Genomic DNA, 129,467 nt, shown 5'->3' with positions numbered 1-129,467 from the left:
AGCTGCCGTGTCACAAATCACTTCATAAATAATTAATATTAAGAAAAGGATCATTGGTAAATACAAATCTAAATATTCTTGAATAAATTTACAAATTAAAGAAAACATAACAAAAGGAAGGTCTTGGGAACGACTGCAGTACAAAAACATCCCAGTAGGTGTGAGAGTGTGTGTGTGTGAAGGAGTGTGGGGGGAGGGGGGTGAACGTGTGCGTGTGTGTGTGTGTGTGTGTGTGTGTGTGTGTGTGTGTGTGTGTGTTTGTGTGTGTGAAGGAGTGTGGGGGGGGGGGGGGGGGGTGAACGTGTGTACAGTATGTTGACTGCATTAAAATGTAATCAACATGTTTTGTATTGCATATAGACCTATCCTATTGATTTATATTTGATATTTTAGTACATTTTATTGTTTTTTACTTTTTAACTGTCTTTTTACATATCTTTGGTGTAACATTAATTGCCCATTCAGGACTTGAATAAAGTTGAATGTGAATCATATCCTGTTCCAGGAAGCATAATGGGTCACATTTAAAACAACATAGAAAGAAATCACCAATTTCTAGTCAAAGATTTGACCTCTTTGTGAACCTAACACATCAGCTACCACACATATAAAAGCCATAAAGTCCTGGTGTTAAGAAGAAAACAAATTTTTGAGACAGAGTGAAGTCATGATGAGGAAGTAACGCCTCACAAACCACAAAGATCCTCATATTTCACCTCTTGCCTCTTTACACTCTCAGTCATTTCTGATTGTCTGCAAGAGAGATAGAGAGGAGCAATGATCACTGCTAGAGAGAAACAAACATCTTTATTTGTAACGCTGATGCTTCACTTAACAGGTAAGAATATTAAAAATCTAAATAACAAAAATGATGTAAAGCTACCTCAAACTAAATATGTTTTGTTAAATAGTACAGTTATTTGTTGTGACTTGGCAGAAACTGATTTTTTAAGTACAGATGTTTAAAATGATCCTCACACTAACAGGAAGCAGAAGAGTGATTTTTTTCTGTCTCTGTCTCTCAGCTACAGCAGCTGAACAAGATCTGTTCTCGACAGTCAGAGTTGGTGATGAAGTCACTTTGCCTTGTGGAAATGTGACCTGCACTAAGAATCAATGTGACAGCATCACCTGGATGTTCAGTGGTAAAGGAACAATAACACTGTTTGAAAAAGGACAGATTCATGAAGCTGCAGCAGCTAAATCAGACAGACTGAGCGTTACATCAGACTGTTCTCTGGTTATAAAGAACGTCTCAGTGGAGGATGTTGGTCTTTACACTTACAGACGGTATGTAAACGGACAGCAAGAGTCAGACGTCTACATTTATCTGTCTGTTATTCACAGTAAGTATTAACATTATCATGTTTACTTCAACAGTCTAAAACATAACCACAAAAATGATGAAAGTATTTTTTTTCTTTTCCTACTTTTGTCTGATGTCCATCTTCATCAGTGGTTCAACAGAAGCAGAAAGATCAAATCATCCTAACCTGCTCTGTGATGGATTATAACGACTGCAGACACACAGTGAAGTGGCTGAATGAAGGTAGAGAGGAAATGTCGTCAGACATGGAGGAATCGGATCAGTCCTGCTCTGCTACTGTAACGATTCCAGCATCTGACAGAAACTGGAAGGTAAACTCTGAAAACTTAAAATGTAAAGTTACACATAAATACACTGACAACATGCAGCTGGTTCCCTACTGGATTCAGTCGTCTGGGAAAACAGGTGAGAACTCAATCTGAAAATAAAAAATGAAGGATTTGGATTGAAGTAAACAGTTCTGAGTTATAGTTCATCTAATAGTGAAAGATAGGACATTTATTTTCTTTTTTTTCTTCAGATAAAGAGTCAGCAGCTAAAATGACATCACCGACAAAAACAACGACCACAACAGAAGACTCAAACAAATGGAGGACGAGGGAAATTAATTCATCTGTAAATGTCAATTTATCAAAACCTCCAGGTAGAAACTGAATGTTTTATCCTTTATGTTAATCAGTGATTGTAACTATAATAATTCTTCTACCAGGATGGGTTTGGTCGCTCGTTATCTGTCCTGTGTGTTTGGCAGCGATGATAGTAACTGTTCTGGTGATCATCAGATGGACGAAAACTAAAGGTGAAAACTTATTTTCTTAATTGCAAATTCATCTTGATGGTGTAAATGTTTGATTGAAAAGAAAAAACTAACTGAATAATCATGTCAAGAGAGTTATTTAATATAAACCGTTCGACACAGGTTATTATTCTGAACATGATGATCCTTAGAAAATAGAGGAAAGAAGTTTTCACAGTGTAAAAACTGAACCTAAATGTTCTGCTTCTTTTCAGGAAAAGAAGAAAGTGAAATGAGTAATTGATTAAATTACTATGTTGTTATTTTTCATCCATTTCTGGTTCGATGTGGTGAAAAAAAGGAAAATGTGTCACACAGCCTGATCTCTTTTTGTCATTTTTCAAGATGAGAAAGACTAGAGAACATGCCAATCAAGTAATGCTGATCATTATTGATCCTTACAGGTAAAAAAACAACCTAAACAATGATTCTACTAAATGTAGCTTCATCTACATACAGAATAATATTTACAAATTGTTTTAAAAGTACTGATGTGATAGACGAGGCTCCATTCACAGTGAACCAAATAATCTACAATGTTTACAGTTAAAGAGTGATACCTTTCTCATTTAAATTGTATTGAAGTTTTTAACAGTCAAGTAGGAAAAGAACCCAGATACAAGTAGGAGGCAGGTGAAACTAGAAACATTTTAACTTAAGGAAACTGAGAAAAACAAACTTTCAGCAGGACAGCTGATCACTGAACAAGAAGTTGGGGTCTTCCCTCAACAGCTGTGAGGAAAGACAAGTAACTGAGGTAAATGTGCAAAATAAGTTTATGTGAGACAGGATTTGTTACAATTTTGATTTATTTTAATCATATTTGTCTGTATTTTTGCTGTATTTTCTGAGATTCCTGGCTTAACACAGACTTCGGCATCAGTCCACTCATGTGTAACTGGATGCTCGACTTCCTGACCAGTCGACCTCAACATGTCCGGCTGGACAACCACTTCTCATCCACCATCATCATAAACACCGGAGTGCCACAAGGCTGTGTGATGAGTCCCTTCCTCTACTCCCTCTTCACCTACGACTGCAGACCTGTCCACGGCTCTAACGCCATCATCAAGTTTGCAGACGACACCACGGTGATCGGCCTCACCAGAGATAATGACGAGGCCACTTACAGGGAGGAGGTAGACCGTCTGAGTGGTGCGACAAAAACAACCTGCAGCTGAACACCGAGAAGACCAAGGAGCTTATCGTGGACTTCAGGAGGAACGCTGACCCACATCCACCCATCCACATTAAGGGGACAGTGGTGGAGCGTGTGGACACCTTTAAGTTCCTGGGAGTCCACATCTCCGAGGACCTGACTTGGACGACCAGCTGCTCCAAACTCATTAAGAAGGCGCATCAGCGCCTCTTCTTCATGAGGACCCTGAGGAAGAACCACCTGTCCTCAGAGATCCTCACGAACTTCTACCGCTGCACCATTGAGAGCATCCTCACCAACTGTATTACAGCTTGGTACGGGAACTGCACATGGACACATGGACTATCTTCACACACACACACATCATGGACTGTTTTCTTCACACACACACATACAACCTGTAAATTTTATCTGCCATTATTTATCTTGTATTATATTATATACATATATAATCCATTCCCGAACATTCTTGTATAATCTGTATATACTGTATAATCTGTGCATATAGCTCCCATATTTATATTTATACACAATATCTATATCTCTTTGCTATAACCCCTTATAGTCCACACATACATAGTCTTGTACATCTGTAAATAAATATTTATATCTCGTAGAGCACTTCTGGATAGATGCAAACTGCATCTCGTTTGTACTTGTGACAGTGAAATGACAATAAAGTTGAATTCTATTCTATTCTTGACGGAAAGCACTGTGAATCCAGATGGCCTCTACTGTAATCTTAGTAAATAAGTGATATCAGATGTTGTTTAATAAGTCAAATAAATTATTTTATGCTGAGAAAAGAGGCATGAAAACCCCTTTAACCCAGATAAATCTAAATGGAAACAGATTTCTTTCCAGATAATCCATTTGAACCGTCACTGCTCACTAGAGCCCTCTAGTGGACAAAAGCATAAAGACTCATTGTGTATGTTGTGCACTGTTTTATTAATTAAATATAACTAAATAAAATATTCTTAAATAAAATTGAAGGTTTAATCACCATATCTGTAAATGTTTTATTTAAGAGGATATCTTTGAACACTTATGGTTTCACACATTGAGAAGAAAACGGCTGCTGAGTTTCCATAACGTCAGACATGTTGAAGTTTATATCCTAAAATAAAAAGAGTCCACCAGAGCAAACCTGCTGCTGCTAATGTTGAAACACTTAGATCAGCTCTGATAGAGACAAAAATTAACACCTCCAACAACATCCTGTATCTCATGACGTTTAAAGTCAAATTTATCCTGATGTGTGAGGCAGAAAAAACGTTGCAACAGTTTTTGTTCATAGATTTGGCTGCTTAGTGAAACTAACACTTCACTGACCACAGATAAAGTCATATAGTTGTTTATGAGATATATTAGTTTGTATGAGAAAAACCCAAAGCTGGACAGCAAAACTTGCAAATATAACCAAGAGATGACTGCAGTCTTTTTTTATTTTTATATTTTTTGCAGAGATAAAAACAAAAACAAAAAGAACAAAGTTCAGATGTTGGAACAGAGTGAAGTCATGATGAGGAAGTAACGCCTCACAAACCACAAAGATCCTCATATTTCACCTCTTGCCTCTTTAGACTCTCAGTCATTTCTGATTGTCTGCAAGAGAGACAGAGAGGAGCAATGATCACTGCTAGAGAGAAACAAACATCTTTATTTGTAACGCTGATGCTTTACTTAACAGGTAAGAATATTATAAGCAATTTTAAAAATAATTTAAAACAGTTTTATAATTAACTAAAACTAAATATGTTTCCTTATGTGAGACACTCATGTTTATTGAAACTTGGCAGCTGATCTTTGAATGATACACTGTATAATGGATCTAAAATGATTCTCAATAATAGGGAGCAGAAATAAAATATATTTATTTTTCCATTTTCTGATCTTTTTTTACTCCGCAGCTGCTGATGAAACTCAGTACTCAGCAGTCAGAGATGGTGATAAAGTCACTTTGCCTTGTAGAAATGTGATCAACATTAGGAATCAATGTAACAGCATCACCTGGATCTTCACTAAGAACAGAACATCAGCACTGTTTGAAAAAGGACAGATTCATAAAGATGCAGCAGCTAAATCAGACAGACTGAGCGTTACATCAGACTGTTCTGTGGTTATAAAGAAAGTCTCAGTGGAGGATGTTGGTCTTTACAACTGCAGACAGTTTATAAACAGACAACAAAGATCAGACTCTAACAATTTGCTGTCTGTTATTCAAAGTGAGTATTTATATCATGTTTGTCAGAACAAACTGTCCAACCACAAACTAAAACATAACCAGAAAAATCACTAATCTATATTTTTTCTTTTCAGTGGTTGAACAAAAACAGAAAGATCAAATCATCCTAACCTGCTCTGTGATGGATTATAACGACTGCAGACACACAGTGAAGTGGCTGAATGAAGGTAGAGAGGAAATGTTGTCAGACATGGAGGAATCAGATCAGTCCTGCTCTGCTACTGTAACGATTCCAGCATCTGACAGAAACTGGAAGTTAAACTCTGAAAACTTAAAGTGTAAAGTTACAAATAGTTTCAGTAACAAAGTGCAGCTGTTTAACTTCAGGATTCAGTCGTCTGGTGGAAAAACAGGTGAGAATATTTTTATGAACTCAGTTTGAAAACAATAATTTAAAGATTTGAAGTTACATTATAACACTGAATTGTTTCTTTATCTGTTTTTATTGTATCTTGTCAGATAAAAATTCAACATCCAAGACAACGACCACCACACGACCAGCTAGAACTACAACAAGAATGTCAACAACAACAAAGATAACAGCAACAAAATTACCTGCAACTTTATCAACAGTAACAGCAGAACCAAACAAATTGACGTCTATGGCAATAAATTCATCTACAAATGTTGATTTCTCAAAACATCCAGGTAGAAACTGAATCTCTTGACACTCAAACTTCAATATTTCATCAATATTTCATGGTTTATGTGAAACAATAATTCTTCTATCAGGATGGGTTTGGTCGCTCGTTATCCGTCCTGTGTGTTTGGCAGCGATGATAGTAACTGTTCTGGTGATCATCAGATGGACAAAAACTAAAGGTGAAAACTGATTTTCTTCATTGCAAATTCATCTTGATGGTGTAAATAATTGAACAATTGAAATAAAAAACAAAAGTAACAATCATGCTGTTATTTTACATAAACAAATCAACACGGTCATTATTCCTGTACATGATGATTATAAGAAAATGGAGGAATGAAGTTTTCAAAATGTTCTTCCTCTTTTCAGGAAATAAAACAATAGAAGAAGAAAGTAAAGTGAGTAGACGGCTGAATCACTACCTTATTATCTCAATAGAAAAGTCAGGATTTAATTGAAGAATGAAATATATCCTCAAACATATGTTTGAATGGATAAAATGTTAGTTATTGAAATAATGCATTATTATCTAACTAATAATTATAGTTATGTGCTCCATATTTACTGACACCACTGATGAAGACACTTAACTAGCTTCAGCTAATCTCTGAAAATTTTGGAAAAATAACATAAAATCCAGAGAACTTTATTCACATTTCTACTAGAATAATTTACTCATTTAAAGTACTCACTAAATTATCTGATGGTCTAAATTTAAGTGCAGCAAAAACTAATTTCATCCCAAAAGGTTGTAAAGACAAAGTTCAGACAAACACAGCAACAAGCCTAAAGCTACAAAAAGATTTAAACTAAACTAATTGTTGAATGTAATGCCCTGCTGTACAAAAATAGATCATCTTCAGAAGAGACAAGCTAACAAGCTAAGCTGAATTAAATGAAGTGCAGCCTGGGGAGTGTTAGTCCAACTAGAGCATCAGAGAAGTTATTTAGTTGTTTTCTGTGTGCAGACTGAGGATGAGGATGATCTCACACCAAAGAGGCCAAAAACACCCAGAAACAAACCAGAGTGAGTTCATCAGTTTATCGTTTCTTCACCTTATTATGTCACTGCTATCTGCTCCTTTATGCTTTTATCATGTAAAGTACTTTAAAATCTCTTGTTGCTGAAAATGTACCTTGCCTTGCTTAAACAGAACGTAGGATTATTCTTATTAATCATGGAACATATGCTGTTCTAGCTTTATTCAGGGTCTTTTATGCAACACAATGTCTGTTATAGAGCAACATGCAAGAGTTTAGTTTTCATTTGTTTCAGATATTTACCAGCTAAAATATTTACAGTCAATAAAGTTCAAGTTTAAAGCTATTCACTACATAAATTTTTCAATTTGTGAGCTTAGAGTAAATGTGCAAAAGAAATTGATGTGAGACAGGAAGTGCCATAATTTTGACTGATTTTAATCATATTTTCTGTATTTTCTTTGTAATGTTTTAGATCTCTGGCTTCTTCTGCTACCGTCAACCAAGACAGGCTCTACTGTAACATTAGTGAATAAGTGACATTAGATTGTTTAATAAATCAGATGAATTATTTTCAGGTTAAAGAAGAAACATGAAAACAGTTTTAATCCAGATTAATCTGACTGGTAGCAGATTATTTTTAAAGAGAATCAATTTGAATCATCGCTGCTCATGATTTTCTAGTGGAGAAAAGCATAAAACTCATTGTGTATGTGGTACAGTTTTATTAATTAAATATAACCTTTTTTGTAAAATATATTTGAATAAAATTAAAGGTTTATGAACTATTTTTGTATATTATTTATTGGAGATGATGTATGTTCTTCTCTGCTTGACCATTATGGTATGAATATCTCTGACCTTTTGTGGTTTCATGCTTTGAGAACAAAATGGCTGCTGAAATTTTCCATAACGTCACACATGTTAAAGTTTAACAATAATCTACCAGAGTAAAACCTGCTGCTGCTAAAGTTGCAACACTTAGATCAGCTCTGATAGAGACAGAAACTAACACCTCATAAAAACATCCTGTATCTCATGATCATTAATGTCTAAATTTATCCTGATATGTGTGACAAACAAAACGTCACCAGTTTCCCATTAACTCTCTAAATGTTTTCTTCCTAACATTTAGAGCTATATGTTGACATTTTGATCCAATGGAAAACTTTAGTCTAAAACTGTTTAAAAACAAGACTTATTATATATGCAAATGCTAAACTTTCATGTATTTTCTATCTCTGGAGGGATGATCTGATTGGCTCGTTTAAATTTAGAAGGCGGGGTTTTAAAGAGAGATGATTTTTTTCCATGTAGCTGCTGCTTTTTATGATGACTGGAAGTAAATAAACAGATTTTCTTGCTGTTCAGTCAGACTGGTGTCTTTTTCACCTCTCTGCCAAATCGAGCTACAACAGAAACAAGCAACAAACTGATGATCAGAAAATCTTAACTCTGATCTGCAGTAGCTCAGACAATTAAAGAAAATTATGGCTGCATTATGTAAAACTACTCAAAGATATTTTGGAAAAATATCTAAAAAAATAAGTTTTAATTCATAGTTTGTCATTTTCAAGACAAAAGGTTAAAACAAGAGAAAAAGAAAAAAACCCTCAAAGCATCATCTTCTATTCAAAGCTTTGTCTGCTTAGTGAAACTAACACCTCACTTACTACAGATACAAAAGCCAGAAAGTCTCAGAGTTGTTTTTAAACTATATTAATATTAATATGTATGCAAAAAAACATCAAACTAGAAAACTAAACATTTGCACGAATAATTGAGTGTTATGACTGAAGTGTTTTATGTTTTAGGGTGATTTGAAAAGAACAAACAAAGTTCAAACATGGAACAGAGTGAAGTCATGATGAGGAAGTAACGCCTCACAAACCACAAAGATCCTCATATTTCACCTCTTGCCTCTTTAGACTCTCAGTCATTTCTGATTGTCTGCAAGAGAGACAGAGAGGAGCAATGATCACTGCTAGAGAGAAACAAACATCTTTATTTGTAACGCTGATGCTTTACTTAACAGGTAAGAATATTATAAGCAATTTTAAAAATAATTTTAAAACCAGTTTTATAATTAACTAAAACTAAATATGGTTCCTTATGTGAGACACTCATGTTTATTGAGACTTGGCAGCTGATCTTTGAATGATACACTGTATAATGGATCTAAAATGATTCTCAATAATAGGGAGCAGAAATAAAATATATATATTTATTTTTCCATTTTCTGATCTTTTTTTTTACTCCGCAGCAGCTGATGGGCCTCATTACTCAGCAGTCAGAGATGGTGATAAAGTCACTTTGCCTTGTGGAAATGTGATCAACATTAGGAATCACTGTAACAGCATCACCTGGATCTTCACTAAGAACAGCAGAACATCAACACTGTTTGAAAAAGGACAGATTCATAAAGATGCAGCAGCTAAATCAGACAGACTGAGCGTTACATCAGACTGTTCTCTGGTCATAAAGAAAGTCTCAGTGGAGGATGTTGGTCTTTACAACTGCAGACAGTTTATAAACAGACAACAAAGATCAGACTCTAACAATTTGCTGTCTGTTATTCAAAGTGAGTATTTATATCATGTTTGTCAGAACAAACTGTCCAACCACAAACTAAAACATAACCAGAAAAATTACTAATCTATATTTTTTTCTTTTCAGTGGTTGAACAAAAACAGAAAGATCAAATCATCCTAACCTGCTCTGTGACGGATTATAACGACTGCAGACACACAGTGAAGTGGCTGAATGAAGGTAGAGAGGAAATGTTGTCAGACATGGAGGAATCAGATCAGTCCTGCTCTGCTACTGTAACGATTCCAGCATCTGACAGAAACTGGAAGTTAAACTCTGAAAACTTAAAGTGTAAAGTTACAAATAGTTTCAGTAACAAAGTGCAGCTGTTTGACTACAGGATTCAGTCGTCTGGTGGAAAAACAGGTGAGAATATTTTTATGAACTCAGTTTGAAAACAATAATTTAAAGATTTGAAGTTACATTATAACACTGAATTGTTTCTTTATTTGTTTTTATTGTATTTTCTCAGATACAAATTCAATAGCAAAGACAATGACCACCACACGACCAGCTAGAACTACAACAAGAATGTCAACACCAAAAATAACAGCAACAAAATTACCTGCAACTTTATCAACAACAACAGCAGAATCATTAAACAAATTGACGTCTATGGCAATAAATTCATCTACAAATGTCGATTTCTCAAAACATCCAGGTAGAAACTGAATCTCTTGACACTCAAACTTCAATATTTCATCAATATTTCATGGTTTATGTGAAACAATAATTCTTCTATCAGGATGGGTTTGGTCGCTCGTTATCCGTCCTGTGTGTTTGGCAGCGATGATAGTAACTGTTCTGGTGATCATCAGATGGACGAAAACTAAAGGTGAAAACTGATTTTCTTCATTGCAAATTCATCTTGATGGTGTAAATAATTGAACAATTGCAATAAAAAACAAAAGTAACAATCATGCTGTTATTTTACATAAACAAATCAACACAGGTCATTATTCCTGTACATGATGATTATAAGAAAATGGAGGAATGAAGTTTTCAAAATGTTCTTCCTCTTTTCAGGAAATAAAACAATAGAAGAAGAAAGTAAAGTGAGTAGACGGCTGAATCACTACCTTATTATCTCAATAGAAAAGTCAGGATTTAATTGAAGAATGAAATATATCCTCAAACATATGTTTAAATGGATAAAATGTTAGTTATTGAAATAATGCATTATTATCTAACTGATAATTAGTATAGTTATGTGCTCCATATTTACTGTCACCACTGATGAAGACACTTAAATATCTTCAGCTAATCTCTGAAAATTTTGGAAAAATAACATAAAATCCAGAGAACTTTATTCACATTTCTACTAGAATAATTTACTCATTTAAAGTACTCACTAAATTATCTGATGGTCTAAATTTAAGTGCAGCAAAAACTAATTTCATCCCAAAAGGTTGTAAAGACAAAGTTCAGACAAACACAGCAACAAGCCTAAAGCTACAAACAAGATTTAAACTAAACTAATTGTTGAATGTAATGCCCTGCTGTACAAAAATAGATCATCTTCAGAAGAGGCAAGCTGACAAGCTAAGCTGAATTAAATGAAGTGCAGCCTGGGGAGTGTTAGTCCAACTAGAGCATCAGAGAAGTTATTTAGTTGTTTTCTGTGTGCAGACTGAGGATGAGGATGATCTCACACCAAAGAGGCCAAAAACACCCAGAAACAAACCAGAGTGAGTTCATCAGTTTAACGTTTCTTCACCTTATTATGTCACTGCTATCTGCTCCTTTATGCTTTTATCATGTAAAGTACTTTAAAATCTCTTGTTGCTGAAAATGTACCTTGCCTTGCTTAAACAGAACGTAGGATTATTCTTATTAATCATGGAACATATGCTGTTCTAGCTTTATTCAGGGTCTTTTATGCAACACAATGTCTGTTATAGAGCAACATGCAAGAGTTTAGTTTTCATTTATGTTTCAGATATTTACCAGCTAAAATATTTACAGTGAAAAAAGTTCAAGTTTAAAGCTATTCACTACATAAATTTTTCAATTTGCAAACTTACAGTAAATGTGCAAAAGAAATTGATGTGAGAAAAGAAGGGCCATAACTTTGACTGATTTTAATCATATTTTCTGTATTTTCTTTGTAATGTTTTAGATCTCTGGCTTCTTCTGCTACCGTCAACCAAGACAGGCTCTACTGTAACATTAGTGAATAAGTGACATTAGATTGTTTAATAAATCAGATGAATTATTTTCAGGTTAAAGAAGAAACATGAAAACAGTTTTAATCCAGATTAATCTGACTGGTAGCAGATTATTTTTAAAGAGAATCAATTTGAATCATCGCTGCTCATGATTTTCTACTGGAGAAAAGCATAAAACTCATTGTGTATGTGGTACAGTTTTATTAATTAAATATAAACTTTTTTGTAAAATATATTTGAATAAAATTAAAGGTTTATGAACTATCTCTGTAAATTATTTATTGGAGATGTATGTTCTTCTATGCTTGGTATGAATATCTCTGAACTTTTGTGGTTTCACGCTGTGAGAACAAAATGGCTGCTGAAATTTTCCATAACGTCACACATGTTAAAGTTTAACAATAAACCACCAGAGTAAAACCTGCTGCTGCTAAAGTTGCAACACTTAGATCAGCTCTGATGGAGACAGAAACTAACACCTCATAAAAACATCCTGTATCTCATGATCATTAATGTCTAAATTTATCCTGATATGTGTGACAAACAAAACGTCACCAGTTTCCCATTAACTCTCTAAATGTTTTCTTCCTAACATTTAGAGCTATATGTTGACATTTTGATCCAATGGAAAACTTTAGTCTAAAACTGTTTAAAAACAAGACTTATTATATATGCAAATGCTAAACTTTCATGTATTTTCTGTCTCTGGAGGGATGATCTGATTGGCTCGTTTAAATTGAGAAGGCGGGGTTTTAAAGAGAGATGATTTTTTTTTTCCATGTAGCTGCTGCTTTTTATGATGACTGGAAGTAAATAAACAGATTTTCTTGCTGTTCAGTCAGACTGGTGTCTTTTTCACCTCTCTGCCAAATCGAGCTACAACAGAAACAAGCAACAAACTGATGATCAGAAAATCTTAACTCTGATCTGCAGTAGCTCAGACAATTAAAGAAAATTATGGCTGCATTTTGTAAAACTACTCACAGATATTTTGGAAAAATATCTAAAAAAAATAAGTTTTAATTCATAGTTTGTCATTTTCAAGACAAAAGGTTAAAACAAGAGAAAAAGAAAAACCCCCTCAAAACATCATCTTCTATTCAAAGCTTTGTCTGCTTAGTGAAACTAACACCTCACTTACTACAGATACAAAAGCAAGAAAGTCTCAGAGTTGTTTTTAAAATATATTAATATTAATATGTATGCAAAAAAACATAAAACTAGAAAACTAAATATTTGCATGAATAATTGAGTTTTATGACTGAAGTGTTTTATGTTTTAGGGTGATTTGAAAAGTTCAGATGTTGGAACAGAGTGAAGTCATGATGAGGAAGTAACGCCTCACAAACCACAAAGATCCTCATATTTCACCTCTTGCCTCTTTAGACTCTCAGTCATTTCTGATTGTCTGCAAGAGAGACAGAGAGGAGCAATGATCACTGCTAGAGAGAAACAAACATCTTTCTTTGTAACGCTGATGCTTCACTTAACAGGTAAGAATATTATAAGCAATTTCTTAAATAATTTAAAACAGTTTTATAATTAACTAAAACTAAATATGTTTCCTTATGTGAGACACTCATGTTTATTGAAACTTGGCAGCTGATCTTTGAATGATACACTGTATAATGGATCTAAAATGATTCTCAATAATAGGGAGCAGAAATAAAATAAATATATTTTTCCATTTTCTGATCTTTTTTTACTCAGCAGCAGCTGTTGAAACTCAGTACTCAGCAGTCAGAGTTGGTGATAAAGTCACTTTGCCTTGTAGAAATGTGATCAACATTAGGAATCACTGTAACAGCATCACCTGGATCTTCACTAAGAACAGCAGAACATCAACACTGTTTGAAAAAGGACAGATTCATAAAGATGCAGCAGCTAAATCAGACAGACTGAGCGTTACATCAGACTGTTCTCTGGTCATAAAGAAAGTCTCAGTGGAGGATGTTGGTCTTTACAACTGCAGACAGTTTATAAACGGACAACAAAGATCAGACTCTGACAATATTCTGTCTGTTATTCAAAGTGAGTATTTATATCATGTTTGTCAGAACAAACTGTCCAACCACAAACTAAAACATAACCAGAAAAATCACTAATCTATATTTTTTCTTTTCAGTGGTTGAACAAAAACAGAAAGATCAAATCATCCTAACCTGCTCTGTGATGGATTATAACGACTGCAGACACACAGTGAAGTGGCTGAATGAAGGTAGAGAGGAAATGTTGTCAGACATGGAGGAATCAGATCAGTCCTGCTCTGCTACTGTAACGATTCCAGCATCTGACAGAAACTGGAAGTTAAACTCTGAAAACTTAAAGTGTAAAGTTACAAATAGTTTCAGTAACAAAGTGCAGCTGTTTAACTTCAGGATTCAGTCGTCTGGTGGAAAAACAGGTGAGAATATTTTTATGAACTCAGTTTGAAAACAATAATTTAAAGATTTGAAGTTACATTATAACACTGAATTGTTTCTTTATCTGTTTTTATTATATCTTGTCAAATAAAAATTCAACAGCAAAGACAACGACCACCACACGACCAGCTAGAACTACAACAACAAGAATGTCAACAACAACAAAGATAACAGCAACAAAATTACCTGCAACTTTATCAACAGTAACAGCAGAACCAAACAAATTGACGTCTATGGCAATAAATTCATCTACAAATGTCAACAATTTCTCCAAAACTCCAGGTAGAAACTGAATCTTTTGAGTCATAAAGTTTAGTCTAATCTTACTTCCAGTTTTTTTTAGTCTTTTTATCAAACAATGATGGTGGATAAACTATTTTTTTCAGGTTGGTCTATGTTTTATATAATTGGTCCAGCAGTTACCATAGTAACTGTTCTGGTGATCATTGGATGGAAGAAAACCAGAGGTGAGGAAAACATTTTTGGTGCTTCGGTAAACTTTACATTTAAAATTTGTATCCAACAGAAATTGAATGAGTATGTTATTATTGTTATTTTTAAAAATAATCTTACACACATCACATTCAGTCTGTCCTCTACATGCTGACCATTAGAAAACAGACAGGAAATATGTTTTAGAGCAACAACTGAACCAAGTTACTGTTTTATTTTATTTTTTCAGAAAATAAAACAAAAAAGGAAAAAGAAAGAGAAGTAAGTAAATCATTGAATCTTTGTATTGTTATTTCAATATAAAAGAGTCATTTTAGTTATTTATTAACTTTAAACTGTTTTTGAAAAGATCATCTTGTTTGTATTGGTCAAAATTGTGTATTTTGAAGGAAAGAATTTTTAAAATATGAACTAATAGAATTGCAGTGGCCTCCACACTTACTGGCATTAATTATATTAAATAATATAAAAGCCTTTTAAAAAATTACGCACTTTTCAGTAGCAAAATCTATTTTTTAATCCAAGCTGTTTTGTGAATACATGAATTAGTAAATTAATTTACTGTCATTGCTTAATTGTACAACAAAATTAAAAGTGGTCTCAGCTGATATATGTATTCAGTGAGTAAAAAATATCTACAAATAGAAGCAACTTGCTGCTTATGCTAGCAGGTTGTTAAAAGCTAGAAGAATAGTGAGGTAACATGAATCTACAGGTTTGATTTTTCCTTCAGGATTTTAAATCCAGAAGAAACTCACTCTGAATGTCCAACTGTAAAAACCTAAAAAGCTGGTGATTTTGAGAAAATTATTTAGTTAAACCAAAATAAATGAATCCAATGTGTTGCTAATCTAAATACAATACAGCGTGTTATTTATTTTGTTTCATTCTGTGTACAGACGGATCCTGAGGACGACATCCACTACGCCAAAATCAGTCAGACCAAAAAAACCAAGAAAAAGCCAAGAGTAAGTTGTTTTCCTAAAAGCTTCCCTTAAGACTCAAGATGTGTTATAGAGTAATGTGCAATAGATTATGAAGAAACATGTGCTACTGATAATTACTAAAATATGCAGCATGTTGGTTTATGAAATAGTAAATGTACAAAGAATAATTAAACTTGTGATATTGATTTTTTCTAAACATGTATCTTTATTTTTGTGTTATTTTTTTCCAGGTCCCGGACACTGTGACATACAGCACAGTGAATACTTCTTCTTCTGCTCAGGCTACCGTCGATCTTGACCATCTCTACTCTACACTCAGTAAATAAGTGAGATTAGATGTTGTTTAATAAACCTTTATTTCCAACAACTTTAATCTACATAAAACTGAAACAGAATGTTTTCGAGATCAATGAGCGCTGAGGCCCTCTAGTGGAGAGAAGCAGGAAATGTAAACTCTGTAGAATTCACTTTTTTGTAAAATACCAGAAACATTGAAGGCTTGTGCATAATATCTGCTAATGGTTTGTTAGACATGATCTCCAAGGTCTATGTTCTTCTGTGCTTAAAAGTTCATAATGTTTGACTATTATGGTATAAATATCTGTGAACTTTTGTGGTTTCACACTTTGAGAGGAAAACAGATGCTGAATTTTTCCATAACGTCAGACATGTTGAAGTTTATGTCTTAAAAAAGAATCCACCAGACTAAAACCTTCTGCTGCTAATGTTGCAACACTTAGATCAGCTCAAAAGTAGACAGAAACTAACACCTCACCAACAATAGACACACCTACTCTACATCCTGTTGGTCATCTCTAGTGTCAAATTTATTCTTATACACATCAAAACTTTCCAGTTGTGCATCATCAGACAGGAAGATCTCTTTCTGCTACAAAAGCCTAACACCTTTTCTTTCTCATGTTTTCCCCATTCTTTTCTACATTTTTAAATGTTTTGTTCCAGATTTTGTGTCCTACATTTTGATACTAAGATAGCCTAGACATATGGTATGCAGCTTTTTGCTAAATGGAGAAAGAACAGATGATGGTAAGATTATTTAGAAAAGGCTCTTAAACCCAGAGTCAGTCACAGTAAATGATCACTAACACTGATCCTGGTTCTGATGGAGATTCCTTCCTGTTAACTCAGAGTCATTCCTTCCCTCTGGCGCCTCATGCTTGATCAGGAGGAGGGATTGCTGCAAAATGAATGCTGACCTGCCTTTTATTATTTAACCAATCAGCTTTATTGAGTGAATGTTACTGCTTTGTATTATAACCAGGACTGAACTGGAACGTATGTAATTGTAACAGTTATTTGATTATATGTTTCTGAAAATAAATTGGGGATTTCCTTATTGTGTAAAATGCCTTGAAGATATTTGCTGGAAATGATCACTGCTGCATAAAAAGCAAATAGATAATATTTATAATGTTTCTCATGAACTGATAGTGATAATGTAAATTATCTTTGATGAACATTCCTGAATAATTTTTCAAATGTTGATTAATCAAACTTTTTTGTCCTCTTTATGATTTTATGCTTAACAGTTAATTAACAATTAGACAGAAGCTGAATGTTTGTGTTCAGATTCCACTGATATGAATAGGATTTCTGCACAGAAAACATCTGAGTGAGAAAAAAAATCTTTCCTTTGGTGAAAAATGTGCAGTTAGTTACAAATCTGTACTGGGATTTAAAATAAAATATTGTTTTCATACTATGTGAAAAAAAAATACAAAAAGCTTCTTGATTCAGTTAAATATTTGTCTTAAAATGAAAAAGCAGCAGATCAAAATTGTTGCACCCTATTCAGTGCCCACTATTTACCATAAGAGGGCGCTAGAGATCCTTCATCATGTTTCTGCCGCATTTCTACATTTATCCTACTTAGAAAACAAAATACAAGTTTACCACTGCCGATATCTGATAATGAATCACATCCCTGCAAATAGTATATAATGCATAAATATTTATGTTTAAACATACACACATATGATGAAAGCAGATAACAGACTTCCAAAATACCCCAAAGTTATACTATCTTATTTTCTTTAAAAATAATTAAACAATTCTGGTATTTCTGTTGAATTGCATCACATTTTTATACTTTTACAATTCGGATCATTAGTAAATCAGAGTAAAGGATTCTTTAGCAACTAGCAGGAAAAAAGTAAAAGAGACGACACTAGAGGAGTTAATAGTAAAATAAATTGAAGAGAGATGTTTAAAAAAATGAAGTCAGGAGGAAAAATATATTAAAAAGCGTTTTATTGCATTAAACTGAAGAATCTTTTTCAAATAGGAGAGGAAATGCAAGAAATTTCCATCAAAGCTGTAGTTACACATACAGAGAAAAATGTAAAATCTTTTCTGAAATACAGTCAGTTTGTTTTCTTTCTGGTTTTACTAAGGATTCCAGACAGGCAGCAACTATTTTCATTTATTTTGGAGCAAATGTTTAATTTTAAGTTTTATTATTGTCATGAAGTTCTAGTTTTAACAAAGAAAAAGTGAAATTCAGGCTGGAAAAAAAACACGGCAAAATGTGTTTTCTTCCTTTAAGCTTTTTTTTCTCTGGTTCTTTAGAAAGCTAGCTGTGCTCGGTCTCTAACACGGACATATGCAGACATTTACCCACATTAATTAGTGTGTGTGCATCGGTGTGTGTGTGTGTGTATGAAGAGATTGTGTCTGGAGCTGTGCAGAATAGCGTTCAAGCAGTTCAGGACAATAGGCTGTCAAACAAAGTGATTCTGCCTGAGCGCCGACCCCCTGCAGGAAGCATTCCTCACACAACCAACGGTCCGACTCCTAAAGGCCACAAACGGATGAAAATGTCCAAATTCCTTAAAACAAACATGAATCAGTTTGTGTCTGATCTGATCTGATACAGATTTACATTCAGTAACACCCAAAAAACTGATCTGAGCTCAACGTTAACTGTAGTGTTTATTTTTCCCCACTAAATATTTTCTCCTATTGATCAAAGCAGAATTTGATATACAGATAAATCTGCTCCTTTTAAATGTAAATCTGTTTCGTGTTTCTAGAGTATATACACCCACGTGACTAATAAAAAGAGTAATTGCATCATTAAACAGACAAATGGGCTAATTCAATTTTTATTTTCTGCTGAAAGAACTTGACCCAATTTAACAGCCAATCACAGCTCAGTTAAAATCTCCTGAGCCAATGCGATGCTGGGCACTGCCCACATGTGTGCATAATAATAAGAGGCAGGATGATAAGTGTGTGGAGTAAACCTGGAAGAGTTGCAGCTTGCTCAGTGTGCTTTGGAGATAACTCTGTCCCCTGCAAACCTTCACCATGGTCGACGCCTTCTGTGCCACCTGGAAACTGGTCGAGAGCGAGAACTTTGATGAGTACATGAAAGCACTCGGTGAGTCAGATTCTTTCTTTTTTGATCCTTATCATGAGCAAATACAAAATAAATCTATGTTTTCAGGTTATTTTTGAATGCAAACTGCACATTTATACTTAAGAGGTTTAACAGAATCTCATACCTGTTTCTCTTGCTCAGGTGTGGGCTTTGCCACCAGGCAGGTTGGTAACGTGACCAAGCCGACCGTCATCATCAGCCAGGAGGGAGACAAGGTGATGATCCGCACCCAGAGCACCTTCAAAAACACCGAGATCAGCTTCACGCTGGGGGAGGAGTTCGACGAAACCACCGCCGACGACAGAAACTGCAAAGTAAGAGCCCAGAAAACAAAACACAAACTGCTGTAGTTCATTCTATTCAGTAAGTCTCAGTAACATGGAAATATATTCACTGTCTAAATATGAGCAACTGAAGCAAACAAAATATGTTTTAAGATCAAAAAACTATTTATGATTAATTTAAAGACACTAAGGATTTGAAAACAAGCGTAAAACTTTTCTGCAAACTAAAAAGTTGAATTTTTTTTATAACTGAGTGAAAATTAGTGTTAGTTTATCAGAAATTGTGTGATTTTTATAACTGTGCAATTACTTAACATCTTAAACTCTGCAGAAAACCCAGCAGCTTTATTCTGGTTTATTCGAGGATTCTTCACACTGTAACTCTTATTTTATTCCTTTTAGTCCACAGTGACTCTGGATGGGGACAAACTGGTCCACGTCCAGAAGTGGGACAGCAAAGAGACCAAGTTCGTCAGAGAGATCAAAGATGGCAAAATGATCATGGTAAAGACAACACATGCAGTTCATATGCATGTGGACTTTTATTTATTTTATCTACCAAAAAAAGCTTAACACGGAATTCTGTAAAAATGTTCATGTTCTTCTAAACATTGTGAATTGTTTTTCCATGAACAAACAACAGTTTATTAAATATTGGAAGTATGAATTAGGTTATGTGCACAAATTAATGACACTTAAGCACAAGTGGAGCAAAACAATTGGCAGCAAAGAATAACATTAAATATTATCAAACATTCTTCCTTAATGACTGCATCTAAAATTCATTTTTATGATTGTTTGTCTAAACAAAGCGTATTACAAACCAAAGTTTTTGCTAATAAAACTTTATCATTTTGTCTGTTTTGTGCAGAATTTGACCTTTGAAGACATCCATGCGGTGCGCACCTATGAGAAGGCATGAGAGCTCCAGCTGGCAGCACCACGAACCGGCCAACCCGCCTCCATTTTATAATTATTGTGGACTGTTTGCTCTTTGCACTTCATTCTCCTCCACATGTAAAAGATCTGCAAGCTGCACATGTTTTGTAAAATGTTTTTTTTATATGAATACATTTCTGTCATGACAAATGGAACGACTTTGCAACTCTGTGTAAGACACAAAATAAAGAAATGAAACGTCTTGTGTTTTCATGTGTGTATTGCTTAAAATGAATGATTTGATACAAAACGTTTACAATATTGCACATCATGTTTTCTCCATGAGGGGATAAAGTTAATCCAATAACAAAAACACAGATTTTTCTCATTGCAAAATAATATTAAGCTGTTTTTGTAGCACGTTTTGAAATTCTGAAATGTGAAGCACTCAGTTTAGAAAATGTCTAACGCCATTATCAGCCCCACCCTTTGACATAGGGAAGGGTGGGGCTGAGGATATTTTCTGGGATAATTAAACTTCATGAATTACATTTTAATTACGAACTTGGGGACATTTTGAATGAGTTTTGGCAGAAATGTTCCTCTGACTGGATTTATTCATGACTAAATGCTCTCCGTTTTTATTTCATTTAAATTTTACTATAAATCAAATTAATAATTTTAGTAGAATATGTTGTAATCCCAAACATAATCAGTGTTTAAATAAATTACATAGGTGACAAGAAGTTTTATTAGAATGAACAAGAAAACAGAAATGTATTTTTAACATAAGATCATGAATCTAGATCAGGGGTGTCAAACTCAATTTCACCAAGGGCCACTTCAGCATATTGGCCACCCTCAACGGGCCACATTGACAGTATAAATCAGGAATGCCCAAGTGCAGTCCTCCAGACTGCAACTTTTAGATGTGTCCCTGCTAAAACGTACCCCAGACAAAAGGTTGACTTCCCTCATTAGCAGCAACTCAGTTCTGTAGAGGCCTATGAATGAGTCAATGATCCAGGTGTGTTAGAGAAAGAACACATCTAAAGTTGCAGAGTGATGGTCTGGAAAACTAGACTTGGGCAACCCTAGCATAAATGTATGAAAATACAATGTTAAAAATAAATTAAACAACACCTCATATTGTTAAATAACTGATTTTATGTATTCAAGTTTTAAATATTACATTTGAGTTTGCATGGATGTAAAATTACTGCTCAGTTTAAAAATTACAATATTTTTAAACTGCTCAGCTAAACTTCGCTCTTTAGCTCGTTAGCTTGTCGATGTTTCAGTTTTATTCGCTGGGAAAATTATTCTTTGTCTGCTTTAAAGATAAGCAGACAAAGAATAAAAACAAGTTTTGATATCAACTCTCAACTTCATTCACAAAACCTTTTCCTTATTTATTACACAACGAACATGTATTTCACATAAGAACAAAACAATGAGGTGATGTTGCCTGTCCTTGAACACAACGCTGATCCCTCTTCACCCTGTCACCAACTCACACATCCTCATTGTGTTGTGTTCTGTAAATAAACACAAAACAAGCAAAATCAATAAACTATATTCATATTCCAGTATACTGAGCTTTGGTTTTACATTCATTCTATTTAAATTTAGTTTGTTCGTGCTTACCAATGTTTTCCCCTGGTCAGTTCGTCCATGTCCGGTTTTAGTTCTTGTGCTGAGGAAATCCGCAAAACGGCGCGTAGGTTTTCGTCAGTAATGCGCGATCTGGTCTTGGTCTTGTTTAAATCCATTATTGAAAACATCTGTTCGCACAGATAGGTGCCTCCAAACATGGACAAAACACGAGCTGCGTGGAGTCGAAGCTGTGGCATCAAATCAGGGGGCAGGAGACGGTAAAAATTCTCGATTGAAACATCACTGAACTTCGCTCTTTAGCTTGTTAGCTTGTCGACGTTTCACTTTTATTCGCTGGGAAAATTAATAATCAGCTTGAGGTGACTCTGCTGCACTCTAGTGGCGAGAAGCCGTAATGTTGGCTGGTAAGAATCGGAAGGCATTATGGGAGATGTAGTTTGTAGTCAATTCGTACTCAAAACTTATTTGAAGTCAATCAATGGGGCTGTAAAACGTTGGTAGGGGGGAGAGGGCCACATAAAATGACGTAGCGGGCCACATGTGACCCGCGGGCCTTGCGTTTGACACATGTGATCTAGATAAATCATCTTTGATGATCTAAATTAGATTAGTGTGACTTTAAAAAGCAAGAAACATAAAAATTGGTTCCGGTAGAAACTTTTTTAGTTATTATCCTTAAAGGTCTCTAATATCTGAAGCTAACATATGTTTATGTATTCACGAAATTAGAAATTATTATAATTTATTGACCCCCCCCCCCCCCCCCCCCCCCCCAAAAAAAAAATAAAAAGTACTTTGATAATTACAATCATAAAGAAATATGGTATAAAAGACAAATTACTGCCTGGTTTGTTGTCATTGCTGGAGTTGTAAACACAGTACGTGCTCCTATTTTACTCCTCCCCCTTCAGATCTAAACCAGTCAGCTGATCAGCTGATCGAACTACTTCCTGTTTACTTCAGAGAAGTGACCGGTTACTTTAGTTCAGCTACTGTACTTCATATAAAACCCATGTAAAATACTCGGTTTTGTTTCTGTCCTCTCATCATGGCTCAGGTTGTTCGTTTCTTTCTGCTGCTGCTCTGCGCAGCGGCTCCGTGCTCTGCTGCTCCGACCGGAAGCAGCTACCTGTCAGGAACAGGTGAGTGGAAAACTCACGTTTTTAATGACAACTGGAGTCTTTTGTCAATATGCAGAGAATCACGCAGATCTACGTGTGCAGGAGGGGTTAGCCTGTGGATATTAAAGTTTCTCTTTGAGGTTTTAAACGGTATGAAACGCAGAGTTGCTAGCTAAATGAGTAAAAGTGGATATCTATATAAATATAGCGATAATTGGCTCATTACTCACTTGCCGAATTGTTAGAAAGGCTCTAATAATGTGTACCAAAAGCTACAATCTGCTGTAGAAGGTGAATATTTTGTTCTAAAAGCAAATATGTAAGAATTGGGAGAGTTTTAAACGAAGTTCTGCCTGAGACGTCAGACTTCCACTTCTGCTGCCCTAGAAAACACAGTGATAAAGAATGATTTTTTTTTTCTGAGGTGACATAGCCATTGTAACTTTGACCAACCGTGTGTGTGTGTGGTGGGGGGCGTGTTTTAAGAAAATTAAAGGAGAAAACAACTCTTGGATAGTGTCTAACAAAACAGAAATTACATTTTTAAATTTTTTATTAAACTTAGAAAAGTGAAATAGAGAATATATTGCCAGTTGAAGGGTTTACAGATAAAACAATGGGTCAGTAGGAGGACGAAGGAGTCGTACATTTCAGGATTTCATCACTGTCACTGTCTGATTGTGATATCTCATTATTTCTATTAATATGATCCAGTGTCCTGTTTTTCCAGGCAGGTTCTGGCACATCACGGACCTCCACCTGGACCCCAGCTACCACCTGGCCCAGGACCCCACCAAGGTTTGCTTCTCCTCCAAAGGTGCCCCCGCCACCCAGGCCGGTCTGTACGGAGACTTCCTGTGCGATTCCCCCTACAGCCTGATCCAGTCGGCCTTCGCCAACATGGCGCCTCTCACACAGCCAGAGGACTTCATCATCTGGACCGGGTCAGTACAGATAGAAAGTGACTCCCAATGATGGAGGAAATATTGGTTTTGTGATTTCTTTTGTTATAGTTCTGTCCTTTAGTGAGTTTACCTGGAGGTAAAATTGTGCCGAACATTGATGATGTTGATGTTTGTCAGAAATAGAAGTAACCAGTTTACTAAAACAATCAGCAGTTTTACATTCTGTTTCTTTATTTCTGTTGTGGATCTCACATAAACTTCTTTAAAACAGATAAAAATGGTTCTGGGGTTCTGGGAATAAATGTGGTTTATTCTGAATGATTTAATTGCTTCAACATTTTCATGTAAATTACTGTGAATGAAGAGATTACAGGCTCAGTATTTAAGTTGTTTATTAGCCCATCAGTCATTGTAACTGCACCATAAACAGCCAGTTTTCAGTCAAATAAAACTGCAATGTCAGTTTTGCAATTAATAAACACACCTGGGAACTTTAACATCTGTAAAAGTAACAATTCACCCTCCAACATTGGGAAAGTAATTAAACTCTTGATCACTTCAGATCCGTTTCTCAGTTCATGTGTTAGTTGATCAGAAATGCTGCATGGCTAAATAGTTAAAGATTTGCTTTATCTTAGTTTTTTTCTGTACAGCAGTCTTTACTTTTATACTGAAAAGAAACACCAGAGAACATAAACATTTTTAAAAATCTACTTAACGTCGTTTTCACTAGGGAACTCTACTGATATAATAAGGAACAGAGAAAACTTTAATGTATGACTAAGCAGAAGTATCACTTCCTTCTGTATTGTCTGGATTGAGACAATAAAACCTCACAATGTCGTCCTTTTTATTTTATGAATGAGTTAATTTGTAACAAAACATTTAGTATTTATAAATAAACATTTATTATTCTGTTTATATGATAAAGAAAGATTAACTCATAATTTTTTCTCTCTACTAATGTTCTCGTGTTGCTTAGAAAGCTTAGCTCAGCATTTTTGTTTCGTTGTGCATTTCTGTAACAAAACTAAATGTACCATGAAGAGGAACTATCACTTCCTCTTTGCTGAAGATTAAATGACCTTTGATGTACTCTTTAGTGGTTTTTAATAAGGTTAATGATTTTAGTTTGAGCTATAAATCAGTTTAGATAAATTTCACAGGGTTTTTGACCCAAACGGTTAATGACTTAAGCAGATCTACCAGCTCAGTGAGCAGGTTTTCTTTGTCTCACAGGGACAGTCCGCCTCACGTCCCTCCAGATGAGCTGTCTACTGACTTGGTGATCCAGGTGATCAGTAACATGACGCAGACCATCACTCAGCACTTCCCCAACCTGACCGTCTTCCCTGCACTGGGAAACCACGACTACTGGCCACAGGTAACCACGACTACTGGCCACAGGTAACCATGGCGCCTCACAGAGAGGAAGGCTGAAGGATGACGGTGTAGCCCAGTCATCACCAGGCTGTGGATTCAGGTAGCCCTGAAGAAGGGGAAGTTTTTTTTCTAATTCGGAAATCGCCCCACTTAGCTAAGGTGTTCTCCAAGGTTGAGTTTTGGGCCCAGCTTTGTTTGCACTGCTGCCTTTGGGGTCATTTTTTCATGTCACAGCCTTTCACTTAACTGCTTTGCTGATGACTTACAGATTTATCTGCCCCTAAAATCTGGAAAAGACTAATTTGACTGCAGTTTTACTGCAATGTCTCATAGATGTCAAACAGTGGCTGTGCCTAAACTTTTTAAAACTGAATGACAATAAAATAGAGATTATCTTTTTTGGCAACTTTGTTACAGTTAATTAAATCTGTAACAGAGATTATATTAACATTGTTATTATTAACATAACCAACTTTAATTTTGGTTATGTATTTGTTTATTTTGTTTTAGAACCAAGCCAGATCAGATTAGGACGTATTTATTGTCACCATGGCTGTATGTACTTATTATGCAGGACCAGATGCCAGACTCGACTAACGACATCTACAAAGCAGCTGCTGCTCTGTGGAAACGCTGGCTGGAACCTGAAGCTCTCACCACTCTCTCACAAGGTGCGTAAAAACCTTCCACACCAACCAGGATGTTTTAAATGCAGCTGCAGCTGGGAAATGGACCAGGCTGTGAAACTGAGCTGCGCTTCTGCTTCATGTTTTTATTAGATCCAGTTCAGTTCAGTTTCACTTTAGAGCCAGAAACCAAAACAGATTTAATCTCAGAGTAAAGCAGTCGAACTGAAATAACTTTTGATCTCTTCAGATCAGTTTATCAGTTCAGGTTGATTAGAAATTCAGCGGTTAAATATTTGCTTTATCTTATTTTTATTTAGTAAAGTTGTCTTTACTTTTATATTAAAAATTTGACTTAAAAGTCAGAGGAAATCTGGCAACATTTGGTTCATTTCAATATGTTTTCATGCATTTGGAGAATATACTAATTAGTCCATTAAAGGATAAATCTGTTTAAAATGAGCAGTTTTTTAAAATGTCTTTATACTTTTTTAATATAAGTGCATTTTGGACAGCTGTGGTGCTTTGCAGACTTTAAATTAACCAAATTAAATTAAATGGTATAGTTTAGATTTTGCATTATTATGCAGGAAATCTGCATCACTTCATAAATGTTTTGGTATATTTAGCATGAATTAAGTTGTATTCTTATAGGCCTCAGAAGTAGCCAGGAAAGGTAATATGACTGTAAATATTAGAACATACAATGTTTGTATATTCTATTGGATGGTCATTTTGTGTTTTAATCCAAATGCACAATTTTTATTATGGTTTGAAATACCAATTAGTCATATTCAGATTTTTTTAACTTCTTGATGTTTTGCAAAAATCAGCAAAATTTTAGGACAGAAAATCAGCAAATCTTAAGTTTTGAGAATCAGCAGTAAACCTGGTATTAGTATTTGGTATCAGTGCACATGAAATCACATGAACATTTTGCAATTTATACTTCTTGCCATTTGAATTTATTGCTTGTTTATCACTGATAGAATCATTTTAAAGTTTTGTTTTCTTCTGTTGGTTGTTTTGTGATCTGGTTCGGTCCTGCAGGTGGTTTCTACTCCCAGCTGGTCAAACCAGGCCTGCGCCTGCTGAGCCTCAACACCATCCTGTACTACGGACCTGATAAAGCCACCATCAACATGACCGACCCAGCCGGGCAGTTTGAGTGGCTGGAGAAAACTCTGGAGAAATCTGCTCAGAGCAAAGAAAAGGTTTGAACTCTGACCTTACAGCCGGTGTGCTCAGTCAGTTTAATCCCTGCAGTTTAACGTTTTTGTCCTGTAGGTGTACGTCATCGCCCACGTCCCGGTGGGATACCTGCCCTTCGCCGGGAACACCACCGCCATCAGAGGGAGCCACAATGAGAGGCTGGTGGCCATCTTCAGGAAGTACAGCCATGTTGTTGCAGGGCAGTTTTATGGCCACACCCACAGAGACAGCATCATGGTGCTGCTGGATGAACAAGGCAAGAAAAACCAGCCGAGTGGACCTAAACACGCTGAACGTTACTTTAACTGACCTCACTGTTATTACTGCAGCCTGTAAGCTGTTTGATAACCAAACCTGCTGTCTAATTTTAATGGTTTACTTTAATATCCATCTCATTATGAAGTGCAACACATTGCATTAAGATACTGATGGTTAGTTCTGCTGTTTTGAGATCGTTAAAGCAACTCAGTTATTCCCTGAAGCTAATCTGTTTACTGTGATGCAGTATTACAGCCATTATCGATCAAATTAAATAATTATGTGGCCACAGAAGAGTAAATCTGTGACATTTGCATTAAATTGTGAATAACATATAAGTGAGTTAATATTTAAATGGATATTTATGGTGTTGTTGTGACAGTATACCTGGTTGTGTTTCTGCAGGACATCCTGTGAATTCTCTGTTTGTGTCGCCGGCTGTTACACCCATCAAAAACCTTTGGGAGCCGTATTCCAACAACCCAGGTTTCCGCATGTATCTGTACAACAATAAGGACTACAATGTCATGGTAAGACGCTTTTAACGAACTAAAAACTTGATTTTATTGTTTACTTTTATCTCATACAAATGGCACAGATTTAATAAGCATATAATAGTATTCACATCATTGTTTTGGAAAATGCTAAGTCTCCATATTGGGGGTGAAAAAGGATCTTTGATATCAAGATGAAGTTTCTGTATCAACTTTAAAGCCAGGCAGCGAAATGACTTGACTTTATTAAACCAAATGAATTTGGCAAAGAGTGAAGAGGACAAAAAATTATTTATTGTAACATAAACAGTTATAAGTCTGTTATTTCTGACTCCTAGTTCATGTATAAATCTGTTCTGCTGAGCCTGATGCATAAAGAACTTCATACTGATTGTTTTGTTATTTTAGCAAAGGAATTAAGGATTTATGACTTATTTTCTTTTGAGCAGGTATTCTAACCTATTTAAGCTAAACCTCTAATGACCCTTCATCTCTCTGTTTAAAGAGCGAAGCTAAATGTGATTTTATGATTAATCACGGTGCCAATCAAAACACAAAACCTGGTTCTGGCTTTCAAACTGGCTTTGCTTTCTTTCTTTGTCTCTCCTTCTATGCGGTTCTTTTCTGCCCCTCTGAAGGATATCTGGCAGTACTATCTGAATCTGACGGAAGCCAACGAGAAACAAAGGTCCGACTGGAGGCTGGAATACATCATGACCAAGGCTTTTGGACTGAGCGACCTGCAGCCGAAAAGCCTGCTTCAGCTGGGCCTGAGCTTCATGCTGCCGCAGAGCAAAGCCTTCGATAAATACTTCACCCACTTCATGGTCGACTACAGCAACAGCATCGTCTGTGATGGAAGCTGCAAGGTCCGCCAGGTGTGTGCCGTTCTCTACCTGGACCAGCAGTCGTACTCCAAATGTGCTTCCAGTGCAGACTGGTAGCAAGTTTATCCTCAGGAAACTAAAATCTTTAGCATGTTTTTGTATCTGCTGGAATCAAATAAAAGGGAAATGTTAAACTCTGCCTTCACTGAAACCATCAGGATTTTATCCAAACTGGTGTTTCAGTTTTATGTCACTTTATGCTTTACTTGATGGATGTGGAGAATCATATTTTTATGATCTGCATAAATGCTAATATAGTTTGGAAACATAAAATGAACAACTGATGGTTTCTATGGTTACTTTTTCTGTTTGACTTTTGGTCAAACTGATCATAAATAAATGCTGTTTATGTTTTACAAACTGATTATGTGATATGTTGAGCAACTACCTAATATATATGGAACTACCTAATATAATTATTTAATGATGAATTTTTACGTTTCATGACCAAAAACTGTTGTTGCATATTCTATAAAACCAGAAGATGTCATGATGTATATTTTAGTCAACATTCCTCAGTGCTTTTTAGAGAGGTTGGTTTTGTTTTATTGATTTAAAATGTGTCAAAGTGCAATTATAATCCCAAAATGTGTTGCTACTTTATGCTGGATTCCCACAGTTTCTGTTTCCATGGAAACTAAATCTAGTATTTAGAAATAATTTGGGTTAAGTACAAAACGTGTTTTCAAATTTAGAATTTTTCTGATATTCTGAAAATATCAGAAACTCAAACTTTCTATGGATAAGCTGAATATCTGAAATTGAAATTTTAATTAAAACTATTTAGCAGTCAATAAAGTTAGTTTAAATATTTCCCGAATAAATAATTAGCATTTTAAGAAAAATATATATATATATTTTATTTTAAAGTTTTTACTCGTTACTGGAAACATCGGTAAACCAAAAAAATATCTTGCTCAATTAATGAATCATTTTTTTTGATAGGTGATTGTAAGTGCTGCCTAAAGATAAACAGAATTATTTACAGATATAAATACATGATTTTCTGTTTTTGTGTGTGCTTTTGGTTAACCCTTTCTTGCACTTCATCATTACCATAAGAAATGCACAGTTTGTTTGTGTGTCATCAGGAATGTGTTTGTGGAGAATTGAGCCTGTATCCAGGATGGGAGTTCAGTTGATTCAGGATCATTTAATGGGAGCAAATCGTGTTGTTGTTTGACTAAATGTTTGTTTTACAGATGCCATGTCATAGTGAGATTTTTGTTATCTAAAACTAATTAAATGTGAATCAGGTCACATCTGTGTTTTAATACAAACAATGTTTATGAATTTCATTCATTTTCTGCTTCATCAAAACTAAACAGAAAATGTGTTGTTAGATGTTGCACAATAATGGATTTATTTTGTTTTCTGCATATTCTCTGAATAAAGAGAAACATTTTGTCTGAGCAACGTTGGTTTATTTATAGATTAATTATCCTTAAAGAATTATAAATAAAATTAAGTAAAAGAAATTTCCTCTAATTAACTATCACTTGGTGACCAGGCAGATTGGTGATTCTCACTCTTGCAGCACTTTTTTCTTGCAAGAATGAGAACAGAAAGTAGACATGTTCAGTGTCTGATCTGTTGTGACTAGACAGAGTTGCTACCTTCTTATACGAAACTTATCAACGTTTTTCACAGAGAGTCTGGGAACCAACGTTTCTGACTCAGGAACGACTGAAACCTTAGAAATCTTGAAAATGGAGGAAAATGGAGTCCCAGTAGGATGAAAATATGATAAGCCTCACATGAATAAAACCGTTACTGCATTGTTCCTCCGGTATACTTTGTGTTCAAATGAGTTATTTTGAAAAATTTCACTTAAAGACTGAGGAAATAACAGTTAAAAGTTACAAACAGAAGCAGCACGGACTAGTTTCCCCCTGCTGGAGACTCAAAGCAACAGCAGTCAACACCAGTTGACCGTCAACACTCAAGTTCATTCCCTCCCACCACCCGATCTTATTCTTCTCTTGTTCAAACTTTCTAGAAAATCCCCCGCGTTTCTCAGCCACCAACTGAAGAATTTGACCCTCACCTCCTTCCCATCACCCTCCCGACTCTTTTGTCCCCTTTGCCTCGCTCCTCTAACGTTGAGTGGACCTGAACCAAAGCACACTGCCTTTTTTGTGTGTTCAAATGCATCAGCTCAGATCACCAAAAGCTGGACGGAAAAAACACAAAAGTTTCCCCATCTTTCAAAATCACTTTCTAAAATTAATGTAATTCACTTTCTGATGGGACGTAGCAAAGGTTAGCTTTGCTGCAGCCATTTTTTATCCCTCAGTTTATTTTATCAATTAAGATCCATTTAAAATTTGAAATTTAGGTTTAGAACTTGAGTTAGTATTTGTTCAGATATCCTCGTGTTTAAAGAATGAACTGCTGGGTTTACTAGTAAATTAAACCCACAGGACTTTGGGAGAAGATTTTGTTTGGTCAGGTTTTTTATTAACCGTTCCTGAGCCTCAACTCTGTACTTGGAGAGTTTGCCAAACTCTTTCCCCTCATGTGCCCCTTTGCCTTTATTATTCCTGTCCATCCCCGGCCTCCCTGCGCTCAGTTCCTGTCCAAATGTAACCGTGGAGACTAAGACGGTGCTAGGAATGGCAATGCAGAGGACTCCATCACCACAGTAACAGGAGCAGAGCTTCCAATCATGTGGATCCATCGCTTCGCTCACTATTATTAGCAATCCTTTCAACTCCAGAGCAGTCACACTGATGAACTGTAAACCATGTGTGAGTAGATGAGATTTCTGCTGCAGATTATGATGGACTTTAAGCTTCATAAACTTATGAAATGTTTGCTGTTCTGTTCTTTCCAGTATTTTATGCACATTTTATGTAGCAGCCAAACTACCAAAACAGCATGTTTCTTTATTAATGTAGTGGAGACATAATTATTAATATTATTATTATTACTGAGCCTTTAAACACAAATGCAGCTAAAACTGTGACAGATCACTTGTTTTTGTTCAAAACTTTGTTTTTTGTTTGTTTGTTTGTTTGTTTGTTTTACCACAGTTCCAAACTTTTTTAAAGGTCTAATTAGTGTCAGTTTTGGTTGTGGTCAATATGGTTCACCACCCAGGGCATCATGTTGTCAGGGGAGGTTGCATGGATTTCAGTACCTGCGTTTCCATTACAAGTGTGAGCAAAACTTTGTCTATAGTCCACTAATGTTGAAAAAACACATTTTTACAATTGTGGTGTTTTCATTAAAGAAACAATTAAAATCACACCTGAATAAGTTTGTTCATGCAATAAGTCATAAAACAAAAATGCCATCATCCTCCAAATACTCCAATCGTGCAAATTTTTCTCTCAATCAAAATTGATTATTCACGGATTTCAGCTATTAGGCGGCTGTGGTTTCTAACCGCACCGAATACCGGAGAGCCACTGGATTTCTCTTTAAACTACATAAATTCATTCACATGCTAATTTAAGCTCAAACAGACAATATAAATATAAGGAGACGAGTATTTAAATACTTTCAGACGATTGCAGTTTTGAAAAGTCTTCATTGGTGCCAATACAGATCCTTTTCCAGAAACAGAAATAACTAAGAAAACAGTTTAATATTTCCAAGTATTGTTGCCGACACTTAGCAGTGCAAGAAATGACTGAATCCAGTTGTTGAAACATTGTTTTTGGTTGACAGACTGTCTGACTGGTTTGGTTTGGCTCACTGACCCACATGTTCAAGTTTGCATAGATTTCTGCTTTTGTTCTGGCCGACTGGTGGAGGCCCACACCAGTTAATCTGAGGATTACTGTCAGGACAGTATAACCGTCCAGCAGCCCTCTCCTGGGGAGCAGGAATCTGGGAGTCCACGCTCCACATCACCTTTGTCCAGCTAAGATAATCCCTTTCAGCATCTCTAGGTTTGAAGAACCATCTCTTTAAGAAGCTTCTGCATGAATATATATTTAATTTTATTATGTTTGTTAAAGGCACATTTGTTTTCTGCCTCTGAAATCTCTTCTTGTGAAATTGTATTGATTATATGGAATTAATTTCTTTTATTTCAATGGATATCTGTAGCACAAAAAAGTTAATTTCCTCTTGCTGAAAGATGAACTTGATCATTTACATTTTTCCTGGTTAGGAGCCCTATAAAGTTTATAAACTAGTTTAATTCATTAGTTGTGATTTGGGGGATTGTCTCTGTGTACTTTTTTTATGTACACATCACTCTTTACCGCAGAGCAATTAGTCTGAAATTGACATGACGCAACGCAGGCTCCGCCCCCAGGCGGAAGTAGAGCGAACCTACAAACAAACAACGTGAAGGCACAGGAAGTGAAACTCAACGCGTTACACACGACATTTTTGGGGTCAATTTTGCCTTATCAGCCAACACTGAGGCAATGACGAAAGACAAAAATATTCTCCAACGAGTTGTATATCAGGTCGTATTTGCGGGAAATGATGGAGAATCAACTTTAAACCAGAGAATGAATGAGGGTCACAACGTCTCGATGTGAATGTGGACGATGTTGCGTCAGACGCGTTTTGCGTACAAAGCAAGTGAGTAATGACTTAAATACTTCGAGCCTGTGAAAATCTGCCTTTGGGTAAATGCTTAACAATAATTGGCATAAAAAGGTGTTTAAATGTGAATATGCAGATACTGTTTTCATGCTGCCATAAAGCTAGCATAGGAATTTACACACATAAAATCAAGCATAACTGCATTCACTTATTGATCTTTGAATTGACTATCAATCAGTGTCATTAAAAATGGGATGTTTGCTTCCAGTTACCTTCTTACAGACGAACATGTCGAGGTTGCCGTTGATCAGTTTCTTTCAACCGGACATGGGGTCGAAGGCCTTGGTCCATTTCTTGCATTATTCCAGACGCCGTTTGGGTTTAAATGGATATTCCGTCCTATAAAGGCTCAGTGTGACGGCTGCCAGGATTACATGTTCCCCACTGACAACCTTTGACATTTATTTCATATTATTTTGCTCGAAATCTCTGTAACCGCAGCGCGTTACCAATGACAACCCCGGTGTCCTGACTTCCTGTGCTACCCGACAATCCGTCCTACCTTGTGGTAATGCGCATGCGCACGCTGACAAAAACCGCCTAGAATGATTGACAGGTGACGTCATGTCCATTGAGCATAAATAGCTATGCTTCAGGAAAAGTCCTTACTATTCCACTATTGAGAAATATAAAAATCTCCAGATATGCTGACTGATGATTTTATGATGTGATTTGATTATTCTGATGATGGCATTTGACAAAACATAATATTTATTGCTTTTTTCACAATTGGTGACTGTATGAGGTTTTTCTGATGTGAAGCATTTTGAGTTGTCTTGTTGCTGAAATGCGCTTTAAAAATAAACCTGAACTTGATAGAACAACGCAGGTTCCACACAGGTTGATATCTGAATTAAATCTCCTATAAATTAACTTAAATAAGCATTAACCTTTGGAGCAAGTTAATGCTGGGAGATAAATGTTAACTTTGTTGTTAAGACCTTTGTCTTAACCATAGAGATTCAAACACTGATAATCTGTTGCTTTTGCTTTTGGACTTGGTGTGATAATTATCACACAAAGTAAGACAACTGGCAAATTAGAAAAGAAAATGTCAAAGTATGGCCAAGCTATACTATAGGGGCTGATGCCTGCCCCGTTTGGAGTACAGACTGGTTCTGACCAGAACCAAGAAGGCAAAGAGAATGATTTCAAAAAGAAAATGTAACTTAAATTATCTTTATTTGAAATGTTATGTTTAGTTGTTGAGGATTAACTCTCCTCCCTTATATTTTTTTCAGATTTAATTTTGAATCTGTGAGATGCTTTGTAGTAACTTTTAATGCCAGATTTGCATGAACAAATCAACATTCATGCATGTTGAATGCTATTAGTCACAATATTAGATATTCTACCATTTATAATTTGACTAAATTAAAATAAAAAATAAAAATTTCCTTGTCGTTTCTTTAATCTTTACCACTCCATCTTTAAATATCTCTGACAAATCATGCCATGCCTGCTCTTTGAAGTGAAAACTCAACCTTTACTTCCAGGCTAAGTGATACAATAACAATGCAGTTTTTCATGACAAAACCTAACTGGCATTGCTCTGTTTCTGTTCAGGGCAGCTAAACATAAGACTCCTTTCATGGCCGGGGTGTCCTGCCTGATTTTCTGTCCCACAAGTCTCACACAGTCCATAATGGAGCGAGATGGAGACAGAAACACAGGGATGGGGGGTCTCTTTAGTCTCATGCTTCAGTAGTAATTTGTCACCGGCCATGAATGGCCGCCTTCATCAGTGAGGGAGACAAGGCAAGGAATTTCAGAGTAGTGTGTGTGTGTGTGTGTGTGTGTGTGTGTGTGTGTGTGTGTGTGTGTGTGTGTGTGTGTGTGTGTGTGTGTACACTAGAGGGGGTCAGCCATTAGGTTGAAGTTTGCTCTCAGCCCATTTGTAGCCCAGATCTGTGGGACCACCATAGGCAGGTCTCCAGGAGCCAATCAGACGCCTCAGAAGCCATTACCTCACTCTGGTGGCGACCGTCCCAACTTGGAGCAGGAGCCACCAAACAAAATGCTAATTTAAGAAAAAAAAAGAAAGTGAGTGTGGCAGAAATACACAAGTTGAGCCCTTCAATATTTCATTTATGCCTCATCTCTAAAGTCTAGGTTAGATATTTATATTCTGTTTTGACTAAAAAAAACATGTTTTCATTGACCATATAATTGTGGAATTTGACATTTTGAAAATAAATTTGCTTAATGGAAACACACCAATTGTGAAAAAACTCAGGTTTTTTGCTAAAAACATGTGGAGATAGTTTTGTGGCCTTATTGTAACTGCAATGAAAAAGTTTGATCAACAATCAGATGTTTCTAATAGAACAAACTATGATGACGGTGACAGGAAGTAGTTGAAGGATGATGGTGTCTTTATTGAATTATCGCGTGTACTAACCTATTCATGTGTGATTTTAAGTATGTTTCTTATCTAATGGAAACACCACAATTATGAAATAGTGTTTTTTGACATTAGATGAATAGAATATTGACACTTTGGCAAAAATTCATAATGAAAACACAGCTAATGTCTAATGTTTTATACGCTGTTGTGCAATATGCATCTATTTTCTAACATGTCAAGGCTTTTATTTATTTAGTAAGTTAATTTACTTGTTTACTGACTTTCTTCCCTTCTTACTTGTTTATCTATTTACCATTTGTCTTGTTTGATTTATGAGGTGATTATTTACTCTTAATTTGGTTTCCTGTTGGAGCCCATTTTGCCTGGGCAGACGGCACCAGAACCGTATATCACCACAGACAAAAACCCATTTCATGATTAGAGAGGAATAGACAGAAATACAGACAGCAACAATTCAGTTTGATTAAAAATTCTGACAGCATCCCACAAAAGATGTTCTAGAATGGTTTCTTGCTTCATCTTTTGGGAAGACATAGTTTAATCAAAGACAAACAGAAAACCCAGAATTTTAAAAGTTTTGCTTTCACAGACTGAAAGGAATCCTGGTCAAAATCATATTTAAACATAATTTTCTGGAGCGAAGCCAGCTACTGCCATCCCGACGACACGGTCACGTCTTCTATTGTCTCTAATTAAAATTTCACCCAGCAACACCAGTTGTTCATTTCCCACTGGAGTAAATCTTTTGAGTGGAAACACAAAGCTCTGATTGTTCCTGCATGGATGAATTTATGAATGGGCACAAAAGATGGTGGCCAATCAGAAAAAAGTGTGTCATTTCACTACAGTGGTGAGAAACTGAATGAGATGAAAACATGAAATGTAAATGTTTCCAAACAATCAAAACTGCCATGATTATTACGTTTTATTTCTCAAGATTATATATATTTTTCATGTTGCTGTGAGCTAAGCTGTTATGTGAACCGATATCTGAAAATGAGGAAAACAACAAAATAAACAAAATATGGATGTTTCTGCAACTCATAAAGCAAAAACGAAAGTTTTGTCTGCATGAAATAAAACTGATGAACATATTAATTAGCCAGAAATGCCATCCTGGAGCAATTCAGGACTCTTAGGAAGGGAAAATGTTTTGTTATAAGTGAAATAATCTACCAGTGGAACTAGTACTTTTCATGAATATTTAGGGATTATTGACTTAAAATAAACTCCTATTTCTTGCTGAAGAGTTGGTTGTGATTTAGTTTTGTCAAATTTCAAATGCATTAAAATATTTGTACTAGAAACTAGATGAAAATATTTGGTAAGATTTTTTTTCTTTTTGCAGTGTGTGACCAGGACTATATTCTGATTTATTGTCATGTGTTTGAGTTTTGTTAACCTTATTGTGTTTTTTAATGTGGTTTCACTCAGATGGCATTAAGTTTTAGGAGAAAAGCTTTTTTTTTCTACCTCTCCTCACCCCATCTTGTTCCTCCTTCTTTCCAGGAACCGTCCAGCCTCCTCCAGCCCCTGACCCCCCTGTCTGCTCTGCTTGCAGGGGTCAGTGAGTTTCCCCTCAACGAGGTTAGTTAGTGTTGGAGCAGAGGGTGTGGCATGTTGGCCTGCGTCTTTGATCGCTACACGGCTTACAATCCATTTTCTTCCACCTGATGAGCTCCGGGCTGACCTCGGGGTCCAACACACCTCATGTGGAGAAACATCTCCACAGAGAAATCACCCAATTTTCCCCAATTTTGTTCTTCTCTTTGATTTTTTGGCGGGAACGTTTTTTTTTTTTTAGCAATCTGTTGAAATCTTATTTCCCTTCATCTCATCTAGCAGCTTATTGTCACAAATCTGTTCCACCTTCAGTTTCAGTTTGTAAATATGATAAAAAGACTTAAATGCTGCAGCTAAAGACTGACCACAGTCTGCAAACCAAATATAATTAGGCTTAAAAAAAATTCACAATGATATTAAAACCCAATGTTAGAGTCCAGCACCTGTGGATTTAATCAGTTATATAATACTGACCCTATTAAACCTCCTGGTTTTAATTATATTAAAACCAGATTGACTGATGATAAAAATGAGGTTTTCACAGGATTGAACCGTAACAATGCTGCCACCTGCTGTTTATGCTGCTGTACTGTTTCTGCAGATTAAACCTCTCACTTCATGAATTTAAAGTCACATAAGTATTATGAGCTTAATGGGAAAGCTTGTGGCTTTTATTTCAGGATAATAGTGTTCAAACTATTGGACTTATTTAGGATTTATAACTCTGTAAAATGTTGGATTAGATTTTAAAGCTCAGTTTAGATAAGATTTATGACCTGAGTTATAGACGGATAGGAACGGAAATGTCCTTTATTAATTCAACATTAAAAAGGCAGATAAGGAGGCTTTTTGCAGGAAGTGGTTTAACACTGGACTGCATAAATTCCCAATAAAAATCTCAGACATCATCATTTTTAACAATTACATTTATTTCGTCCTGCCACAGAGTTACAAAGAAAAGTAAGAAAACTTTAGATTTATAAATCTAAATACATCTGTTACTTATTCACAGAATACAGAGCTATAACAGATAATAAAACATTTAATCGGTTTATTTGCCATATTACCTTAAAAAAAAAAGACGTGGCAGACAGAAAAGTCGAGTAAAGACGAACTGACCAGCAGATGGCAGTGTAGGATTATGGTTCTTGTTTCTGTGATTCAGAGAATGAAAAAAAGTAAATGACACAAGCAAGTAAAATTTCCACACTTCCTCACCTTTTCTATCAAACTTGTTCTTCTGCTAAACTTTCTATGAACTCACATGTTGGAAGTAGAACTGTGAGGAACCAGATTCTTCCGCTGTGATCTTTAGTGGTTTATCCTTCGTACACAAAACATCCAGAACTGTTTGACTTATAAATGTTTTTTCTAGACGCCACAACAAAACATTTCTGCTTTAAATTTTATTTTTATTTTGGTCTTAATTTTGTCTGAGAAACTCAATTTTGAGTTTTTATTAAATGTAAACAATAATCATCAAATTAAAAAAATAACTATTTAACTAACATCATGTGAATGAAGCCATGAGTTCCACATTTTAAATTCCTGAAATTAACTTTTTATGAATTACCAAAATCTCCTCTGTATTATAAATTAACTGGACGTCACTGAAACATTTTTCTGACATCATGTATGAAATATGATTTGAAACTTGATTTATTTTCTCCTGCAGTTTAAACATGTAGAAATTAGGTAGATTTTTTCATTTCTAATCAGACTTCAGAACAAAGCTTGAACATGCATTATAGATTTGTCTCTTTCTTCCCTGTGATTGTTCTGTATTAAATGGGTGAATTACTCTCCACCTCATGCAGGTAAAGATGGTAAAAATCCCACGACTTTGAATAGAAATAACATGGAAAATCAATGGAATAATGAATATGAAACTGAACTGATATTGACAGATTGAATAAAAATTAGACATTATCTTTTGTGCAGATCCTTGTTAACTTTGAATTTCTTGGATTGCAACTGTTGCTGTTTCATAGTAACTAAAAGCTTTGGAAATGGCCGCCACTCTTTGGCCTTTTCTGTGACTTGCCTTGAGAAAATGTGGCGCTGCTGCAGAGCTTCACTGCTTGTTTGAGTCAGTGCTGCTGTGAGTGGGAGGTCATTTCATTTGGATTTCACTCAGACAAATTTACTAAGAATTAATTTCTCATTTAACAGCTTGAAAACATTTCCACTGCTAACTGAGTCTGGATATTGGACACATTTCTTCCCTCATGCTGAATTCAGCGGTGAACAGAAACATTCAAGGGTCAAGGAACAAAAATCAGAGAGTAAACATTCAGTTCATAAAAATGGGCAACAATTTGCACTTCCTATCCAGGATTGGTTTTCTGCTGAGATCATCTTCTCTGGATAAACTCAGTCACATCATAGCTAAACTTCAAACAGGATTTATATGATGGTATTGATCTGACCATAAGTTCTGAATCTTTCCTCAGACCCCAAACAGCTTCAACTGTTTCCTTTAACTCCACTTTATCCAAAAAGGTGAATCAAGTTAGGCTTTGCAGGAAGTCATGTTCATATCTCTGTATTTTCAGGTTTTTTTTTCCATTGACCATGGATTCTCTTTGTGTTTTCTCAGTGTGTTTTGTGGCAAACTCTCTGAAAAAACCCAGAGATAATAAAACTTTTTCACTGAGGCGTTAGATTCACAAATATGCAAGAGGATCCAAAATCCTGAGACACAAGTGACTGCTGGAAACACAAGTTGAACTGGATTTAAATGGGTAATTAACAGGAGAATGTGTGGAAATCAGGAAGTATAAATAGCATCAGGATTGATTCCTGGATAGGTAACAGGTGTGCTGATTAGCTGATGGAAAACAGCTGAGAGGAGTGAAAAACGTGACAGAAACTATAAAACATAACAAATAAGTACAACTACAAGAAGAGGAAGAAAGTAAATGGATTGGGAATCCTCAATCATGGTATAATTAAACATTTATAAACTATATAAAGGACACAAAGTTAGCTGACAAAATTTGATTCTGTTTTTTAGTTTTACTAAATAAGGAAATTTGAAGATAGAATTTGTTGATTATTCACTAGCTGCCAATAAACTTTATAGAAGAACTTAAATCAAAATAATAATAAACACAAAATAAAAAACAACCTTTCATATCGTGAAAGGATAAATCAGGAAAAAAAAACACTTTCCAACTTTGACCTCAGCTTGAAAGATTTTCATATCTTTGATTTTTGAAAGACTCTTCATCTGCACTTTCTTCTCTATTTCTCTTTGTCGGTACATTTCTTGCCCTGCTGGTCAAGTAATGTTTTAAAGTTGCCCATATTCGTGTTTTAAAGCAGTTAAACAAACTTCAGTGCACAAACGTTCAAGATTTAACCCACTTCCTGACATCAAAGCATCAGAGGGAAAATCTTCCACCAGCTGAACGTTTGAAGTTCAAACTTATGGAAAAAACTCAGGAATACATTAATCAAACATCTACTGGTTCACATCTGTTGTGATCATTTAAAATTGTGTCATATCATACATGATGTATTTTTAGCTTTGGGCTCTATATGCTGGGATTGTAGCTAATCTTAAGGGGGAGAAATAAACGGCTCTGTTTAGAACAACGCAGCAGAGAGCTTCATTTAGACTTTATTTACTCCAGATTTGTCTGGACTGCTGATTTAACGGGCAGCAGTGAAGCTAACTGAGCTGAACGCTGCACCATTTGCACTGACACAGAAAGCCATGATGGGAGATAATCAGGCGGATACAAAAGAAATTAATTCAGCATTTTAAAGTCCAGCTGTCTGGTGGCTGCTGAGCAGGTGTCAGCTCCTCCCCCTTCCTCCTCCTCCTCTTCCTCACTCTGCCTTTCAGTCACACACCCCAAACCATCCGGCTTTCTATTGTTGCTGCACATCTTCATATTCATTACAAATGTTTTGCTTTATATATTTCATAGCAGAGCAACCTGCATATTTCAGGCTGCAAAAAGTGGCTCTTCCTCCCACATCCTTTGGTTCATTTTTGTGTTTTTCTCCATTCAAAAAAAGATTTTACTTGCACATAAAAGTGAAACCATTCAGGGACTCTTTCAAAAATTTAAACCCAAAATCATTTCGGTAAAAAAACAAAAGCTTTAAAATTCCCCAGAAAGACTCAATTTAATTAAGTTTTTGATTTTGCTTCTGAAAAATGATCAACGCCACGTCTTCCTCACACTCTTCACACTTTAACTAATGGAACTGATGCAAACTGAGAACAAATTATCCACAGGGAGACTGTTAACTAATTATGACATTGCAGAAGGTAAAAAAGGGTTGAACACAAATGCTGCACTTTTCAGAATTGTATTTGTAAATCTGTTGAACAATCCAATCTTTCCTCTAACGTGACATTTACCACATTAAATTGCAATAAATGCTTTGAATTGTGTAGATGTATGATGAAACATGGAAAAGTTCCAGTGCAGTGAATATAAGGCTGTAGTTAGCAGCACTTAGCAACTAATGAATTAATGTATTTTAAAAGATGAATACATAAAACTTTAAGCAGAAGAATATAAAGACTGAAACATGTTGAGAAAACTGGATCACAGAAAGATGAGAAAAGGCCACAAATTCTGACTAAAGTCCATTAATTTGAGCTTTATTTTACTTTCTAAATTATAATTTTTTTTATTCATTCTCCATCCTCCATCTAAGCTGTCTCTCCATCCTCGTCCTCTTTCTCCTTGCATCCCGTTTTGGCATCTCTCTCTCTCTCTCTCTCTCTCTCTCTCTCTCTCTCTCTCTCTCTCTCTCTCTCTCTCTCTCTCGTCTTTTCATCTCTCACTCCTCCCACCTCCTCCCTTCTCTTTCCACCCCCCCACCCCCCCCCCGGTGGTATCCACACACCGAGCAGAGACTCTCTGGATGTCAGTCACTTTCAGCGAACAGACGGTAATCCCCCACCTCATCCACCCCACCCCTCTCCAAACAGCAGCAACCGGAGGCAGGAGGGGGGCAAAACCACACGGGACACCTGTACACTGCCGGACGCCTCCCCTTCTGATTTCTTTCACTTTCACTCCCAGAATAAGCGGCGGATTTGCGCTTTAAACCGCGGATTCATCCCGCAGCAGCTCGCAGGAGGTCCGCGGATGGAGACGCGCTTTGAAGGCGGAGGTCTGCTGGTGTTCACGTAGCAGCGGCTGCAGGGTCGTGCCGCATTGTCCGGCCGCTTCGAGCGACGCTCGGGGAGACGGGGATGCTGCCGTCGTCAGTGAGTCACAGATCGGGAGAGAAAGCGCGGAGCGGCTTTGACATGGAGGCGAGCGGCTGTCGCTCAGGCCACCCGGATCAGCAGCAGGTTGGTGCAGCCTGAAGCTCCCGGCGGACGTCGCTTCATCATCTGCATGCTGGGAAATTATAATAAAGTTCAAATCTTGTTTTTTTTAAAAAAAATGATTGTGTGCGTAAAGTGAGTGGCCCATATGCAGAAAATGCATCACAGAATGAGAGCAGCGGCGGCGTCTGTGCCAGTTCAGGGTGGATTACGTGTTCAGAGCAGCAGGCCTCCATCTGAAGTCAGCCACTGATCACTAAACGCTCTCCGTCCACTTCCCTGCCCTGTTGCTAACCGATTCCTCAGCTGGTTCACCAGAACCCCCCACGGAGGGACAGCTGTTGCAAACAATGACTCACCTGCAGGCTGGCCTCTCTCCGGAGACCCTGGAGAAGGCCAAGGTGGAGCTGAAGGAAAACCCGGAGACTCTCCACCAGGACATCCAGGAGGTCCGGGACATGATCATCACCCGGCCGGACATCGGCTTCCTCAGGACAGACGACGCCTTCATCCTCAGATTCCTCAGAGCGAGGAAATTCAACCACTTTGAGGCGTTCCGGCTGCTGGCACAGTACTTCGAGTACAGGCAGCAGAACCTGGACATGTTCAAGAACCTGAAGGCCACCGACCCGGGCATCAAGCAGGCTCTGAAGGACGGCTTCCCGGGAGTCCTCTCCAATCTGGACAAATACGGCAGGAAGATCCTGGTCCTGTTTGCAGCCAACTGGGACCAGAGCAGGTGAGAATTTGTTTATGTTTTTATGTTTTTTTAAGAAATTAGGGCCGAAATTGTCGAAAAGACATCTGTGTTTGTGAAACCGTAGAAATGAATGAGTGAGGCTGGAGGAGCTGTCCGTTCAGCACCACTCAGTCACTAAGAAACACTGCAGCAACCTTCTCCAAACAGCTGTGAAATATTAAATATAGTCATTTTAAAACGGGTCATAAAATGGACTGATATGTTTGGACACTTTAACAGAGATGGACGAATCCGCAAAGATTTAACTCAAGGAAGAGAAGAAACATGTTTTTTACTCAACTAAAAGTAAAAATCATGCAAGAAATGACTGAAAAGAAGAGTTTTGTAAAAAGGCGACTCTTGTACTGAATAAGAAAGATTAAAACAATCATTTAATATTTACAAATTACGTAATCAGAAAACATGACGTTGTGTGGAAATATTGATATTTTAGAGATCAACATGAAAATAGTTCACATGAATAACATAATTACAAAATTACAAAAAAATTCATCATGTCCTTTCAAGGGCAGCACAGTGGAGCAGTTGGTAGCACTGTTGCCTTGCAGCAAGAAGGTCCTGGGTTCGATTCCCCGCCCATCTTTCTGCATGTTCTCCCTGTGGCTTCCTCCCACAGTCCAAAAACATGACTGTTAGGTTAATTGGTCTCTCTAAATTCTCCCTAGGTGTGAGTGTGTGTGTGTGTGTGTGTGTGTGTGTGTGTGTGTGTGTGTGGGTGTGTGTGTGTGTGTGCATGGTTGTGTGTCCTGTCCTGCGACAGACTGGCGACTTGTCCAGGTGACCCAGCCTCTCATTTCTACGTTAGCTGGAGATAGCCCCTCCTGACCCCACTGTTAGAAAATAGATGGATGCCAAATCTTTACAAATGTTTTGTGGTTTGATGAAAACAAACTGGAACCATAATTCTAAAAAAGGACAATTGACACAAGAAGCAGTAAAACATGGCAGCTTCATGCTCATCTTTAGATTAGACCGGGGGTTTTGTTTGTCATGACGGATGTCAGTTTTGATCGTAAAACCATCGGGTGTTTGGTAGAAAATTTTAAATTGTTGTTTTTCAGTTTCATATTGAGCCAAACTATTGAGTTTTAAAAAGGCCAAACCAGAAAATATGTTTTTTTGGCTGAAGAGAATCTAAGAAATTTGGAAAACCCTTTAAAGGTAGAATGCAGCAAGGTTGGTAAAAACAGAGTTAAATGTATCAGTTTAAGGTTGTTTATACTTTCCAACCAGTTTATAGAAACTTTGTTTTTATTTTTCATACTTATTTCTTGTTTTTTAGTGGAATTGCACAGCATTCATGTCACACGGAAGGAGCAAAAGGTCATGATTTCATCTTTCTTACATCCAAAACAATGACATTTTAATGATGCTTGCACTCTTCAAATCAATAGCTTTGCTAAAAATCTATTGATGCAAATAATTCTACATGTTGCACATATTTGCTTGTTAATTGGTTGAAAAAGCGGCGAGTTACAGCCAACAATCCTCTTTTTGCATGTCAGCATGTTTGCATCCTCAAAGCAGCGCTGGGCCTAATTGCAGTTTGACGGATCGACCGGCTGCTGGACTGAAGTCTCGTTAACTCATTACCCTTTGAGAAGAAGCAGGCTTGCTTTTACACACCATGATCACCTGCTTTGAGCTCGACGGCGAACCATAAATCACCTGAAGGCCCACTGGTTTCATCCATAAACTGATGACAGTAAAAATAATACTATGATTATGAATAACTAAAAAGTTCAACCATGTAGGTTTTTCTAAGGGTAAGAAAGCTGCTACTGTGGTTTTGCTTAATCAGCATTTATCTTAAGACCTGTATTGATGATTTTTATTGAATAAATTAGTTTTAAACTACATTGAATCAATCATTAATTTGCATAAATTTATCCTAATTTATAATTTACACAATATTGCTGTGTCATTCTCCTTCCTCTGCTTCTCATTTTTCCCCACATGTTCCCATAAATGCTCTGCCTGCACCGTGATTTGGTCCAGATTATCATCTAGGTTGAGGTTAAAGGTAAAAGTCGGGTCAGAACGTGATTTTGTTTGGCTTTAAAAAGAGATCAGCCCTGTTTAGTGTTTAAATAACCAGAGTTTTAGTCACATATTGACCTCTGTGTCAGTCTGCTTGGTGTTAAATATATGCACAAAAACAATAAAAGTGAACATTATTACTGTTAATTATGCAGATTATTTTTGCAAAAAACGGATTTAGATTCTGCACAATGATTTAGTTTCATGATGAAACCATGAGATGAAAGAGTAAGATGATGTCATGGTAACTGAGCAGCAGACAGGAGGCTGACGAATCTGAAGCATCAGCTGGATGAAAATCCTCAAGGATCCACTGAGGCACCAACTTATGTTGCTGATTTCTGCAGGAGCCTTCATTACTGGCAATTAAGGTCTTAGATCCAACATGATTGAAAAGCAAATAAAAGTGAGCAGAAGGCTAGCTGTGAATTTAGCTAACAAGGTCTCTGCAGCCTTAGAGCTTGAACATGTCCACATTTTGTGATGCTAAAAACATACATTTATGTGTGTCTTATTTGGTTTTAGTACACAAACTGATTAACCTTTGTGAAGTCAATTTACATGAGAGTAAGCTAACTAAAAATTGGAAAAATGTGACTATCAGCCCACAAATGTTGTTTTTGAGAAAGTAGCAAGAAAAATCAGAAAGACAGAGCATGAGGAAGATAATACTTTGGTGAGATGCTACTACATGTTAGCTCTCTAGCCTACAATCAGAATGCTGAGGAAGATGCAAATGCAAATCACCATAAAGTGAAACATGGTGGTGGCAGCATTATGCTGCGGATTCCATTACTGGATTTGGAGTGTTAGAAGCCAAGCAGTCCCGGTTGAAAACCTGGAAACAAATATCCAGAGCTACAATGAAAATGTATATCAAAGGTTTTTGAATGGCCTAATCAAAGTCCAGACCTAAATGTAATTAAGATTCAATGGTAAAACTTTGAAATTGATGTTCAGAGTCACTCTCCATGTAATCTGACCTGATTCTTTTGCAAAGAAGAAGAAAAACTTTCAGTTTCCAAACGTGCAAAGCTGGAGCTAAAATTGCAGTAAAATGTTTTTCTACAAACTATCGACTCATAAATGTTTGCCAGATTTTAGCTGGAAAACATTTAATACCACGCATCATTTTCCCTCATAAAACTGTTTTTGCACTTTTGTGTGTCTTACTGCATAACAACACAATAAAATACTGGAGATTTGTGTTGAACACAAACTGTGAATGGACTGTAACTGTGAAAACATCAGCACTCAACACCTAAGGGCAGTTTGCATTGGTCAATTGACCTGATACCACAAGCATGGAACCAGTGACCTTATAACTGAGAGGCAATAACCAAAGAACCATGAAACATGCAGGCAGATATTAAGCCTTACAGTCAGTTAAAGCGTTAGCTACAGAGAAAACAGGAATTATGGATCTGAAAGGCTGAACAGATGAAAACAAACTGAGTAATGTGTAGAAACATCCATGTTTTACTTCAAAGAAAAGAGAAAACCTTGTGATGTTTCCTTCAGATACACGTTTGTGGACATCCTGCGAGCCATCCTGCTGTCTCTGGAGTCCATGATCGAAGACCCGGAGCTGCAGGTGAACGGCTTCATCCTCATCATCGACTGGAGCAACTTCACCTTCAAGCAGGCCTCCAAGCTGACCCCCAGCATGCTGCGGCTGGCCATCGAGGGGCTGCAGGTAAGAAGCTGCATGACCAAACAGCGTCTGATTGAGCTATCCTATTTCTTCCTGAAAAGTTACTGATAAGTTAGTTTTGTTTTATTTCAAGTGTACTAAAATATTTGCCCTAGAAACTAGACACAAATACTTAATAAGATTTGATGTTTTTGCAGTGTGGCGACATCAAGTTAGACATTTTGGTTGCAGACTGTGGAGAATTCACAGTCCCAGTTTGTTTAGTTCATTTTTCAGATGGTTGACCACAGAACGTTAAAAATAGTTTGACCTTGTGAACCCAGAGTGTGATCTGGTTCATCTTCAAGCTGATCAGCCTTTTAGTTTCCAAAGAAAACTTTCAGGGTTTAAGTCGACAAGATCATATGAGATTGGATCAGCCGTCTTCATGGAGTCCCTCAGGGTTCTGGTTTAGTACCAATCCTTTTCTTACTTTAAATACACACATCCTGATAGAGAAATTATACATTAATATAACCTCTTATTGCACGAATGACATCCAGTTGTATTTACTGAAAGTATGAAAAGCAAATAAATCGTTGCTTTTATTTCTTCAGATTTAAATGACAGTAGCAGACTTAAGATTTTTTAATTAAGACATGCTTTTAGTTTAGTTTGCACTTTGTGATGCTTTACTTTTTCTGTAATTTTGTCTAACTTTGTGTATTGCTTTAATTTTTGTTCAATTTTAAATTATCCCACTTCAAAACAAATGTTGCTTTTCTTTAAATTCAGAGGCAGGAAACACTAAAAAGCTACATTTTTCTTTTGCAGCAGACTTCCAGCTTCACTTCCATTAGTCTGCTGTCAAAATCCGCCTCTTAGATTCAATTCTGCTTTTCAAATGTTGTTGCGCAACACCCCCCCCTCCTTTCTGTCTCTACTCTCTCACTCTCGTACTTCCTCTTCTGAGAGGGGAGATGTGCTACCAGCTCTCCATCTAACGGGTTAATTGAGTTTCCTAAATCTGCTGGGATTTACCCTGTCCAGAACTGAAGTAAACTCTGTTTAAGCTGGTTTCGAGAAACAATTCGCCTGGTTTCTGACGGCCAACATCCAGGTGTCCCACCCTTCTTCCCCCTGTGAATTAGCCAGACTGAGCAGCCTACAGCCAACTAGTTTCACAGAGCACACCTGTTAACGGTCGCTCGTTCTCTATTTTACAACTTGCATTTGTTATTGAACCAGGTAGGTTTTAGTGACTCGGGCGAGTCCCAAGGATGACGTTTTAAATTTGGGCTACCAGCAACCTAAAAACATTTTAAACTTTTTCCTCTCCAGAATCAAACATCACAGCTATTTTACAACCATCAAAGAACTTTAAGGTGACTCATTAACTGAATGTCCACAACATCTTTTAGATTTTCTTTATGCTAAATATTTTATTAGTAAGGCAGTTTTGCAAGGGTCAGTACAGCTTAATTCAGTAGCAGAAATAATCAAATAAGTAAAATCAATCATCTAGTCTATCTTTCCCTACTGCTGACACTGAGAACTAAAAAAGGAACCTTTGAGAGAGACGGACGGAGCCTGGCGCCTCGAACCCCAGACCTGGCACGACGACGAAGAAGGTGCTGCAGCAGGAGGAAGACGCCGATCGATGAAGGCCAGGATCTCCGCAGGTCTGATGATGAAGAAGGTGTTGCAGCAGGAGGAAGATGTTGATCGATGAAGGCCAGGATCTCCGCAGGTCTGATGATGAAGAAGGTGTTGCAGCAGGAGGAAGATGTTGATCGGCGAAGGCAGGAATCTCTGTAGGTCTGATGAGCTTCTTCTCCGCATGGATGGTGAGGTCACACAGGACTTGGTGCTGGCAGGAAGGAAGGCACCAGTTCTTCTTCTTTGTCTTTGCCTTTGTCTTCATCTTTGTCTTTGGGGTCTGAACCCAGCCGATGAGAGAAGTGCGATTTGAAGCCACAGGTTGTGGGGCTGACGGGTTGGTCCCCATGGCCGGACAGTCTTCGGCTCCGTGGCCCCGGCTCTTCTTCAGCTGCAGAGTTCTTTGTCCATCTCTTGGCTCGAAGCTGCCCGGAGGATCCAACGAACGGTTCCTCTTTTGCACTCACCTTTTATAGGGTTTCTTTGGCTAGCACTGTTGCTGGGCTTGTTTCATTGGCTGACTGCTCAGACAGATGATCTCATATCCATCACTGTCTTACAGACATTATGTCCTGATGTCTGTGCTAATGTCTCAGAGTTGCTCAACCTCCTGTCCATTGCCTGCACAACCTTTCACCTACTCTCTAAATAAGGCGTTGATCATCTCTGCTCTCCTGTTAGTTCCTTGCCTTTCACCTTTCACCTACTCTCTACCTCCAACATATCAGTGATGTTTAATTGCAGTTACACCTTTTACACCATTTCAAGTTCAATGTCAAAATCACATTTATATCACATTTATTTTCTTTAGCTTCTTTGATTTAGCATTCATTTATAATTTTATAACCATAACTTATATCACATTTATTTTCTTCAGCTTCTCTGATTTATCATTCATTTATGATTTTATAACCATAACTTATTAATTATACTTATTATAATCTTAATGTGAGTTATTACAGATGTTTTTCTGAAAAGAAACCAAGAATAATCCATGATTCTAATTATTTAATACTAAAGTTACAGTTACTTGTTTTTCTTGTAAGTGTTCCCACAAATGTTCGTGTAAATATTATTACAAGTAAACCAATATTAATATAAGTATTTTACTTTGAATCTTATCAAATTACCAAAATGTTTAGATTTCATTCTTTAAACTTTCATGATTTAAAATAAGGAATAGTCTCAGCTATTTTTATAAATCTGCAGGCTGGAACTTACTTCCTCTTTTTCCAGGAAACCTGCTTTTCCTGTTTAATGACTCTCTCTGACTGACTATGATTTCTTATGATTAGATAGAAAAAAGTAAAATTAAAGCAAAGTTTGCATGAGACAAAAACAACACACACAACCAGATTTATTTTATTGACACTTAAGTCTACTGTTGGGCCCTGATGTCACTTGAGTGATTCATTTTAAAGATAACTTTATTTATTATTACTGTTAAACTAAAATCTCCAGCATGGGGAAGTGGGATGAGCTCGGATTTTCTTGACACAAAAAGTACCAAAAGAACAACAGAATACCAGAAAAAAACATCCTTTTTTATTATTTTGCTTCAGAGTTGTGAAAACTAGGAAAACACAAAGGCACTCAATGCCCTCCTTGTTCTCCAGATCCCAGAAAAATCATTTGTCTTCTCGGTCTTCGGCTCACATTTAACATCATTATCGAAATGAGTTAGCGGAGGAAAGCGCTGGCGGCAGAGTTCAGCTGTCCTGTAGTCAGCAGCCAAACCTGGGAGGAAAACGTCTTTCTTCTCTCTGCGTGTGTGTGAGGTTTGATGTGCAGATGAGTGGAGTTCCTTATTGCTTTCACAACATGGCTGTGAATCATCTGCCAATTTGTTTTGGGCTCCATTAGTCAAAGTTAGATCCAACAGGGAGAGCGATTCTTTAGGGAAGAGAGAGACAAAGCGGTGTGTTGTGAGTGATTATCTGATGGGTTTGTGGTGGAAATCAAAGTCAGAGACTTTTAGCAGGAATTTCACCCAAAAACTGCTGAATGTGAAGAAAGAGAGCGGACAACCTTTGCAGTATTTGTGATTTAAATTAACAAATACTGCAAAATGTAAATGTGTCAAAATGTGGTGATGTAGTGAAACATTAATATTACGCATATTAATGTTTAATTTTTCTCTAATGTTTCCATAAGTGTCTTTTTCCTGCAGCCAACAGGCAAAAGGCTGAATCCACCATGGATATGAAACCAGGCCATTGCAGGGCTGCACACCAGACACTAACTTCTCGTTTTTTCCACTCTGCAACCAAAATAACCTCCAGAAAGTCAGAAACACACAAAGATCCTGAAACAACCGAAGGGAAAAGATCTAAATCAGACCCAACAAACAAATAACCGGCTACAGGCCTGCAACCTCTGGCTCATGGCTGCTACCCTTCATTACTATCAGCAATGAAAAAGGCATTTCTATAGATCTATTGCACCTTTCCCTTCAGGGGAAGTAAAACATGTTACATAAAATTGGATATATACTGCAGGTAATTCTCAGCCGGATTTTATTTGCTCTGTAACCTGAGGCACTTTACGGTGAGATTGATTCAAAACTCAGAGTCACTGCAGGCTGGACAGATTTTCCCTTCCACACTTTTAGACTGATTCTTTAAACTAACGTTCTGTTTTAAAACCTTTTTATCCATATTGAATTTTTAGAATAAACATTTGACACTCTGCATGTAAATTCTGCTTATTTATGCATTCATTTCCTTTATTACACTATTTATCTGTGGAAGGTTACAGAATTTGTGGATCTTTTTGTAAAGGCAGCTATTTGGACACCAATGAGTGCATTACCTACTCATCCAGTTGGCAAGCAAATACTTTTTATTAAGTCTCCAGAAAATATTCCCAAACTCCCACCTACCAGGTTCATAAATACTTATAATATATACCTGCTGTTAGAGGTTATGATGCCAGAACTGCTTAGTACTTCTAAAATATTTGCACTTTCTGTCTTCTATTTAAATCAAAGCATCTTGTATGATGTTGCATCATATCTGCTTGGAGTTCATTGAGTTGTTGAGCTGCAGATTTAAAGGGCCAGACACATTTAGGCTGATGGAGGAACTCAAGTGTCCAGATGAGACCAACGTGAGTTTTCATCACAGAAACACAGTTAAACATTTACAGTGTTTCTTCTGAAACTGGGATTCATTTTATGATTTCTTTCATTCTAAATGGTTTATCTGATTAAACCAGAATCAAATCATTTAAATCTCATCAAACTTTGGTCTATTTTATGTAGAAATGATTTTTTATTTGTTGTTGTTTACTAATCATGGACTTAATTTGATCTTATCTGGTTTCTATTGGGGTGAAAATTTACTGTAATTAAGTACAACGTGTTTGTACTTTTTACTTTAAGTTGCTCAGAAAACCTGAACTTTTAGTTTTAAAAGAAAGAAAGAATTACTTTATTCATCCCAGCAGGGAAATTATTTCGCAGTTACAGCAAGAATTTTTTTATACACAGATTAACACACACACGACAGGAGCTGCGTCTGCAGGCAGCCAGCTGCAGGCGCCATTTTTGAAGGAGGACATGCGGCAAAGGTCGTTGGGACTGGGAGTCGAACCCGCGACATCCGCGGGTCTAGGGCCTCCAAATGTGGGGCGTGCTAACCCCCTGCGCCACCACAGCACGCCCCAAACTCAAGTTTGTTTTGAGGAAAGTAATTTATTCAGTTACATATGAAATCTTATCCATTAATGAGTAAAACTAAAATAAAACCATTAGAAAAAACAGATTTGAACCTTTAACTGAGTTAGTATTAAAATCCCCTGGTGTTGAATCACTGAACAGGATGTTGTCATATGTCAGCATGTTTTATTTTATTTATTTATGAAGGTTCTCCTTTAATTAAAACAGTTTGAGACAAATACTGTCATTTTTATTGTGACATCCACGAGCAAAACTTTCTTCTGCTCATGAGGAACGTTTAATCTTTACTGCAACTTGTGTTTAAGTACATTTTTATCAAAGTAACTTTTAATTGAGTCCTTCATATTGTAATCTGTGAATCTTCTAGTTGGTCTATAAAATCAAAAACAGTTTAATTGACCAAACAAGAACTTGATATCGAGTAGACACTAATTAAAAGCTATGAAAACTATTTACAAAATTATTTCAACCGTATTTTCAGCAGAGAAAAAACTTATTGAGATGTTAGCTGTAGAAATGTAAAATAAAGTTATACCTAACAGTTTTCTTATGGAGCTCCAGACAGAGTATAAATTATTGATGATTTATTAGCTTTGCTATTCTAAAATAGCAAAGCTTTTTAGAATCAAATGGACTTAATGACTGAGATTCGTCCATTTAAACAAGATTTAATCCAAACTTCAGCGAATAAAAACTCCTCTGTGGCATCATCAGAGTTTTAACTCTGATTGTTCTTTCTGAATAAAAGAAGAGGAGTTATTAGAGCGAATGTTCAGCAGAGGAGAGGCTGCTAGTGGGGCGGTGAGAATGAGTCACTTCAGGTTGGAGAGTTTAAAGCAGCAGAATGGCAGCCATGCAGTTAATTCTGCAGCGCCGTTTAGTCGCATGATGGCAGCTTCACACCCGGCGCATCGTTCAATTAACTCCCACCTGAAACACCAACTTCAGCTCTGAAGCTGTGGATCGGGTTTGCTTCTGTTTCTGGAGGAATCGTCTGATTTCTGGACTCATAAATATCTCAAATATTAATAAATATCGATGAGAGAAGCTAACATGGGTATCAACAGTATCTTGTATTTATTTCTGCTTCCTCTTAAGTTTCTGAGAAGGGAAACTTGCATCATTATGCCATTATAATTGTAAAATGACAATATTCTAATTTATCGCAATTATTTTTGAGACGACTTATCATCCAGTAGAATTTGTTTTTGTGACTGCTGCAGTCTAGTCTGTATTTTCACATCAGAATCTGTCATAAATGTGCCAATCATTTAATTTTTAACCTGAGTTGTTGTAAAACAAACAAAATAACACCTGATGCTCGCTGTGCTTCGGTTCTCCTCATGTCATGCCGACCCTGATCCAGTTGCTTCTGAGCAAACACAGAGCCGCATGCAGACCACAACCCTCACAATCCAATTTGCAGCTCTGCATCGTGTGCAGAGCAGAGCCGAGTCTGAGTCGCCTCCTCAAGGCTTCTCATCTGCTCTGTAATTTTAGTTTTTCTCACAACTTTCTTCAGGGTCTGTTTGTGCCTCTGGGTGTAAAGTCTAGACAGACAGGAACCAGAGAAACAGGAAAGGTCACTGGATGTGCTTCCAGTCAGAAAACTGCAACTAAACAGGAGATTCAAAGAGATCAGATCCCAAAATGAGAGTTTTGATGCCAAAGATGATGGATGTCTAACAGCAGTCATGGTTAATGTTATCAATTATCTACATGTAATAAACAAATTTGATCAATTTAATGTAATTTAGCAAAAATTGGCCCTATTTCAAAGAAGACAAACACTGATTGTGTCACAACCTCAACCATCTGTGCTTTTGGTGTTTGGATGCATTTAATAATATTTAAATACTAATATGATCACCCATTTTCTGTTCACCCTTGTCCCTAATGGGGTCGGGAGGGTTGCTGGTGCCTCTCCAGCTACGTTCCGGGCGAGAGGCGGGGTCACCCTGGACAGGTCGCCAGTCTGTTGCAGGGCAACACAGAGACATACAGAACACACAACCATGCACACACACACACACACACCTATGGAGAATTTAGAGAGACCAATTAACCTGACAGTCATGTTTTTGGACTGTGGGAAGAAGCCGGAGTACCCGGAGAGAACCCACGCATGCACAGGGAGAACATGCAAACTCCATGCAGAAAGACCCTGGCTGGGAATCGAACCCAGGACCTTCTTGCTGCAAGGCAACAGTGCTACCAACTGCGCCACTGTGCAGCCTTAATATGATTACATGTTGTAATAATATTAGACAGTAAGAAAAACAACAGCAGTTTGATTGGATTTACATCAAAGTGCTACATTAAAATGATCAAAGATTTGACAACAGTCATTATTTTATTCATAACTTAAACTGGAATGTTGATTAATTCCCTCCCAGTGACTGGATCATTACTGGTTTTTTTGAGATGTTCATGACAATGGGCTGTAGTTTGACCACTGTCATTTTAAAAAGTCTATCTTTAATTTCTCTTGGTAATAAACTTGAATTAACAATCATAGTTTACCATCTGGTGTTTTACTATTGTGTAAAATTAGAAATATGTACAGAATTCTGAAATGATTTGCATAATCTTCCATTTTATTTGTGCTATTTGTGGTTTATGCCACCAGTAGGAGCATCACTGGAGAGCAAATGACATTTAGGGAAAGTTTTCAAGCCAAATTTGATGAATAAAATCATTTTGTGGATTATTTATTTGCACTGAAACACAAAAGCTGAGTTATGTGAGAGACAATCACACAGCAACCTTTGGAAAACAGCAAACATGTTTTCCTTACGTGTGCTTGGATCAGCCTTCACATGCATGTAAAGAATCATATGCATAGTGTAGTTTTGTCAGTCATTCATTCATTCATTCATTCATTCATTCATTCATTCATGCATTCATTTTTTCACTGTTTTTAATTTCAAACCAGTTGGATGTAAAAATGCAAACAAAAAGTACAAATAGTAACATAACGTGTGAGAAATCTCAAACAGAAACGCTCCAAAGAGAAGGTTTGTGTACTTTAACCTTTTTTTCCTATTTTTAATAAAATATTTTGTTAAGCATTAAGTTGTAACATGTCAACACAATTATGTAATAAGATATTAAGCTGCAGTAAAATGGTTTACTCTGTGAATAAGCAAATATAGAAATAATGTGGTCAAACTGGAGCGTTTAGCTGCATGGGTGAAAATATTTACAGGCAACATTTAAATAAATAACCAGCTGCTTTTTCTGCAGGCAGTTTCTTAAAATAGTTAAATACCATTTAAATACAGTAATTACATTTGCTTTATATCACAATAGAAGCACACCTCCACCTGCACTTCTTCACCTCCATAAAAGAGATTATGTTGAAGAGTCCAAGAAAACAGAGGAGGTGAAACACTGGATGATGGGATTCAAGCCCATCCAGTCATAATCCTGCAGGATTACAATTTCACTGAGGGATTAAAGTTCCAACTGTCCAGAATCTGCTATTCTCCTCAGGACAAGTTTGAAATGTGTGTTTTACATAAGTCAGTTTAGCATTTCGGATTGTTTTAAAACAATCAAAAAGAAAATGTTGCAATAAAACACCAACAGCTCAGGAACAGATCAGAATTATGACCGTAAGACATTTTGGCCATATTGAACATTTATTGGTGCATTTGTTTTCCAAACACTTGGATTACAATCTCTACTGTGTGGAAAAGCAATTATACCATAATTGCAAGATTCTTCAATAATTAATAATAATTTAGGTGATTTTTTAAGCAACTGAAGTGATTAAAAGCTAATTTATTCCGGTTAGAGCAGCAAATCAGAAAAATCCTCATGAATTATCTGTTAGCTTCCAGTCTGAATAAAACAGCTGCTTAAGAACATGCATGCAAATGACTAAAGTTAATGACTGCATTTTAGTGTGGCGTTGTTTTACTTCTCTGGTTTTGGATGCGATCCTGCAGCCTGTTAAAGGGCCAGCAGACCAGAACCGCCTCCCATGCCGGGAAGCCATGTTGTTCCAGAGGTCAAAGCTGCGGCTCCGGTTCTGAAAGTGATCCATCACAGTAATGAATGAGCCGTCTTCTCACTCCGACAGTTAACCAACCTCTTACCAGCTGCTGGGTCCATGGAAGGAAAACTCTGGAAGATGTGCAAATACAGCTGCTGTGTGTTTCCATGACGATGTGGCGTAAAGTACAAGGACTCAATCCGCTCATCACGTTTAGATCACGCTAACCGACAGCTCCGCTTGAAATCATTGAAGAGTTTTGGTAGATTTTAGAGTTATTTCTGAAACAAAAAATTATTCAGTTGGCACTTTCCATATTTCTGCAGTCAGATATTATAACTGCAGAAATAAATCATTTATTTCAGTTTATTTTAAATGAAATAAATGTATTTATTTCTATGTGTTTCATAGATGATCCCTAAAAATGTCAATAATTCCTGAATTAATAAAGCAATAATTACATATTTGTTTTAGCTCTTCTCAGTTCTGAACAATCCAGTACAGAAACGGAGAAAACAGTTTTAAAGTTTGATTGATCGGGTCCTTTCATGCCTCTAATTACATCTCATCATCTCACGAGTCAATAAAAAACTACAAAAATACATGTAAGCACATTTTATACATTAGTATAAAAAATTATTTTATGAGTTTTTAAGGCATAAATGCATACATTTTCCTCTAATACCAAATAAGCTGTATTATTTATTTATTCCTAACAATACTTCTACCTAAAGTAAGCTACTTTTAACATTTTTTAAAATTTATTCCCATCCTTTCTTTAATTTTTTTGCCTAACATGAGCCTTAGCCATGAATAAATACCTTGAAATGTTTGAACATATATTTAATCTGGTTTGGTGTTTAGGAAAGATCTATGAGATTCTTCTAAATACCAAACAACCTGAAATAAAAGTTGGCGTTGTGCAATAATCATTGTTTAAAAATACATAGGCTTTTACTTTCTATTAAAGTCAAATAAAAACATTTTTCCTGAAAACTTAGATTTAAATTCAGAAGAAATCATTTATTTTGATGTTTGTTGTTTTATATGTTTCCATGCAAAACTTTAACTGAGGCTCAGTGAGAAGAAATGAAACATTTTGTGAAGCGTCAAATTCTGTCACATCTAGTGTTTATGTTTTATTTTGTTGTTCGTCTTGCATGAAAGGTATAAAGTTTACAACAGAAGCATCCTTCCTCGTGGTGGCAGACTGTGAAGTCACCACCTTGGTATGGAGTTGGGTCCTGCAGGCCGAGTTAAGTGAACTTTGACCTGTATAGAAATCAGAGGCAGATCTGCAGTAAAAACATTTACTGCAGATAACGTGGCGGAAGCTGAGCGCTTGGTGTCACCTGTTACATGCCAATTAGAGCTGAAACATCAGCAAGTTCTGTCCTGATATTGATAAAATATCAATCACGCAGCATCTTATCAATAAGCTAAAAGCCCTTTAACTGAGCCCATTATTCGTGGGAACAGATCGATGTGGCCGCGCCTTCCAGCAGGAAACAACCTGCTGATGTTCAGTCGCTCCAACAATCAAACACATTTCTGTCACATCTGGGACTCATTTCAACGGGATTCTCATGTTTTCGTGCTGCTCAGATTAGAATGAGACAAAGTTTGGTAAAAAAAATGTTAGCCTTTGACCTTTTCAGTGAATAAATGAGAAATAAAACTCAGTAAATTGTGAAGCAAATGAAGCTGAACTGGAGAAAATATTCAGTTCCATGATCAGAAAAGGAGTTGATGTAGAAAGAAGTGAAGTAATCTTTTGTTCGCTCCTCCTCTCTGGCCTCCCACCTTTTACTTTCTGTGTTCCTGCCCCTCCCCCACCTCTTTCTTTAATAACATCATCGCCCTCCCGTTCCTCCTGTCTGCCTCACTTCAGCCACTCCATCCTTCTTTCAGCAGAGACAATAGTGGCAGAGCCTTTTGTCTGCGACGACCGCAGCGTTCAGCCACGTAGCTGTTGATTTAGTGGAAACATCAGTCAGTCTTCTGCACCAGAAATGCTCAGTTTTTCTGCTGAAATCAAAATCTGAGCGAATCGAAAACGTCTTCAGTTTTCTTCTCACTTTTCTCCTCAAACAAGCATCATCAGGCGGTTTCCAGCCTTCCTCTTAACCCCCCGCCTTTCTTCCTCTTCCTCTGTCTTCCAAGGCCCCCTCCTGCTTCATCCCACCCTTGCTTCGTTACCACGGCAACATGTCCTACTGCCTCGCTATCTGCTTTGCCCTCTCCTCCAGATGGGCTCCCTTTTGTTGTGTGTTGAGACAGAAAGCAGGCCGCTCCGTAATTCTCCGCTGTTTTCTTCCCCTCAGTAATCGCCAGCGAACGCGACGTGGGAGATTGTAAATGTACCGTGAGTCATGTAAATAGATGATTAGCTGGTAGCGCTGCTGGCAGAACAAAGGGAGAAACAGCGTGGGAATCTTTTTGGGGGTTGACCTTTTCCCATTTATTTTCCCATTTGTAGATCTGCATCAAGTACATCAAGTTTTGACAATTCATAATGAAAACAGAAGGAAAAAAAAACCTTTTGTTGTTTCTGTAATTAATAAATATAAATTTCCAGGTTGCTTTTCTGCTCTACTGGTGAAAATGTGAAAACAAAAACATTTTTATTGCAATTGCAAAATCTAATGAAAAAACTGAGGATAATCCAACTTTTAGTTTGAGTTAAATCGACAAAATTACTGTTGGAGCAGCTGCAGCTACCAGAGTTTTAATCATAGTAGGACTTTCCTCGTGAAATAAAGGTAAAAAATAAATAATGATACTTCCTTCTTACATATTCCTGTATATTATTTATGCAAACCTTACTTTCGTAGGTTGATCAGAGGATCTGGGAACATTTAGTTAAGGATTAACACATGACTTCTTGGCTCCATTGGGCATAATTCTGACGTGACACAGAGGTGAACGTCTCTTAGAAACCCATTAAAATGGAAAATACTGGAAATGAAGAAAGTGCATTGATATTCATAAAATCAAGAAATGGCGTAAAAAGAGAGATTAGTTTTCTAACTGCAGAAAATCTGCGTATTTATCTGTGTGTGTGTGCGCGCGGGTGTGTGTGTGTGTGTGTGTGTGTGTGTGTGTGTGTGTGTGTGTGTGTGTGTGTGTGTGAGAAAGGAATCTTTCATTTTAATTTTGCTGTCTTTTTATAAAGACCCAATGAAGGACTTGGTTTGCAAATTAGCCTCAAGCTAGAAAGCCTGCACAAAACAAAGATTGCTTTGCTTTTAACATGCCACATTGTTTACTGTGCTCTCCTTGGTTAAATAAATTTCAATTGAATTGAAAATATAACTTAATATGCATTAATACCACAACCGCTGAAGCTAACATGCAGGGTTATTGTCTTGGAGCGCAAAGAAAAAACACAAGGCGCTCCTGGATCGGCTGCAGCCAGTAGTGTGTGAAGTTGCAATGCTTCTGGTATTTCAGCTTCCTAGGCTGCATTTTATTTAAAATATTCGAGATATGCTCTCATAAAATTAGTGAATAGGCAAATTTTCTGGAGTTACATTCCACAGAAAACTCTGAATACCATGAATAGACAGCAGTACTCTGCATATCTGCAGTCAGAGAAATGCTTCAAGGGCTTAAGAATGCTAATTTTTTTCTTGCCCTCAATGAGAAAATAAATTTTGAATAAAAATATGCAAAAAGTGTTAAGTATACTTGATTTTAACTGAAATGCGAACATAAACCTAACATATGAAAACAGAGAAATTGTCCCACAGTAAAACCTAAATATCTGCAGCCTTGAACTCCCAGAGGAGTCTCTCTTCATTAGCATTGTTATGTAACACAGACCTCCAAAATAACTGGGACTCCTGTAAAAATGGTGCCAATAAGCCAGTAGAATATGCATGAAGAGAGGCGCGCTGCTTCCTGACACCTCGGAGGATTCGCTGCAGTCAGCAGAATTATTACACTTCTGTTTCAGATTCATATCAAATAAATTAAGGCAAAAGGAATCCTGAGATGTTGGATTTATTGAAGTCTGCTGAAATGAATGTGTGAAAACTTATTTTGAAATCATTAGAGGCTGAAATGCAAACTTGAAAGTTTATTATTGGTGTCAATAACCCAGAAATTGAGACTCACTGAAGTTTGATGTGAGTGAAGAAGCTGTTTACCAGGTTTGGCTTTGCAAACAGTGTCGTCTCGATTTAAACTCTCCATCCTGCCTGCTATCTGTTCGCTGCAGACGGGGACGCTCTGACCAAATGTTCCCCATCTCTGTATAATAAGCTTCTGAGAGTTTGGCTGATCTGAGGTTTTGAAGATGATTTCAAAGAGAAGCTGCCAATAGTTTGTGTTCTCAGCCAAAAATACAAGAAAGAAAAAAAACAAGAAATCACATCCAAGTGTCTGTAATTTGAATGTGGACCAGAAAACAACATTAGTTCTTTGTTCGTGCCCTTAAAATAGAGGGAGCGCTTCATATTTCCCAACCTTTAGTGATGCAATTAGTTAGTGTTTTCTGCAAGACTCTCCGACCTCATAAAATTATAATAATGTCACGTTTTCCCTCCATCATGAGACATAAGAAAGCCTTCATACGGTATTATTTACCTGCTAATCCTAAATAATACATTTTAATTGAGGACATTTATAACAGAAGTAACTGTAAAGCAGTTCAACGTGCTTTACATCTTGAAAACATAAAAACATCATCCAGGCTCCCATGTTTTCCCATTAAAACAGAAAAAACTTTCCCCATGTTTCTGCAGCTGCACAGCATCTCTACAGCTGCAGGTTTACAGAACGACACTCAGCAGTCAAACTTCCACTCACCAACACATTCATGCAAAAACACTCTGAGCTTTTAAACAAATTTACCAGAGTGGCATTGACTGTGGAGGACGACTCGTAAATATCGTCTGTCCCTGTCAAACCGGTGGCTGTTCAGAAAAAACACACATACAGACGATTCTAAGTTTTTCCTTTTGGTCTTATTTGTTGCTTTATGGGTCATTTGTTCAGTCAGGCAGAAATCAGCTGTTTTATTCCCAAAAGGCAGTACAAACTTCCAGTTTTCCAAAAGCAGCTTGAAAATGACAGATTTTTAAACATCTTTCTGTCACTTTGACTGGCAGTAAACAAAAATTAGCCTCCCGCAGCAAAACGTTGAGAAAGCTGCTGTTTTAAAATCCATGGCTGAGGCTAAAAGGTGATTTTAGATTATGTGTTTAAACTCAGCCGAGTCTCTGAACTGAACAAACAACCCAGCAGATTTATTGGATGCTTGAATATTCTCATGTCAGTTAGTGATGTGATGCAGAAACTTCCTCCTGTTCTTCACTTTTAAACAGAAAAGACTTTTAATCAGCTGAATATTTGTTACTAAATAATTATTAATCAATCTGACGTCATTTGTTCTGCAAAATGCTGCATGTAGTTTCAAAGCATGACTTTGGGGTAGCATGGTTTAGGCCATTTCATGTGTGTAAGTTACATGTAAGCAGGTCAGACGTGTTAATGCTCCTTATTCATCTTCAGCTGCGTTTGGTGTTGGAGTAGGACGCATGCTTGGATTTTTCCTTGTGATAAATGCAGTCCAGGTCTTCAGGGTTTGTAAACCTCGGGGGGTTTCTCTATCTGAAAGGAGGCTGAACATTTCTACAGATGTGATGGTTCTGTTCCCTGAAGCCAAGCTGAACCCAACTCTTTCATTTTTGGATGATTAGTTTGGTCCGTCATGTTCCTGGGGGCTCCAATCATTAAGCCTGGCCATTCAGCCAACTTTCAGCCCTGTGGAGAAATCTGGAGTTAATCACAGTTGTTGGCATGTTTCCCTTTCAACAGACCACAGATTTTTAAATTCACAGGTTTCATGAATTATGCTCAGGGTGTACCCTAAAAGCACTTTCACCCATTTACCACTTTTAAGGGGACCAAAGGTCTGATTATCAAGATTAAGATGATACTGCTGTTAGTTTACAGTATCCTTCATATGTTTTAACGCTAAAGCCTTTAAAGGTGACCTATTATGCTTTGTTGAACACATTAGGATGTGTCTTTGGGTGATACAAAACATGTTCATTAAATTTTTTGCATAAAATCCTTCTTAGATGATGACATTTTAGTCTCCTCAGTTCTGACTATTTTCATTTCCTTTTAGAATGAGATGTCTTAAGGCTACTGTCACTTTAAATCCAAATAAGCTGCTGCTGGCCACACCCCCAACTCAGTGTTTACACTCACATGTGAAAATATCTGGGGAAAAAATGCAGAATTACACAGCTATACGTCTTTGAAAAGCAGAAGTGTAGCCTCCTGGACAACCAACAAGAATGTAGAAGTGCCTCCTGATTTGTGACGTTACATTCCAGAAGTTTTTGAAACAGCTCATTTTCCAGACACCAACAATCTGTAACTCGTTACTGAAAGACAGTTGGGTGTTTTTTTGTTTGTTTTTTTGTCTTTTTTTTTTTTAAGTGGCTGGGTTGTTTTTAGAAGCGGTGGAAACCCAAATGGAAGAACAAAAACAAACAAAACATACAATTTGCATTGTGGGTCTCCTTTAATAAATCAAAGTTGCACAATTTTATTTAAAATTGCACATTCTGCTTGAAAAAATAACAATAACGACATAATTATTTGTGTGAGACAAAAGGATGTAACAGCAGCTCAGACCTATTAGCTGCTCCTCAGATAGCAGAAAGACAGGAGAACATGGCAGGGTGTGCAGCAGATGATGTTGATCTCCATATGTCAGGAAACCCCTAAACATGAACATAGAAAGTGTTTCAGGCGAGGCAGGACTGTTGTCACCACGCAGTGAGGCGGATGTTTAGTTACGTGCATCAGGTTACACCGCTGCAGTGAAAAATGAATTTCTCAGAGGGTTCGTTCAGACCTTCATCAGGGGTGCCGTTCAAGCAGACCACAGATTTCTGCAACCAGGTCAGTTAACAGTGTGGTGTAAAATCTTCAGAAGCTTCAGAAATAGCGACGCAGTGATGATCTCAGCATCTATGTCCAAAGCAGTTCTGTGTCGCTGCACCTTGTTCCCTCCTTCTGTTTGTTTGGCAGGACAACAAGATCCTTTGAGGCTCAGTGCGATCCGTACGCACAGGCAGGTCAACTGCCTCAAACACACCCAGGATGCAGGCCAGCAGGAAGACAACCAGCAGCATCATGATACGCTTATTAAACACAAGAAAGAAAAAAACCCCAAAGCTTCTTAATGATTCCTGAAGTAGCTCTTGAATGATGTCATTACCAGCCTGATTACCTCTCAGCACTCAGTGAAGCAATGAAGTGAAGAACCTGTGAATGTTAATGATGCTCGGCAGCTTGTTTGTTTTAGTAATTGCAGTAAAGGAGCCACTGTGCATGGAGGATGATTTAAAGGGCCAGTGTTATGTAAAATACGCTTTTCTGAGCTTTCCATCATGCTATAACGTTACTGCCTCAAAACAAACAAAAAAACAACTGGAGTGTTGCCATGATTCTGCCATGCATGTTTGAGAAATCCTCTAATCTTCATGGCAACCATTCAGAGCAGCCCTCTTCTGCAACTCCTCCACTCAGCTCCTTCAGACTAGCCAGCAGCAATTAGCAAACACCTGGTGGAACTGCACATCTGCTGAGCTCATTATAGGAGCTACTTCTCAGTGGAACGCTGGAAAAATCGTTGTTTTACCAGCGTTTAGAGGAGCCATGTTGTGATGACTTCCTGAAGGAGGAGTTTCAGAAAGAGCAGGAGTTTCTTAAAGGGGCAGACGCCCAATTTCAAGGCATTAAATTACAAAGTATACTCAGTTTTAAGCCCTATTTGATATTTATAACAACTGAAGTTAGCATAGTAACTTGATTGTGCTGTGGAGGTTGGATGAAGAGTTTGGCTTGTTTTGCAGCTGAAGGCTCTGGTCCCTGTGTTAAATATTATCTACAACAGAATAACTGACTGACAGGAGTGATCACGGTGTTGTAAGAGGACTCTGCAAACGATGAAGTTAGATATTTATAGAGGAAAAACATAAACACTATTAGAGCTACAGGGGGGAAAAAAGAGTGCAAAACTGTACAATGGGACGGATTGATCCCTTAAAACATGATATTTTCTAGATTCATTGAATAAAGATATTTAAACACTTCAGATTTCTTCAGGTTTTAAAAAGCACAATTAAATGACTGCAGGTGAAATAGATTTAGAAGTAACTCAGGTGAAATTAGATAATTTATGTCATCTTATTTTTCAGTTTATGCTTATATTATGAATAATTTATCACATCCAAGTTATACCACCTGTTTTATTGCTAAAAATATATTTTCCTGTAGCAACCTACACAATATGACTGATCTACATCAGAAAAACTCAATAACCTGTTTGAAACTTCTCAGAATCACTGATGAATACAGAGATCACCTCATCTGTTCTGGTTATTTCTTTATCTGTTTTTACTGGTTACTTTGTAATATAAAAAAAGTTCTACTCTGTAGCAGAACACAAACAAATGGGTCGAATGCTCCGAGCAGCAGAGCAGAGGTGAATTGGTCTGATTGGTTAAAAGATCTGAGAGTAAAAGCAGAGATGAACAAGAATTGACGAGATGAGAGGAAAACAGATTGAAGAAATCAGATGAGGATAGAGAAATCCTAAAGTCAGAAACACGCGCTTCTTCATCTCTAAAAGCAAATAGAAATAAAATCAAAGAAAAGGTTTTTTCTGTTGAAGCTGGTAAGAAGAGTTCAGGCCAAACTGAAGCAGCATAAATATGTCGGAGCGTCCCTGAAAGTCTCATCCTTGATTTCTCCCATTTTCCCCATTAAGTCCACTCTGTTTTCTCATAAAGGAGGTTTCTGAATGGAGCCGACCAGAAGCAAACAAAGTCATCACTGCAGGCTACACTTTGAAAAAAAGCCCTCACATGACCGCTGTCCCCTGTTTCGAACTGCATTTGTTCCTCCTTTGAGCACACGTTATTTTATTTAATGTGGATTAAAAGTGACAGAAGCAGAGCAGAACATGGAGGGAACTCATCAACCTGTGTTGTACCAAGCCTGAGAAAAAACACGATGGGGGATAAAAAGATTTATGAGCAGAAGTCGGGCACACGCGGAGCGTAGAAGACACGTCAGGTTTTATTACATCAGCTGCCTAACAGCAGCTGCTGATGGACTCACTGCCTGCTAAAACATTGATTTCATCTAAATATCTGATTCTGTTTCAGGTTTTTCTGCAGCAGGCGCAGAAGCTCAGCATGATGTTAAAGTTGAAAGGGAAAATAATCAGTTATTTAATCATTTTCTTGAAATATGTTTGCATCTATTTAACATAATTGCTTTAGAGTTGCATATAACAATCAGTGAGAACAAAAGCATGAATAGATTTAAGCCTGGACAGAAGCAGTGATCGGTTTTCATGCTGTAAAACGGGGTTTTGTTTAAGAGCAACATTTAAAATCAACATCAGCATCTAGCTAAAACAAAAAGCACATTAAAGCAATGGATTATGGGTGTTTTTTTTATTAATTATTTAAAGTTTTATTGTATCACTACAAAAAATCTGCCTCAGGCCTTTCTTCTTCTGTTATAGCTTTCGATTCTGCAAAACTAAATCATTTGCATTTCCATCCAATGTTTGATGTAATCAAGCAACAGAACTTAAGCAAAACAGTAAAAAACTTACTTTAGATCATAAATATTGATCCAAATGAAGCAGCTCGTTACTGCTGTAACCAGTTATCAGTTTTCCTATCGAGGGAAACAAATTTTTCCTATTTTATTTGAAAGAATTCCCATTTCTGTGGAAGAGAATCAGGCCCACAGCATCACAGATCCTCCACCATGCTGAATAGTTTGGATACACTCATGTTTTGTTTTACGCCAGATTTTACCAAGGTTTTTCTCCAGTGTTTGAGTTATCTTGCCATTACTCAGCTGTGCTGCCTGGACTTTGTATTTTCTAAGATTATTCATTAAATCCACAAACTCAACTTCTGCCTCTGGTCCACATTTCAACCACCAGTCATGACACTGAGCTACACAAATGCATTTAACCAAATTTAATGATCATTTAAAAATTCACCAATAACAGTTTTGGTGAGTTTTAACATAAATGGAATTTATCAAAACAACAATAAATGAACATTCATATCATTTTTAAATGTATCACAATGAATGATAATCAATATGATAAATGCCTACTACTACTTTATGTGGTAATAAATCAGAGATGTGTTTGATAGTTTTCAGAACATTCATGTCGATCAGACATGAACCAGAACTCTGCACCAGAAGAAACCAAACACGTAAATCTGGATGGAAACCATGACTGAAGTAAACGATGCCGACGCTTTAAACGTCTTTTTTCTTATCTCATTTTATGATCTTCTGACTCTTATTGTTAACTTTAAAACTGATCCATAGATTTTGACGCCGTTACGTATGTAAACAGCTGTGTTGCGTTTAGTGTCCATGTTTGTCCCTTTGGAGTCGTAAACTGTTCAGAGTTATCTGATCGCGCTCACATTTATCTGGTAGCACAAACGACCAAGAAACATTGGATTTCAGAAAAACATGTCTGAATTTTTTTTAAAGAAAAACAGCAGAAACAAATGGAAAATCTTTGTCCCCAACATGTTGTACCAACTCGTTGTAGCACTAATCTTTCCTCTCTCGTCACATTTCCACGCCTCCTCTGCAGCGTCACCAGGCTGCGTGTTTGTGTTATCGCTCCAGAGGCGACCTCTGATGCTCTCGCTGTGTCTGCGGCTGGACAGGTGCTGAGCGATAACTCAGGCAGCGATGCTGTGAATCTGTTCCCCATCATCTGACTCCATCTCGTCTCACCCTGCTGTCACAGCTCCGCTTGATAAACCGAATAATAAATGATCAGCCTGTCACTTCCAGGTTTCACTAGAAACTCATTTAAAGCTTCTAGGATCTGCTGATAAACAGATCAACCAGGATCCATCGCTGAAATGTTTTCCTTGTATTGTTATTCCGTTTTTGTCCCATTAGACAATCACAGGTTTTTCTCTCTGCTGGCCAGTTTGAACAGATCCATTTTATGTGTAATCAGTTGAGCCTAATTGGTTTTAATCTGTTCTATAAATAATTACTCGGGCTGTTTGGGCTTTACAGCCGATGCAGGGTTACAGCGTGTGTATAAATCTCTCCTGTTTGACTTTGTTGTAGCGTCCAGCCAGCGTCGGATGCTGACTCTGTCCTCTTGCTGCTGCCGCTGATGCTGGGTCCTCTGCCAGCTAATCAATACGCAACGTCTAAGGACTCTTCGCACAGAAGCATTTCAGTGTTGGAAAATAACTGCAAGAGCATTTACCATTAAAAACTGAAAATAATACGAGCCAGTGTATCACTCAAATTAGATTTTTTTTAATAGCACTGACAAAAACGTTGGTTAATGTTGCAGTGACTGCAGTTTGAGTTACGCAGGCGGCTGCATTCACTGTGCTGCTTCTGTAACCAGGAGCCATAAACTGTAACTCTGCTCTGCAAAAACATAAAATCTCACCAAGTATTTCAGTCTAGTTTCTAGTGCAAATATCTCAGTACAATTGAAATAAGACAAAACTATCTCAAAAGTAACTATATAAAGGAAAATAAGGATTTTCTGTGATTTCACTGCAAAAAACATAAAATGCAAATATCTTAATACACCTGAAATAAATGTTTCCAAAACGACTTACAAGTAACTTTTCAGCAAGATATTAGAGCTTGTTTTAAATAAATAAATATTTTATATTGGATGGAAAAGTACAAGTTCCACTTGCTGATTATTTCACTTACAGGAAAATATTTAGAAGTTAAAAAAAACATCCAGTGGAACTGATATTTATTTCCCAGTATTAAGGAAATATTGACCTAATTCTTGCAGAAAAGTTTCTTGTAAGTTAGTTTTGTCCTTATTTTAAGTACTAAGACATTTACGAATGAAACTAGACTAAAATACTTGGTGAGATTTTGTGTCTTTGCAGTGTTCGCTGCAGCATCATCTTCCTGTAGAAACACTTTCAGATCTTTTCCTGTTTCAAAAGCCGAAGTGGATTCATATACAGGAAATGATAAAACATTTTTAAAAAGTCCAGATTTCCTTTGACCTTTTAGAAACATCTATTCTGCCTTTTTTCACCACAGTCATAAACTGAAATACTTAAAACATTTCCAGTATTTAAAGAGAATATGATTATTCCCACCTGGATTATTTTGCCTGTGTTATGCTAACATGCCTCACTCCATTGTAGCATGTTTATTTATTTCTGATGCCTGAAACTTTGCCAGCCTGCTGGGCCTCAAACCAAACGTAATTACATCCAATCAGAGCAGCCTGCTGTCTCCCAAGCTCTCAGCCTTTCAAAACAATCTAACATTTTCATGACTGCTGTGAGTTCAGGAAAGGATCGTTCTACCCAAACACTGAAGCTGTGGAATCTGAAAAATGACGAATGCATAAATCAGAAAGGCTTCCTGCTGTGCGTCATGTTCAGGCTCTGCTCTGAAGCTCGTTTTAGACATTTACATCACTACGGTTGTTAAACCTTCTCCTGAACTGGAGCTCCCGTGATACGATCCCGACCCAAATCCTCTCAGTCACACTGCAACTCTGAAGGGTTTCCTGGAAATGTTTTCAGACTGAACCTAACATAAAGTAGATTCAGTGTTGCAGCTGCTCTTGAACGTTACATTTCATTTTTTAACAAGAAAATACAAACATGAACACTAAAATATTCCCCTGCAAATCATCATATGGCAGAAATTCTAGACAATTGTTCCATTTCTTTGTTAAAAATTAAGAAAATAATTTGAAATTTTTTTAGGGGATGCTGATATTTCTGGAAGCTGTTAGTTTCCAAACTAACAGCTAATATATTGCTGTTAAATTTCATATTATGTAGTGGAAATTTACAGCAATTATTCAATGAGACAAACAGAAACAGCTAAAACCTGCATTGTTTATTATGTTTTATTTTGGTTTCATGCTCCAGCTGATTTATTTCTTTAATTACCAATATTTTATTTTGAGTTTTTCAAACAACAAGTTAGAGTAGAGATCATTTTTATACTGGTTAAGACTTCTTTTTTTATTTTTTTAAGTGTCACAGAGAACAAAAATGCAGGCAAGCAGATCAAATTAAGAATCAAAAAGCAACGGAAAGGTCTGCAAAAAGAAAAGGAGAGCAAGAGAAACCAGGTAGTTTATGTAGCAGGAGGATGATTGCAGGATGGGAAGCAGGTGTGTGATTACTGCTGGGAGGAAAAGCAACTAGGAAGGACAAAATCAGAGAAACAGAACCTGACCCAGTACGTCATACGACTCAGAACGTAAAAATAACACAATCTTCAACCCCAGTCATTTTGTGATCAAATTAGAAAAGGTGCTAAACAGTTTGCAACAGTAAAATACAAAAGCAGGGGTTTCTAATGGGTGGTCCGAGGGCCATTTGCAGCTCTCTGAGCAATATTGGGTGGCCCTCACTCGCCTAAATTTGGTCTGGCAGCTCCAATAATAATAATTTTTAAAAGTTGGTTTGAAATTTTTACCAACAATAGCTTTCAAACAAATCAAATTCTTAAAATGGAAAATGTACATGCAACACAAAGTATCCTATCAGCCATTTTTAATCTAATTCAATCAGTGAAGTTTGTGCTTTACATCATAAACACATCAGAGTCAACAGAAAACCAGTAACAGACATCACATTTAATCAAATGTCATTGTTAAAATCATCAATTCAAATAAAATATGTTGATCAATTTAATATAAATGAAACTATAAACATCCAGCTACTGAAACGCAGACTAGAAGAGCGATTCATTTCCTGATCTTTTTGCTGAAAAGATCTAGAAAAACATAATCAACTTGAAGAATTGAAGAAATTATTTGTTGTTTGTTTTTTTTTCAAACCTGCAAGAATTATTTTATGTTTCGAATCTATAATGATTCACAGATCCATTTTCTACTGAAACTACACCACTTTGTCTGAATGTTTAGTTTATTGTGGGTATAAAACTGAAACAATAAAACCGTCGTTGCAATTTTACTACAATTGATTTCATTTGAGCAGCATCTCAGAGAGTCAGCAATAAATTTAAACCGTCGGTAAAAAAGCATCTTTAGCTCCTGTTTCTGTCAGTCTCCTGACGTGAAACGAATGCAGCCAAAATGTCAACGTTAATCCATTCCATCATGGTCGACAAGACAATGAAAATCATTACTGTAATTATTGCTGAAGGAAAAGAGCGCCGTCTGTAAGATTAGCAGATTTTACAAGCTGGTTGTGGCCTGGGGTCAGATTTGGAGGCAAATCTGCCAGAGTGCTTTATGTCATGAAGCAGGAAGTGGGAAGGTGCATTTCTTTAAGACCAAGTCAGGCTTTAGGGAGCAAATCATTTCTAATGTGTTTATCTTCCTCAGTGAAGCCACAGGCTCCAAGGAGGAGGAGGAGGAGGAGGAAGATGAGTCAGCATCAGAAAACAGAAATGTTGGAGTGAAAAGCATCAGATCAACATGCTGTCCAGTTGTAAACTGTCTCCTCTCAACCTCCTGTCGTTTTTTTTTGCCTCTTCAGCATTTTTTTCTGAAAATCATCCCCTCCCCTCAGAAAGTGACCTGCAGCAGGAAACCAGAAATAAAGTTCTCATTTCTGTAGGAACGACTTTAGCCTCAAAGGAAACGCTGAAGTGGATCTGACTCTTAATGCAGCTCTTCATGTTTAAGCTTCTTATTTGTCAACTAGTTCAGCTTCAAAATGTTGATTTTTAACCCCAGGATGAAAATAGCTATAATAATTCATATAAAGATTCAATTTGTTACAGTTTATTTTTGTTTTATTGTGTTTTGGTTACATTTTTGGGTGGCAGATTCTCTGTTTTTAACTTGCGTTTCAAACATTAACATATTTTACCTTATTGGACTTTCAGTTTTCCACTCGTGATAAACACCAGCAGAGTAATAGAAGTAAAATTAGATCTCAGTTCGGATTTCTTGCTGAAATCTGATGTTTTAATGTGATGTTTCATGCTGCTGCTGTTTTATGTGACTTCAACCAAACTTCTTTGTGATTTACGATCCCATGAAACCCGCATGCGCAGAACAAAAACTCTGTTTATGGATAAATAATGGCTTTTAAAGTTCATTCGGTGATGGAAGTCAAAAGGATTGTCCCAAAATCAGAGCAAGACGAAGGAAGCTGATAAAAGGACCACAAGTCATAGCAGCAATCTTTAGTCATTGATTTTAACTTCTGCAGAGAAGTTTGTCTGGATTTCAGTACCAACAGAGATGTGATGCGTTTTGGTGGAACAAACTTTATTTCTAATTTAATAATTAGAATGTTTTCAGCCATCGTTTATGTCCGTTGCAGAATTATGACATATTTATCACTTCAATAATGTAAAAGTCGGATTAAATGCGACATGATCATCCAGACTGCAAACTATGAAAACTATTTTATATGTATTTATATTTGGTTCATGTATGGAAGTGGCTCAAGTTGGATTTTTTGTGGTGAAAAGTTTGGGATTGGACCGTTGAGGCTGCCTTGTAAAAGTCGGATATTATGGGCCAATTTTAGACGCATTCGACTTCTGTGTGAAATTAGCCCACAAGTCAAATGAATAAAACACATTTTTATTATATAATTAGAATCTGCTGACTATTTAGTTTTGATTGTTGATTTTATTGTTTAGAAAAAAGGGAAACCTTCTCATCATTTGGTTCTTTGGGACAGAAAATGTCTTTCACTTTGGATGTTGACTAATTCTTGTATGAAAGTACGTCAGTTACAGATTCCTGTTGATCCTGTTGATCCTGCAGTCAGGAGCCTGCAGCTCTTATTCCATTTTCAGGTGTTCATGCATAATGCAGCAGGTCGCTTCATCAAAGTGAAAATGGCTGCCAGGCAAAGGGCAGGCCGAAGGTTTACACACAGAGGAGCAACACGGCTGCATGGCTACTAAAATACATTTCTCTTCCATGTGGGTCAATAGTGTAGGTACAGAATATACAGTCCTGGTATTTGAATTAAAAACATATTTTTACCTTTAAATGCATCTACTTTCAGATGTTAAAAGAAAAATGTTTCTTTTAAATCCTGTGGGAACAATCAGATGGAAACATCTAAAACATGCAAGGAAATTAGATTTTAAGAAAAACACTTCCTGTTTGTTACACCAGAGATAATCCTTAGATTTCTGTTCTTATGCTGTGCTAACTGTTTGCTAACTGTTAGCTTCCTGAGCTGCGATCACCACAGAACTACGTTTTACTTCAGCTTTGAGTTCGATTTCTACGCAGCATTCTGTTACAGAAACATGGAAATTTTGTTCTGATGGCAAATCAAAATATTAACTCTCAAAATGAAGTCTTAGTTGCACAGATCCACTAAAAGCTTTTTAAGTGTTCATCTCCAAACAAGAGCAGAATTACTTTGGAATTGCAAATGGAGGTGAGTCATAACCTCTTATTTTTAAAATATGCATCTATTAGAAACGTTTCCAATAGCACAAACTCTTTGTATCAAACTTTTTGCTGAGATATTTAGTTTGATGCTGGATAAACTTGCATAGTTGAGAAGATTCTGGTGTCTTTACATGTGAAATACAAAGTGATGTTTGTGATAAAGTGCTGCTGCTGCCAGATTTGGTCTCTTGACGTTTATTGGTTTGATTTCCCAGCTCCTAGTTGGTTTAATATTTCCATGTCTTCTATTTGGTGCAGCTTCTGTTGCATTACTTGGCTTTGCTTCATGTTAAATCCTGCAGTTGCTCTGATTATCTTTGCTGTTTTTTATCAGTTGCATAATTTCACCTGTTTCTTCTAAAATAATCAACTTGTTTTGCATCTTTCATTTGATTATTCTAGAAAATAATCCATTTATTTTTACTGTGTATATTCAGTGCAGATTTAGTAATATAATTATGCAAATATAAAATATGTAAAAACATTATATGGCAACTCATAAAATGTCATTTTTGGAGAAAAATGTAAAAAAATTTTGATTAATTTCATAGTTTCTCTTTAACCCAAATGTTAAAAATTTTGACTTTGACCAAATACTTTCAGCCAATTATTCACAGATGACGTCTAGTGAAGCAGAAACTTTTCCACCACGTTGACCATTTTAATGCCCAGACTTTAACTGACTTCTGGCACTTTCATCTTTTTCTTCTCTCCATCACCGTGCCAAAATATTTTTTCCCACTTTTTTTTAGATTAAAGTCCTCTCCAAGCAATTTTCATCAGAGCGTAATCTCGCCTTGATATTGGACCGCAGCCGAATTATGACTCAGACACATAAGCAGTGGACTGTAATTATAATAATTGTGTCCAGCCTTCTAGGAAACACGGCTGCGCCGGACTCCGGTGCCGCACGCCAACCTGCAGCAACACAGACTCATGTCCCTCCAGGTTGGAGCCGCGGTGCCTCTAAAATAGACCCGACCATTTCCTACTTAATATGCGATTAGAGACCATTTGCAAAAGTAATCTAATGAAAAGGGACAGGAAACTCGCAGAGGTAATTTTGTGTTAACAGGATCTCCATGTTTTTTTATGTAGGTCGAGTTTAAACTCGTCTCATTGGCTGGTTGATAAAACACAAGAAATTTGAAATAAATACCTTCAGGATGATGGTAGCCTTAAATAAAACAAATGAAAATAATTCTGAACGTTTTGGGAGAGTCAACCAGAGTCCTGAACTGAATCTGATAGAAATTGATTAGGGTGATGGCAAAGAGTGCTTCCAAACACTTACTAAGAAGTTGTCAAAATTTCAGAGTAAAAATGCAAGAAATCTTGTCAGCAACTATAATCACAAGGGTCTGATTGCTGTGATGTCAATTAATTTCTGCTGATTATTGAGAAGGTGATAAATTAATTTAAAAAAATGAATTCAATTAAAAAACAGAATTTTTTCCTTCCAAAATGAAATGTCCTAGATTACTAATTAAAGTCTAATTACCTCTCCTTTGAGGTAGCATAAATTAAATTAAATTTGTGCTAAATGCAACTGAAGGCCTGAAGTGTAAAAGGAAATATATACTGCTATATGATTTTGATAATCATTTAAAAGTAGTTTTGTTCTTTTGGTTTTAGTAAAATTATTTAAAAGTAAAACTTTTTGTTCTCTTTTTCCCCTTGTTTTCCTGATAAAATGATCTTTTGCGTCTTTATTTATGTTTCTGTTTCTAACAGGACAGTTTTCCTGCGAGGTTCGGAGGAATCCACTTTGTGAACCAGCCCTGGTACATCCACGCCCTCTACACGGTCATCCGACCCTTTCTCAAAGACAAGACCAGGAAAAGGGTAAGGAAAGAGGGTTAACATGTTAAGAAAGGAGAAAATGTCTTTAAACATTGATTTAAAAAATATAAGCTGAACAGCAAATAGAATGAAACTGTACACTGTGTCAGTTGTACTTTATTTATCAGCAATAACTCACAAACAATCGGACTGTTGAACGGTTTGCTTACAATGCTTTGCACACACTGCAGGAGTTATTATTATTCTATTTTATTTAAGATTGTGTTTCTGTAATTATCAAAAAAATGTAATCCGGTGAAGGACTGGTGGTGTGAACACAGCACAGCCTCGTGGCTCATTGTTTGTTTTCATCACGGCGGCTCTGACAGTGTAGCAGCAAATTGCTTTTTTTAGGTCAGCAACTGCTGGCACTTATTAATCTGGGAAGGGTTATGGGATCATTGTCAAACAATGTGAAAGGCCTCATAATGCAGGGAAAGAGAGAAAAACATTTAGCACAGCCACAAATCTCTCCAAGAGCAAAAACTCCATCAAATTCTCAAAGAAAAGAGAAACTTTAAAAAAAACCAATAACTTCATCTCAGATCCTACAGACCTCAATTAGGATGTTAAATGTTAAAGTTCATTACGACACATTAAATAAAGATGTAACAAATATCGTAGTAATATAGTCATTAAGTAAATTAAGTTATTTTGCATCATAAATGAACAGCAAATAGATGCTAGCTTTGCTTTCCTGTCCTTTCTTTTATAATTCAGGCCACCAGAGTGAAAACATTTACTCTAAAAACAAATCTTAGGAAATGTAAGCCTCCAGTTCATCATTTCCAGTCCTGCATTTCTTTCCTTTTTGCAGATTTTCATGCACGGTAACAACCTGAACAGCCTCCACCAGCTGATCCACCCGGAGATCCTGCCGTCAGAGCTGGGTGGGATGATGCCGCCGTACGATATGGGGACGTGGGCGCGCACGCTGCTGGACCACGCCTACGACGAGGAGACGGACTACTGCCCAGAGTCCTACACTCTGTCGGTGCAGGACCTGGAGAGAGACCTGGAGAAAAACATGTCCCCAAAGACCATGAAGAGGTCAGACTATTTACCAAGTTGGATTGCTTGGTGATTTAAAAAATCTTCACCGTTTATTTAAATTAAATCCTCCACAAAAAGCTAACGTCCATGTGGTAGGACCAGAGAAACGAACCCAGTCTGACCCAGAGCAAATTCCTGCTGCTGGCCACAATACAACATAATCCACTGTGACAGTAAATCGTCTCGTCACATGAGACATAATGCGACTCAAACGTGTTCATGATATGGAAGACAAACAATCCTGAGCTGACACAACAAACCGTCACCGCAGGGTGTCACACTGACAACACTTATTGTTGAATCATTAGTCACTAATTAATCATCAAATAATGACTCATCAGGTAATTAGTCTGGATAGTTAAAAATACTCTGACTCAGTTGGTTTCAGTTCTGACGTGTTTGTGTGAATTATTGTTTATGATGTTTCAAAGCAGTACAGCCTGTTTTGTAGCATTATGGAAATAATTTCTATATTTATTAGAAGCAGTCATTTAGGAACTCAGATTGTAACTAAATGAAAAATGAACACAACATAATATGACTTCTTTTTTAATTACTTTCTATTTTCTTTCTGTAATATATGGCATTAATTCATTCATTTTTTTCACGTTTTAGTTTAACCTTTCAGGAAACATTTAACTTGTGCTGGATTTTTTTCTTTTGCAAATATTCCTTTGCATCTCCCACAATGTCTCATAGGAGTTTGTGTGTAAACACTGATGTGGTTATTAATCAGCTCCGCCTGGATCTTATTGAATGTTTGTGTTGCTGTAGGTCTCAGTCGGTGGTGGAGCCAGGAGTCCTGAAGAGACCCGACAAGGTGAAGAGTGAAGAAGACAACCTGCAGCCGCTGCTGTCGTTGGACTAAACGCCCAAAGTTACAGCAGAGAAGCAGAAATAGATCAATATTTCAGTTCCTAAGAACGTACCTGTGCACATACCGGAAGCAACTCATCCTGCAGAAAGACGTTCCTTCAAACTTTACGGAAAGCAGCAGGAACACGTCCAGAAACCGACGAGCTTCTGATGGTCCTCTATACAGTATATTTATTTATGTAGTTTCATGTCAAGTGCCAATTCCAGAAACTGTAAATATGAAGTCTTTAAACAATCCAGAGCGGAGCAGGGAAGGCTGGTCTAAAACCGACGTGTGGAGGTAACGGTTCCCACGGTTACTACAGGAGGACGGATGTGTGAAAACTGCAAAGCATATTTCAAAGAGGGCTTCAGGCTTTTTGATATCTTTCTGAAGAAAAACTCTGCACACGGACAAGAAGGGGGCCGCAGAAAAACAGACACTGCTTGTTTTCTTGTAAGATTTTTCCAATGACAATACTGTCTAAAATTTCCGTCTCTCTCCAGTTATCTTTTGGAAAAGCAAACCTCCCTTTACGGTAAGAGTTGTCTCTATGAATCATCGGCTTTTTTCCCTCTTTCAGCCATTTTCTCTCCATCTGACCCAGATGTCACAGAAAACTGCTCCGCTCCACCATTAGAAGACCCACAGAGCCGCAGGCTCTCTTCCTCAGAAGAAGTCGTATTTTCAGAACCTAATGGGTGTAGCCACTAAAAACAGGGCTAAATATAATTTTATAAAAGCAAAGTTCTTTTGCTTTGTGGCACTTTTTGTGTTGCAAGGTGGGAAATCTTTGGGTGATAATGTTCATCCAAAAAAATCAATAAATCACTGAATAGCTGCAGTTTAACTTTCACTTCAGGGTAAAGGTTTTTTCACTATGTAAGATTTATAGAAATAGATGTTATAGAGTGCACCATTTCTTTTGCTTCTGCAGGAAATCACATGTACATAATGCAGCAAATGGCTCTGCAGGTTTAATGGCTCATTTAAAAAAAAACTATTTATTGTTTTTAATTTAAAATTTGCAACCAATCCACACATCGATTTAGCTTTCACTTTTACGAGTATATATATTTTTAAATTTCTGTGTCTGGTTTGATTTCAGGCTTTGTGATTCAAACATGTCAGCTAGTTCTCACTCTCAACGTCTCCTATTACAATAGTGTTATAATCAATAAACAATACTCCACTTAAGAGTTTAATTTTAGACAGATATTCATCTATTTGGACCATTATCACATACATATTATGAATTAGGGCCACTGCAGACAGAAAAAAGGAAGGAGTACATTTCTGCCAAATAAAAAAACTTCAAAATGTTCAACTTTTGAAACTCAAAAAGTTCCCACATTTTTTCGATGTGGTCCAAATAAACCATCGCAGAAATCTGAGTTTTTTCTCAGAACTCTGACTTTTGATCAAAACATTAAAGCCAAAATTCTGACAAATAAAAGTAAAAAAAAGAATTCTGAGAAAAATAATAATTCATTGATTTTTTTCTTGATTCAGAAAACATCAAAATGTCCCCAAAAAATCCAAATGAACTAAACTGGATGTTTAGTTTGTAATGTTGCTGACAGAAACTCTCCTCACCTGCAGACATTCCAAACTGCAATAAAGTCTCTCGTTAGTAAATGTAGGTTACAGACACAGACAATAATAAATGATTTATGTCAGAACTTTCTTTTTTTAGCTATGTAAACACAATGAGAGAAAAACTCAAACATATTCCAACCAGTTTGGACATTTATTTTCTGTAAAAAGACCTTTAAGTACTTAGAGTTTAGGTTAAATTTTATATTTAGAGTACAGATGTTATAATTAGTGAGATTTTTTATTTAAATTGCTACTGCATAGATAAGATAGAAGCTTTAACTCAGCATTTGCTCCACCCTGTTTTTTTTTTATTTTTAGAGTTTATTGAAATGCATCCGGCTCTGATGGAGTTTGATAAACGGCTGTTACAGTTTCTCCACATCAGGCGAATGAAGTGCAAAGCTTCAACCAGTGAATGTCAGCAGCGTCTCTCCGGCTGGGAAACGGGCAGCCGGGCGGGTCCAGTGCGGTCCGCTCCGAGGCAGAGAGCGTCAGGCGTCCGGCTGAACGCGGAGCGACAGCTGGGATGTTCAACCAGCAGACGCTGCTCAGCATCAGCCGCGCTGAGAGCAGCCAGGCCTCCTGATCCGCTGCTAAATCACAGACAATAACCAGCCGCTCTGAGGTTCACACTTTCATTCACTGAATTTATAATCAGTTTGTCCCTCTGAGCAAAAAGCTGCTCAAAATTTGCAATAATTTGACTCTGACGGTTCCAGCATGAAAAGAATTTGACGGTGTATTTTTCACAATGAAACATTTCACACTTATTTACATTTTTTTACATAAAATTATACAAATTTGAGATTATAATTTTCTTTCAGGTCCACCTCAAGTGTGAGGGTAATATGCAGCATATCTTGATGCGAAGATTTACAGTAGGTCTAAAAGTTTCAAATCTTTTTAATGCTAAATTTACTTCAAATTCCTGTAAAAAAAATTATTTGTCATTTCTTCCCCTAAATTTGAAGTCCTTAATTACATGTTGGATTATCAATTTGCCTCTACAGAATCCCCATCACTGCCACGTAGAGGTATTAAAACTTTGGAGCTTCAGCAGCCAATACAGTCCTGCTTTCACCAGAGATTTACAGAAAATAAATACATTTTGGAAAACATTTCATGACGTTAAGCAGCCATTTTTAAAAATGAGTCATGCTAAACCTGCATCACTGAGGATGTGGCTGAAATATAATAGAAACTACACTAACAACAAGAATTAGTCTAAGTTTAGACATGAATATTGATCATTTAATAGTTTTTGATCTGGACCTCAGTCTTCATGCTATTAAACTAATTGGTAAATCCACTTTTTAAGAGATGTAGCTAATACTTTGAAATTGACATATTTGGGCCATAAGGAGTTTAATCTGATTTAATCAAAGTTTATGTTTGGGGTATAAAGTTTCTATAAAGAACATAAATCTTCTCTATAAATTGGGTAAAATTGTTAACAGTTTTGAATGAATTTAAGGAAGAAACACTTTAAGCTATAAACTTAAACAGTTAACATTTATTTCACCAGTTGTTCTAGTCAAATGTTGTTTAATGATCCAGCCAAATATATTCTGGTTTAAAAAGAGGAACACTTCCTGTTTTGTTAATATTAATCTAGTTTACGTTTTAGAGTTTTTTGCAAAAAAAAAAAGCAAAATAATCTCAAAAGGAAGCAGGTCCACTAACGGGCAAAATCTGAATCTGAGAAAATGTAACAATCCTTCACAGAAGCTACCAGGTGCTTAGACTTTATTTTCTGCACATAAACAAACACCTTGGATGTATTTTTTCAAACAGCATGGTGGGGGTCAGAGGTCAGGAGGTGTAAAGACAAACAGGGACACACACTCTCACACACTCTCACACACACACTGTAGATGCTTCCAGTTGTTGGGATTAAATGTTTACATGAACTAAACATGTACACTGCTTGAATATCGCTCCACTCCGAGAACTCAGAGCCTCCTGCTGCTCCACCGAAGGTTTCTAAGGTTACAGTGACAGAAGTGAATTTCACTGGTTGACAGTATTTAACAGATGGTTATACAGAAGATCTTTAATTTTACAGAAAGAAATGTCTTTTCCGGTAATTCCTCACTGAACATTTAATATTATTTGATGTTTATTTTGTCAGTATTTTTATGGAAATTGCTAATGTTTATTATAAAAACGTCAGATGTGTGCTTTTTAAACTGTAAGCAGTCTGAAATAAGTTTCATATGTAAGAAATTCAGCATTTTGAATGTTTTTCTACATGATGTTTTGTCTTTCTTCCCAAAGTTTTCATCAGAATTTTAAACCTTAAAAAAAATCTAAAAACCACCTAAGATGCCACCCTGGAGGTTCACAGATCTTCATACACATTTACCAAAACATTTTAGATCTTTACAATGCACTATATCATAAAAAGTAACAGCAGTCTTTAAAAAGTCACGTTTTGTAATTTATTTTATTAAAAAATGTGCAGCTCAGCTTATTTTCTCCTGAAAATATACAGCGTCGTCACATTTAGTCACACCTGAAAAAGATTTGTGTAAATGACTAAAATTAACTTTAGATTGCAGAAGCTAAATCTGACATTTTTCTGTCTGATTTCAGAATCTGAATGATCTGGTCAAATTGTGCCCACAGAATAAGAAAGAAGACAATCCATCCCAGTGCAGCAGATGTGTGTTTGTCTCCATAAGCCAGAAAATGCTACAAAAAAACTAAAGTTAGCATACAGTTACAATTTGAGAAAAAAAATCTAAAGTTTTTGTGCAAGGATGAGGTGGTTTTCACATCGTATCGAAATTAGTGTATTTCATAAAACTCTAATGGAAACTTTTTTTTTTCAACCAGATGTTACTAATGGTGGAAAAGACAAAAGAAGAAGGCAGGAAGTAGTTGGAGGATGATGGAGTGGTGTAATCTTTACTGACTTACTGCATAAACAAACATATTCACACAATTGCAAAATTATTGATATTCCACAAGAACACAAAGTTTTGCGTACATTTGTAATGAAAATGCAGCTGCTGTTTCTAAAACACAGGAACCTCCAGGATGGTAACTGATGTGGTTTGCATCTTTTGTTTCACTCATGCTAATCAGTAAACCAGACACAGCGCTGAAGCTTCACTTGTTTGAAGTATTTCTTAACTCGCCTTCTATCAGTAGGTTTGTTTTCAGTGACATCCAGTAAAGAAAATCCTCCTGGCTTTTATGAACTTGAGTTGAATAACTTTCCACTGATTTAATCATCTTTTTTCCCGATTTAAAGCTTCCAGCAGTGACAACTCTCTGCATAGAGCCTGCTTAATGAAGATTTGGGATTCATTCATTCTTTCTTCTGCTCTCCATCACGCTCTTGTTACTCAGTATTTTGTAATAATCGATAGTCTGTAAGCGGTTTAATTCTCACTGACTTTGAATTGTGTTATGTCTCTGCCAAAGCCACTTGTTCCACTGAGAATCTAATGTATTGTTTCTGATCATTAAGTATTTGTGCACTGATGACATTGAATGATCTTTTCTTACTGATTGGTAATTTCTTGAGGAGAAAAGAAACGAATGCATAATTTTGAGTTTACTCACTTCTTCTTTTCTCACAGTTTTTTGATTGTATAGTTGCAGTAGGAAAACCACACTGAAGCAGAAATGTGAAGTTATTATGGAAAGCCAGTATATTATAGGAGCAAAAACTGTCCAGTTAGCAGGTGTTCTGTGTGTAAATGTCCTCAAAGACAATTTGCTGAAATGTAAAATGATCAAAATAAATATGGACATGCAGATTTTCTCACTCTGTTGTTTTAGATTTTGTTTCTTTTGTTTAACATTTGAAACAAGATCAACTGTAAATATTGGGACTTTCAGATAAAAATACACTCATCTCACTGATTAATTTAATAAATTTCACATTTAAAAGAATAAATGTAAATCTTGTGAAAGGTAGAAATGTGTGTAAATGTTAACTCTTTGGAGAGGTAAGAATGCTACAGGAGTCTAAATTAAATGACCTTCACTTATATCCAAAAGTCAGAGGTCAACTACATGCAGATGACCCCTGAATATTAAAGTGATTTCTTTATTTCTGCTGCTCAGAATGTTTAATAACACAAACAGTTGCTTTAATGCACAGGTTGTCAAACTCCAGTCATGGAGGGCTGCAGTCCTGCAACGTTTAGATGAGCCTCTGCTGCTCCACCTGAACAGAATAATTAGGTCATTAAGGCTCTGGAGAACTGATCTACACCAGGAGGAGGTAATCAAGTCATTTCATTCCAGCGTTTTGTACCTGTGGCACATCTAAAAACTGCAGGACAGCGACTTTTGAGGACTGGAGTTTGAGACCCCTGGTGTAATGGAACCAGAGGAACTAATCAGAGGTAAGTAGATGCAGCTGAGAAAGGGAGCAGGCAGAGAAATTAGAGTGGGAGAAAGAAAAAACAGACATGCAGGGAAACAATACATGACATCTAAAATGGTAAGATTTAAATTTATTCCTAAACTAAAACAAGATTTAAGCAAATAAACAATAAAGATATCAAAAACAGAAGCATGGATGAAAACCAAAGTTCTAACCCTTAGAATCTCAGACACAAGATAATCACAACCTGTTGTTGTTCAGCTTCTCTTTTGGTTTTTTGTATTTTTAATCAGGTATGTAAAATAGTAACTGTATGTAATCCTGACTGGTTTTGATACTTTTCTCTTTCTGCATCTCAATCATACTTTTTATGTTTCAGTTGTGACTAACGCACTAAAATAAATGCTCAAAACATTTTATCAGACTCTAAAAGATTTGATTTTTAAAAAAAGGTGCTGACTTGTGTCATCGCTGAAGGAAAAAAATATTTTTTGTAAGAAATGTTTTAAATCAGTATAGATTATCCATATGTATTGGTTAAAAGGTGGAGATTTCTCAGGAGAAACAAATTCACATTTGTTCAGATGTTTAATGAAAAAATGAAACACAAATAACTTTAAATATTTATTCACATTATAACACAAAAACTCATTTTGTAGTGAATGTTTCAACATTTTACACAGCAGACATTTTGATCTTTAAATGTCTGTTTTGTGTTCTGTTGCTTTTGTTTTTACACACAAAAGTCAGATCAGTGAATATTTGCACCAATTTATATTTTACAAAGGATATCCTCATGCATAAAACATAAAAAATAACAAAATAAATATCAGTTCCTTCTGAGAAAACAAAATCAAAGAACTTTAATTCTGTTTATTTGAAACACAAATTTGAGTAAAATAACCACTCATGAAAATAATCTCACTAGTTTATTACTGCAAATATAAAACTAATCATTTCTGGCTTTAAGGCAGAGTTATTTTCAAACTTTCTAATTAAGCTTTGTTATAAAATAAAAAAGAAGAAAACACAAGCAGAGTTTAAATCTAAAGTGTTGAAAAGTTACGAAAGTGATTTTAAATACAAACTTTAATATAAATCAAGTGTCAATGTTACCAAATTATTTGTTTCTGGTGCCTAAATGTCAAAGACGCATCTTATTTTGAGAAAAATATATCTAAGCATAAATTAAATGCACATCAACTCAGTCAGACAGCAACAAAAGAAATGAACAAAAACTGCAAATATACTGAAAACAATAAAGTTTCAAGATGGTCTAAAACCTAAATCAAATTTTTATGAAACACATGTAACTTCTTATCTGTTTTTGAGAAAAATGTTTGTTTAAAGTAAAATACACTTCTATAATGTCTTCCTCAAGTTTCCCACTGTTTAATGAATGTGTGATTGGTTGAATGTGGCTCCAGTTCACTTTAAATATTCATTATTTTCTGAAGCCTGGATATGATTTTCTAAAACAAACCTCTGAAATGTGAAGCTGCTCACCTTTAATTTTAACCTGCTTACTTGGTCAAGTGATGATAAAAAAGCACCAAAGTTAGTGGCAGCAATAAAACATTAATGCTCAGTATGAAAACGGAATACATATTTAGGACATTTTACAGCTAAACACCATTTCTTACTGCTTTCATTCTGCTCACAGTTGGAAAAATGCCAACAAACATTTTTTTGTCTCAGAGGTTTAAGATCAATAAATGCTCATTCCTCTGCAGATGAAAAACTAACAGTGAAATAAAAGAAAGAAGGAATAAAACAAAAACGTCAAGGCAAAGTATTGTGATAAAATGTAACAACATGCATAAAAAGTCAACTCACCTTAACAAAATCAAACATGAATTTAAAACCTGTAATATATTCAAGCTTCAACTAAGTTTCCCACCAAACATGATATTTACATCAGATTGCACTGACGTCTGCTCCTTCTGTTTGTTTTTATGACATCATAGTCTGTCCTTTCATCACTGACATTAATCTACACTAATAATTAAATAAAAATACATATACCTGCAGCAGTACAATGTAAATACTGTGTGTTAATGTAAATAACACAAATATAAGCTGCAAACACGACATTTACAACAAACTGAAGGTTAACACCTGGCTAACAGGTGTGATTTAAGGCCATTCCAACAAACACATTCACTGTAGTCAGTCCAGTCCTGTAAAGAACTGAGACCAGAGTTTCCTTGAACCCATTTTAGATTTGGACTCCAAAGTTTTCAACAAACCTGAAGGTTAAAAGCATCAAACAAACCAAAACCAGATGTTTGGCAGAATTAAAATAATATTTCCCACCCAAACTTTCTGACTTTCTGAGGAAGTTTACGCAAACTGGTAATCGGCAAACTCAAAAATAACAAAGAACTACACATTTGAGCTGCTTTGGAAAACTTGTCAGAAATGTCCACATTGTCCACGAATCTCACTGTAGAATCTTTGGTAATTCTACAGTGGATCCCCAGTATTTATGGGTTAGGGACCAAAGTCACCAACAAGCAGCAAAATTACTTGAGCCCGTCTCTTATTACTCTTATAACTGCATATTTTTCATTGTTCAAACACCAAATATACCTTAATATCCATTAATATGCACAGAGGAAAATGTCGTAGCACTTGCACATCTCTGGATTGGCTGCTTTGCGAACGACCAGTAGGATTGTGTCAAAATATTTCAGCTTCCTAACCTGCATTTTCTTTCAAATATTTTAGAAACGCTGTAAGAAATGAATCCTTGAATCTGTGAATTTTCTGTGAATAGTTTGGAGTTGCATTCCTCAGAAAACTCTAAATTGTCGGGGATTCACTGTTTTAGATGACAGAAGTTCTCTGCAGGTTTACAAAACTAAACTCTGCATTTTAATAGTTTTCTCTGCTTTATTTGTGTTGACATTTCAGAAAGATCAGCTAATTCGGCACAGCTTATCCACATTCAGTCCCACATGTCAAACTGCTTTATTTAGTCCTTTTGCAGCAGTACGAGTAAACTGGACTATTCTGTCACATAAACTATTTAATTTCAACATTCTTTGATAATAATCATGTGCACAGAACCATCAGGAGTGAAACATCGTGGGAGTAGAAACTCCCTTTTGGTTCCTTTACAGTAGCATAGATTTCTATTCAATAAGACAACAGAAGGAAATGTCTGGCAGCGCTCAGTAAGTCATAAAACCATAACGGTGAACTTGTTGCTGAGTCACATCACCAGAACCGAGAAGAATCGAGGTAAAAAAGCGACGGCGCATCGGGCCCGGTTCACAGGCTGATAAAACTACATTCAATCACAACGTCGCTTCAGTTGGTCACGTCTAAGTTGTCCTGCAGTTTCCCCGTCTCCAAACGCATCACGCTAAACCTCCTGCAGCTTCTCCACCGTTGGCTACGGAGGCCTGAAAGTGCCACAATTTAATCAAAACATTGAGGTAAAAGGTTCCAATAACCGAATAAAATATGGATTTTTAAAAAGTAATTAAGTGTATTTTTTTATGCATAATAGAAATAAAATTATTTCAAGGTTCTTTTTTATCTAAAATATTAATGATTAATAATTCAGATGTTGTGTACATTTAATTCTTTATCTCCAATTTTACTGATAACATATATAAATAACTGCCAATTTTCTTAATATTATTGTTTATTTTGACTCACACTGAAGCAGAAATCTCCACATTACAAAGTTCTAATTCCACATATTTAAATTGCACTGCTTTTCATTTTTGCCATAATTTGTTTTGTACAGTAACTTTTGTTTTTCTAGTTTAGTTGCTCTCTTTAATATACTTTTTTAAAATTAGTTTTATATATGCATTTGTTTGTAAAACCTAACTTTTTGCGTTGCAGTTGGGTCTTACTTGATGGCATAAAAAAGGAAGAAATTGGCTTGTTTTCTGGGATTTGAACTATAAAAGGAGAAATGCCTGTAATTTAAATATTTAAAGGTTAAACCAGGACATCATCCTGTTCTCTGATAGAGAGCCTCTCAGTTTTTATTACCATGCAGCAGGATTTTACTGCTGGATGTCTGGAGACGGGTTGCTGCTGGGATAAAAGTGGGAGCCTCTGGGTTTGGAGTCTTCACTGTTAGCATGCTAATCTCTTGCACCCACAGGTGATCTGTGGTGATCAGGGCCAGCGCAGGTCACTGCTGTGACATTTAGTAGTGGAGCAGAAAAAGGTAAAAACTGTCAGCTTTGAAATTCCTTGTGGTTATAATTATATAAAAAAACAAAGGGTTGATTGAAAATGTATGTATTTGCAAAGAAAATCTTAAACTTAGTCACAATGTATTGCAGTGAAAGTATAGCTGTGGGTGCAAAAGACTGAGAACATTTCATAAGTGTCCCCAGCAGCTCAACCACTGAATAAATCACTAAATTAAAAATAAAATCTGTCCTCTTTGTTTTCTTGCCTGTGTTTTAATCGCAGACAAAGGAAGTCACAGAATTAGAGATCTGTCCGTCAGTCAGGTCAGTGTCCCGCTGCTCTGTCTGCTCTCTGCTGCTCCAGCATCGACCGGACAGCAGGGGACAACATGGCGGGAGACATGGCCGGGGTGAAAGGTCGTAAAGGATAGTGTGCGTGTTTTCCTGGGAAATAGATGCACTGGAAGTATTTCTGACCTGGAAAGAAAAGAAGGTGAGATGCTGTGTGTGTTTTGATCAGTGGGGGTTCAAGCAAGAGGAGAGGAAGATATAAACATAAATACAATATCTAAAAGAATTAAAAAACATGTAAATTACGTCAAAATGAAATTGGTGCTAGATGGTTGCAATCTTTCTACTGCAGACATAATTTGAAATGAAGTTAGTGCTTCATCATTAGCTTCCAGCATGTTGGTGTAATACTTCAGCATTAAACTAATAATAATATTTATGATTATAATGTTTATAATTTAGGGTTAGCACAACTAACTTTTAGTTAGCGGTGCCCACCATTATTGACTACTGTTGATCTTTTAATTTGAATTAAATTACAGAAGCAGATCTTACTCGGTTTCTTCTTTTCGGTCTTTGTAACATTGTCTTCAGTCTCAGGCTCCTCTGCAAGAAGTCAAACATAATAAACTGAGATTAAGAAATTATGTGTTCATCATAACTGGAGGAAATGGAGACAGTGACTGCAAGCTTATAAACAGAAAAAATTGAAAAGGTGGATTTTCTTTCCCCCCCCAACAATCATTATTTTGCCTCTTAAATCTTATTCCAAAGTTCAACTTTTTAAAAATTAAGTTGCTTTTTCAAAAACCTTTAACAGTGAAGATAAAAAGAAACACTGACACTTGGAGATTTTATAAATTGCTGACAACTTTGATTTGTTTCTTGGCTTTTTGATTAGTTTAAAGATCGGTGTTTTAAAGCAAATTTAATGAAACTTGTTGGAAAGTTTGAGCATGGACAAAATATTTAAAACAAAACTGATACATTTAAGAAACCTTTTTTCATCTCTCATGTCTATTTTCCCATATTTATTTGTATAGTTGTCATTTCCACCAGTCAGCCTGAGGTTATAAATACAGGATCTCCTGAAGTAAAACCTATTATTATTATTATTGTTATTATTGTGAGCAGTTTAGTATCTGAAAACTTTTGATGATATAAAAGTTTTTACCTACTATGGTGAGACTTAACATCACACAGCAATGTGTAAATATCTTTTCAATTCTATCAAAACTAAAATATAATAAAAGATATTATATTTTCAAAACTAAAATATAATATACACAGATACAAAAATATGCATATATCAAATAATTCAAATTATTGGATAACTGATTAAGGTCAATTGAAAAAGTGTAAATGTCTTCACATCACTAAAGTAGTTCTTGGAGTCGTTTTTAAAGTACTTTACCACAGATTCTGGTTTTTCTTGTTTTATCAGTCAAACTCAAACAGGTGTAGAAAACAGGAGGATCTCCGTCAGATATTAGAGAAGTGTGGGGACACTCAGGGCGGTGTTGGAAATCCACTGAATGACTCATTATGAACAGGAGATTAATCAGTTTTGGCTCTTAGGTTAATCTATCCAGTTATTAATGCTGTAAAACATTAATCTCTTCAAATAATTCAACACCCTTAAAGATGTGGATAATCTCGTCTCAGTTAAATTATCTCATTAAAACTCTTTTACTGTGCTGTCATTAGCGTTAGCATCTCCTCATACTGGTTCAGTCAGTGGAAATAAGGTGAGAACATAGTTTATACCTCAGACCTTACAGGAAGCAGCGTCTTCCCCATTCGCTAGTAACAAAGCATACACATAAAATTATTATTGTCAAAAATAAAAAATAACTCCCACACCGCTGTATTAGTCAGAGATAAATGTTAAACCACAAAATTTAATAAATATATTCTGGATGATATTTTTAGTTTTATCAAAGCGATTTAATGAGTGTCATAAAAGGTACATTTTTACCATATTACCATTGTCCTTCCAGGTTTTGCGGGTTTTTTCAGCCATTTTATTGTACATTTATCAAATTAAAAGCCCTAAATCTGTCCCTAGACAAAATTAGGGTTATATAGGAAGACTGGAAGGTGCTCATGTCCTGTGGCTGCAAAACAAACCCAAATTATCACTGCTACCCCATCATTATTTATAGATGCTATGAAGTGTGTTGTTTGATTTGATTGAAACATGGTGCTATGCATTAAGGCCCAAAACATCTCAACTTTCTCCAGAGTGACAAACAATGCCCACAGGGTCATACTTACGAGTTTTTGGTGGCTGTTTGACTTTATCTAGGGTTTGAGAAAAGATGCTGATCAGTTTAAAGTCAAGATTTCAGAGGAATCGTTTGTTATGTTCTGACTCCATACCTTCAGCTTTCTTGACTGGTTTCTTTTTAGCCTTTACAGCTTTTTCTGTAACAGAAAAGAAAAAGCCCAATTATATCCTGCAAAACGCATCACCATCATTGTTTACACTCCCTCTGTGTTGCACCTCACAGCACATCCTCAATTAGTTCTATCTGGCAGAAAACAACTTTAATCACATAATCCATACACCTTTTTACCAGCCAGATTCTCTCTGAGACGTCAAAATAAACACATAAAAATGCCAATAATCTGGTAAGAAATGTGAGATTTGAATCATAACCATTTGTATTTGCTCATTAAACGGTCACTGGTTTGTTTCTTAGAATACATTATGTATTAGTTATTATGCTGCAGATAAATATTTGTGTTTCATCCTGATTGCGCTTGATGCAGCTATCGGCATATGTCTTTTTTAACAGTCAAACCCACACACCGCTCGTTCTCCTATAGTTGGACGTTGTTTTGAAATCTACACATTATGAACCTGAGTGGGAATTTTCTGGTAATCTTTTCTCAACTCTTTTCTGACCGTTTCCTCCCACTCCCACACATTCTGTCTAATTATTCCCCTTTTCCATTTCATGTGTTCAGCCTGTTAACATTACTGAACTCTGCTGGCTTTCCATCTCTTCTCAGCATCATTTGAGGATTCAGTTATTGTGACTAAAGTGAGGTCAACGGCATTTCATCCTGCCCACTCAGCTTTAAAACTGAAATACATTTTATTGTATAATATAAATTTAACCACTATTTCTAATAAATGTAAAGCACAAAATCCATGGCTACATTGGAAGGACACGTATGAGAAAGCTAATTTCTTTGCTAAAAATAATATGTGAGCATAGCTTAAGTTTCAGAAACAGATAAGACCAAAGTTTAGATGTTTGGCCTTTTTACAGAAAAAACTGTGAAGCATGGTGGTGGAGGAATGATGATCTGGACTTCTTTTGCATTCACTGGTGACAACAACAATAAAGAATAATGTATAAAGTAAGACATGTATAAAAGAAAGGGTTAGTATCAAATAAGTTTCTACTTATACTTAATTGAATGTGAATATATCTGAAATAAACTAAACTAACTCTGCTCTCATTGGTTTGACCATGAACTCCTCTGAATGTTTTCTTACAGCCAAACATCAAATATCTCACTGCCTTTAATTGGATGATCAGCAGAAAACAAATTGTGGTGATGCAATGGCCTAGTCAAAGTCCAGAAATCAACAAATTAAAATGTTTTGGTGGGACTTTCAGTTAACTTTTCAAAAATAAATATATTTAACCTCAATGAAGTTAGATAATGTTATAAAGTCCCAGTGGACAAAAATCATCCAGAATGACTGAAAAAACTGATCAACTACTGAGATTTAGTAAAGATGGCTCCATTCAATCATGGGGTTTCTCAGACAGAACTTTTATTATTAGGTTTCATCTGTTTAATAAATAATAATGACGTGAAATCTGTAATGCCATTTTCTATGATTGAACTTCGATGTAAGAAATTTCAGAGACAAGATTATATTTGTGTTCTTATATGGAAAATATACAGACAAAAAAACAATGGTTGGCTTTCCTAAAAGATTATTTATAGAACCACTAAGAACAGTAAAGTGTCTGTTATGTTTAACCTGCCTTGTTTTTGTTAAAGTTACCTGATTTAAAGGAAACTCTGACTGGTTTCTTTGGCTCAGCTCTAGCCGTCACGTTTGTCCTCCTGTCAGCTTCCAGTCTCGTCCTCAGTCTCAGAGGCTGTGGACGTGATTCTGGTTCTGTCCAACACAACATGTTTTACTCATTTATACAAAAGTAAACCATTAGCATCTGCATTCACTGGACTGGAAAAGTTTTAAATTCAGTTAGAAACTTGGTCAAACTCAATTACTTAAAAAAACCATGAACCATTAGGAAAAGTTTGCGGAGTTCATGCATCATCAGAATTGCACCTTTCTTATCTTTGGATGCTTTGACTTTGCTCTTGACAGCCGGCGCTCCGGAGGGGAACAGAAACAATTAGTTTCTAATCAACAATCATCTCTCTTGTCACTGCAGTGAATGATGACTGACTTCATGCATATTAATTTGAGTCGGTGCGTGTTGTTACCTGTCCTCTTAGGCGCTGATTTCCTCTTCTGCTGTACAGCTGCAGGCTCTAGCATTATGAGCAAATTGTTGGGATTAGCTTTAAAAAAATCATGTTTCTGTATCACTGCTGACATTTTCTTTAGGCTGCATCTCAATTCATTTAGTAATGACAACCCAGACAACGCCAGACTCGGTCAGCTAACCTTTTCTTGATTTGGTTTTCTCTTTTGTAGGCCTCTCTATGGATGGAAAACAAAAAAATGCCAAATAACAACAGAAAACAAGAGCATGCAGCTAATAAATTAATTAATATTTAATGTACCTTTTTTAGCTTCTGTTGGAAGTTTTGATTTCACCTTTGCAGGCTTCTCTAGAAAGTAATGATAAAATTTGACCCAAAAAAGCAACATTTTTGAAAGCATACAGCCTGATAATTCAGCTAATATCAGATTTACCTATTTTAGCTCCAGCTGGAAGTTTGGATTTCTCCTTTGGAAGCTTCTCTGTAGATGAAACGGTGCATTTGAAATGAGCAACATTTTTAAAAATATTTATATTATCAATTTTCTAAGTATACACTTCACCTTTTTTAGCCTCAGCAGAAAGTTTGGTTTTCTCTTTTTTTGGAGCTTTACCTAAAGAAACAAACATTTGTGTTCATTTTAATTTCTATGTAATTAATTCATAGCATTTATTATAATGGAACAGTTTTCAGTCATAAAGTCACTGTGTTAGCTGAAGCTAAACAGAAAATGCTTCTTTCTGTCTCGTTCTTTTTCACTCAGAGAGAATAATTGCAGTAAAATGACCACAGAAAGCAAATTGTGCCCATTTAATGCACGCAGAGCACTTTGTGCCACTATATTACAGTTATCACATGCTGGAGCTGCAGTTAGTTTCAGGAAACATCCCAATGATTCAGTGAATTAAAGCAGAAGAACATCCAGTACCTTTTACTGAATTAGCAACCTTAGTTTTTTTCTTTGCAGCTGAGAAAACACAATAAAATACATAATTACTGTTCACAGCTGTAATTAGGAGGAAAATATTGATGTCTGCAAATTTAATTCGTTAAATAGTTTGTACCTTTCTTCACTGAGGGAGCTTTTCTCACAACTTTCTCTGGTTCTAAAAGAAAAACAATATCATTTTTCATCATTCAATATGTGCTTTAAAACTTTTTTAACTGGAACTACAGTAACTTGATATGTATTTTGTGTTTCTCTTTGTGTAATCATGTCTTTCTTCAAATTTTTGCTGTTTTAACCTATAGTAACTAATCATCTTCATGGTCCTCCTCACCCTGGTCTTCAGCTGCTGCTGGCGGAGCTTCAATAGCTGGAGTCGGTGCCTCAGGCTCCACCGGTGGTTCCGGTTGTGGAGCCTCTGGATGTTCTGGTTGCACTGATGGAGAAGGTTCTGCAGGAGGTGGCATTGCAGGTTGCACTGGTGGCTGATATGGCTGATAGTGAGCATAGAGCGGCTGCATTAGTGAAGGAGGAGGCTGCTGATATGGAGGCTGTGATGGAGAAGCTGGAGGGTGAACGGTCACAATCGGAGCAGAGGGAGCTAGAAAAAAAAAACAAAAGCTGTTCATAACTGCACTGCATGCTAAATACCAGATCAGAGTTGATCCCCCATCAGCGTGAATACCTGACATGGTTGGAGGAGGGTACGGATTGTCTGTGACGATGTGATGAACTGGAAAACACAGACAATTTCAGCAAATAGATGGTTTACTTAATTATGATGCAACCAGTCTTTTACAGATTTTTAAGCATTTCATGTATGTTATTATTAGAGGGTGACCTACCGTACCATCCTGGGGGGGCCGGGCAGTAAACTGGAGCAGGTCTGCAGGGACTGACTGCAGCAAAAATTAAATGCATATTAAAGTTTCCTCATGTACCGTAATCCTGGAGTCAAATAGACAGGATAGAAGTTAACATAACTTTTCAGGTCAGTTGCTCTTTTTTTTTTTTTTCTTTTATACAGAAAGTCAAAATATGTCTGAAAATGTCCAAATATATCGTACAAGGTCTTTTGTTTAACACATGCTGCCAAATATAAGTCAAAATCACATCTTATGTACATATGTTTGAAAGTCAATCAATTCTTTGACTTGTATAAACATCAGATGCTTCACTAGCTTAATAATCATGCTTTGTGTTTCAATCTGGTTTTAATTGTAGATAATGAAATGGATCACTATAGTTATGTTGCAAGAATGTTTGAGGCTGAATGAGCTTTAAGATGCTAACTGCTGACTTTCAAAATTTCAATTTTGAAATGTAAACATTATTTTCTTTTCCTTATGTTTGCTTCTTTAGTTGACCGAAGAATTATTTTTTGTTTATTTTTATGCACCATGCATAGTTACAAACCAGGAGAGCGGATTATGTCGGGATTTTCCGGATATCCTAGCACGGTTACTGGTTACCATGGTGATTAGCCTTACCCAGAGCAGGTTTAGCTAGTCCTGTTTAGGCCGCTATATGTAGATCATAAACCAATTATTTCTTAATGATTGTCACACAATATTTAAAACATATAATTATTTGCATCATTAAATACCTTTTGCTTTTGTCAAGGGGCTGCGAATAACAAGATATATTTTATAATCAACGGTGCAACTTCTCTTCTTTCTTTTGATTGCCGTTAAACTGCCGTTGCGCTAACAACTAAACAGGAAGTTGTAGCTTCAAAATAAAAGCATCACAACTCAAACAGGAAGTTAAAACTAATTAAGGGTCTACGTCAGAACAAGTCGGTTGTACATTGTAGTCAATCTTTACCAGATACTGGAAAATGTTCTTATATTTAATCTTGACCTGTTTTCATGCTTGTTCTCTATAAACATTGATAAAATATGCACCAAAAAACGAGCACACATCCTGCGCCACACTTACTTCCACTGGTTTCTGAGTTTACAGTTGTTCTTTTGAGGAATTGATAAATAAGTTTTGAAAGGTGTGATTATGACGTTTTTCAGTTAAGAGCCGGGGTTTGCAAATGTGTTTAAGCTACTTGAGCTTTTAATAAGGATTAGAAAATCAACAAAGTAAAAAAAAAAAAAAAAACTAAATCTGTAGCCGCAAAATTAAGAGAACAATGTAGTTTGTGTTTTTTAACTTGGTATATTAATTAGAAAACAAAATAGGAAAAAACAATACAATTTTAATTGTTTACCTTCCTGTGCAGACTCTGTGGTCTCTTCCTGTTTCTTGGTCTCCATCACTGGTGATAAAATACAGTCCAGTTAAGGGGAAAAAAATAATATCCCCTCTTTTGTAATAACAGTGTGTATTTGACTTGCTTACCTGTTTTTGACATCTTGCTTTTCTGTTTTATCTTAGCTTTATAAAATAAAATTTATGTTAATATTTTCATCAACAGATTAAAATAATGTCACTGCTGCCTGGCACTAGTTTATCGATAAGTGTGCATCACAGCTGAGACGTTCATATTTTCTGGATACCTTTCAGAAGAGGAGCTAATCTTCGGATTCTCCTGGCTTTTGGCTCCAGAGCTGGAAATCTAGGAAGAGCTGGACCAAACATCGGAGCACAGATGAAGTAATTATGCCTACACAATACATATATAATAGTGTTTGGTATTACCTTGTCTTCTTGGCTTTTCATCTGTCTTCTTCACAGCTTCCTGTTCTTAAAGTAAAATACAAATAAATGAACAGGAAAAATAGATTTTCAACATACTTTTCAATGCATCATAATAATTCCTTCAAGTTATAAACTTTTATAAGTTAGAAAACTATTATTTTTGTTGTACTTGGAAAGATTTGGTTGTTCATTAAAACAAAAAAGTTTTATTTTTTTAGAATTACCTTTTTTCCGTCGCACAGCCGACACCCTCCTGGGAGCATCTAACAGATAAATACTAAATTAAAATCCTAAAAATATCAAAAATAGAGTATTTTTAATACTGATTTGCAAATATATTCATACTTCTTGAACTTTTTAATATTTTGTCATTATACAATCACAAATTTCAATGTGTTTTATTTTCTGTCTTGTTCATTTCTTTGTTTTTTGTCCTATCTTTCATTTTTAGTTCATCCACCATGTTAGTTCATTTATTCTCATTGTTTGGATTTGTTTTGTTAGATTACTATTTCTTTCTGTTTATTGTTTATATTAGGTTGAGGGTTTTTTCTTTGTTTATTTTTCACCTCACCCTCAGTCTACCATTCGGCTGCATCCACTCACCTATGATTAGCTCTTCTGTCTCCTTTGTCATTTCTACTGGGTAGTTAAGCTCTTCAGTTCTCATCAGCTGAGTTTCAGTTACAAATGTGCACAAAACTTTTTTGATTTCTCAATAATGTAAAAAAAAACACAATTTCATAATTGCAGTGTTTCCATTAAATAAGAAACATGTGATGGGAAATTTACAAACATCCTCGTACCCCTTACTGTCGTCGTCTTCTTTTTTTTTTCCACCAGTAGCAACATCAGGTTATTGATCATGTGACTCGTGTGATGTGAAAAATGTGTTTGCATTGCAGTTTTGCAAAAAATACTCATTTTGATACAGCTGAAAGATGGTGTAATCTTAGCACAAAAATCTTTTAGCGAAAAATTTGTGGGTTTCCATTAAATAATAAAAAATAAATGTAATTCCAATTTGCATAACTTTATGGTCAATGGAGATTCAGCTGTTGTTTTCCACTGACTCCTTCTGTTGCATTTCGTTTCCTCCATGTTTTCCTCATCATCTCATGTTATTTTTCCTTAACATTAAATAGCAATCTTATTCTACTGCCTGCATTTTTGTCCAGTTATAAACTTATACTTGACTTCAGGGTATTCGAAGTTCAGGAGTTATAAATACTTTTTCCACGGCACGGCTCATGTTCATGATGCTCCTCTTCACTTGAGATTCAATTCAGCTGCTCAAGTTTAAACTGAGAAAATCAAACATGTTTGATTTTGTGCATGAATTAACCATGAATACAAACAAACCTTTTTTATCTGCAGTCTTGGTGACAGTCTCTTGTGTCTTTGCAGAATGTAGGCAGGGACACTCTGAAAATCACAAAGTACAAAATTAAAGTTACATGAAAAACAAATAAGGTAAAAACTCACCTCCTCAGGCTCAGTTTCTAACCTGTTGGTTCTGTTTTGGGTGTTTCCTCCTCTGGCTCAGGCACAGGTTTGATCACATCCACTGTGGCCTTTTCTTCATCTCCGTCTTCATCGTACTCCTCTTCCTTGTCTTCGGATTTGTCGATGGATTTCTGAGGCTTAGAAACAGATTCTTCAGCTTCTTCTTCTTCTTCATCTTTCTCCTCAGGAGCAGCAGGCTGGCTGGTCTCTGATGGGAACCAAACAAAACACTTACACAGTTATAAACAAACTAAAAAAACTGTGAGATCTTCTTAAGAGCTATCAGAAGTTCTGGTGCAGTTTTAGTCTGTAAAATTATTTAAAATATGAATCATATGTTTTTATTTGAGTCTTTTTCTCTCATTAAGTGATTACATTGCTCTTATTTTAAAAATCTAATATAAAGACAGTTTTTCATATAATTTATAGCTGATATTTACCAGCTTCTTCTGTTTCATCTTCCTCCACCTTGTCTTCATCAGCTTCAGCCTCTTCATCATCTACAGCAGTCTTTGCTGCCTCCTCCTGGCCAGTGATCGCTGCTGCAATGGCGGCTTCAATTAAAAAGCACATTAGTCATTAAAATGAGCTACTAAAATTAATTAATTTTAGATACTGTAAATGATCAAATGTCTACATATTTATTTAATGACTTTAAATGACTGATTTTAATCGCTTTATAAATGCAAGTTAACTTTGCACATAACTGTGGCTGAATTAAATCTGGTTTCAGATTCCTAAATATCAGATAATATTCGCACATGCAGCTTCATGGGCTTCTGTTACACATTTAGTTATTTCCTTTTCTTTGATTTTAAACACTAAAAAATCAATCAATCTATTTTTATTTATTTTTTTGTCATTATTGTTTTAACGAAATGGATCTCATTGGTTTAGAGGCAGCTCATAACTTACCGAGTCGACTCATTGGGGCTAAATTCTTGCTAGTTTGGTGCTGATTTAATAAACATCAACAACTTTATAGCCTCCATTTTTTAGGCTTCAAGCAATGTTAGTCAGGTTAACCCTTCTACAGTTGCAGAAACTTATTGATGATCCTCAATACACTAGAGGATCGTCGATAAGTTTATTTATTTCACTCATTCAAGTTTATTGTGTACGAAATGGATTTGTTAAACAAACTGGTAACTTTCAGCCATTTATTTCTATCAATTTTGATGATTAGGACTTACAGACAATGAAAATCAATAGCTTAGTTTCTCAGAAGAAACTAAAAACAGTTTGCATACTGCAGCATGGTAAGGAAAAGTTGAGTGGAAGAAAAAAGTACCATAGAGCAATAGACATAACTGCAGCACATTTAAAAGGTTAAGCCCAACAAGGTGTGAATTTATGACTTTGGTAATAATTTTTAATTCTATAAATTTCAGCGTTTATTTTTTATTGCTGTCATTTTGTGAAGTTTTTCCCAAAAACTGTAAATCTATGGTCAAACGTTTGAATATTTTGGATTAAAAAATGGAGGAAATGAAAGTTTAACCTCACCTGACAACAGGATGTCATCAAGTCCATCATCATCTTCCTCGTCTTCATCTTCCTCATCTTCATCTTCACCTTCACCTTCGTCATCCTCGGCTTCATCAATGTCTTCCTCTGTGCCAACCAATGTTTCTATCACTTCTTTCTCCTCTTCATCATCGAAGCTCGTCTCAACATCGTCTTCCTCGGTTTCATCTTCATCATCACTCAGAGAGTCCTCATCAAGATCTTCATCATCGTCGTCATCTTCGTCGCCCAACACTCCACTGTCTGAGCTGACCAAAGGAAGAACGTCCGCCTCTTCCTCTTCGTCTTCCTCTTCCTCCTCTGCTACTTCTTGTTCTTCCGCCTGTAAAGGTTTGATAAGATCTTCATCTTCATCAACCTCAAGGTCAATGAGGTCGTCCTTATCAAGGTCTTCATCTTTACCTTCATCTTCATCATCTGCAAACAGTTCAGAGGAAGCCACAGAAAGGTCGTCTGATTGGTCCAGGTCATCTTCATCTTCCTCAGAAACCTTTACGTCATCATCATCATCATCATCATCATCGACAGGTGGTAGAGGAGAAAGATCTTCCTCATCTTTAACTTTAAGATCCTCGTCACTAGAAACTGCTATGTGAGGAAGATCTAGATCCAAGTCTTCCTCAGTGTCCTCTGCGATGACATCATCGCTGTCTGACGTCGCTGCTAGTCTGTCATCTTCATCGTCTTCCTCACTGGACAGAAGTGCTGAGTCACTGATTTCTGAGGAATCCACAAACGCATCGTCACTGCTGTCATCCTCTTCATCTTTGACATCATCATCGTCAGGCAGCGGCGAGTCTTCATCGCCGTCTATGACAACAACGGGAACGTCGGAATCAGGAGACAGAGACGCCTCTTCATCATCTGAGGTGGAGACGGGTTCAGGAGACGCCTCCTCCTCTTCATCAGCAGCTTCATCAGAGGCCTCCTCCTCTTCATCAGCAGGTGCAGCTTCTTCTTCATCCTCCTCCTCTTCTTCAGCAGCTGCAGCTTCTTTTTCTTCATCCTCCTCCTCTTCATCAGCAGCTGCAGCTTCTTCTTCATCCTCCTCCTCTTCATCAGCAGCTGCAGCATCTGCCTTCATTTCTTTTTCATCTTCTTCTCCTGCCTCCTCTTCATCATCCTCAGCCTCTACTGCAGCTGATGGAGGAGCTCCATCATCTTCCTCCTCTTCAGGTTCTCCAGTTTCCTCCAGTTCAGCTCCTTCATCCTCCTCCTCTCCTTCCTCCTCCTTTTCGTCCTTCTCTTGGATGTCTCCTTCTAGCTCCTCTTCCTCATCTTCTTCAGATTCTAGTGCTTCTTCCTCCTTTTCCTCCCCTTCCTCAAATTTTTCAGCGCTTACAGCTTCCTCTTCCTTCTCACCTTCTTCTTCTGCATCCTCATCTTCATCAGCTAAAGCTTCTTCCTCCTCCTCTGCTTCCTCATCTTCAGCTAACTCTTCTTCCTCCTCCTCTTCTTCTTCAACTTCTTCAGTGCTTACTGCTTCCTGTTCCTCCTCCTCTTCTTCCTCCTGCTCTTCTTCTGCTTCCTCATCTTCCTCTTCATCCTCCTCATATTCCTCCTCATACTCATACTCATCATAATCCTCTTCATATTCCCCTTCCTCATCATACTCCTCCTCCTCTTCCTCCTCCTCCTCTATTTCTTCTTCCTCTATTTCATCTTCATCCTCTTCCTCCCCCTCAGAGGCCTCTTCTTCCTCTTCCTTTGCTGCTTCTTCTGCCTTTTCTAGTTTTGTCTGAACTTGCATTCCTATAACTGTAAAAATGCATAAGGTACGATGATGATGATAATAATAATAATAATAATAATAATAATAATAATAATAATAATACATTAAAAGCAGAAATCAAAACTATTTCTCCTGGAAAATTCTTGAAGACTAATTTAATATTCTGAAATCAAACAACAGAAAAAAAAAGTGGCGCCACAGATTGAATTTTTATGAGGATGTTGAAAGAAATCAAGTACATATCATGATATTTAACTGATATACAGTATAATTACAACAAAAACAAGTTAAACAATTACAGAAATTTGATGGAAGTTTGTATTATGTTTTTAATTTTGGTGCTTTTTGTATCAGTTCAGGTTTTTTTCAGTTGATGTTTGCTTATGCAGATAGAATGATCAAATGCATTCAGGGAACATACCTTTACTTCTTGGCGGTAAAAATTCTCCTACAAAAGCAAATAAAACATTTTTAAAAGTCAATCGAGAAACTGGAACAATGAAGTCAAAGTGTAGATACTTTTTCACATGTTGCAATATAAATCTAATTAATTGAAACATTTTGGAGGGAGATATTAAGTGTCTAGTTAATAATGACCAAGGATGAAAAAGCACAACTATTAAAGGAAAGTAGAAGAAGAAGGATCTCCTGTTTTTATCTCCATTAGTTGTTATGGCAGAATCCAAACTTCACCCACCCAAAGAATTCGAATACCTTTTGGTTTCCTACTCTTCACCTGACCCTCCTCCTCCCCCTCCTCCTCATCCAACCATCTTGACTCTTTGAAATGGTTCATAAATAAAAGAAGCTTAGACATAAATATTATTATGTGTATTAAATCAGAGGTTCCCAGCCCCAATTTAACCTGCTAAATGCCATGTACAGTGTCTCCAAACTTTATCCTTGCTGCAAATCAAATTCTATAAACACAAGTCAAAAACTCATCCATGGCTTACAGCCTTCTGCTGTCATGTTGTAATTGTTTTATTACCTTTTTTTGTGTTAATTATTTAAGCTACAAATTGTTTCATTGTATTTTCATTGGGCAGAAACTGAAATTTTTGGATCCTACATGTGAATGTGTTCCTATAGTTCTCCAACTTTATTAGATTTTAATTTCAAGAAGCTAACCCCAATTTTAATCTTAATTTTACCACATTTCCTCTGAAACAGACTTGAATCTGATAACAGATCTTTCTAGAAGATTAGATTAGGGTGATGGCAGGGAGGCCTTCCAAACAAATAACGTAGAGTCCATCTCCAAAAATTAATTATAAATTGATGAAAACGTGCAAAAATCTGCTAATTTCTGAAATACCATCAACAATTTTCCATTATAATTTGCCACATCCCATTTTTCGATAAAACTTTACAAAAACATATACTCATATTGTGATTGCATAAAATTTCTTTTAAAATCCAAATCTGCTGCTAATTCCCATCTCCTCTTAGGAAGTTTTTAAACAGTTTAGAAATATTGAATTGATGTAGATTTTCCATTTGTTTGAGCTACACAAAAAAAATTAACACAGAAGGTAAAATTTGCTCTAGGATTGAGGAAGAATGAATGACTCTCTATACAAACCTTTTTTCCTCACCGCATACAGCATTCCTGCAAAGGAAGATAAAAAAATATGTACATGAATGTGTTGAAAATTTGATCAAAAAATAAATTTATAAACACTCTTTTTCAAACATGCTTGAATAATACAAAATGTGATTCCTATTTTTATTAAAATGCAATGTGTAATTTGTGTTGAAGAACTCAGTGTACCTTCTTCTTCGTCTGGAGCAATGAGGTTCGCAGCGAAACTGAACATGGCGCTAATAATGTTTGTTGATTCGTCCACGGCATCGTTCACCACCTTCACAGGATCTGAACCGAACTTACTGAGACCTCCTGGGGGAGTACAGAGGTCAACAAGGCAAAGAACACAAATACTTTAGTTTATATTCATCAATTGTGTAACTAAATGGAATAATTTCAAACAATACGAGTTTCTGTATAAGCAATATTTTCTTCAAGACGGACATGGTTCCACTTTGAGGGGTTAAACTGAAAGTGGGGCAGCAAGAACTTTTAAGAAATGGATCCTAAAACATCACAGGAGGTAAGGGTAACCCATCTTCCAGTTTAACCTCCTCAGGACGCATTCCAACATAATGCTGCATAAAGAAGCATTTCACAAATCCTTCAAATCCTCAGCCATCAGCTTCAGTCAGAAACTGCTTTATATATAACAGGGATTTCAGAGGAGCTCGATTAGCCTAATCAGAAATCAATAATCAATGCAACTAATTGGAATCAAGCTCCTCTGAAGTTCAATTATTTCAAAAACCCACAGTTTCTTTTTTCAGATCAAACTTCATTCATGGGTTTTGTGAATGTTTGAACCAGAAAAGTTCAGGAAATAAACTACAAACATCAGAAAACAATGCAGTCAGTGTACTCCTCCCTCTACAGAACATTTTAAAAATAATATTAATATGACTGTACATATTATTATTCAGTAGTTTGCCAACTTACGAACTAATGAACGGTCAATAATTACTATGCCATTATTATAGTTGAAAAGTCTGTTCCCCTCCTCACCTGAGGTGGCGCTGCACCAAGAACCACTGAAACACAATAACCTCTAAAGAAGACACCGAGGAACTGCCTGATTCACAAAATGAAAATAAAAGTGGACTGGTGTCATATTTTAGTAGTTGTAGGATTTCTTTTTTCTCCAGCAAAAAGACAACAAGCCATTTCTCACACTAGCTTTAGGCTCTAGCTAGCGTTTGTTTTGGTTGTATTTACCCAGCATGCCTTGCGCTATAGTCCGGTTCCTTCTTTTGGAGCGGTTTCATTCAGTCTCTCTAAATTAAAACTCACTATCACAATAACTAGAGACTGTTCATTTCTTTCTATGTGAGCAAATGCACAAATTCAGGACAGAGTCAAATATCCATTTCTTCCACTGAAGCTAAACATCCAGGATGCTGCTAAAGCACCAGAAACTGCTTGTAAATGCATCTCCTATTAAAAACAGAGGGATTAATCTGAGAACAGCTATGTTTTGTTGTTATATGAAGCCATTAGTAGTTTTAGAAGAAGCATTAGGGATCTGCTAAGTTAGCTGCAGGTGAGAAGTCTTGCCTCTGCGCCCTGAACTCTTTAAAACCTTCCTGATCCCAGCAGGAGGGCGATCTGGTTGGATGAAAAACAGGGATGATGAGTAAAAACTTTTAGTGAGAAAGGAAAGTAAAACCAACATGATGGTAAGGTTTTACATGCGTCCAGTCTTTTTCAACAATAAAACTGATTATTATAGCTTTTACAAACATTATTATTGATGTGTACATTAATTTGCATTATTCTGTCAGTGTAAATTAAAATGAAATGAAATAACTAAACAAAATCAGTTTCTTGTGAGTCTTTCTGTTAGAGATGAATGATGGGAGATTTTTAATAGTGTTAGAATAGATAACTCTGTTATAATACAATAATATTACTCATTTATTATTCAAATATAATAAACAATGCTGAGAGACTACGCAGCCTAATTTAATGGCTTTAATATGATAAAATTGAGGAAAATTTTCCAGGTGAAATTTTCCTGCAAATATTAAAATTGCCAGCTTCTCCCTGAAGTAAGATAAAACATACAATAAAGACTAAAAGAAAATATTTATTTCTTCCTTATTATTCAAATAAAGTATGTTTTCACATAATTCCAAACATTAATGCTCATAACTAATATATTCGTAAATGCAATAATTGTAAAGCGGCTTTATCCAGTTTTTTAAATTGCTTTAATCTAACCTGAAGTGCAAAACAACACACCACAGAGTTTAGTTTGTGACTACTTTCTAAACAAAGGTCAAACTGGAAACAAAAATAACAAAATCTTTAAAATCCTAGAAAATAATGGATGAACCACAGAGCATCAAATAACAAGGAATATTCAATAATTTCAACGTCATAATTTACCAAATATTCACCATTCTTCTTTTACCTGCAATGGTCTTATAGTCGGCCACATCAAACATAATAATGAACACGCATGTCCAGGTGATGATTAGTGCCAGAACCAGGATCCAGGCCAGAGGGGAGCTGAACGTAGAGTAGAGGTCGTCTGTAAACATTTTCTTTGACGACCGGAGAGTCGTCGAGCCGGCCTCTCCGGCCTTCCCGTCAATGACCATGGTGGTTGTCACTGACGATCGAGCTGAAGAAAAAAATATAGTCAAATCAAAAAATAAAGAACATAATATCAAAAATATCTGCTGGATCATATGAGACAAAAAGTAGAAAAAAAAATCTAAATTAATAATATATTCTCAGAATAAAGACAGAATACTTGGATAATAAAGACATAAGTAGTATAAAATCTCTATATTACCAGAATAATGTCACAATATAATAACTTTATTCTCGTAATATTATGGCTTTATCCTCTGAATTTTGTTATTTGGATTTTCTTGGCCTGGATTGAATACTCCGTCATACGAATGAGCTTTTTTTTTTCTTACAATCCTGGGTTTTTGTACAGATTTTCAGTATTTTGCATTGTGCTTTACTTTAATTTGCTTCTAGCTGTAATTTCTTTTGTTTTGGTTTTCTTTGTTTTGTTTAGTTTTGTTTTTCTAATTAGGGAAATAAAGTTAGAGAGCAAGGACGAGGCAGTTGTGGTTTCCCTCTGTTGCATTCACCAGTTAGACGTCCTTAGTTTGCATTTTTGCTCCTGAAAAATGGATCATGGCTTCATGGCGTTATCCTAATCATTCGTTTACGCTGCTGTGTGTCTGTCAGACCAGCTGAAACCACCTGTTGACTCTCCTCAGCTCACTGCTGGCGGCGACTGCAAGCTTCTTCATTACTGCTGACTAAGAAAGCTTAGCAGCTCTGAACACAAACCACAATCCACGCTCTGCTCCCATTCCCACAGATCGAGTCTGGACGCCAGCTACAGCAAGTGAATATAGTGTTTTGTGGGAGGATGTGGGTGGATGGCTTAGTGTACAAATCAATTCATAGCAGATTGTGTTTTTGTAAGAAAAAGAAATATTTATTCAGACTCCTACATCTTTTTGATATTTTTGCATCACTGACTCAAATGTTGTCCAGCAATTCTGATTTGATTCCAAAGTACGTCTTGGTGTTTGATTATTTATTATTTTAAAGAATATTTTCTAATCTTATCTTATTTCAATGAGACTACATAATATTTGTAAGGTTCTTCAAATGAAAATGTCAGAATCCTGGATTGTTTGAGTTTTTTAGTGTTTATCTTTGTCTGGTTCTTTCTTTGGTTAGTCATTCGTTTGCATTTTGTTATTTTTCTGTTTGCTTTTTGTTTACTCCGTGCTCCTCTCTTGCCGTCTCTCTCTCCCTCAGTCTGCCTGCCTAGTCTCTCCTCACAGCTGAACCTTGTTTACAATCAGCCATGTGTTCACGATCCAGCAATCAAGCTCCGTAGGACTAAAGCTGCTCATTTTCTTTCAGTCTCTGTTGGTTTCTAGTGTTTTATCCCTGCTGTTCCAATGCAGTTTTCCCCTCATACGGCTGTATTTGTGTTTTTTCATTAATAGTATCAATCTCATCATTTTTGGGTTTTTCTACAACCACGACAGAAAATAATTTAAGGCTTGTTTCAATGTGATTGTCAGTGTCACTGGTTGACGTGTTGACATTTATAGTTAAAGATCCTGATAGGTTTCTACATTTAGATCAAAATAAAACAGAACATAAATCTCTTGACTTTTGTATCCATGCACCATTAAAAAGTCTTTGTCTTAAATTCATTTATCTAAAATTAAGGCTTTAAAATGTCTTAAATTCAATAGAAAGATGTAAGGTGGCCTTAAATGTGTTAATAACAGCTCTTAAATTTTGTCGTTTAAAGGATTATTTAGTCCCGTAACATTTATTTACCTTGAACTTTTCTTTGAGGAAATTGTGAGACATCTCCGCTTTTTGACTCAAGATGGTTGAGGCTACCAGTAGCTAGCTGCTAATATAACTTTGCTAAATAGCTTGTTAGCTTTTTGAATCATGAGTAAGTGCAACTTTATGGCCAGTCGACTGGACAGCATTTGTTTTTGCCACTGGCTCTCTTATGTTGCCAAACCATAGGAAGCAAGGTGCATGCAAAAAAACCAAAAACATTTAAGCTTTGCTGTATGGGGATTGAATCTGTAGCGTAATATACCAGAATCCCTCAATCACCCTCTATTTTTTGGCCTTAAATGTCATTAAAAAAGGTCTTAAAAGGTCTTAAATTTGACTTTCTGAAACCTGCAGATTCTTGACGCAAAGCAAAAATATTCCAGTTGAACTCCACTATAGCGAAGTATTTCAAGTAATTTCACTTAATCTTCTATTTGGCAAAACGAAGCTCTGGATTAAATTTGTTCTTCTTGAGCTTTCAGAAATAGCCTTCCTGAAATCAATGTTTTTGTTTTCAGACGACCTCTGAACCTGTGGCCTTTTCATGCAAGCTTGGATAAGCTGCACCAGTTTCTGAAACCTGCTTTAAAAGGCTTGTTCAGTCATCCACACACAAATCCTCTAGTTTACAGCTGATCTGTGTCCATCTATGGTTTCTACAATCCTACCAGGTATCCATTATAGCCCAGCTCAGACCGCCTGCGGTGTTGTCAAAGTAAGCCTGAGGAAATTATAAAATATTACTATAAATACAACAAAATGCATTGCTATAAATAAAGAACTTATAACTGGTTTATCTATTTATATCAATATTATTCCTCTACGTGAGAAAAACCCGTGCTATAGTCTGGGATAAAATATTAGGTTTATTATTTTCTGTCAGACATTCTTTGTTTTTCACCTAAAAAATTATCCATTAACTCTTTGAAACTGTTGCTTTAAAAACTTCAGATAATATTTAAAAGTTTTTGTCATGGATAACGATGAGATATGAGGAAGAAACATTTCAGTGTGACTTATTGCGTTTTATGATGTGATAATAGTGAAGAAATTTGTTTTCAAACAGGAACTCTTCAGCTTACTCCAGATTACTCTTTGGTAATCACACTTCTTCTCCAAAGCATGTTGTCAAAGGTTCACACATGGCTACTTTAGTGGAACGACAACAATAAATACTGAAAAAGTAACAACATATAAACTAAAATTAAGCAAAGGAAGTGGTCTGATGTTGTTGTTGTTGGTTGATCTAAAACTTAAGGATTTTGCAAGTTTGTTGTATTAAAAGAAAGAGATTTATTTTTAAAATCCAGTTAAACAAATTTGTTCTCAGTTATAAGAACAGAATTTGTGTCACTTTCTTTCAATTTGCCTTCTATATTTAACCAGGCTCAATAAATTAACTAAAGGTTGATTTGGATGCAGTAAAGTCAGCTTTTCAGTAAAAGTCTCTTAATAAACCTGTTCTAATTGTTATAAAAGTTATTAAAAAACAAATACTTTGTTGTACTTCACATTATGTTCATCAATAATTTTACCCTGATCAAAAATCTAAAGTTCAATAAACAAGTTTGCATCAGTCTTGAAGTGCAGTTGGGGCCACAAATGGCCCCTGGCCCACAGTTTGGACACCCTTAGTTTGATTTATAAACAACAAAACTTTTGCCAGAGCAAAATACAGAAGGTAGATTTTTCAAACTGAGATAAAACTTTACCTTCAGCTGCTTCAGTCATACTTCCAGAATTAAAATCCTTCTGAAAAGGCAATCCTTCTGCAGATTATGTTTCCATGAAGATAAAACATCAGGATTTTCCTCACTCCTCTGAACGATTTAATCCTACCAGGTATTCCAGCGTGAAAAACTCTTAAGCCAAGACAAGACTCTTCTTTGTAAATTAGAACTTCCTTTCTTTTATCAGACGGACAAAAAGTCCAGATATTTTCTAACGTTTGTCTTTAATTCTACAGGAGAGGAAAAGGCTGGAGAGACAGAGTGACAGAGACCAAGTTTAGACGGTCGGTGTCTTTGCCCTTTGGCAGGTTGGGCCTGGGATTGCAGATACAGCAATCCCCCTCCTCCACCCGACCAGCTCAGACAGAATTAGACTGACCACTGGGACCGCTGCAGTGATCCAAGCAAAAGGCAGAAGTGAGGAGAGGTAACTTTACCCCACCGGCCCACGTTGCTGCACCATGTGACCACAAGGTGTCCACGGTGTTAATATCTTTTAATGTGACATTTTTTCCATGAGTTTGATGGAAAAATTCAACTGCCAGCTGAGAAACTGTGAACCTAATTGGTGCTGTTGCATTCACGTGGCATTCAGAGCCAGAGATATTTTTAGAGGGGGCTTCTGCTGCTGGTATTCTGCTTCGCCTTTTAAGGCCAGAGGTGTGACCCCACTAATCACTCTGCAGCACACCAGACCTCCTCTGCTCCATGCAGAGCTGTCATCAAGTGGTGAGCACAGCAGAGCTCAGATTGTGGAGTAGAAACTGGAAGCAAAATGAAATGGATTTCAATGCCATCATGGTTTTAAGAAAATAAACAATCAGACGGTTAAAGGTGACCTATCGTGCTTCCTTGAACAGGTTTGGATAAATCTATTAGATACACAAAACATGTTCATTACAATTTTATGCAGAAAATCATTCTTAGATGATGAAATTTCAATCTGCTAATTTCCTCATATTTTCAGCTCCTTTCAGAAGGAGTCGTTTTAGGGCCTCTGTCACTTTAAATCCAAATAAACTGCTGCTGCTGACTTAACTCAGTGTTTACACTTGTCCATGAAAATGGCTGCAATGGCTTAAATGAGAGAGGAAAGAGGAAGACAGTGAAAGAAAAAGAGGGGAAAATAAGATAAAAAGAAATGAAAATGGCTGCAGACAGATGAGAAATTACTCAGCCATGCATCTTTGACAAGCAGAAGTGGAGCCTTCTGTACAGCCAACAAAAATGCAGCAGGTGTTTACTGGATGGGAAGTCAACAACAAAATACTTGTCTTTTCCAGGAGTCATTGAACAGCAGTAAAACCAGCTGGATCCAATTTTGAGTTGCTAGGTGATGGCCCATGCTCAGATGGGGTTGCTAGGTAACAGCGCATTGTGACTCAAATCTGGAGGTTTTTGAAACGGTTTGCTTTCCAGACACCAAGGAAGACTTGTCTAAATAGACATATCTATGAATGTCACAGAAAGAGATGCTGAAGGAAGTTTGTGATTGTAGATTTTTCTCTGTCTTACACAAATACCAATAAATATTCTGATGAGATACTTTTTAAAAAGTGCTTAATTTTTATTTTATGAAATGCAAATAGAGACCTCTTACATTCACTTTGTTGATTCTATTGATTCAAAACATTTGGTGCAAAAGACGTCATCCTCAGACCTCCATCAGTACATCCATTGTCTTTCATCCTCCACAATCAACCTTCAGTTTTCTTTGGTAGCTTTCAGCTCCACGTTTCTTTTCCTGCAGTGTCTCTTTGTCGTTAGATGAAGGCAATAATCCAGATATCTTTTTTTCTTAGTCGTGGATCTTAAAGTTTCACTTTGCTGCATCTTATTTGTTAGAGTCGGCTCTACCTTCTCCGTGTCCCTGGAAGCAGGTCAACATTTTGGTTTTTCTCCAACACAGATTCAATTTGAACTTGAATTTGTTGACTTCACACTGTCCTGTTGTATCTGTCCAGTGGTAAATATCTTTGTCAGAAACTGATGTATTCCCTTAAATTATTAGGACTCATGGAAAATACAGGAATCAGAAATATATTAGAGAGATAAATAGTAAATAAATTCAAAATTTGGAAAATCCATAAAAAACAGTAACAGGAGTATAAAACCTTCTTTGCAAATTAACAATAAAACAAATACAAATTTTACAAAACAGAATTGATATTCATGTTATGTTGGTTTTTAGGTGTCAGTGTGAACAAGACAAACGTTTACAAAACACTACAAAGCTGATTTTTCAAAGATTTGATTGATTTGTATTGATTTTAACTGAATGTCTTGTTAAGTTAAAGCAGCAGAAATTCTCCAAATGATTACTGGCAATAAAACAATCAAAATAACTGAACAGATGAGGAGAGGAATCTTTAACCCTAAAAGACAAAAACAACACAAGACAAACAGTCACAAATAATAACAGCATTTAACTGGCCATCACAAAAAAAAAACATAATTTAAAGTTAAACATAAACCACTTTAAATTAAATATCTGTGCAATGCTACGATAGTATCACTTCCCAAGATGAATTATGTCACTGTACAGAAGGATAAAAGATTACTTAAGAAAATTGAAAACGTTTCACTTACTATTAAGGATGTTTTTCCACCCAGCGTTCTGAAATAAATAATAAAGACAATTATGACCAGAATGAAGCTTAAATAATAATTCCTATGGAAAATAATTTCATTGTCATGACGATATGTAATCAGACCAACAAACCTTAACAGTTATCCAAGAAACGGGCGTCCCAACAACCCTTTCAATGTCGGTCATTGAGTTATTGTTGCGGTTGCATTTGAGAAGTTTGCCCTCATAAAACAGACAGTCCACAGTAAGAAGGATGTTGGGCTTCTGCACCTGTCTGCTGCTGTCAGCTACAATGAGGCTGGGATTGAAGGTGTGGTGCATTACCACCAGAATGGCTTTTTTAACGTCTGAAATGAAGAAGGGAGGCCAGTGGTTTAGAAACGTTGGTGCAGAAGCTTCCTGATGCATTGACCAGGTGGATTAATATCATTATCCAGTTTTAACAAACAAATGAAAAGCGCCTGTTTCTAAATTTGTATTCTATAATGATTAAGTTCCAGTCAGATACTCTCTCTTCAGCTGTCTTCTGTTTTGTCTCTCTTCAGCTCTTTCCTACAGCTCTCTCACTTCATCTCTGTCTCAATGGAGCAAATTAAAGACCTCCAGCTCTCTTTAGGTCGGCCTCTCTCTTCTGCTCTGTCTTTCTTTTCAGTCTCCAGTTTTGTCTGTCTCTTTGGCTGCTTCAGCTCAATCTTTCTTTTCAGTTGTCTTCCATTTTGTCTCTTTTTAGCTTTGTCTCTTCAGCCCCATTCATCCATGTCTCTCTTCAGTTCTCTTTAGCTCTGTCTCTGTTCAACCATCTTCAGTATTGTTTCTCTTTTGAGCTCCCGTCAGTTCTTTTTGTCCTTAAGCTCCTTCATCTCTGTCTCTCACTTCAGCTACATGTCTCTGTTCACCTCTCATAAGGAACTTCTGGTGAATTCATTCAGTAAATTAGCAGTCACAAGGAACAATAGCTCTTTTATTGTTTTTTGTTTTTCTTTAATATAAAAGGTACTCCTGGATCAGCACTCCTGTTGGGTTTTTTAAATATATTTTCTTAAGGCAGTTTATTATAGCCCTAAGCTTTGGTAACTTGAGTATAAAAAAGACAAAGCTGTACCTTACCTGATATTTTGCTGAGGGTCTCATTGATGTCGGTTCCAACACGGGAAGCGATTGGACAGAAAACCAGGAGGTAGTCACATTGATCAAATGAGTCTACCTCAGTTTGGCCGATATCTTTCAGCTTTTTAACTATGGGCTGATGAGCTCCGTTTGTTTTTCCAGACAAGACGACAAAGAATTTTGTTCCCAGAGCTGAAGGAGAACGGACAAGCTTGTTATTCAACTCATTACTGGGATCACGATGGAATAAAATATATATATATTACATCAACTACAGATCTAAATAAATTCCAAAAAGGAGTATTTATTCTGTCCTAACTGAAGTTTTCTTTATAATATTACTTATAACAAGATAGAATCAATAGAAGAAAACATATTTATTTTTATAGCTAATGATTATTGTATTTATTTTGAAATAATCTCCACTCCGTTGCAGCTGTTCAGTCAAATACTTTAGTTCTTGTGTACACTTATTATGCAGAGCCACTTATTTCATTTTCTCAGTGCAAGTTCATTCCTGTCTATATCAAACATGGTGTGGAATAAAAAAGGCTGGGTGCTTTCTTACCTACTAGATAATTACACATATTTACTATCACAGCAACTTTATGCTGGTGTTCAGTGAAGCTTATTACATATTTTATAGTTTGCTCAAAATCTGGAGCCATAAAACAGTGTTAGTCCTTAAATTGCTGAAGGAAAGAGTGTTAGATATACAGGATATGTTGTTAGTCACATTGTTTAATAAAAAAAAACTATTTCTTACCTGCATATTTTACGACAGACATGTCCCTGTGGAGAGATAAATACATTAAAACGTTTATTTCATCACCACAGTGATGTTCAGTCATGAACCTCTTTGTTTTATCTGCTTCATTTGCGTATTTGAAATAATCTGACTCATATCTGTGTGAAACAAGGAAAACATGACAACTTAAAGATGATTACTTACTCAGTTTGTTGATACTGATATCTCCTTCTCACCCTGTGCAGAGAAATAAAGATCCGTACTGTTTTGAATGCAGCTTTCAGTGTGATCCTGAAGAGAAAGTGCAACTAGAGTGCAGGAAGTCTTGTAGCAGCAGTGGGGACGAGTTACGGCCTGCAAAACTATGCAACAATGGCGGGTCTAACCAGGCCAACAGATAATCTGCAGATCGGGTCATGATTTTCCTGTTTCCTGTGTTTCCTATCATGATTCATTCTGCTCCTCTGTTTACAGCCCCTCCTGTACCTGCTGATTGCTGAAGGATCTCACCTGTGCTGCTGCCTACATAAACTCCTGCAGTGCAGTCATACATGCCACAGCTTTGGAGTGTTTTCATGTCCATTTTCTAGTTCTCTATACAGTCCTGTGGGTGAAACAATCCCCAGTAAAAATGCTCTCTCTGGTCCTGTGTTTCCACACCTGGTAGTCTGATAGACTTGGTTTAATTTGGGACCAAAATTGCTACATTTGTTTCATTTTCAGCTGCTGCAGTTCTCTTTCACACTGCACTGTGCTGATCAAACCAAACCCTTTGAAAAACCTGTTCCCCATCTCACCTGTAGGGGTGTTGCACCAAGAACCACAGAGGGAAACCAATCGAAAGCCTCTGAAGGAGACACTGATCGCAACTTCTCAAAATGCAAACAAAACAAAAAAAAAGTGGCATCAGATTTTGGCAGTTGAAGGATTTTCTTTGGTAAAAGACTACAAGCCACTTCTCTTACAAGCATTAGACTTTTGTGTTTATTTTAGTTATACTTACCCAGAATTCCCTGCACTGCAGTCCTCTTCCTGGTTTTGGAGCGATCTTTGTTCAGCTTGGTGTTCACATATGCATTCAAATAGCGCTGGAGTTTACTTCAACCGGACCGAGACCGAGGTCTGTAAGCAGACCAGAGTAAATTTTTTGGTCCACATCAGTTTGTTTACACGTTCTCACCTCCACAAATGACTCAGACGTTTTAGACCAACAGACTAGAGTTCGATAAAAGTAGACTAAACAGGACTGGTGTGAATGTGCCCTGTGTCAGTCGAGGTCCACTGGGAACCTCACCATTTCCTGAATGCACTATACTTCCTGTTTATACATCCATTTACTCATCAGCCTATCTTCTTCAGTCTGACCAGTAATTCAATCCAGATGTCATATTAGTTTTAAATTTACTAAAATGTTTATCTCTGTTAGGACCAGCCACAGGCCCATAGTGTAAAACCGTTTTCTACCTGTTTAAGTTTCCAATGTTTCCAGAATAAAACAAGAATCTGGTCTTCTCTGTGAACAATATTGTGATGGTAAATATTATTGATAGTGGGTTTTTAATGCATTTAGTATTCCACATAACTCTGCCGTCCAATAAGATTCAGTGCACCTGCTGCGTAGATTCTCACCTGCTGAGCGAAACTTGTAGAGCAGCCTTCTGCTCGACTCAAAACTGAAACTATTTCAGGCAGTCAGAGGATTTCTGGGTTTTAAACTGCGCTGGAACATTTAATGAACAAGTTTGTGAGGTGAGTTATTAACTAACAAAATCTTTTTTTAAATTCAAAACTACTCACCTGTACCGTATTATATCTGTTTCCTACCGCAGTGGACGCTCATGTCAAACTGCTACGATAAATCAGTTTGGGATGATTCTGATTGTTTCAGGTTTTAGTTGGATTGTGTTCATTCACACATTCTGTTTATCCTCAGAATCACATGTGTGAGTTTCTACAAAATTTCACTTCTGCAAAATTTTTGATTTCAGTCTCTGGTGTTTTAGCAGCCTAGGTCATGTTTTTAAATGAGAAATAGCTTTCAAACATTTTACCTCATAAAATTACATCTTTTTTTATTTATTCATTTTTTTGTGTGTCTACTTTGCAGTAAAGTCCAGGAGTTTAGTCTATGAAGCAGTTCTGCTCTTAATGCTGAGCTGAACATTATGTTTTAGATTTCAGCAATAACAGGTTTGGTCTGTTTTCACCTGCTACAAAGACAACAACGTCTGCAAATCAGTGTTGAACAAGGACTCTGAAAATAAACTTACAGAAGTAAAAGAGGAGACATATGACAGCTGCAATCACAGAAAACAAGCATAATAACTAAAAATGACTGGCTCCTGTAGATCTACACATAGTTTGAATTTATGTGAGAAAAAGGAAGATTTTTGTCACATAAAATATTTCTGAAGCTCCTTCAGTGTTTATGTGTGAATGTTTCATATAATGTCTTTCATTCGGCAGCAGAAATGGGGAAAAAGTTTTTCGTCATTGTTGAGGGAGTGGAAACTGGAGCTCAGAGATGCCTTGTACAAATGATTAGAGACATCGGCCAAACTAAAGTTTCCTCTCCTGAACTCTGCGACTACTTCCTGGTTTTCTGCCACATCGTGTCCTGTGTTGCCGCAGACATCAGTGGAGCCCTGGCCAAAGTTCCTGGTAGGATATTCATATTACTAAACTCAAATAAAGTGTAGGTAAGTTGCTCACTTTCAGCCATAGTTTCATTAACTGGTTGGAAAATAAGTTTGTACAGATATACAACGCCTCAGCTGTGTGTCCATTGCAAAAGTGTGCAAAACTTTGTCAATACCAACATTTCCGTTGACCGTGTAACTGCACAATTTGACATTTTGAAAAGCCTCTTTCTTTCCGCTAAAAGGTTTTGGCAATAGGATGAGGTGCTTTTTTCAACTGTATCAAAATTGGTTTGTTTTGCAAAATTGCAATGGGAATACTTTTTTTGAATCATAAAAGTCACATGATCAATAACCAGATGTTGCACAAACCATGAAGAAGACGACAGGAAGTGCCAAGAGGATCACAGCATGACATGGTTTTTTAATGACTTATCGTGTGAACAAACTTATTCATAATTACAAAATTATGTTTTTTCAATGTTGCAAAAATATATGGTCAATGGAAACGCAGCAATTGTAAACAATGGAATGCATATTATAAACACTGAACAAAAGTTGATCTTTTTTTTTATTTATTTTTTTTGTCTTGTTTTTTTCCCTTTCAGCCAATAAACCAGTGATTCTGGTTGTGTTGCATGAAACCAACGACAGAAACCCGACTTTAGCAGAAAGCAGCAGACAAGTGCATGACTTGAACGTCGTCCTGACTGTGGATTTTCTGTTTTGTAACGAGCATCTCCTCCAGTGTAGCTGCAATAATAAATCATGGGCTCAGATCCAGAATCATCTTGGACGTTCCAACCAATTGGTATCTAAACTATTAAACATATTGGAAATGATCCATGCAGTAAACTGGAAGCTAAATATAGTCAATTTATCATTTGTTTCTTTCAGATTGGCTTTCAAAACGCTGGAGAATGTAAGTAGAAACTTTGTTTCTAGACCAACTGGTTATGCTCTGATTTTTCTGATAAAATTATATGTGAAATATAAACTGTATGTTGTTGTTTTTTTAGGGTTGAAGAATTTAGTGACAACAAAAAAGCTGAAACTTTTGTGTGTAATTCTCTTTATAGAGATAGTTGTGCTGGTGATTATTGTATTGGTTCGTAAAAACTACCAGGTGAAGTGTTGACGTCCTGAAAAACCTTGAAGTAAAATTATTCAGATGCAAATGTTTCTGGGTTGATGATTTATTCACATTTATTCTGTTACAACATGATGATGTAAAGGTATAATTATAAACAGAGTAAGAGTTAATTAAATGTTTTATTTAAAATATTTTAGGGAAACATTGAATATGTTTTAAAGACCTTTTTTTTCTTAAATGGGATTAATGTCTTTGTTTTGTGATGATAAATTATATGTTGTACCAAGAAGTCTGAAAACTGTCTCTCTGCTGCTTGGGTGAAGCTTCAATAAAAAGAGTTTTATTGTGAATAAATGTTGTATTTGTTATACATTTATGTTGCACAGAATTGTATTTCTTATCTTTTAAATTATATAAACTAATTTGGACGTTTTTCTTAAGTTATTTCAAATAAAAGATAAGAATGCTGTCAGTGAGGTTGGTCTGCGCCTGCGGAAATCCACCATCAGCTCCTCAACGTTTTCACTTAAAGCAGAAAATCATCATAATTCACAAAAATAAATGCTTGAAAACATTAATCTGTGTGAAATAAATCTATTTGTGTTTCTCTTAGTGAAATGTGTTACTGAAAAAAACCTAAATATTTAATAACTTAATGTATTCAATAGGTTTGTAATGCATTAAAACATTTTTCTTTTGGAGCTTAATGTTCCACCAACACTTTGCAGCTGTAGAATAAAAGATAAAATTATAAAATAAAACTATTTTCTTGTTTCTTTGAAAAATCCGGTTCTCTCCATAATACAGTAGAGGAGCTCAACCCACTGATGAAGACAGCAGAGATTTTATTGGATTAAAATAAAATGTAACTTGTTTTATTTTAAATGACATAAATTGGATCTGTTTGTACATTGAGATGTTACTATATAAATAAACTGAATCGGAATGAAGGTGTTAATGTCACATTTATTAAAGAATGACTTAGGCTGTAAATTTACATATAGAAAACATAAAACTGATAAAAAATTTTATGTACAATGTTGAATCATGGAATATGATCCAGAATCATTTCGGACATCCCAAAACATCGGTGGCAAGTAAGAAAATCTTCTTTCTAGGACAAACAGACTTTGAAACCATTCAATTGTAAATATGTGAAATTTGATTAACTAAACCTTCTCTTTTGCTCCTTCAGATTTAAAGAACCCATTAGTAATAGCAGCAATTTTAGGTGTAGCTAATGTGATAATTGTTATATTTACTGGAAAAAAAACATCCTTAAGAAACATCGAGACATTCATGACAGTCTTCAAACTGAGCAGGAAGTGAAGGTGAGACGTAACCTTGATGATCTTCTTTTGTTTTTATCTTAATATCACTATTATGTAGTTGTAGATCTTTCTGGGTTGATGATTTGTTCACATTTATTCTGTTAAATAATAATTAAGTCGATGTCAGAATCAATTTTATGGTTTAATGCAAAATAAACTAGTAAACAAAATAAACTAATCAAGTGGTAGGTTATCTTTCCTGCAACAGTCTTATTGCCTCCTGAAAATACATTCAAATAAACTTCTGTTTTTCACTCAGTCTAACGTGTCACAGGTTGTTGCTCCTGTTCAGGGTTGATTAACCAGCTTCCTGTCTTGCCTGCAGTTTCAGATTAAGGGGTTCAGTCAAGTTAAGCTTAAAATGAAATAAAAATAAAACAATTAAATATGTGTTACACTTTACTGCTGATAAAGTGCCGACCTGTGATGAAACAAAATCCACAATCCTGACTGGCTGATGGTGAACATAAATGGCAAAAAGATCAAACTATTTTGTTGAAACAAATTATTTCACTGATGATTGTCTGACTCAGTATGCAGTTTAATTTAAGGAATAATCAGGGTTTTTTTTACAAAGTATCTCAAAGTAAAAGGTCAGCAGAGCAGCAAGAAAAGAAAATGAAAAGGTGAAAATTAAATAGTTTTACAATTAGTATTTTTTCTAAAAGTGCTTATGATAACAATAACTTAGCTAATATATTTATATTTTTCCAGAGAGTGTCCCTTACACATATTTTCTGTTATTTTTGTTGCTGATACAGTGAAATTAAACTGTACATTTAACTTACAGGTTTTTTAGTAACAATGCAAGAAATCATTACTTCTCTGATTGGATGATTTCAAGTAATAAGTGACAGTGACATATTACTTATGATGTCAGATTTTATTACTTGTGTCTAAAAGTGTTCTGCAGCCACAGCTTCACTTCCCTTATTTTAACACCTGGATTAATATATATATATATGGATTAAAATTTCCTTTCATAAAGGAAATATATTTCCTTTATGAAATATATTTCATAAAGGAAATGAGTTAGTAGAATGCTGCATTTACAAAAACTACAGTGCCACCTTGTGGCCGAAACATGTCTTGCTTCTTCTAAGCCAAATGCTTGTGGTTGTGATACTTCTGCATCATTTTCTATTCAACAAAAATCTATTTTTCATGACAAGAAAAGGTTTATTTCCTGGACCTGATTTGTTCTCTATCTTTTGAAACTTCACTCTGAGTCCAGAACCTTAAGACAAAATAATCAGCTGCTATTGAAAGTCATTCGGACTCGACTTGAGAGAAAAGGAGATGGTGGTTTCGCCGTTGCTGCTCCTGTTCTCTGGAATAAACTACCTTCCCAGGTTGGATCTGCCCAGTCTGGGTCATTTTAAATCGCTTCCTAAAACTTATTTTTATTTGTTGGCATTTAATTGAGACCTAATACTGTAACTTTTCTGTTGTGATGTTTTGTTTTTATTTTATGTACTTATTACATTACAATAATATTACTATTATTGTAATGTTATTTTGTCTCTTTCTCTTTTGATCAACTTATTCTATTGTGTAATTGTTTTTGTACAGCACTTTGGTTCAGTTTTCAACCTGTTTTTAAAAATGCAACATAAATAAATAAATTAATGCAAACAAACAGCATGATAATGACAATTTGCCTCATCATCCAACACTGAGGCAAAACAATTCGCCAACAAGTCCTACATCAAGTCGGTATTAAATTATGTTCTTAAACAATAATGTCAAGAATTTGCATCATTGTGGTAAATTTTTATAGCATAAAAATATATGGAGAGAATTTTAATACTGTTTATTTTTCTTTTATTGCAGGAGGAGTTGAGTTGTGAGAAGGAAATGGAATAATAGAATAACCACATCAAGCATAACTTTACAACTTTCATTTCTTTTTCATTTAAGAATAACATTTAGATACGGGTGAAACATTCACATGCTTTTTAATAGAACCGAGAACAAAAACTGATTATGAAACTCCTTCTACTTCCTGTTAAAGCCCAAATAATAATGCAAAAAAATAAAATAAAACACAGAGAAAAGTTGTCAGAAATGTTTTATTTTTCATTCTTCATTTAGGTAAAAACCAATATAAATACTGCAGATTTCCACTTAGTTTAAACAAAAAATCTGCAGATCTTTGAATATTTACACATCCTAATATTATGGCCAAATCCCAGCTGTCGAAGGCGTTTAAAAACTTTCTATTTGTTCTTATTAACAAAGATGTAATGTGACCAAATGCACAAACTTTATGCATTAATAAAGTCAATCTAAAGCAACATTTACATTAACCTACAAGGATAATTTATTTATTAGGTCATCTTTAGATAGAAATATGTGAAATTAATTAATTTTGTTGCGTTGCAGTTATAAAAAGTGATCAGATTTTCTGCCTTTCCATTTCTTCATCCAACTATAAAGTTCTCATCCTATGAAGACGTTTCAGACAAACTAAAAATTTATTAAAGAAAGAATCTAATCAGGTGATGCAGGTCAGGGATATTTATGTGATGCAATCATGTAGATGGACGTCGTGACAACAGCTACAGACACAGCAAAGACAGTGACAATAAATATGGCATTTTTACGTTTCTTTATACCTAAAGGGCAAAAAGAACAAAGAGTTATTTGGTTTGATTCGCATTAAAGAAAATCAGTTCAAATAAAAACATCACAAAGACTCTATAATATCATGTAATTTTGTTTTATGATCTAACTTCAACTCTTCACAACAAACCAGTGATAAAGTGTAAAATGAAGCTCCTCTAATAGCTCATTTTGACAATGTCACTTATCACTTCTTTTAGAAATATCTATTTTTCACACATCTGCGTTTCTTTCACTTCTCTTAACTCCACGTGTGTTTGATGCTACAAATCTCAAGTTTTGCTCCTTCTTGATCAACATTCTTAACTGGATTGAGATTGAAATCAGCTTTGTAAGAACTTTTTAAGTCAAATTGTAATTATTATTAACTCTTTGCACATTTTAGTAAAGTACAGAAGTGAGACAGAAGAAAAAAACATCGTAATTAATGAAAAATGTGTGGTTTCTGCCGCATTTACCTTCAACCAGAGATCGCAGGAAAGCAATCTGAAAGAACAGAAAACTGAGTGAGTAAAGTCATCACTCCACTGCACATTATTACATTAAAAAATATCAGAGACAAATATATTTACCCTGGAAATTGGAATGCCGAGAAACCTCTGGATTTCATGCCATGATATGTCATTACGGTTACAGTTGAGGATTTTACTCTGATAGAAAAAGTAATCCACGGTGAGGCGGACGTTCTGGTGCTGCACCTGCCTCCTGCTTTCAGCTATGATGTGGTTGGGGTTGAATGTGTGATGCATCACCACCAGAATGACGGGTTTATCATCTGAAAACGCAGAAAACATGAACATAAAACACTTTTTAAATAACATTGTGCTGTAGTTCCTTACAGACAGTTTTACTAGATAAATTTAATCCAGATTGGATACATTTTTCACTCATTTGATGAGTTGGATAACTTTGTTGTCATGCAGTCACATGAAATTGAAAAAAGTATTAAAATTTTTTGTTTTTTCCTACTTTTTCAAATGTTTCAGATCAAGTAAATTTAGAATTAGAAAAAGAAACCCTGAGTAAATACAAAAGACATTTTTAATAATTTTACTTATTAATTCAACCTCACCCTTGTTTGCATTATTAATTTAGCAACACTGAAGGGTTTTTAGGATGAAGTGCTGCTTTAAAGCCATGTCACATTATCTCAATTAGATTTAAGACTGTACTTTGACTAGACCACTCCTATTTTCTCTTTCTTGAGCCACTAATAGATGGAAACTTTTGGTGGTTTTTTGGTTCATTTATCTTCTGTGTAAATCAAGTCTGCTTTAGCATAAGGTCACAAACTGATGAGTGAATGTTTTCCATTAATGTGAAGCAGTCTTACTCGGAGCCTTGCTGAGAGCCTCTCTGATGTCTGTCTGGACGCGTGAAGCGACTGGACAGATCACCAGGACGTAGTCACAGTCTGTAGGAGAGTAAGCTTCAACTTGGCCCGCGCTCCTCAGCTTGTCAACGATGGAGTGATGAGCCTCGTAGGTTTTACCTGCTACTAAGACATAAAACTTTCTCCCCAAGCCTAAACATCAACAGAAACAAGATTCAGTTAGAACCAACACTGATTAACACCAACTTTTTATGGTACTTTAAATTGTTTTTGTGTTTTTCACTGTTTGTACTCCAGAGCTGTGTTACGGCCCTGGGCCTTAATGGGTGGGTTGCAGGTGTCTTGTTGTCTGTCTTTGTGCTCCTCCCCTTTACAGGTGCTGCTGATTTTATTCATTTGGAGCACAGAGCATTTAAACCTGGCTGTCTCCACCTTCTGGGTCGCCTTCAGCGTCCACTCTGCCTTGATGCTTGTGGTGTTTTGTTGCCAGGCCTCAGCTCTCCTCCTTTTGCACATTTGAGTTTGTCTTTGTTTTTGCACTTCAACAACTCCATATGCACTCATACACCACATCCAAGCATTTGCATTACACCACTGATACTGACATCCTCAATCCATTGTTGTTTGTGTTAATAAACATTCCTTTTTATGCACTTTAATCCCTGCATGGTCTCCCGTTATTGTTATGACCTTGAGCCAGTCGTAACAATTGGGGGCTCGTTCAAACGGTTTTGTGAGTTCTGTTTGGTTCGGTAAGTTTGACTTTTTGTCTTACCTTTGGTCTGATTTACGTTGTTTGAGCGCTTGTTTCGCGTTGGATTTCTGGCTCGTTAGCGTTACGCTGAGACGCCATTTCTGTGCGTTTAATTGGTGACTGGGGAATCCCGTTACGTAATTGTCCTCATTTGGACTTGTGCGCTCTTGGGGGATATGCAGGTGGTTTGGATAACGTGCTGTGTATTTTGTGATTTTGGAGCGGGATGCTTGTTCCATAGCTTTGATTTTAGCGATATAGGTAAGTGTCAAGTTTTTAATGTGCACTAGTAAAGCGTTTTTGAGCAGGTGTCCCCTTGCAGGTTTTAGCGGCGTTTCCCAACAGGGGTTTCACCGCATTATTTTCTAGTGTGGAGGTACGGCGGGTAGAGCTTCCCTATCCCCTTTCCCTTCATCGGCTCGGGAGCATTCCGTGGTTTCGAGGGTACGGAGCCCTCTAGGGGACATGGGGAATTTTTTTTCTTTTGCGTTCCCTCGCAAAACCTTTTGCGTTCCCTCGCAAAACCTTTTGCGTTCCCTCGCAATACTTTTGCGTTACCTCGCAATGCTGTACTGGTCAGTTATGCAGCATAATTGAATACTGTAAGCCTTTCCTACGGTGGGCGCCGTACTTTATGCTTTAATATAAGGTTATGTGAGGTATTTCCATGAATTTTAGTATCTTTTTGTGAAATATCTGAAGTTTTATATCTTTCCTTAGGATAGAAAGGCACCACAAACCTACGATATAAACAGAAACCTTCCGTAAGTAGGAAAGAAATAAAAATACATTATAATTTGGACTATTTCTGAGTTATTATCGCGTGTAATAAATCATCTTACAGTTTTGATTGTGTCTCTGTTGTGTTCTGAATGGTTTAAAAAGCTGCTTTCAGTGCCGCTCCATCTTAGCCTTAACAGACATAAACATGCAGTAAAAAATAAATCGATTTTCAATCAGTGTTTTGCACCAAACAGTTAATAATAATAAACAAGTTTTCACTGAGGCTCTGTAAGAGCCATATGAATGAAATAAGTAATTATTGATATGACAGGAGCAGCGGCTTTGACACTTAGGTGTGTCGACGTGGGAGTGACGTCACCAGGTATGAATGGGAAGGATACTGGCTTTGTGTGTATTAGGAAGCGGTGAGCGGGCGGTCAGTCCTTGCAAAGTTTGGAGCATAATCATCAAAATGGAATAAATCGATAATTGTGACAGAACAAAGAAAAGGTTTGGAGTTGATTGATACACAGACAGATGAGATTCCCCGAGTTAACCCAGTGCGGCCCTTTACCATCATTAGTTTGTCGTGTTTTTAATAATAAAAACTTGTTAACAGTAAAAACTGCTTGGTGCAAAACACTGATTGAAAATCGATTTATTACTGCATGTTTATGTCTGTTAAGGCTAAGATGGAGCGGCACTGAAAGCAGCTCTTTAAACCATTCAGACTACGAACACAACAGAAACACAATCAAAACTGTCAGATGATTTATTAACCGCGATAATAACTCAGAAATATTCCAAATTATAATGTGTTTTTATTTCTTTCATACTTACGGAAAGTTTCTGTTTATATCGTAGGTTTGTGGTGCCTTTCTATCCTAAGGAAAGATATAAAACTTCAGATATTTCACAAAAAGATACTAAAATTCATGGAAATACCTCACATAACCTTATATTAAAGCATAAAGTACGGCGCCCACCGTAGGAAAGGCTTACAGTATTCAATTATGCTGCATAACTGACCAGTACAGTATTGCGAGGTAACGCAAAAGTTTTGCGAGGTAACGCAAAAGTTTTGCGAGGTAACGCAAAAGTATTGCGAGGTAACGCAAAAGTATTGCGAGAGAACGCAAAAGAAAAAAAAATCCCCATGTCCCCTAGAGGGCTCCGTACGAGGGGGTGACAGCCTGCTTGTCACCTTTATCGTACCACTGGTTTTTAAATGCATAAAAACCCATCGCTACGCCTCCCGAAGACTAGGGATGAGTTTGTAAGCTTCTTCGCTAGGCAGTTAGCGGGGACACACTGTGGGTGGTCATTTTGAGTTTTTATTGTGCATTGAATTGTCACTTGTCCGTCGTTATAAACTATGGATCAGGTTGAGGCTTTTAATGGTTAAATGTTTTGTAGATGTGTTAAGAGCAGTTATGATCTTGCCTCGAGAGTCACCTTTAAATGTGATCGGCACTTTTAGAAATTTAAAATTTGTTTGAGGTTGGTGTGTTAGAGCCTTGTCTAAACTCGTCTCCATTTTTAATGGCGACTATCACTGGTTTGTCCGGTGAGCAGCAAACAGACTTGTTCTTGTTTCAAGTTCAGTGGAAGGAAAAAGTGTGCTTTGAGCCTGGTTGTGAAATGACCGTTCTGGTGGAGGAGTTGGCCCACATTTTGTTTGAATCCCTTAGGAGTGTGGTAGTGGACCATGCTGGGGTTGTTGTGGGTGTGACTCCATGTTTTGTTTATTTGATGAGGAGAATCCTGAACACTTGGTTAAGCGGTGATGTGACCTTTTGGTGTTGTGGAGATATCGGCTCACTTTTGGTTTGACACTCTTTTGGTGTTGCTGGCTGTGAGACAGCAGTAACTTTGAGTATGGTACTGGACCATGCTAAGAGTGATCATGTTGTGGGTATCGATCTCCATATTCTCGGTCTCGTTTGCTTACCTGACTTGTGTAGCAATGTTTTGTGGTAGTGGACCACTTGTTGCTGTGACCTTTTGTGTGGGGTAACACCAGTTCAGATCTGGTTGGATTGCTGGTTATTGCTTTGTGGAGTGGTAACTGGGTGAATCCATGTTGATTTGGCTGTGAACCTGTGGTAGGTCACTTGTGTGTCAGGTCTGTGTTCATAAGTGGTTTTCTCTTCTTGGTATCTTGAGGGTATTGAAGCAGTAAGGACATGTCCTGTTTCAGCTGCTGTACCATTCTTTGCCAGTCTTCCTAACCAGTGACCAGACATGATGGGCACAGCAACTTATGGCTGTGGGACGTGGCGGCTGACGATGTGACGGCTGTCATCCTGAACGCTAAATTTTGGTAACGTCCTACCAGCCCAAACATTTTTAAATTCATGTTTGTTTTGAGTTTTTAAAGGTTCCCCTTTGGGGCCCTTTTCTTAAGGGTGGGGGTGTTACGGCCCTGGGCCTTAATGGGTGGGTTGCAGGTGTCTTGTTGTCTGTCTTTGTGCTCCTCCCCTTTACAGGTGCTGCTGATTTTATTCATTTGGAGCACAGAGCATTTAAACCTGGCTGTCTCCACCTTCTGGGTCGCCTTCAGCGTCCACTCTGCCTTGATGCTTGTGGTGTTTTGTTGCCAGGCCTCAGCTCTCCTCCTTTTGCACATTTGAGTTTGTCTTTGTTTTTGCACTTCAACAACTCCATATGCACTCATACACCACATCCAAGCATTTGCATTACACCACTGATACTGACATCCTCAATCCATTGTTGTTTGTGTTAATAAACATTCCTTTTTATGCACTTTAATCCCTGCATGGTCTCCCGTTATTGTTATGACCTTGAGCCAGTCGTAACAGCTGCAATGATTTCTTACCAAAAGTGGATTATGAAATAAGTTTGCAAACAAGAAAATTTCAAGAAACAAATGAGAAATAAATTTATCTTCAACCTTGCACCATCTCTGAGCTGCATAAGGCAAACAGCTAAGAATTTGTTGAGCTCAATTGATATTAAGTTTGCTGTGTGGAGACAGGGCGTTTTCCTCCTTGCATAATATTCCTAGCTAATCCATGTCTGCAAAAACACAGAAACAAACCTTTAAAGAGCAAACCTTTAATCTTAATTAAACACCATTTCAGGGCTCGTTTCTGCTTGTGCTTCACTGATCATGCACTGAATCAAAGGGGAACTGAAACAAACGTGTGATTCTTCTTTGTATTTCTGCACCCATCCACAGCTTTCTAAATGTTTTATAATTTCCCTAAACTTCTGCTAATATCACAGATCAGCTTCAGTTTTCAATTATTGCTCAATTAGAAAGCAATAATCCAGTGAATACAAGCTTTTGTTTGCACTGACCTTCTATCCAGAGGATAGAAACTAAATTAAAGACGTTTTAAATATGTACTGTGAAAAACATCAGCAGGTCATAATCATATTTATAGAATACTTCTTCAGACATTTGTTATTTTTCCTAAATGAAGCTTTTCTGTTCAGTTTGAGGTAATCCAATCATCTGTTTCAGCTGCTAAACTGAATACAGAATACTCAGTCATATCTACAGGTTGGATATTTATTTAAAAGTTCCTCGGTTTTTACAGCCGCCGCTCTGTGTGAACCTGCTGCCTGCTGTGGCTGAAAACTAAAGAGCTCAAACCCTGAAACCAAAAAACGGCAGAAGCCTCCAAAACAGGAAGGAAGCTGCACAGTCATTCATAACAACCTTGACACTTGAGAGTGTTTTGTTCCACCAACAGACGGTCGTTATTTGCATAAAACATTGTGTGTGTTGCCCCTGTTCTGAGTTTAATCTGTAAACTAGATCTCCTCACCAGTTTCATGCTGCTGGGACATGTTTCTGGGTAAACAGAAACAGACAAAGTGTCAGTCAGAACTGTTTGACATTTGAAAATGAAAATATGAACATGCATAAGAAACTAAGTACGTCATTACTATCAAAGTACAACCAGCTGCTCTGCACATACATTCACTGAGTCAAACCAGCAGAAAATACCTTCCAGTGGTTCCTCTTCGAAGCATCCGAGACTCAGAACCCCGGATGAGGATTACCCGAAACTATTACAGATATTTACCTAATAAACAGCCTGATTGTTTCTTGTTTTTCTGATTCGTCCTCACTGAAATAAAGCTGAATCTCCAACCTGTTAGAGAAGCACTTTTACTTTCACTTTGACCGGGCATGTCTTCTAAGTAACTACAAAGGCAGAGGAGCCGCTTGGGCGGGCAGACCGAGTGTGACAGATAAGAAACAGGAAGTTAGTCTGCTGTACAGTGAAGTGGAAATTATGTGTTAAAATGTGATGAAATCCCCGGGTCTAAAAATGTTCTCGGGGATTTCTCTGAGGAGAACATTTTTAGAAAAAGGAAAGCAGCAGGGAAGACTAAAATAGTTATGACAGAATATGCTGGTTGATTTTTAATTCTTTACATCCACCATAAGTTGTTTTTTTAATATTCTTCTTCATCAGTTTAATACAATAAAAAAAATGTTATTTTAAACACGGCAGCAAAGTAAGAGCAGGTTCTGCAGAGAAGCATCTGAGAACCATGACCTCTGTGCTGCTCACTGCTGCTGCTGTCGTCATGATGCTCGAACTTCAGTGGTAAACACTGAATCACTTTCACAAACCTTCTCAACATAAACACCACATGAAGTTCTTTTTTTCACAAGTTCAGCCATTGAATGTTTTTCCCATCATGATTTGTGCTGTAGGGTTTGCATATCTCTTGCAAATGTGCTACAGTGAAATAAGAAAGCAATGTGGAAAACAGAAGAAGAATGAAACCTAAAACAGAATGCATATCTAGAAAATTAACAGTATCTTGAATTTATATCTTAAAGGTGACATATTGTGCTTCCTTGAACAGGTTAGGATGGGCTCACACAAAACATGTTCATTACACTTTTTGCACAAAATCATTCTTAAATGAGGAGATTTTAATCTGCTCAGTTCTGCCTATTTTCAGCTGTTTTAGGGCCTCTGTCACTTTAAATCCAAATACGCTTCTGCTGGCCACACCCCCCAACTCAGCGTTTACACTCACACATGAAAATAACAGCAAACAGATGCACAATAATGCAACCGTACATCTTTGAAAAGCAGAACTAGACCCTTTGCACAACCAACAAGAAGCAGGAAGTGGTTTCTGAATGGTGAGTCAACAACAACCTGCTTGTTTTATTCCAGCAGCCATTGTACAGCACATATGGAAGTGAAAATCAGCTGACCAAACGTCCTAGAGCTCAGACTTGGGTTGCTAGGTTACAATTTGGGTTTTGCTAGGGTTGCTAGGTAACGGGCTGGGACATTACATTTGGAAGGTTTTTGAAACGGCTCATTTTCCAGACACCAAAAAACAACTTATTGCAAAAAATGACTGTTTTTTTTTTTAAGTGCTTAGGCTGTCTTTATAAGCAGGAAAAAACCCAAATCAAAGTACAAAAACAAGCAAAATGTGAATTTTGCAGAATATGGCCCATTTAAGACAGAGGATCTGAGAGATACTTTTTCCTTCAGTCCAACATCAAGTTTTCTGCTAGTGATCCAAATTATCTGTCCATAATTTATTAAACCAACATGAGCTCTGAAAAGAAAAATAGTTTTTATTTGACAAGTTTTAGGTCAAAATAAACATAACGTTTTAATATAAAAGTGCTTTACACAGACAGAAAATGATGAGACAGGATAGTTCTTGATTTCCTTCTTGTTCTTACATTTACAGTGTTTTCTTAGCTACTGACAAAGTTTTCTATAGTTTGTCTTAGCTTCTTCAGTTAAATTGAATAAAAACATATATAGAGATGAAATATATAACCATCCATTATCTAAATCTGCTTATTCTTGCAGGATTGGGAGTGGAGTCCATCACATGGTCATACAGATATAATAAACAGCCATGCATGCAAATACCCACCACTAAGGCTAATTTTGCGGAAAACCACTTGACATGAAAGTCTGGTGGTTTGTGAAGAACTAAACTAAAACTCATAATTCAGTTTTTTTTTGTTTGTTTTTTTTTCATAATTTGGACTTTAATTTTCTGAGATCAAACGTCAAAATTCAGAGATGAAAAGTAATAATTCTTAGTTTGAAGTCAGAATGTATTTCTCTTTTTTGTCTCCGGTAAACTTAATCCTCCTCGTAGGGTTTGCATTGCGGTATTTCCCGCAGGCCTTGAACGCAGCAGCAGATGCGGGTCTTATTTGTTCTCTCCAGCAGGAGGAGGGCGTTCCGCTCAACAACTCACGCATCCAGTGGCTGCTATATTTCTACGTGTGAGTGCGCTGGTCCATATGTAGGTGCAGCCACGGCTTTAGGTTTTCTCCGTGTTTATCCAGGGACCGGGCCTGTCCTTGATGTTAGCCCGCCTGGCGGCTGCTCTGCCGGGGAAAAGGCGACAGAGGAGGCCGGGCTGGAAGACATGGAGGCTGGCCGTCCTTGCAGAGGGACTGGGCTGTAGGACGGTAGGCTCTCTGGTATTTCTAACCCCGTTAAGAAACAATGAAAGGCGGTCAGGAGTGGCGCCTCAGTATGGGGGGAAAACGCTTATCGGATATCTGACACAAGCTCTGCTTTACTCGTTTTCGTCGTCTGAAATCCAAATCTTTCTGTTTTTTTCTCTCTTTTATCCTCCCAGACGCAGATGTTGGTGACCAGAGATCATTTTTTATTATCAGCTTTGCAAAAATGGCTCTCTTTTTTGCAGGTTTAGTGTAAAGCGTCATACTATTCACTTTTTAAATTCATTAAGAATTTTTTTTTTTTTTACAATTTTCTTTTACATTTTAATCGTAGTTTTGTTGAAACGGAGCAGACTGGCCTCATATGCGGACATCCGTCACAAACAGCTCACATGTCAGATGGGATGCAAATGCAGAGTGTAAACACAACAGGAGCTGAAAGTGAATCATCAGGCTTTCATCATTCATCACAACTTTTTTCTGAAAGAAATATTATGCCTTCTTTACTAAATTTACATACAAATATAATTTCCGAAATACTAAAAAATTAAATATTCTGAGGGAATAATTTGACAAATGAACTTATAT

The 129,467-nt window shown here is 36.5% G+C and overlaps 6 protein-coding genes across 8 annotated transcripts in view; 5 read left to right on the top strand and 1 right to left on the bottom strand.

The window, feature by feature from the left end:
• The first annotated feature begins 757 nt into the window (after positions 1–757).
• LOC111611339 lies at positions 758–17,149 on the top strand. The gene is made up of 23 exons (XM_023347318.1): positions 758–838; positions 1,026–1,346; positions 1,457–1,638; positions 5,787–5,883; positions 5,990–6,178; positions 6,263–6,352; positions 6,543–6,571; positions 7,142–7,200; positions 9,083–9,189; positions 9,418–9,735; positions 9,831–10,109; positions 10,216–10,404; positions 10,489–10,578; positions 10,770–10,798; positions 11,373–11,431; positions 13,298–13,404; positions 13,622–13,942; positions 14,037–14,315; positions 14,437–14,616; positions 14,721–14,801; positions 15,017–15,048; positions 15,687–15,755; positions 15,965–17,149. Exons 1-23 carry the CDS (start codon positions 778–780, stop codon positions 16,058–16,060), a joined length of 3,264 nt encoding a protein of 1,087 aa, XP_023203086.1. The 5' UTR covers positions 758–777; the 3' UTR covers positions 16,061–17,149.
• Positions 17,150–18,966: 1,817 nt separating this feature from the next.
• Positions 18,967–20,562, top strand: LOC102218712 (fatty acid-binding protein, brain). Its single transcript, XM_005806438.2, has 4 exons — positions 18,967–19,137; positions 19,279–19,451; positions 19,824–19,925; positions 20,293–20,562. Exons 1-4 carry the CDS (start codon positions 19,065–19,067, stop codon positions 20,341–20,343), a joined length of 399 nt encoding a protein of 132 aa, XP_005806495.1. The 5' UTR covers positions 18,967–19,064; the 3' UTR covers positions 20,344–20,562.
• Positions 20,563–22,850: 2,288 nt separating this feature from the next.
• On the top strand, positions 22,851–30,172 carry smpdl3a (sphingomyelin phosphodiesterase acid like 3A). The gene is made up of 8 exons (XM_005806451.2): positions 22,851–23,059; positions 23,769–23,982; positions 25,183–25,327; positions 25,901–25,997; positions 27,003–27,166; positions 27,240–27,420; positions 27,828–27,952; positions 28,555–30,172. The coding sequence occupies exons 1-8, from the start codon at positions 22,966–22,968 to the stop codon at positions 28,858–28,860; spliced, it is 1,326 nt and encodes a 441-aa protein (XP_005806508.1). The 5' UTR covers positions 22,851–22,965; the 3' UTR covers positions 28,861–30,172.
• An 11,990-nt stretch (positions 30,173–42,162) lies between these two features.
• On the top strand, positions 42,163–81,954 carry clvs2 (clavesin 2). Of its 2 annotated transcripts, XR_002754058.1 has the most exons (6): positions 42,163–43,344; positions 46,927–47,101; positions 74,561–74,671; positions 75,486–75,718; positions 76,496–77,115; positions 78,495–81,954. XR_002754058.1 is itself a non-coding variant. In XM_023348284.1 (5 exons), exons 1-5 carry the CDS (start codon positions 42,956–42,958, stop codon positions 76,587–76,589), a joined length of 1,002 nt encoding a protein of 333 aa, XP_023204052.1. In that variant the 5' UTR covers positions 42,163–42,955; the 3' UTR covers positions 76,590–78,042. The 2 variants fall into 2 exon arrangements, 1 of the variants encoding a protein (XP_023204052.1); XM_023348284.1 differs by lacking the exon at positions 78,495–81,954 and having other exon boundaries at positions 76,496–78,042.
• A 2,202-nt stretch (positions 81,955–84,156) lies between these two features.
• Positions 84,157–107,903, bottom strand: LOC102222633 (triadin-like). Its single transcript, XM_023347879.1, has 32 exons — positions 107,471–107,903; positions 103,825–104,037; positions 102,966–103,016; positions 101,598–101,723; positions 101,409–101,435; positions 100,245–100,271; positions 99,491–99,849; positions 98,071–99,403; positions 97,005–97,118; positions 96,566–96,772; positions 96,421–96,483; positions 95,283–95,321; positions 95,059–95,103; positions 94,917–94,985; positions 94,759–94,794; positions 94,628–94,675; positions 93,252–93,305; positions 93,092–93,139; positions 92,741–93,007; positions 92,525–92,566; positions 92,389–92,427; positions 92,023–92,073; positions 91,894–91,941; positions 91,761–91,808; positions 91,642–91,677; positions 91,458–91,505; positions 91,300–91,344; positions 91,009–91,125; positions 89,358–89,402; positions 89,253–89,279; positions 87,531–87,581; positions 84,157–87,161 (listed from the first exon to the last, which is right to left on the bottom strand). Exons 1-32 carry the CDS (start codon positions 107,487–107,489, stop codon positions 87,010–87,012), a joined length of 3,894 nt encoding a protein of 1,297 aa, XP_023203647.1. The 5' UTR covers positions 107,490–107,903; the 3' UTR covers positions 84,157–87,009.
• A 20,716-nt stretch (positions 107,904–128,619) lies between these two features.
• Positions 128,620–129,467, top strand: part of znf512 (zinc finger protein 512) — a 9,810-nt gene continuing 8,962 nt past the window's right edge. The window contains exon 1 of one of the 2 annotated variants that reach the window (XM_023347252.1): positions 128,620–128,882. The gene's annotated coding sequence lies outside the window, so the exon portion shown is untranslated. The remainder of the gene's footprint in view (positions 128,883–129,467) is intronic. The other variant, XM_014471541.2, reaches the window with a different exon arrangement.

The sequence above is a fragment of the Xiphophorus maculatus genome, chromosome 15, assembly GCF_002775205.1.
Source record: "Xiphophorus maculatus strain JP 163 A chromosome 15, X_maculatus-5.0-male, whole genome shotgun sequence".
Classification (NCBI taxonomy): domain Eukaryota; kingdom Metazoa; phylum Chordata; class Actinopteri; order Cyprinodontiformes; family Poeciliidae; genus Xiphophorus; species Xiphophorus maculatus.
This window is presented reverse-complemented; position numbering and strand designations above follow the sequence as displayed.

What these genes read in the sequence shown, in the direction of transcription:
- LOC111611339 (XM_023347318.1), top strand. Translation starts at nt 778, where the DNA reads ATGATCACTGCTAGAGAGAAACAAACATCTTTATTTGTAACGCTGATG. An exon ending in CAATAGAAGAAGAAAGTAAA is followed by an intron (nt 6,572 to 7,141) that starts GTGAGTAGACGG and finishes TTCTGTGTGCAG; the next exon opens with ACTGAGGATGAGGATGATCT. An exon ending in GTCGTCTGGTGGAAAAACAG is followed by an intron (nt 10,110 to 10,215) that starts GTGAGAATATTT and finishes GTATTTTCTCAG; the next exon opens with ATACAAATTCAATAGCAAAG.
- LOC102218712 (XM_005806438.2), top strand. Translation starts at nt 19,065, where the DNA reads ATGGTCGACGCCTTCTGTGCCACCTGGAAACTGGTCGAGAGCGAGAAC. An exon ending in CCGACGACAGAAACTGCAAA is followed by an intron (nt 19,452 to 19,823) that starts GTAAGAGCCCAG and finishes TATTCCTTTTAG; the next exon opens with TCCACAGTGACTCTGGATGG. An exon ending in AAGATGGCAAAATGATCATG is followed by an intron (nt 19,926 to 20,292) that starts GTAAAGACAACA and finishes TGTTTTGTGCAG; the next exon opens with AATTTGACCTTTGAAGACAT.
- smpdl3a (XM_005806451.2), top strand. Translation starts at nt 22,966, where the DNA reads ATGGCTCAGGTTGTTCGTTTCTTTCTGCTGCTGCTCTGCGCAGCGGCT. An exon ending in CTGCTCAGAGCAAAGAAAAG is followed by an intron (nt 27,167 to 27,239) that starts GTTTGAACTCTG and finishes TTTGTCCTGTAG; the next exon opens with GTGTACGTCATCGCCCACGT. An exon ending in GGTGCTGCTGGATGAACAAG is followed by an intron (nt 27,421 to 27,827) that starts GCAAGAAAAACC and finishes GTGTTTCTGCAG; the next exon opens with GACATCCTGTGAATTCTCTG.
- clvs2 (XM_023348284.1), top strand. Translation starts at nt 42,956, where the DNA reads ATGACTCACCTGCAGGCTGGCCTCTCTCCGGAGACCCTGGAGAAGGCC. An exon ending in GCCAACTGGGACCAGAGCAG is followed by an intron (nt 43,345 to 46,926) that starts GTGAGAATTTGT and finishes TGTTTCCTTCAG; the next exon opens with ATACACGTTTGTGGACATCC. An exon ending in TCCCCAAAGACCATGAAGAG is followed by an intron (nt 75,719 to 76,495) that starts GTCAGACTATTT and finishes GTGTTGCTGTAG; the next exon opens with GTCTCAGTCGGTGGTGGAGC.
- LOC102222633 (XM_023347879.1), bottom strand. An exon ending in TGATGACATCCTGTTGTCAG is followed by an intron (nt 97,119 to 98,070) that starts GTGAGGTTAAAC and finishes TTTTAATTGAAG; the next exon opens with CCGCCATTGCAGCAGCGATC. An exon ending in TCCAACAGAAGCTAAAAAAG is followed by an intron (nt 91,678 to 91,760) that starts GTACATTAAATA and finishes TTCCATCCATAG; the next exon opens with AGAGGCCTACAAAAGAGAAA.